This window comes from Balaenoptera acutorostrata, chromosome 19 (genome assembly GCF_949987535.1).
Source record: "Balaenoptera acutorostrata chromosome 19, mBalAcu1.1, whole genome shotgun sequence".
Classification (NCBI taxonomy): domain Eukaryota; kingdom Metazoa; phylum Chordata; class Mammalia; order Artiodactyla; family Balaenopteridae; genus Balaenoptera; species Balaenoptera acutorostrata.
The window spans coordinates 50953842-51071380 of NC_080082.1; the positions used below are offsets into that span (position 1 = coordinate 50953842).

Sequence of the window (117539 nt, forward strand, 5' to 3'; positions counted from 1 at the left end):
AAAGGCAAAGAATGGAAGTTTGCATTACAGACTCTTAACTGGAATTGAGGCAGAAGCTAGTTTTGGCTAAACATGATTGAGTGCTAAGGCTACCACAGCAGGGAGGTAAAAGTCCGTTACTGTGACAAGTTGCAGGTGTTCTTGCAGAGTCCTTGGAATATCTGTGGTCTGGCCTCACCTGGCTCCACCTGGTGAGGACGTGCATAAGGTCCACCTTCTAATGGCCTTCTGGCTCCATTTTAAAACCCCTTGACATTAGTGACTCCATTTTATTTCACATTTCACACTTCTTTCATTGTTGAATGGTATTAGAAACCAAATGCTGGGCATAGGGATTGCTCATTTTTCCTGGGATTGCTTCTAGGCCCTCTCAGCAGACAGAGCTAGAGAACATATTTGTGTATACTAACCCAGGTATATATACAAATCTATATTATTTATATATGTGTATGTATTAAGCTAAATATGAATTCATATTGATTTCTCTGACTCTAATCCAGTAACAAATAGTTCATTCTGCCTTCTGTGATATTGTGTTATAATAAGAAATATATATTTGGTCTTATACCCCATTCCTGGCACAGAGCTTCTAAAACCCTTGAAATTTACTACGTGATGAGAGTGATAAAGGTGTCTTTTGTTGTGTTAAGGAAGTGACTTTTGGAAAGCACCTAAGGATGAGATCTGGTAGCCAGTGGAGCCAACCGTGTGATTAGAGGTTGAAACTTTCAGTCCCCCTTTTCCTCTCCTTCACTACCGTCCCACCGCTGGGGAGGGGGGAGGAGCTGGAGATTGAGTTCAATCATGCCTATATAATGAAGCCTCCATAAAAACCCAAAAGGAGGGAGTTCAGAGAGCTTCTAGGTTAGGGAACCAGAATGCTTCCATGTGCCACTGTGCCGGGCCCCAAACTCCATGAGAATAGACTCTCCTTTGGGATGTTCCCCTCCATATCTCTTCATTTGGCTGTTCATTCATATCCTTCATAATAAATCGGTAATCTAGTAAGTAAACAGGTTTCCTTAGGTCTATGAGCCATTCTAGCAAATTAGTCAAACCTGAAGAAGGGGTTGTGAGAACATAACCAATTGGACAGAAACAGGTAAAACCTAGCTTCCAATTGGTCAGAAGCACAGGTAACAATCTGGGCTTGCAATTGGCATCTGAAGTGGCGAGGAGTGGGCAGTCTTATAGGACTGAGCCCTCAGCCTGTGGAATCTGATGCTATCTCTGGGAAAACGGTGTCAGAATTGTGTTGAATTGTAGGACATCCAGCTGGTGTCCAAAAATTGCTTGGTGGTGTGTGGGAAACCCGCTGCACACATTGTAATTGGTAACTAGAACCCTCTTACCTCCCCGCCTTGGGTGGTCTGGAACTTCCCACTCCAAGACTGAGGAACCTGGCTTTCATTGTCTTTCATCCATTTATTTATTTGTTTACATGTAGTGGTTTCAGAATTGTTTACCCATACACCATTTATGTACACTTGTCTTTAGACTTACAGTTTCTACTCATTCCCAAAGTTACTTAAGTCAGCTTCTTTCCCCCCCCCCATATTCTTCAGTGAGGTTTATCATACATTTTTAATACAATTGGATTCTTTTATCATTGTCTGAATTTCATCCTGGGATCCCTCAGGGTCAACTTCCTAATTTATTTTTTTATGTGTAAAAATTAAGGTTCACTATTTGTGCTGTGATGTTCTATGGATTTGGACAAATGCATAGTGTTATATATCCACTACCACAGTAACATACAGAATAGTTTCACCACTCTAAAAAATTCCCTGTGCTTCACATGTTCAACTCTTCCAAATCCCTAAACCTCTGGCAATCAGTGAACTGTTTAATGTCTTTATAGTTTGCCTTTTTCAGAATGTCATATAAAATGTATGTATGTATGTATGTAGCCTTTTAGACTAGTACCCTTATAAGAAGACAGGAGAGCTTGCTTAAGCTCTTTCTTCTCTCTGCCATGTGAAGATGAAACAAGAAGATAACCATCTGCAAACCAGGAAGCAAGCCCTCACTAGACACTAAATCTGCCTATGCCTTGATCTTGATCTGCTGGCTAGCCTCCAGAACTGTGAGAAATAAGTGTTTGTTGTTTTAGCCACACAGTCTATCCTAATTTGGTTTTTGTTTTTGTTTATTATTTTATATGGAGCATCTGTTTTATTTATTTATTTATTTTAAGAATTTTTTTAAAAATTAATTAATTTATTTATTTTTGGCTGCATTGGGTCTTCATTGCTGTGCATGGGCTTTCTCTAGTTGCGGCGAGCGGGGGCTACTCTTCGTTGTGGTGCGTGGGCTTCTCATTGCACTGGCTTCTCTTGTTGCAGAGCACGGGCTCTAGGTACGTGGGCTTCAGTAGTTGTGGCACTTGGGCTCAGTAGTTGTGGCTCGCGGGCTCTAGAGTGCAGGCTCAGTAATTGTGGCGCATGGGCTTAGTTGCTCAGCGTCATGTGAGATCTTCCCGGACCAGGGCTCGAAGCCATGTCCCCTGCACTGGCAGGCGGATTCTTAACCACTGTGCCACCAGGGAAGCCCCTTATTTTTTAAAAAAATAATTAATTAATTAATTTATTTGGCTGCGCCGGGTCTTAGTTGCGGCACGCGATATCTTCATTGCCACGTGCGGGATCTTCATTGTGGCATGTGGGATGTTTAGTTGTGGCATGCGAACTCTTAGTTGTGGCGTGTGGGATCTAGTTCCCTGACCAGGGATTGAACCCGGGCCCCCTGCATTGGGAGCATGGAGTCTTAGCCACTGGACCACCAGGGAAGCCCCTATCCTAATTTGTTATAGCAGCCCAAACTAAGATAGTAGTGATATCTCGTTGTTTTAATTTGCAGTTCCCTAATGACAAATGATGTTGAGAATATTTTCATATGCTTATTTGCCACCTGTATATCTTCTTTGGTGAGGTATATGCTCAAAGCTTTTGCCCATTTTTCAAATGGGTTATTTTCTTATTGTTGAGTTTTAAGATTTTAAAAATATATTCTGGATACAAATCCTTTTATTAGATATGTATTTGCAAATATTTTCTTCCAGTCTATGGCTTGTCTTTTCATTCTCTTGGTGTCTTTCACACAACAAAGTGTTTTTGATTTTTAATAAGGTCTAACTTATTGATCTGTTCTTTCATGGCTCATGCTTTTGTTGTTGTACCTAAAAATTCATCAACCATCCAAGGTCACACAGATTTTCTCTTATTTTTTTTCTAAAAGTTTTATAGTTTTGTGTTATATATTTAGGGCTATGATCCATTTTGAGTATCAAGGTTTTGTGATATTTTGCTTTTTGTTCTTTTTGCATATGGGCATCCAGTTGTTTTGCACCATTTGTTGAAAAGATTATCCTTTCTCCATTGAATTTCCTTTGCTCCTTTGTCAAAGATTAGTTGACTATATTTGTATGGATCTATTGCTGGGCTCTCTCCTTGGTACCACTGATATTTTATCTATTCTTTTACTGATACCATGCTGTTTTAATTGCTGTTACATTATAGAAAGTCTTGAAATCAGTAATATGAGTTCTCCAAACATTATCTTTCTATATAACTCCATACTTTTGGTGGGAACATATATATTTCTTGAAAAAAATCATACTTGTGCTTTAAGATTCAGTTCAAACGTAAGGTCTAGAAACCATTTACCCATCATTTGAATTCTCATTGCATCCTGTACTTACCTTGATTATTGCACTTATATGAATATAATCTCCTTGTATAATTTTTATGCCCAGAATCTACCAGTGTTATCAAAATCAACAGTCAAGAAGTATCTACTGTTCTCAGTGGAACAAACTGCTATCTGAATTGTGTATGTAAACATTCTCACCCAATAATTGGCTATACTATATACTCAAATCTTAAAAGGAGATTTTTATACCCTAGTGTCTCCATGTGTTCATTTTTCATATGTTTAAGCGCTTGATATTTGCCAGGAACTAGGTGAGATGCTGCTGATGAAATGGTGAATAAGAGTCCTGATCAAGCCAGTCTTGTCAGATTAATTTTGTACTTAACATGTTGTGTTAAAATGATCATTTTTCAGGGACTTCCCTGGTGGTCCAGTGGTTAAGAATCTGCCTTCCAATGCAGGGTATGTGGGTTCGATCCCTGATCAGGGAACTAAGATCCCACATGCTGCAGGACAACTAAGCCCATGCGCCACAACTACAGAGCCCATGCACTCTGGAGCCTGCGTGCCACAACTAGAGAGCCCACACACCGCAACTACTGAGCCTGTGCACCACAACTAGAAAGAAGCCCACACACCGCAACGAAGAGCCCTCGTGCCACAGTGGAAGATCCCGCATGCCACGATTAAAACCTGATGCAGCCAAAAATAAAAATAAATAAATAAATAAATATAAAATGGTCATTTTTCAGTTCTTGGCTGTGAGCTCATTGAGGGTAGTAACTGGGCTTTTGTGTGTGATTTTACTTATTAATTAATTAATGTATCTGATGCATAATAATGCCTGGTTGGGATCTCCCTGGTAGTCCAGTGGTTAAGATTCTGTGCTTCCAATGCAAGGGGCATGGGTTCGATCCCTGGTCTAGGAACTAAGATCCCACATGCTGCGCCACACAGCATGGCCAAAAAAAAAAAAAGCCTGGTCTGTGTGTATGATAAGTATTTGGTGAATAAATTATGAAGGACTTTCTTTCAGATAAACGTGACTAAGAGAAAGTATTAACATTTTAAAAGTAACACCTAAAGACAGGGTGGTACCAAAAGCCTAATTGTCTCATTAAAGTAAAAGAAAAATGCAGCTATCTTAGATTTAAAAAAAATAAAATACAATCACTGCAGGACACGGTTTCATTTTTCCACTGAGATGCCTGAAATTGCAGATTCTTTTTGTTGAATCCAATCAAGTACATCATGAGCACTGTAATAAAAGCAATGTATTCCTAAGTGCTAGACAGGTCAAATGTACTAAAAACTCAATTAATTAACTTACTTAAGGTTGTGAACTAGCAAAGGATGTTGGTTCAGTCTCCAACCAACAATCCTAGTGAACTAGAAATACAAGAGAGGTATGGATTCCAGGAATTAAAAAAAATTTTAAAGCCTCCTGACCATGATGGAGTAACTGATATCAAACTAGGTTTCTTGCCAAAAACAATCATAAAACTAGGCAAAATATATGAGGCAGTGGTTTTCAAACTTTGGACAATAGGCAGTACAGGACTATGATCACTGATAGAAGAGAAAAACATGAAGTAAGCCCATGATTGTCTCTGCTTTCTGCCTGGGGCTACTTTCTGGAGTATGGTATGGAGAGGTATAGCTCAAGTAAACTCAGAGTCTCACTGAGCGGAGTAGGCTAAGAATTTGGCCTAAGCCTAAGAGTTTGGGGATGCTAAGTGGCTGGAATTAGTGGGGTAGAGTCAAGAGAATAGTTTTCTGCAAAGAAGGAGTCCCAGAACTGTGCCTAGGGATCTTCTTATATTTTTAATTAATACTAATCTGTGCATGTACAGGAAGAGACTCCACAAAGCCTAGCAGAGAACAGCTGCTGGGGAATTACGAGCTGAACAGAGATTCTAGAAGTCCTGGGAAAAAGGAAATTCCAAACATTTAGAGTGGACAGACACTTCTGAACACCCTAGTAGTCAGCTCACACCCTAAAAAGGCCACACCTTTAGAGTACGGTTATGCTAGCCCTAAGCAAAGGCTACTCTAGATCTAAGGGAGGAAAGTTTTAAAATAGGCCTTGAAGGGATCAGACTGATCTGCCAGTAAATTAACTGGCTGCTATAAAAAAATCAATAATCCTTAAAGAAAGATAACAAAATCTGAACTCTCAACAACATAGCATCCACAATGTATAACATACAATCAAAAATGACTACTCATTCAAAAAAGCAGGAAAATGTGATCCATAAGCAGGAAAAAAGCAACCAATGGAAATAGAACTTGAGATTACCCAGATATTGGAATTAATTAGGAGGTAGTATAAAAATGTTTATTGACTTAATGGAAAATATAGTCATAATGAATAAATGGACAGGAACTTCAGCAGAAAAATGGAAAGGATAAAATAGAATTGGGAATGAGAGTTTTATAACTGAAAAAACAAACAAAAATTTCACTGAATGAGCATAAGAACAGATGGTGGGCATCAGAAGAAATGGTCAGTAATCTCCATGATAGATCAGTAATAATTATCCAATCTTAAGTACAAAAAGGAAAAAGATTGAAAAAAGAAAGATATTTATGGAACAATATTAAGTGACCTACTGTACTTGTAAATAGAGTCCTAGAATGAGAGGATTGATAGAATGTGGTAGAGCAAAAACTATGGCCAAAATCCCCCAAATCTAATAAATAGAAAATCCTGTAATCAGATAGAAAAAAACAATACATAACATATTGGGAAACAAAAATATGAATAATGCTGACTTAATCAGAAACAATAAAAGCCAAAAGACAATGGAATAACATCTTTAAAGTACTAAAGAAAAAAATGTGAATTCAGAATTCTATCCCCAGAGAAAAATATCCTTTTAAAATGAAGATGAAATGAAGATATTTTCAGATAAATGAAGATTTAGATCATAACCAATATAACTGTAGTATAGAAAACACTAGAGGGAGTTCTTCAGGTTGAAGGGAATTGACATTGGATGAAACAGGAAGGAAAGACCAACAGGTAGGAAAGAAGAGTATCAGAAATGGAAAATATGTGGGTAACTATAAAATTTGTTTTCTTTCCTAAATGTTATTAAAATATATGACTGTTTAAAGCAAAATAATGTAACATGGTACGGTGGGTTTTATAAGGTATGTAGTTGAAATGACAACAGTAGGAGAAAGAATAAAAAGTTCAGGGACTTCCCTGGTGGTTCAGTGGTTGAGACTCCACCCTTCCCCTAGGGGGTGTGGGTTCGATCCCTGGTTGGGGAACTAAGATCGTCATGCCCCATAGTGTGGCCAAAAAAAAAAAAAAAAAAAAGAATGAGGAGTGCAAATGAAATGATATTGTTACAGGTTCTTATATTTTACATAAAGTGGTATGATATTAATTCTAGTGTAAACTATATTAAAGATGCATATTTAATCCCTGGCGCAACCTCTAACAAGATGCATAGAGGTATAGCTGAAGAGCCAACAGAATTCAAATATATAAGAAAAAATTAATCAACCCCCCCCCCAAAAAAAAGCAAGAAAGGAGAAATAGTTAATTTTTTTTAATGTGGCAAATAGAAATCAACAAAATAGTAAACATAAATCCAAACAAATTAATAATTACATCAATATAAATTGATTACATATTTCAGTGAAAAGCCCTAAGACTGCCACACTGGATAAAAAATGTGAAACCCAAACTACATGCTATCTACCAGAAATGTATATTAAATGTAATCACAGATGGGTTCAAGGGAAAAAAGGTAGAAAAAGATATATTTGTGCACACAATAAGCACAAGCAAACTAGAGTGACTCTACTAATATTGGATAAAACAGATGTCAAGACAAGAGACACAGAGAAATGTTTCATGGTAGAAGGGTCAATTCATTGGGAAGAAACAATCATAAATGTGCATATACTATAATAACAGCTTCAAAATACATGATGCAAAAACTGAATGAACTAAAGGTAGAAATAGACAAATCCACAATCGCAGTTTTCATGTATCTCTTACTTCATACATATTCTACTGTTCGAAAAATGAGATTTAAGATTAGCCTAGATATTTTCAGATAATTTCTAAAGTTTTTTGAGAGGAGAAAAATCCTTCCATCTATGTATAACTAATACATAAAAAATTTAAGATGGGGAGGATGCTGGAGTGTGGTCGCTGGCAGGCTTATCCGGTTTCTTTCGTGAATGAACTCAAGACAGGACAAATCCAATTATTATTCATCTGGGAGACTTCTGAAGACACCCTCCCTAATGTTTATTTTTAAATCCTCCTCATCGGAAAACAATCATAAATTTATGTACTTAACAGAGCTTGAAAATACTTGAAGCAAAACTTAGTAGTACTAAAAGGAAAATAGAAATAGCCACACCTATCTCAGTAATTACTAGAACTAGATTTTTAAAAATCAGTAAGGATAAAGAACATCTAAGTGACAATATCAACCACCTTAAACTAATAGACTTTTATAGAACTATACGTTCACAAGCGCAGGGGGGAGAGAGGGAAAAAACCCAAAGAGAGGAGGGAGGGAGGGAGCGAGAGCGCGAGCAACCTCTGTGGGTCCAGGTTTGCTAGGGTTTGGGGGATATTGAGACTTGATGTATATCTACGTCCTGCTTGGGTATATATACTGAGCACCTGCCGTGTGCCTAGTACATATATTAGGCGCCTGCTGGTGCCAAGACCTCTCTAAGCCCTAGTAGGTGTTCCTCAGGGACAAAGCAAATCCAAGCTGCCAGCGTGTGCCTCGTTCAGCCCGGGGCAGCTTCGAAACCCCTCCCCCAGTAGCCCATCTCCAAGTCCGGAGGTCCACCGCCCGCTCCCGCCCCAAGCGCTCGCGCCCGCGCTTGCGCATTCCTCTCAGCCCATTGGGGCGAGGACCCGGCCCTCCCTACCGGGACTACATTTCCCACAAGCCTCTGCACCTAGTTTCCTTCCGCCTTCCTTGCTGGTGTCGGCTCGGAGAGGTGAGTTGGTCTGGTGCATTGAGGAAATGGGCGCGGGGGCGTCGCGGGGGCTGCGCGGGCTTCTGTGTGCACTGGGCTGAAGTGACTGTGTAGTTTGTGACGCTGACTGGACACTGGGCGCCTTGGTGCGTCCTCTGTCCTCCTGCTTCAGGGCCGCACAGATGCAGCGGCCCAGAATGGCTCCGAGTTAGATTTATGAACCTCACAGTGAAGGCCCCTAACAAAAAGACGCAGAAGAACAACAGCTCTCAGAACCACAGCTTAACCAGAGCTCCCTCCCAAGGCAGCTTTTGAGAACTCAGAGACATATTCCAGCCCTGGTCTTTGTACTCTGGCCATTCTCACCCGGAAGGGTCAGCTTTTCCCCAGGCTCCCTCTTACTTCCATCGGGTTATGTGTGTGGTGGATGGCGGGAGCAAATGTGGTAACGGGGGTGTGTCCTTAATCTGGACAGGCTGAGCTCCGAAAAAGGCGCAATGTGTCCAGATTCCCGTCTCCTTCCCCCAACCTGCTGATCTTTAGGAATGGAGTCAGAAAGGGGAAAATAATTATATATATACAATTATATATGTGTGTGTGTGTATATATATATATATATATATATATATATATATATATATATATATATATATATATATAATTATATATATGTTTATCTTTCCTCTTTGTTCCATGAAATGTAATTTTTATTTTTTTCTAGACGTGGGGACGTTTGCTTCTCCTGTGAAAGAGTGAAAAATCAGGTCGGACTGAAAAAAGAAAAAGCGGCCCTGCCATTAATCTGGATGGGAGAGAATAGACAGATAAAGCAAGCTGCAGAGTTAATAGAAAACATTATTTCTGCCCAGGTCATGCAGCAGTTGTAAAATGCCATAAAGACTCCCTTTTGGAGAGCTTATAGCTTTCTTACCAGTGTTGTTCCAGACCTGCCTTGCTGATTTTATTTTATCACTGGGGATACCCAGTTGCTAAATTACCCTCACTTCACTTTCTAGCACTCAATCTCCAATTAATCCCTGCCTCTCCTGTTCTCACCTCTGAAACAGCAGTCACTGAAGAATGGTTCCCAACTTCCTCAGAATCCTTCAGCTGGAATTCAGCTCTTTACAAAAGAGCTTTTCTTATCCCTCTCCTCCATCACATTCCAGCCATTCCTGTGGAATTTCCTCCCTCTCTTTAGTCAATAAATCTTATTTTGTTGGACTGTACAGGATTGTTACAGGTAGTCTTTAGCTGGTTAGGGTTTAACACCGGAATATCCTGTCCATTGGCGTGGTACTTTGTTCTTCCTTCCCAGTGAATGGTGGAGAGGATGAGGGTAGAGTCCCCCACCTCCACCAAGGGTATCCTCTCCTCTCCAGTGGCTATTCAGATGAACATTTGGCAGTCATTTAATTCCGCCTGTGAGTTGCTGCTTTCTAATAATTTGAATGGTCTGCAGGTAAACCTCATGCAGGGACGCTAACCGTAGAGCTTTATTTTAGGCTGTGATTTATTGTGATTTATTTATTATAGTTTAGTTGGAATCATACACTAGGTGCTTTGATCTTTTCCACTGCCCTGAGGTCAAAAGCAGGGAAAGATACGAGATGGTTTGATTGGTGACAGGGTCTTATGCTTTTGAGGCTTTTAGGAGTGGTAAGGTGATAGATTTTTAACAGAGAACTCTGTGTTAACAAGACAAGGGATTACTGGTGGGAGGGAAGGGAAACATCAGTAGAAATTTGAAAAGTGGTTTGAGGTTTTTGACGGCATAAGTTTGTTTCAGGCCACATATTTATGTGGTTTTATGACAGGCAGTTTAGTATAGTTGCCGTATGGGTTATGGAGCTGAATTATCAGGGTTCTAATCCTAATCCTTCACCCTTAGAGCTGGGTGAAGTTGGGGCAATTTATTTCATCTCTTTGTGCCACAGTTCCTTCATCTGTAAAAGGAGGATAATAATAGAACCTACTGTATAGGGTTGCTAAGAATAGGTGAATTAATATATGTAAAGTCCTCAGATAATGCTTGATACATAAGTGCTCAGTAGATTTAGTTGATATTATTAAAGTGTGATCCATGTTTTTTCTCATCACCTAGATCCAAAAATTATGAGGATTTTGCCATATGTGCTTCATCCATCCACATACCCTCCCTTTGTAAATTGTTGTTAATCAAGAGGAATTGCCTATCAGTCTGAAGCTCTGAAATTTATTAGCATTCTAAGGAAGAGCGGGGCTGAGAAGCTCAAATTTTTTGCGGATGAAAAAAGAAAGCGCAGAAGAGAATTTTCTTTAATAACTGTGGGAAGCAGTATGTAGTATTCTTCATCTTCAGTGATATAGCTGATGTTTATTAAATGTTTATTAGCTACTTTAGTGTGTTATTATATGTAGTGTCTTATTTAATACACATAACAATGCTTTGGGATAGAATCTATAGTTATCACCATTTTATATAGGAGGAATCTAAGGCTGAAAAGTTAAGTAACATGTCCAAGGTAACACACTTAATAACTGTCAGAGCTGAGATTTATATCTTGGAAGTTTGACAGCAAAGCCTATGTTAGTAATTACAACAATATACCAAATCTCGTCATCACGTATACTTGAACAAATCCTTCCCACCTTACTCAGAATCCATCATGAGGTGGGTGATATTAAGCTGACGACAGCAAGCACTGTCAAGTTATGTCCAGGTATAGCTGTGAGGTCTCTGTAAAAGAATTTCATACAGTACGATTTATGCCTTACAATTTTTATTTTAATGATGTTACATGCAAGGTTAGACAGATAGGACAAGAAGATCTAATAGCAGTTGGAGGGCTTCATAGGCACCTTAGCCCAAAGGATTGGTTCAGAAGCAAAAGAAACCCATTTGTCAGGACGCTGTGAAAGGAAGCAGCCATGAGACTGCCATCAGTGCCTAAAAGATATCAGAGACTTTGTCATCCTTTTCTAGGTAGTACTCTAACATATGGGTAAATTAAATCATAGAGTTGGTTCATGATTAAATCATGAATTAGACGCTGAAGTAAAGAAGAAAAGCCACTCAGGAAAAACAACAGCTGTTTTTAAGAGTATCCTGAACTTTTTTCTTCAGTTCAACAGAAGACTGGAGGAAAACTTGAATTGGGAAAGTCTTTCCCTTCTTTGGAGTATTTGCATACTCTAGGGTCACACTGTGTTTAATATGGTGGTGAGTGTTGTGAGCTACCACTGTAAACATTTTAACTGGTCCTTCTAGGCATACATGTGATTTTTTTTTTTTCTGTCAAAATAGTTTAAGGCCACACATGCTGGGGGGTTTTTGTATTTAACATACTGGCCTTACCCATTTCATCAAAGTTAGGGCAACATCATCACTTTTTACTCTTTGCATGGTTTTCAGTGGTATAGATGCAGTACAGTTTATTTAATCATTCCCCAGTTTAATTATTTTCAACTTTTATTCATTATAAACCAAATCTGTTCGCATATCTCTGCAAACATCTCTATATACATGTGCAAATAGTTCCTTTAGTCCCAGAAGTGGAGTTTCTGGTTTACAGCGTTACGGGGTTTAAATGCCGTTTCACACAGTTCTAAATTTGGACCAACCTAGTGTGCTGTGACCTTGCTAATACAGCGTATCATCAGTCTTTTAGATCTCCCAATCTAGTCGCTGTAAAGAGGTATTTTTTGGTTGCTTTAACACATTTCGTTAATTAGTAGTGAGGTCTAGTATCTTTTGAAAGGTTATTTCTATTTTTTAGTGAATTGCCCTTGCTCAGGTTTCTCTCAGTGAAGTAGAAATTCTACCCTTCAGAGGCAAAAACCAAAGTTGAAAGATGGCTTTTTAGTTAGAGGAATGTGGACTCAAAACAAAGCTCTGCCACTTAATAACTGTGAATCTGAGCAAATGATCTGACCCCTGAGCATTAGTTTTCTGAACTATGGAAAGGAGAGAGGAACTACTTTGCAGAACAATGCTGAGTGATGTACCTAAAGCAGCCATCACATGAAAGTTCTCAATGAATGTTTGTTGTTGACTAACTGCAACAATCATGAATCCTCTACTGAAAGAGAGGGGGTGGAAAAGGACGTCATGGTATGAGAGGTTCTGATTGGGAAACAGAGTAGTGAGTTGTCCTGGCTGGGGAAAGGCCAGTGCAGCTTTACAGTGGCAGGAACTGCCAGGCCCAATCTGTGTGGTTTTCAGTCTTTGTGTTTAGGAGGTTCAGGCAGGATCCTGGGGCTCATAGGGGGCTCTGTGTGCATGGTGTGGCCCTTTCTCAGCCCTGAAAAATTGAACTGGAAAGGGGAGATGCTGCTCAGGACAAGTCTGAGGAATCCAGTGTCAGGACCAGATCCACGCTGCCAGACGGGAAACTGGATAGAAATCCTCCCGCTGAAGTATCTGGGCTCTGCACAAAGATCATCATTGTTTAGCTGAGTTTCATCAGGGCTTGGATTTCTTCAGACTCCCTATACTCTCCTCCAGTTGGGTATGAGAGCAATGAGGGTATAGCGGTGAGGAGTAGTTTGGAAGCAGGAATGGAAGAGAAAAAAAGCTCATACTAAACATAAGTCATTTTGGGAGCTCTGAGGCACATCTGGTTTCATGGCTGCTTTTTCTTCTTCCAGGTCTGGCTTATCTGGACTCTGTACTTCTCCAACAGAGAAGTCTTGAAAAGGACTGACCGGTTCTTGCAGTTGGAAACAATGGCCCATGTAAGTTGGTGTTTCTTCTTCGTTTTTGAAATATTGCCAATTTCTAGGCCATGTTTCAGCATAAGGAATGATTATTCCTTATCCTGAAACTTCCTATTTAACAGAACTCCATCCAAGAACCCACTCTAGTTCCTCTCATTCCTGTGAGAGTTGGGGACAAATAGCTCAGTGTCCCCTATGTGCCCCCTTCCCTTTTTTCCACTAATGTGGACCATCTCCTATCTACAGAATCTTCTGTCAATAGCCATCAAGGAGCAAAAGTGAAATGCCTTGAGAAGAATGTGGGTATTCTCTGCAGAGTGTCCCCCCGTTAACATTTTTGATTTTAGCTTTTGATTTTAATACCTAAACTTCAGAGAAAGCATATTTCTCTGAATTACAGTGATTTTGGGTCTAGTTTTATATGGGAAAAATTTACATCCCCAATACACAATTTGACATCTTTTAAAAGTTTTTTTAACTTTGTTTTGCTGTGTAACGTACATAGAGAATAGTGCACAAATCAGAAGTGTGCAGCTGAATGAATTTTCATAAATTGAGTATATCTATGCTGTCAGCACTCAGGTCAAGAAAGAGACTATTACTAGCATTCACATGCCCCCCTTTCAGTCACTTTCTACCTACCCAGTCCAAATGTAACCAAATGTAATCCTGACTTTGCACACCATACAATAATGTTGCCTATTTTTAGAACTTTATGTAAGTGAAATTGTATAGTTCAATGTAACTTTTTTTTAAACAAAAAACAATGTGTAGGAAGTCTTGTTATATTCCAAATACAATTGCTGGATCATCAGAACCATCTGCAGATGTTTTGAAATGCATGCAGATATCATTAAAGGGGATGTGTATAACTGGTACTGCTGGTGATAAGGGGGGCCTCAGAGCAACATACAGAGTGTGAGCCAGGCCTGCCATTATGTTCTCCTTGGAAACGCATTTGCAAAGTGCACTTCACATGTAGCCCCTGTTTTTGTCATTTTGTAAAATGAGTTCCTAAGAAGTTGGAAAAGTATTGAAGTAACTTGTATAGAAAGAAGCAAAGCAAGTGAGAAAAAAAAATTTGGTAAAAGAGACAGTGAAAGTACTAAAGCCAGAGATATCATGTGTGCACTGACCCACATGTACTCTAATTCTGTCCTGGGGGAAATGTGAAGCTAGTTGGAGGGTTGGCATTGATGTATAATGCAGTATAATTCTTTGCTTTAAAATGATGGGGAAATAGGCACCCACCCAAAATGGTGGGAAAATAATGTAGTGTTAGAATGTCTTGATTTTCAGGAATGGATTATTAATATTAAGTGGGAGATCCCTGTTTTGAACTTTCCTTAATGATCTTGTGGTTTGATGAAAGAGAGAATTTGGTCTTATTTGACTGCTTATAGGGAAAACTCCAAACTTCTCCACAGACCTGAATTTTTTAAGTACATAAGATGAGATTTAGTATTGGCTGGTCTTAGTCCCTGTATGTGTTGAGATCTTATGGTATGTAAGGCTTTTAGGATTGGGTGGATTAGGTAGGGATATGATTGCGGCCTTGTATTGTGAGGCCTAAAAGTTCATATGCTGCCTTGATATCTTATCAAGTCTCCAAAGACTTAACCAAGAGTTCCCCTGCTCTCCCCAGATGTGGCCCCCATGCAATGGAAAAGACTCTTTACCTGGCTAGTTTCCCTATCAGCTAGACCAGCTAAACCCCTCCTAGTCCTCAACCTAATAGGTTTCACCTCCTTGCCAGCCCACAGAATTATTCAAACAAGCCCATCACATCCTCCTGCATTGGCCAGGGACCCCTCATCCTCTTTTTACTATAAAGCCTGCCTCCCACAGATCCTGCTTGTTCACCCTATTCCTGAGTGCAACCCCTGTGTGGCCCTGCATGACGTGTGGTGTCTTCCTCTCCCGGGCTGTGAGTATATGTGACTAATAACCTGCTGTCAGTCTCATCTGTCAGGTGTCGGATATTCAGTCATCTCATACCATTTAGGGTGAGGGATCCCTCCTTCAGCTATGGGGTGAGTAGGAGGTGATTGGAACAGAACTGCAAATAGAGATGAAGAATCATCTCCAGGAACCCCTGACAGAAGGATACTAGGAGCAGAGTACATCGTGTAGTTTTACAGGATGCTCTGGTTTAGAGCAGGGTTTCTCAACCTTGGAACTACACTTGACCTTTGAACAACGCAGGGATTAGGGACACTGACCCTTTGTGCAGTTGAAAATCTGGCCCTCTGTATATGCCATTCCTCCATATCTGGAATTCCTCATTATATGCAGTTCTGCATCCACAGATTCAACCAACCAAGAATTGCATAATACTGTAGTATTTACTATTGAAAAAAATATATGTATAACTGATACCACGCAGTTCAAATCTGTGTTGTTCAAGTTTCAACTGTATTAATATTTTGAGCCAGAGAATATTTTATTGTGGGGGATTGTCCTCTGCATTGTAGGATGTTTAATGGTATTCCTGGCCTCTACCAATTAGACGCTTCTAACACTCACACCCCTTCTCCCTAGTTGTGCCTATCAGAATTGTCTCCAGACATGACCAGATGTCTTCTGGGAAGTAAAATCACTCCTCATTGAAAACCACTGGTCCAGGGTGATACCTTTACCATTCGGTATCCTCTAACTCAGGAGTGAGGAAAGGTGTTCAGTGAGGGATGATGGATGATAAATAGTAAGAAGATCATCCAGAGGCATAAGTAATAGATAAAGTAGAATGTGAGAGTTGAGGAAGATTTTTGAGACTGTATTGAATCCAGACATCTAAAGAGAGAGGAAAAAAAAATTGGATTTAATACATTTGAAATGTGGACTGGCATGTAGCAAATTTTAAAAAATTTACTAAAGAATTTGTCATAACAGGGAAGATGCTTATAATAAAATGTGACTTTATGGTGAACTTGAGTCTATTTTCTTAGAGATTTCGTAGTACATTTCATTTTTATCAATGTTTTTTCATGATCAGTAAAGGGGAAAGAAGGTAGAAGACCTCATATTTCTTAAGAATTTGTGGTGGAGATACAGCTTGCAGAGGGTTTGTGTGCACTGTTTCATTTAATTGGAACTTCTTTTGGTTATTTTATTCCTTTCCAGATATTTTTGGGTAAAAATTTAATCTTATCTGCACTCACAGGACTGTTCAAGACATGTAGCACTATGCTTCAGTGATACTAATTTTGTTACTGTTCCTTACACATGTCATAAAGTTGCTTGCTGTGTGCTCCCTCCCTCTTTGCAATGCAATCATTGATCTCCCTTTCCATTTGAAAAATATTTCATTTATTTTCACAAGTTATCCATGAGTTTTATTTTTTCAGGGTTCAGTGACATTCAGAGATGTGGCCATAGACTTCTCACAGGAAGAATGGGAATTCCTGGACTCAGCTCAGAGGGACTTATATAAGGATGTCATGTGGGAGAATTATAGCAACTTCATCTCACTAGGTAAGGCTGTTTATCCCAAATTATACTGGCTTTCTCTTCTGTCAGTATCAGGACTATGTTTTGAGAAACTAGATAAAATTTTTCTCTCTGTTCCAAAGGAATGGTTCAAGCTTTGTTAGGTTGGAAGTAGGCCCCTCCTTTTAACACTTCATCACTCTCAGGTTCATCAGGCTAGGTCCTTCAGACTTGCTTCAGGCTCTGTTGTTTCCATGTTTCCTTAGTATCCAAGGGGCTGGGTTTGAATTCTGGGTTTTTTACGACAGAAGCATTCTCCAAGAAACCAGACTTCACTTTGTATTTGAGCTCGGAATTGATGTAGATGCTTAACCCTCCTTTATAATCCACCTGCAAAGAGAATACCTAGACTCAGGGATTCTGAGTCTCTTTAAAAATCAGAGGAGCCTGTAGAACTTACATAGTATGAGGTGGATCCACAAAGTTCATCTAAAACTCAAGTAAGTGCATTCTGTTTCCTATAACAGACATATTCAGTTCTACTTGCTTTGTGGTTGAAAGTTAAAGTCTAAGAACTTTGCATTCAACATTAAATGAATATCTTAGTAAGGATATGAGGATGTCTGAGGAAGCTTCTTATTCTCCTCTCAGCAAATTGATAACAATAAAAATTAATAGCTAGTATACACACATATTATGTGTATATATATATACATATAACTACATATACTTAGGTACTATTCTGAGCATTGTACATTATTAATTAATCCTCACAACAACTCTATGAGAAATATGCTATTATTATCCTTATTTCAGATGAGAAAATTTAGGCACAAAATGTTAATAACTTGCAGAGGTAGCATAGCAACAAAGGCAGGATATGAACCCATGCAGTCTGGATCCATATTCTGTGTTCTCAACTATTACAAAAGACTGCCTCTCAACAGAGCTTGTATGAGGTATGAGTTTAAATTGTTTTAAGGCCTGTTCTTACCCATCTGGTGTCTATTCCTTGTGGTCCTGAGGTTACCCTAGTATGAGTGTTCTTCAACTCCCTAGCATTTCTTTGCTCTTAGGCTTTATAAAGTACCATTTTGATCTATCGTTTATTATAAATTCAACCAAATCTGAACCTAAGGACTTTGGGGCTTATAATTTCATGTCACATTATCTTTTAAGCAGGACCTTCCATTTCTAAACCAGATGTGATTACCTTATTGGATGAAGGGAAGGAGCCCTGGATGGTTGTAAGGGAAAGGACAAGAAGACATCACCCTGGTGAGTGAGGGCTTAGCAGGCATGGGGAAGTCATTACTATAGGTAATAGCCAAGTATGTTAGGGTAGAGACATACCCTTGAGATGTTACACATCTCTCTTCAAAAGCCCATAGCCTGTGGAGAAGAGGCCTGAGACCTAGGAAGCAAATTAAAATCTTTTAAGCCTGGGCTAGCAAAGGAACTTCCTACTGGCCTTGATTACAACTCTGTGTTTCTTGTCTCATGTTTCTCTCCCACTTCAAAGAGAGAAGCTGTTCTCAGTAGAAGGAAAAAAATGATAATAAATATGAGTTAAAATCAACAAAATAGAAAAAGAAAAACAGTGAAAATTAATAAAACTTAGAGTTGATTTCTTGAAAAGATCAACAAAATTGATAAACACCAGCTTGACTAATCATGAAAGAAAGAGAGACAACATAAATTACTAATACCAGGAATGAAAGAGAGGTTTTCACTTCACATTTTACAGCCATTAAAAAAATAATAAGAGAATACCATGAGTAACTTTATGTCAGTAAATTTGACAACTTAAATGAAATGGAAAAATTCATTGAAAAATATAGCTTACCAGACCTGACACAAGAGAAAAAAGAAAATATGAATAACTTCATATCTGCTAAAGTAATTGAATCCATTATCAGAAGTCTTTCCAGAAAGAAAATGCTAGGCCCAGATGGTTTCACTGGTGAATTCTATTAAATATTTAAGGAAGTAATATTACAGTATTACACAAATTCCTTCAGAAAAAGAAAGAACTCCTTCCAACTCATTTTATGAGACTACTATAACTCTTTTACTAAGTTCATGAAGGATATAAGTCTATAATTTTTTTCCCTTTGGTAATTTCTGTCCTTTGTGAATATAGATATAAAATGCTTAAAAAATATCAGGAAATTAAATCCAGCAATATATAAAAATGATGACCAAGTAGGGTTTATCCCAGGAAAACCCTAGCTTAGTTTAACATTAAAAAATTAATCAGTGTAATTTATCATATTAACAGAAATGTGAGAAACCATGTGATCATCTCCATAGATGTAAAAATAGCATATGACAAAATTCAACATCCATTCATGATAAAAATTCTCAGGAAACTAGAAACTGAGGGGAGCTTCCTCAATCTGATAAAGGACATTTGCTGAAAAAATACTACATCATTAACTTCATCATACTTGATTGAAGAGTTTCCCCCAAGATTGTGAACAAGGCAAGGATGCCCAGTCTCCCCAATTCTACTTAACATTGTATTGAAGGTTCTAGCATTGCAATAAGGCAAAAAGAGATAAGAGATATTATAAAGATGAGAAAGGAAGAAGTAAAACTATTTGGAGATGGCATAATTATATACTTAGAAAATTGTAAGGAATCAAAATAACAGCTGCTCAAAGCAGTAAGTGAAGATCACAGTAAGATCACAGGATACAAGGTTGAGCTACAAAAATCAATTGTGTTATTATAAACTAAGAGTGAAAAAAATTAGAAAATTAAAGTCAATTAAGAAAAATTAAAGTCAATTAAGTCAATTTACAGTAGTGTCAAAAAAACAAAATACTAAGGAATAAATTTGACAAAATGTGTAAAACCTCTATAATAAAAATGATGGAACATTGCTAAGAGAAATAAAAGAAGACCTAATGAATAGAAAGATACCATTTTGGGGATGGGGACTCGGTATTGTAAAAATGTCAATTGTATAGATTCAACACAATTCCAGTCATAATCCTAGGAACCTTTTTTTTTTTTTTTTGTAGACATTAACAAGCTGATTCTAAAATTTATATGGAAAAGCAGTGGACTTAGCATGTCTAAAACAGTCTTGAAAAAGGAAGAACATATTATAGAACTTAGACTACATGACTTCAAGATACTTCAAGATATATTATAAAACTCTAATAATCAAGACATTATGGTATTGGCTAAGGATCAACAAACAGAACAGAGACCCTAGATGTAGACCTCACATGCACTTAAAGGGTCATTTATTTATTGACAAAGGCATCAAAGCATTCTAGTGGAGAAAGGAAAGTCTTTTCAACAACTGATGCTGGAATAGCTGGAAAAAACCTTGAACTCTGTCTCATTCCAAAATTAATTTGAGATGTACATTAAACATAAATATAAAAACTAAACATTAAAAAATCTTAAAAACCAAATATAAAAGCTAAGTATAAAAAATAAAATGAAAATTTAAGAACTAAGTATACATTTTATATATGAGAAATATAAAGCTTTTAGAGGAAAACATAGGGGAATGACTTGGTAGTAGGCAAAGGTTTCTTAGGAGAAAGCAATAACCATAAAAATTAAAAATTGATAAGTCACAATTTATCCAAATTAAAAACTTTGTCTTATCAAAATATACTAATAAAAAAATGAATAGGTGAGTCACAGACTGAGAGAAAATAGTAGTAAAACAAAGGACCAGTATCCAGTCTCTACACTACAACTCAACACTATGATGAACAACCCAATTAAAAAATGGGTAAATGGTACATCCATACCATGGAATAATGCTCACCAACAAAAAGGAATATATTATTAATACACACAACGACTTGGATGAACCTCAAGGAAATTATGCAGAGTGAGAAAAACCAATCACAAAAGGTTATATACTGTATGACTCTAATTGTCTAATATTTATGAAATAATAAAATTATAGAGATGGGAAATGGATTAGTGGTTGCCAGGGGTTAGGAACGTAGGGAGGGGAGGAGATGGTTGGGCTATAAAGGAATAACACAAGGGAGTCTTGTGGTTATGATATAGTTGAGTATGTTCATTGTGGTAGTGGTTATGCAAGGCTACACATGTGATAAAATTGCATAGAACTATATACATACACATACGTGATGGCATGTATAACTGGTGAAATCTAAGTAAGCCCTATGGTTTATACCAAGGGTAATTTCTTGGTTTGAATATTGTACTATAGTTTGTAAGATGTTAACATTGAAAGGGGCTGGGTGAAGCCTGCATGAGAGTTTCCTGTACATTTCTTTGCAACCTCCTGTGAATCTACAGTTATTTCAAAATAAAAGTAAATAAAAAATGTCCTGTTGGGGGTGATAGGTAAAAGATTTGACAAAGAGAGGAGCTACTCTTTTTTCTTGATCAATGACTACAATTCATCTATATCTAAATCTGTATTAGGCAGCTCAGGCTGCCATAACAAAATACCATGGACTGAGTGACTTAGACAACAGAAATGTATTTTCTCATAATTCTGGTGGCTAGAAGTCTGAGATTAGCATCTTGGGGCCTGACGAGGGCTCTCTTCCTGGCTTGCAGATGACTCTGTTCTCACACTGTCCTCACATGGTGAAGAGAGAGAGCACAATCTCTCTCTTCCTCCTGTAAGACCACCAGTCCTATCCTATCCTATTCTACCCACCAGTCCTGTGAATTAGGACTCCACCCTTACTACTTCATTTAACCTTAATTGCCTCCTAAAAGCACTTTCTCCAAATACAGTCACATTGGGTGTCAGGCCTTAAATGTATAATTTTGGAGGGCCACAATTTGGTCCATAGCAATATCTATATGGGATCCAGTTTCTTTCCAGTCTAACTAGTATATATATATTTGCTTGCCTAAAAATATGTTCATTCATTTATTCGGCAAATACTTGTGTGCCCAGTCTGAACCAAGCACTGTCCTAGACACCAGTAGGACAATTGTGAGCAAGAGTGGTAGTTCCCAGCAGTCTTGTTGTTTACATTTTAATAGGAGAAGGGACATTAAGTAAACAAGTAAATGAATAAACAGTATTATATAGTGACAAGTGTTATTAAGAAAAGTGAGGAGAGCCTCCCATCAAGCCTCTTAGATAGCGTCAACCACCAGAGGGCAGACAACAGAAGCAAGAAAAACTACAATCCTGCAGCCTGTGGACCAAAAACCACAGTTACAGAAAGACAGAGAAGATGAAAAGGCAGAGGACTATGTACCAGATGAAGGAACAAGAAAAAACCCCAGAAAAACAACTAAATGAAGTGGAGATAGGCAACCTTCCAGAAAAAGAATTCAGAATAATGATAGTGAAGATGATCCAGGACCTCGGAACAAGAATGGAGGCAAAGATTGAGAAGATGCAAGAAATGATTAACAAAGACCTAGAAGAATTAAAGAACAAACAAACAGAGATGACCAATACAATAACTGAAATGAAAACTACACTAGAAGGAATCAATAGCAGAATAACTGAGGCAGAAGAACGGATAAGTGACCTGGAAGACAGAATGGTGGAATTCACTGCTGCGGAACAGACTAAAGAGAAAAGAATGAAAAGAAATGAAGACAGCCTAAGAGACCTCTGGGACAACATTAAATGCAACAACATTCGCATTATAGGGGTCCCAGAAGGAGAAGAGAGAGAGAAAGGACCAGAGAAAATATTTGAAGAGATTATAGTCGAAAACTTCCCTAACATGGGAAAGGAAATAGCCACCCAAGTCCAGGAAGCGCAGAGAGTCCCATACAGAATAAACCCAAGGAGAAACATGCCGAGACACATAGTAATCAAAGTGGCAAAAATTAAAGACAAAGAAAAATTACTGAAAGCAGCAAGGGAAAAACGACAAATAACATACAAGGGAACTCCCATAAGGTTAACAGCTGATTTCTCAGCAGAAACTCTGCAAGCCAGAAGGGAGTGGCATGATATACTTAAAGTGATGAAAGGGAAGAACCTACAACCAAGATTACTCTACCTGGCAAGGATCTCATTTAGATTTGATGGAGAAATCAAAAGCTTTACAGACGGGCTTCCCTGGTGGTGCAGTGGTTAAGAATCTGCCTGCCAATGCAGGGGACACGGGTTCGAGCCCTGGTCTGGGAAGATCCCACATGCCACGGAGCAACTAAGCCTGTGAGCCACAACTGCTGAGCCTGCGCGTCTGGAGCCTGTGCTCCGCAACAAGAGAGGCCGCGACAGTGAGAGGCCCGCGCACCGCGATGAAGAGTGGCCCCCGCTCGCCGCAACTGGAGAAAGCCCTTGCACAGAAATGAAGACCCAACACAGCCAAAAATAAATAAATAAATAAATAAATTTATTAAAAAAAAAAAAAAGCTTTACAGACAAGCAAAAGCTAAGAGAATTCAGCACCACCAAGCCAGCTCTACAGCAAATGCTAAAGGAACTTCTCTAAGTGGGAATCACAAGAGAAGAAAAGGACCTACAAAAACAAACCCAAAACAATTAAGAAAATGGTCATAGGAACATACATATCGATAATTACCTTAAACGTGAATGGATTAAATGCCCCAACCAAAAGACATAGACTGGCTGAATGGATACAAAAACAAGACCCATATATATGCTGTCTACAAGAGACCCACTTCAGACCTAGGGACACATACAGACTGAAAGTGAGGGGATGGAAAAAGATATTCCATGCAAATGGAAATCAAAAGAAAGCTGGAGTAGCTATACTCATATCAGATAAAATAGACTTTAAAATAAAGAATGTTACAAGAGACAAGGAAGGACACTACATAATGATCAAGGGATCAATCCAAGAAGAAGATATAACAATTATAAATATATATGCACCCAACATAGGAGCACCTCAATACATAAGGCAACTGCTAACAGCTATAAAAGAGGAAATCGACAGTAACACAATAATAGTGGGGGACTTTAACACCTCACTTACACCAATGGACAGATCATCCAAAATGAAAATAAATAAGGAAACAGAAGCTTTAAATGACACAATAGACCAGATAGATTTAATTGATATATATAGGACATTCCATCCAAAAACAGCAGATTACACGTTCTTCTCAAGTGCGCACGGAACATTCTCCAGGATAGATCACATCTTGGGTCACAAATCAAGCCTCAGTAAATTTAAGAAAATTGAAATCATATCAAGCATCTTTTCTGACCACAATGCTATGAGATTAGAAATGAATTACAGGGAAAAAAACGTAAAAAAGACAAACACATGGAGGCTAAACAATACGTTACTAAATAACCAAGAGATCACTGAAGAAATCAAACAAGAAATAAAAAAATACCTAGAGACAAATGACAATGAAAACACGACGACCCAAAACCTATGGGATGCATCAAAAGTGGTTCTAAGAGGGAAGTTTATAGCTATACAAGCCTACCTAAAGAAACAAGAAAAATCTCAAGTAAACAATCTAACCTTACACCTAAAGAAACTAGAGAAAGAAGAACAAACAAAACCCAAAGTTAGCAGAAGGAAAGAAATCATAAAGATCAGAGCAGAAATAAATGAAATAGAAACAAAGAAAACAATAGCAAAGATCAATAAAACTAAAAGTTGGTTCTTTGAGAAGATAAACAAAATTGATAAGCCATTAGCCAGACTCATCAAGAAAAAGAGGGAGAGGACTCAATAAAATCAGAAATGAAAAAGGAGAAGTTACAACAGACACCGCAGAAATACAAAACATCCTAAGAGGCTACTACAAGCAACTTTATGCCAATAAAATGGACAACCTGGAAGAAATGGACAAATTCTTAGAAAGGTATAACCTTCCAAGACTGAATCAGGAAGAAACAGAAAATATGAACAGACCAATCACAAGTAATGAAATTGAAACTGTGATTAAAAATCTTCCAACAAACAGAAGTCCAGGACCAGATGGCTTCACAGGTGAATTCTATCAAACATTTAGAGAAGAGCTAACACCCATCCTTCTCAAACTCTTCCAAAAAATTGCAGAGGAAGGAACACTCCCAAACTCATTCTATGAGGCCACCATCACCCTGATACCAAAACCAGACAAAGACACTACAAAAAAAGAAAATTACAGACCAATATCACTGATGAATATAGATGCAAAAATCCTCAACAAAATACTAGCAAACAGAATCCAACAACACATTAAAAGGATCATACACCACGATCAAGTGGGATTTATCCCAGGAAAAAAAAAAAAAAAGAAAAGTGAGAAGAACAAGGGATAGAAATTGGCAGGTGTAGACAGGTTTGTTTTAGGGTGGTTGGGGCTTTTTGTGGAGGTGATATTCGAGTGGAGACATGAAAAAAGAGCTCAGACCATATGAATATCTAAAGCAAGAAGCAAGAGCAGTCCTAATGGAACAGTAAATGCAGAGGTCTTGGGTCGGAGGAACAAAGGCTTTGATGTTTGAGGAACAGCAAGAAGACCAGGATGATTATTCAAAAGGTAAGTGAAAAGTAGAATAACAAGATGAAGGCAGAAAGTCAGGCAAGGGCTAAATCACGTAGAAGTTTGTATGTCATAGGGGAAGGCATGTGACTTTATTTTTATTTTTTGCCCTGCTGCACCGCTTGCCGGATCTCAGTTCCCCAACCAGGGATTGAACCCTGGCCACAGCAGTGAAAGCCTGAAATCCTAACCCCTAGGCCACCAGGGAACTCCTGGCATGTGACTTTTAAGTGTGATAGAAAGTCATTGGAGATTTCTGAGCAGGGGAATGACATGAGCTGATTTGTTTTATAATTATCACTCTATGGAGAATAGATCGAATGGGGGCAAGATGGATAGTAGGAAGACCAATTAGGAGGCTATTTCATTTGTTCCAGTGGAATATGGTAGTGGTTTTTTTAAAAAAATTATTTATTCATTCATTCATTCATTCATTCATTTATTTATTTATTTATGGCTGCGTTGGGTCTTGTTGCACGTGGGCTTTCTCCAGTTGCGGCGAGTGGGGGCTACTCCTTGTTGCGGTGCACGGGCTTCTCATTGTGGTGGCTTCTCCTGTTGTGGAGCACGGGCTCCAGGTGCGGGGGCTTCAGTAGTTGTGGCACGCAGGTTCAGTAGACGTGGCTTGTGGGCTCTAGAGTGCAGGCTCAGTAGTTGTGGCCCATGGGCTTAGTTGCTCCATGGCATGTGGGATCTTCCTGGACCAGGGCTCAAACCTGTGTCCCCTGCATTGGCAGGCAGATCCTTAACCACTGTGCCACCAGGGAAGTCCCTGATAGTGGTTTTAATTTGAATGGTACTGGTGGAATGACAGATATTAGATTCATGGTGGGTTTGCCCAGAAGATGCTGGGCTGCTCCTCTGTCTGGATCCTCTCCTTTTCTCACTGGAACTCCCCAATAACCTGTACAAGGCTCCCCCAACAAGTGGATGTCCTCTTTACCCAGATTGGACTCCTCACACAGCCTCCTCCCCCCTATGTAGATAAGGAGCATCTTTGTCTTTTAATTGGTGTATTTTATACATCTACATTTAAGTAATTTTCTTATATATTTGGGTTTAAATCTACTGTCTTCCTAGTGTTTTCTGTTTGTTCAACATGTTCTTTCTTCCTTTTTTCCGTCTCCTGCCTATTTTTTGATTAATCAAGTATTTTTATTTTAGCTTTTGCCTCTTGAGTGTGTTAGTTATACATACTTCTATTTTTCCTAGTTGCCCTAGAGATTAACACATGCATTCTTTACTTACTACATTGTACCTTAAATTAGTTCCTTTATATCTTTCCCAATATTGTAGAGATATTAAGAACACTTAAATTCCTTTTATGTATCCTCTACTTTTTGTACCATTGTTGTCATGTATCTTAATTCTATATACATTTAAATCCTCACAGAGTATTAATTTATATAATATTATCAGTATTGATTTAGATTTACCTACACACATACCTTTTACAGTGGTCTTTTTTCTTTTCTGCATTGTAATCCTTCTGTTTAGAATCATTTTCTCTGTTCCTGAAGAACTTCCTTTAGTATTTCTACTAAGTCTAATCTGCTGTTACAGCTATCTGTTAAATTTTTTTTTTTAATCTTTAGGCTCTGTGGTTAGGCAAAGGGATTTTTAAAAAAATTTTATTTATTTTTTTGGCTGCTCTGTGCGGCTTGCAGGATCTTAGTTCCCCAACCAGGGATTGAACCTGCGCCCTTGGCAGTGAAAGCATGGAGTCCTAACCACTGGACTGCCAGGGAATTCCCATAAAGCTATCTGTTAAATATTTAATTTTAGTTATTGTATTTTTAAGTTATAAAAATTCTATTTGGATATTTTTAATGAATTCCACTTCTGGTTAAATTCTCCATCTTATATCTGTTTTCTTGGAATTTTTGAAAAATATTTATTTGGTTGTGTGGGGCCTTAGTTGTGGCAGGCGGGCTCCTTAGTTGTGGCTCGTGGGCTCCTTAGTTGCAGCATGTGGGCTCCTTAGTTGTGGCAGGCGGGCTCCTTAGTTGCAGCTCCAGGGCTCCTTAGTTGTGGCTCTAGGTCTCCTTACTTGTGGCGCCCCAGCTCCTTAGTTGTGGCACATGGGCTCCTTAGTTGCGGCTCACCAGCTCATTAGTTGTGGCATGTGGGCTCCTCAGTTGTGGCCTGCGAACTCTTAGTTGCAGCATGCATGTAGGATCTAGTTTCCTGACCGGGGATTGAACCTGGGCCCCCTGCATTGGGAGCGTGGAGTCTTAGCCACTGCGCCACCAGGGAAGTCCCTGTTTTCTTGGAATATTAATCACAGTTTTGGAATAGCTTGGGTCTGTTTCTGTTGTCTGCTTAACCCCTTGGTTTTTTAGTCATTTTTCTCCAGTCTTTTATACCTGATTATTTATAGTCGAATTCTGGACATTGTGTTTGAAAATTTTTAGAGGCTCTGAATGATACTGTTTCTGAACAATATGTTGTCTTTCTTCAGAGATGATTTAATTTGCCTCTGGTAAGCATACAGAGCATGGGCTGATCAACTTCATCCATTTAAGAATAGTCTGTTTACTGCCTGTTTGTAGCTATTCTGGGGTCTTAGCTGAAAGTCTGGGATGATTATTAGGAAACTTCCTCTTTAGGGGGATCTGGACTCTAATTTCTGTCTCCCCAGCACTTTGAGACTGCCAAAATCTCTACTTGGACCTTTAGCCTTTTAGAAGTTACTTTCTGCTTAACTTCATTGCCGTGACTGATGCTCAGTTTGAGAGTCAGCAAATACCTCGGGAAATTCCATGCAGAGTGTTGGCTTAATTCAACATATTTGCTTTCTCTCCAGGACATTGGCTGTCTAGTCCTGGCTGCTTTGGTTTTTAATTATTATCATCAAACAATTATTTTAATTAACCATTTCAGTTGTCTTGGGTGGGTTAGTCTAAAACTAGCTTCTCCGTCATAGCCAGAAACAGAAGTCTCTTTCCCACCTCTTCTTATAGTATTTCTATATTTTAGAGCAAATAACATGTAAATTATGTTCTGTAACCCTAATTCTCACATTATTAACACATTTTGTTAATATTAGTCATAGACTTAAAAAGGTTCAATACTCATACCAATTGTTATGACTTAGTTTTGTTTTTTCTTCTCTCCAGGTCTCTCTTGCTTTTCTTTTTCTTTTATTTTTATTTTTTTAATTTTATTTATTTATTTATTTTATTTATGGCTGTGTTGGGTCTTCGTTTCTGTGCGAGGGCTTTCTCTAGTTGCGGCGAGCGGGGGCCACTCTTCATCGCGGTGCGCAGACCTCTCACTATCGCGGCCTCTCCTGTTGCGGAGCACAGGCTCCAGATGAGCAGGCTCAGTAATTGTGGCGCATGGACCCATTTGCTCCACGGCATGTGGGATCTTCCCGGACCAGGGCTCGAACCCGTGTCCCCTGCATTAGCAGGCAGATTCTCAACCACTGCGCCACCGAGGAAGCCCTCTCTTGCTTTTCTTAATTTATTCTTTATTGAATTCCTCAAGAAAGGCTGATGGGGCCTAATGAAATTTACATATCTCCTAATTTACTTTATTTAAGTACATAATATTGTTATCAACAATATTTTTTATCGTTTTTTTTTAATTTTTGAATTTAATTTTATTTTTTTTATACAGCCGGTTCTTATTAGTCATCCATTTAATACACATCAGTGTATACATGTCAATCCCAATCTCCCAATTCATCACACCACCACCCCCACCCCCTGCCACTTCCCCCCTTGGTGTCCAAACGTTTGTTCTCTACATCTGTGTCTCAATTTCTGCCCTGCGAACCAGTTCATCTGTAACATTTTTCTAGGTTCCACATATATGTGTTAACATGCGGTATTTGTTTTTCTCTTTCTGATTTACTTCACTCTGTATGACAGTCTCTAGATCCCCCAATGTCTCTACAAATGACCCAATTTCGTTCCTTTTTATGGCTGAGTAATATTCCATTGTATATATGTACCACATCTTTATCCATTCGTCTGTTGATGGGCATTTAGGTTGCTTCCATGACCTGGCTCTTGTAAATAGTGCTTCAATGAACATTGGGGTGCATGTGTCTTTTTGAATTATGGTTTTCTCTGGGTATATGCCCAGTAGTGAGATTGCTGGGTCATATGGTATTTCTACTTTTAGTTTTTTAAGGAACCTCCATACTGTTCTCCATAGTGGCTGTATCAATTTACATTCCCACCAACAGTGCAAGAGGGTTCCCTTTTCTCCACACCCTCTCCAGCATTTGTTGTTTGTAGATTTTCTGATGATGCCCATTCCAACTGGTGTGAGGTGATACCTCATTGTAGTTTTGATTTGCATTTCTATAATAATTAGTGATGTTGAGCAGCTTTTCATGTGCCTCTTGGCCATCTGTATGTCTTCTTTGGAGAAATGTCTATTTAGGTCTTCTGCCCATTTTTGGATTGGGTTGTTTGTTTTTTTACTATTGAGCTGCATGAGCTGTTTATATATTTTGGAGATTAATCCTTTGTCCATTGATTCATTTGCAAGTATTTTCTCCCATTTTGAGGGCTGTCTTTTTGTCTTGTTTATGGTTTCCTTTGCTGTGCAAAAGCTTTTAAGTTTCATTAGGTCCCATTTGTTTATTTTTGTTTTTATTTCCATTACTCTGGGAGGTGGATCAAAAAAAATCTTGTGGTGATTTATGTCAAAGAGTGTTCTTCCTATGTTTTCCTCTGAGAGTTTTATAGTGTCCGGTCTTACAGTTAGGTCTGTAATCCATTTTGAGTTTATTTTTGTGTATGGTGTTAGGGAGTGTTCTAATTTCATTCTTTTACATGTAGCTGTCCAGTTTTCCCAGCACCACTTATTGAAGAGACTGTCTTTTCTCCATTGTATATCCTTGCCTCCTTTGTATATGCTTGCCTCCTTTGTCATAGATTAGTTGACCATAGGTGCGTGGGTTTATCTCTGGGCTTTCTATCTTGTTCCATTGATCTGTATTTCTGTTTTTGTGCCAGTACCATATTGTTTTGATTACTATAGCTTTGTAGTATAGTCTGAAGTCAGAGAGTCTGATTCCTCCAGCTCCGTTTTTTTCCCTCAAGACTGCTTTGGCTATTCGGGGTCTTTTCTGTCTCCATACAAATTAAAAAAAATTTTTTTTCTAGTTCCGTAAAAAATGCCATTGGTAATTTGATAGGGATTGCTTTCAATCTGTAGATTGCTTTGGGTAGTATAGTCATTTTCACAATATTGATTCTTCCAGTCTAAGAACATGGTATATCTCTCCATCTGTTGGTATCATCTTTAATTTCTTCCATCAGTGTCTTATAGTTTTCTGCATACAGTTCTTTTGTTTCCCTCGGTAGGTTTATTTCTAGGTATTTTATTCTTTTTGTTGCAGTGGTAAATGGGAGTGTTTCCTTAATTTCTCTTTCAGATTTTTCATCATTAGTGTATAGGAATGCAAGAGATTTCTGTGCATTAATTTTGTATTCTGCAACTTTACCAGATTCATTGATTAGCTCTAGTAGTTTTCTGGTGGCATCTGTAGAATTCTCTATGTATAGTATCATGGCATCTGCAAACAGTGACAGTTTTACTTCTTCTTTTCCAATTTATATTCCTTTTATTTCTTTTTCTTTTCTGATTGCCGTGGCTAGGACTTCCAAAACTATGTTGAATAATAGTGGTGAGAGTGGACATCTTTGTCTTGTTCCTGATCTTAGAGGAAATGCTTTCAGTTTTTCCCCATGGAGAATGATGTTTGCTGTGGGTTTGTCGTCTATGGCCTTTATTATGTTGAGGTAGGTTCCCTCTATACCCACTTTCTGGAGAGTTTTTATCATAAATGGTGTTGAATTTTGTCAAAAGCATTTTCTGCATCTGTTGAGATGATCATATGGTTTTCGTTCTTCAATTTGTTAATATGGTGTATCACATTGATTGATTTGCATATATTGAAGAATTCTTGTATCCCTGGGATAAATCTCACTTGATCTTGGTGTATGATCCTTTTAACGTGTTGTTGGATTCTGTTTGCTAGTATTTTGTTGAGGATTTTTGCATCTATATTCATCAGTGATATTGGTGTGTCATTTTCTTTTTTTGTAGTATCTTTGTCTGGTTTTGGTATCAGGGTGATGGTGGCCTCATAGAATGATTTTGGGAGTGTTCCTTCCTCTGCACTTTTTTGGAAGAGTTTGAGAAGGATGGGTGTTAGCTCTTCTCTAAATGTTTGATAGAATTCACCTGTGAAGCCATCTGGCCCTGGCCTTTTTGTTAGAAGATTTTTAATCACAGTTTCAATTTCATTCCTTGTGATTGGTCTGTTCATATTTTCTGTTTCTTCCTGGTTCAGTCTTGGAAGGTTATACCTTTCTAAGAATTTGTCCATTTGTTCCATGTTGTCCATTTTATTGGCACAGAGTTGCTTGTAGTAGTCTCTTAGGATGCTTTGTATTTCTGCGGTGTCTGTTGTAACTTCTCCTTTTTCATTTCGAATTTTATTGATTTGAGTCCTCTTCCTTTTTTTCTTGATGAGTCTGGCTAATGGTTTATCAATTTTCTTTATCTTCTCAAAGAACCAGCTTTTTTTCTTTTTCTTTTAAGAACCAGCTTTTAGTTTTATTGATCCTTGCTATTGTTTTCTTTGTTTCTATTTCATTTATTTCTGCTCTGATCTTTATGATTTCTTTCCTTCTGCTAACTTTGAGTTTTGTTTGTTCTTCTTTCTCTAGTTCCTTTTTGTGTAAGGTTAGATTGTTTATTTGAGATTTTTCTTGTTTCTTGAGGTAGGCTTGTATAGCTATAAACTTCCCTTTTAGAACTGCTTTTGCCACATCCCATAGGTTTTGGATCGTCCTGTTGTCATTATCATTTGTCTCTAGGTATTTTTTTATTTCCTGTTTGATTTCTTCAGTGATCTCTTGGTTATTTAGTAACGTATTGTTTAGCCTCCATGTGTTTGGGTTTTTTTACATTTTTTTCCCTGTAATTCATTTCTAATCTCATAGCATTGTGGTCAGAAAAGATGCTTGATATGATTTCAATTTTCTTAAATTTCCTGAGGCTTGATTTGTGACCCAAGATGTGATCTATCCTGGAGAATGTTCCGTGCACACTTTAGAAGAAAGTGTAATCTGCTGTTTTTGGATGGAATGTACTATAAATATCAATTAAATCTATCTGGTCTATTGTGTCATTTAAAACTTGTGTTTCCTTATTCATGTTCTGTTTGGATGATCTGTCCGTTGGTGTAAGTGAGGTGTTAAGCTCCCCCAGTATTACTGTGTTACTGTCAATTTCCTCTTTTTAACAGCTGTTAGCAGTTGCCCTATGTATTGAGGTGCTCCTGTGTTGGGTGCATATATATTTATAATTGTTATATCTTCTTCTTGGATTGATCCCTTGATCATTATGTAATGTCCTTCCTTGTCTCTTGTAACATTCTTTATTTTAAAGTCTGTTTTATCTGGTATGAGTATTGCTACTGTAGCTTTCTTTTGATTTCCATTTGCATGGAATATCTTTTTCCATCCTCTCACTTTCAGTCTGTTTGTGTCCCTAGGTCTGAAGTGGGTCTCTTGTAGACAGCATATATATGGGTCTTGTTTTTGTATCCATTCAGCAAGCCTGTGTCTTTTGGTTGGAGCATTTAATCCATTCACATTTAAGGTAATTATTGATATGTATTTCCTATGACCATTTTCTTAATTGTTTTGGGTTTGTTTTTGTAGGTCCTTTTCTTCTCTTGTGATTCCCACTTAGAGAAGTTCCTTTAGCATTTGTTGTAGAGCTGGTTTGGTGGTGCTGAATTCTCTTAGCTTTTGCTTGTCTGCAAAGCTTTTGATTTCTCCATCGAATCTGAATGAGATCCTTGCCGGGTAGAGTAATCTTGGTTGTAGGTTCTTCCCTTTCATTACTTTAAGTATATCATGCCACTCCCTTCTGGCTTGTAGAGTTTCTGCTGAGAAATCAGCTGTTAACCTTATGGGAGTTCCCTTGTATGTTATTTGTTGTTTTTCCCTTGCTGCTTTCAATAATTTTTCTTTGTCTTTAATTTTTGCCAATTTGATTACTATGTGTCTTGGCATGTTTCTCCTTGGGTTTACCCTGTATGGGACTCTCTGCGCTTCCTGGACTTGGGTGGCTATTTCCTTTCCCATGTTGGGGAAGTTTTCAACTGTAATCTCTTCAATTATTTTCTCGGGTCCTTTCTCTCTCTCTCTTGTCATTCTGGGACCTCTATAATGTGAATGTTGTTGCGTTTAATGTTGTCCCAGAGGTCTCTTAGGCTGTCTTCATTTCTTTTCATTCTTTTTTCTTTATTCTGTTCCACAGCAGTGAATTCTACCATTCTGTCTTCCAGGTCACTTATCTGTTCTTCTGCCTCAGTTATTCTGCTATTGATTCCTTCTAGTGTATTTTTCATTTCAATTATTATATTGTTCGTCTCTGTTTGTTTGTTCTTTCATTCTTCTAGATCTTTGTTAAACATTTCTTGTATCTTCTCAATCTTTGCCTCCATTCTTTTTCCAAGGTCCTGGATCATCTTCACTATCATTATTCTGAATTCTTTTTCTGGAAGGTTGCCTATCTCCACTTCATTTAGTTTTTTTCTGGGGTTTTATCTTGTTCCTTCATCTGGTACATAGCCCTCTGCCTTTTCATCTTGTCTATCTTTCTGTGAATGTGGGTTTTGTTTCACAGGCTGCAGGATTGTAGTTCTTCTTGCTTCTCAACAATATGTTTAACCTGAAATTGTTTTAATATTTTAATGCAGTTTTTTGTCATCAGTGTCAATATTATTTTATTTATTTATTTATTTAAATATGTATTGTATTTTATTTATTTTGGTTGCGTCGGGTCTTAGTTGCAGGCACACAGGATCTTCATTGAGGCATGCGGAATCTTTTTTTGGTGGCACGCAGGCTCTTTGTTTTGGCACTTGGGCTTCTCTCTAGTTGTGGTGCACAGGCTGCAGGGCACGTGGGCTCTGTAGTTGTGGCGCGCAGGCTCCAGAGCGTGTGGGCTCTGTAGTTAGTGACACACGGGCTCTCTAGTTGAGGCGCACGAGCTCAGTAGTTGTGGTGCACAGTCTTAGTTGCCCCGTGGCATGTGGTATCTTAATTCCCTGACCAGGGATCAAACCTGCATCCCCTGCATTGGAAGGTGGATTGTTTACCACTGGACCACCAGGGAAGTCCCTCTATAATTACTGGAACTTTTTAGTGTGCCTCTACTAACCTTTGGGGTATTCCCTTCTTATTACTCTTCTTTTCCAGTTTTTAAAAAATTCTTGGTTATTTCTCCATATGGATTTTTGAATTAACATGTCTAATTCTAGAAAAAAAAATTCATTGGTATTTTTAATTTGGATTGCATTAATTTCATTCTACCTCTCTGTTTGCATAAAATGTATCTGTTGGATCTTACAGCAAGATTGCATTTCTAAGGAGCATTATAAGAAAGAAGTCAATCATTTGACTGGCATATTATTCTGATAATAGACTAACTTTCTAGTTCTAGAGGAGAATAAATTATTTTCTTCTTCCGCTTGTTGAGTAGAATTTTCCACTGGGATTCAGAATCACAGAGTATCAGTTAAAACTGCAAGCCACCTTATGGCCACCCCCCTTATGCTTTTGGGATCTCTCAGGAAGGAACCACATGGTGCTGATTTCTTTGAAAGCTGCTTTCTCCAAAGCAGGAGCAGCACTTCGTCCAGGAGGTCTCAGAATTTTGCAGCTCAGGTGGAGTCATATCCTGATCTCTTTGGTTGCCCTGCTGAGACATCCTCCAGACTTTCCATGTTTTGGGGTCTGCTTGTGTTACCTAATAAATAGGGACTGCGTAGTGTAATCTCGTGGAGGTTGACCTGGATTTAGGGCATCAGCTACCCCAGTTTATCAGTGGTACCTATATATTTGTGTAGAAAGCCCCAAACAAAAATATTTCGCTAATCCTTTTAAAACATATACTTAAGGGCTTCCCTGATGGCACAGTGGTTTAGAATTTACCTGCCAATGCAGGGGACACGGGTTCGAGCCCTGGTCCGGGAAGACCCCACATGCCGTGGGGCAACTAAGCCTGTGCACCACAACTACTGAGCCTGCACTCTAAAGCCCATGAGCCACAACTACTGAGCCCACATGCCACAACTGCTGAAGCCAACACGCCTAGAGCCCGTGGTCCACAACAAGAGAAGCCACCACAATGAGGAGCCCACACACCGCAACAAAGAGTAGCCCCCGCTTGCCATAACTAGAGGAAGCCTGCTCACAGCAATGAAGACCCAAGGCAGCCAAAAACAATTAATTAATAAAAAATTTAAAAAAATAATAAACCATATACTTAAAAGCCATTTACACAAATGGATTTAAAGTGTAGTGTTGATCCTTAATTCGAATCACTGTAGCATTATTGCATTGCATTAGGCCACTTATATCTCTGACCTACAGGCTTTTTCCATTCTAGGTGATAATCTGGTGACTAAAGAAAGCCATTACAAATTAATTTTTGGAACAGAGTTTGGGCAAAAAGAAAAATGACTTTTAGAGTTCATAATTAAATATTTCAGAACCAGAAAAAAGAAGTAGAATATAGGTGAGTTAGAGGGACAAGACACTTCACACTCATTTTTTTGAAATAGACTTCATTCATAGACAGTCTCCATTCACAGCAAAATTGAATGGAAGGTACAGAAAATTTCCACATACTCCCTGAGGATTGCATTATTTTTATAAGTTAGTGGGAATCTACATCTTTTTTGTGTTTACATTTTTAAAATACTTTAAAAAGTTCAGTTTATTGATGAATATATAATTGACATACATTAAAATTCACTCTTTTTAGTATCCAGTTTTAGGCATTTTAATAAATGTATATAGTTATGTAACTACCACCACAATCAATTTTTAGAACAGTTCCTAAGTCTCCTCATGCTCCCAGTGTTTCTTCACTAGGTTAAATCTAGCTTTTGGGCTAAGAAATATATTTTTTATCATGTTAAGGAAGTAACTGTATATTCCTTTTATTTTGAGTGCTTTTTTATAAATAATGAGTGCTGAGCTAATGTCAGATGGCTTTCCAGTGTCTTTAGAAATAAGTGTATAATTTTAATAGAATAATTAATATTATAGGGATTTCCTTGACAGTCCAGTGGTTAAGACTCCATGCTTCCAATGCAGGGGGCATGGGTTCAATCCCTGGTCAGGTAACTAAGATTCCACATGCCGTGTGGCCAAAAAAATAAAAATAAATTTTAAAAAAATAATTAATATTATAAATTTTTTAGTAGATTCACTAATGTTGAACTGCCCTTCCATTCTCAGGGTAAGCCACAGTTAGTTATGATATATTTTCTTTTAGTGTGCTATGAGTTTTGGAATGAACTTTTATAAGTGATATTGGCATATAGCTTTCCTTTACTAGGTTTAGATTTCATTTTTAAACTCACTTAAAAATAATTTAGGGGGCTTCCCTGGTGGCACAGTGGTTAAGAATCCGCCTGCCACTGTAGGGGACATGGGTTCGATCCCTGGTCCAGGAAGATCCCACATGCCACGGAGCAACTAAGCCCGTGCACCACAACTACTAAGCCTGTGCCCTAGAGCCTGTGAGCCACAACTACTGAGCCTGTGAGCCACAATTACTGAAGCCTGAGTGCCTAGAGCCCGTGCTCCGCAACAAGAACAATGAGAAGGCTGCACACTGCAATGAAGAGTAGCCACTGCTTGCTGCAACTAGAGAAAGCCCACGTGCAACAACGAAGTCCCAACGCAGCCAAAAATAAAATAAAAAATTTTAAATAATTTGGAATTTTTTTCTTTTTTTTAACATGCTGGGCTACTTTAAATATTGGGCTACATGCTTTCTAAAGTTTTGATAATCTTCAAGATAGTTTTTGGAGAAGGTCTTTGACTACTTTCTCTGTATTTTCTTAGAAAATTACCCTTTATTGCCATAGTAGTTCCTTACAATTTTCAAAATATTCTGTTTTATTAATAATTTGTTAGTGTCAAGAAGTGTAAAGGGTCTGAAATTTTACCCTACTTGCAAGCTAACAAGTAGCCTACAGCAGTGTCATGGTTGCTGGCAGAAGACACAAGACTCCTAAGCCAAAGGCAAAGGATTTTATTGCTCAAAGCACAACAAGCAGCATGAACATCAACATATTTGCCTTGTTCCTCTTTGCCCACAAGTTCCATGGGGGTGATACGGATGGTCCAGGTAGATAACTGAACATTCAGTGAGCTGCCTTATGGGAGAGGACCTGGAGTTTAGAGAACCCAAATCTTTCATAATGGGCAATACACACGCATGACCTTTGCTTTGAGGGAGATACTACCTTTAATATATTGAACAGTTAGCAAACCTGTATGTTGATTTACAGAGAGTATTTCTACCTTCCAAGGGTATTTGTTATACAAACATTCTCAAAATGATAGTCCAGAACAAAGGTAGTCAGTGCTTCTGCTTGCAAGATGTGCTCTGATACCTAGTTGCTATTTTTTATTTTGTTTGAATGCTTTCCTTTTTTTTTTCTTTAAAAAAATTTTTTTTTAAATTTATTATTTTTGGCTGTGTTGGGTCTTTGTAGCTGTGCGTGGGCTTTCTCTAGTTGTGGTGAGCGGGGGCTACTCTTCGTTGCGGTGCATGGGCTTCTCATTGCGGTGGCTTCTCTTGTTGCAGAGCACAGGCTCTAGGCGCGCAGACTCAGTAGTTGTGGCTCGTGGGCTCCAGAGCGCAGGCTCAGTAGTTGCAGTGCACGGGCTTAGTTGCTCCATGGCATGTGGCATCTTCCCGGACCAGGGATCGAACCTGTGTCCCCTGCATTGGCAGGCAGATTCTTAACCGCTGTGCCACCAGGGAAGTCCCTCCTGTTTTTTCTTATTATCTTAGCAGATGGTTAATATATTTCATTTAATTTTTTTCAAGCAACCTGGGTTTTTCACTTGCATATTAATTTCATTATTTTTCTGTTATCTAATTAATGAAGTTCTGCATTTATTTTAATTTATTCTCTCCTGGGTTCCTCAGTATATTTTGTTGTTCTTAATTTTTGAGTGGGATACTCATATATTTTTTTCTTTCATTTCTATTGCTCTAAGTATTTAAATGTATTGATGAATTTTCTTCTAAGATCTGTAGCTGTATTTCATAGATTCTTGATAATGTGGTGTTTTCAATATTCTAGAAATTCTTCAATTTTTTAAATTTAGTAAATAGTTTTAAAATTTGGAAGTGAATATGTCTCTTGGTTTTATGATTTTATTTCTCATTTTGTTTCACAGTGATTAGGCTATGATTTGAGTCATTTCAACAGTTTTATACATTTATACTGTAGTCGCAGAAAAATACTTTCCTATCTCTCCTATCCCATCTCCTCCCATCTCTTTTCTTACTTCATTTGCATTTAGATATTCTTCACTCAAGTCCCCCATCTGGGTCACTGTCTTCACGCTCACATCTAACATAGCCTTTATTTTTACTCTCTTGCACTCAGGTGATACCAAATCCCATTCCATAGTTGACAGCCATTCTGCTGTACTCAATATCTACACATGCCTTTTTGCTCAGGATTTAATAAGCCTGTCAATATTAGCATGATTGAAAAATATTTGAGATCGTTCTCTGGGAAGTATGAAAGTTGCTGTGGCTATGTGGGATTGGAGAGGAGCACCTAGGGAAGATATGGAGGAGCAAGTGTTTGAGTAAATGTAGCACTGATGTAGTAATCGTATGAACTCCGGTGGAGATAAGCAAGTCATTGTAGTACAGTATAAAAGATTAAAGGCAGGGCCTCCCTGGTGGTGCAGCGGTTAAGAATCCACCTGCCAGTGCAGGGGACACTGGTTTGAGTCCTGGTCTGGGAAGATCCCACATGCTGTGGAGCAGCTAGGCCCATGCACCACAACTACTGAGCCTGCACTCTACAGCCCACGAGCCACAACTACTGAGCCCACGTGCCACAATTACTGATGCCTGCATGCCACAACTCCTGAAGCCCGCGTGACCCAACTACTGAAGCCTGCATGCCTAGAGCCTGTGCTCCGCAGCAAGAGAAGCCACTGCAATGAGAAGCCCATGCACCACAACAAAGAGTAGCCCCTGCTCACTGCAACTAGAGAAAGCCTGCGCGCAGCAACGAAGACCCAACTCAGCCAGAAATAAAATTTAAAAAAAAGATTAGAGACAGATGTACATATTTGTTAGTGACTACATAATTGTGGGAATTAAATGAGTAACATCTATTGTGAATTTGGGGTTGCTTATTCAATAGTAAGTGAACTTAGAATCATTTCTGCCACTGGGAAAACTTAGGGGTAAGAGACTAACAGAATAACAAGTGAGAAAATTAATAAATATATTATTCCAAAATTGAGAAAAATGTTATAGAGACGAGCAACACGTTGCTGGGATAGAGCATAAAGTGCCTAGACTTAAATAGGATCAACAGGAATATCTTTTCTGAAGAAGTGATTTTTGATTAGAGATCTGAGGATGAAGAGAAGTCAACCACGCAAAGTCAGGATTTCTCAAAGAAGGAGCAACCTGTCAAGAGCCCTATTTAATGGCAACAGTTGCATTAAACATTAAACAGTGCATTTTGTGAGCTGAAAAGAGGCCTTTATGGCATGAACAGAGAGAGTAAATGGGAGAGGAGTTGATAAACAGAAGCCTTATTATTCATGCTCAGGTATTTCTATTTTATTCTAATTGTAAAGAGAAATCATTGAAAACGTTTAAGTAGAGAGACTCAAACATTGATCAGCAACAGTCATTTATTGTCAGATATAAATAAGAACAAAACAAAAACGTGCAGGAACTAGTCCTGTAGGTCTTGTTTCAGTCAAACATATCTCTGTATAGTTTTAACAGACCTTTAGGTGATTCTTACACACACTTAAATCAGGCCTCCACTGATTTACCTTGTTTCCCTAATCACCAACCTCACCTCCATTCCTGAACTTTCTTTATTCTCTGTTTCCTTTGCTTTGTTTTGAAATATATGAGAATATAGTCTGTTCCATAATACAGTTAATAATCTGTAATACAAATTAGCTTAGTAATGATATGAAGTAGGGAATGATATCAGTATAATGTGGAACTTAGTTGTTTCACAGGTAATTTTCCTAGTTGAATAGTAGAATACTACTATTCTGCCAGAATAGTAGAAATAGATTTATAACATTCAGCAGGAAAGGCAAAAGCCTTTAATTTGATACTTTATTGTTGAGAGCCCTTACACCTCTATATTAAGAAAATTAATAATAAATGCCTACATTCAGGGCTCCCTCCCCAGACATGGATACCATCAACCCTGCATGTCTCCTAGCTGATGACAGGTTTCACTTCATCCTATTTCCATCTTAATGGTAGCCTCACTGGCTCAGGGCTTTATTTTCATGTACAATGTCTCAGCACCTGAAATCCAGTGTTTTCAGTTTTTTGTGTGTGCATTTTAATATCCATGATGCAGCCTTCAGCTGTGTTAAGCTGCCTTTCAGGTTATCTCTTGAGATATCAATTATTATATTTGTTAGTGTTCTGCCAATAAAATTGCATAGATTTGAGTGTTCTTCTCCAGCCCTGTTTTCCCCATAAACTGTAATTTTTGGTGTGTAATTTTACAGAAGATAGCTTTTTTTAGGTACACATATGTGTTATTGTAGCAGGAATGCCTATCTTCTAGAGATGTCTAATCCATTCACTGGTAATGATGCTGAAAATTCAGCCTTTGTGCACCAGTGCCGAATTGAATCTCGGAGATGGAGTTTTGGGTGAAGTAGAAAAGAACGGCTTTATTGCTTTGCCAGGCAAAGGGGGACACAGCAGGCTAGTGCCTCAAAAACTGTGTGTCCCAACCCAGGAGGATTTGGTGAGGAGTTTATAGCAGTGGTTCAAGGGTGGGGTTGCTGATAAGGATCAGAGTGTGTGCAGGGCCTGTATTCCTTTAATCTGGCCTCAGGTTGTCTCCTGATGAGCTTCTCGAGGTTATCAAACTGTGACTTTCTCTCTGGAACGTCTTCTGTTTGGTAGGGGTTTTAGTTCTGCAGAAGAGCTCAAAGTTACTGTTATGTGTATCCCTTGAGGTGGAACCAGGACCCCCCCACCCCGCAAGGCTGTACTGTTGTTTCTTGACTGCTCCTTCCTTGTTTCTGCATCCCCTCCCTTCCCTGATTAGCAGCTGTTCAAATCTGCCCTTTGGAACTCAGGGAAGGTCATGGAGGCTGGAGTCTGTTCCCTGCAAACAAAGAAATGGGGGACACAGAAAGGCTTCTGTGCCCAGGAGCCCCACAGGGTCCTGCTCAGTTTCAGTAATAGGCATTATTTTAGGTGCTTTTTATTTCTGTATAGTTTTCTTTCTTCTGGAACCGGAAAACAGCGTGTATTTGCTTTCTTGTTTTCTTTCAGACTTGGAGTCCAGATACAGGACCAATACTTTATCTCCAGAAAAGGACATTTATGAAATATATTCATTCCAGTGGGAGATAATGGAAAGAATTAAAAGCTATGGCCTTCAGGACTCCATTTTTAGAAATGATTGGGAATGCAAAAGCAAGATTGAGGGGCAAAAGGAACCACAAGAGGGATATTTTGGGCAAGTGAAAATTGCTTCTGAAAAAATGTCCACTTACAAAAGGCATAATCTTCTTGCTGAGTATCAGAGAATTCATAATGGAGAAAAGTTATATGAATGTAAGGAATGTAGGAAGACTTTTATTCGTCGCTCAACACTTAGTCAACACCTGAGAATTCATACTGGTGAAAAACCTTACAAATGTAAAGAATGTGGGCAGGCCTTTAGACAGCGTGCACACCTTATTAGACATCACAAACTTCATACTGGTGAGAAACCCTATGAATGTAAGGAATGTGGGAAGGCCTTTACAGTCCTCCAAGAACTTACTCAACATCAGAGACTTCATACTGGTGAAAAGCCCTATGAATGTAAGGAATGTGGAAAGGCCTTTAGAGTACATCAGCAGCTTGCTCGACATCAGAGAATTCACACTGGTGAGAAGCCCTATGAATGTAAGGCATGTGGGAAGACTTTTAGGCAGTGTACACACCTTACTCGACATCAGAGACTTCATACTTCTGAGAAGCTCTATGAGTGTAAGGAATGTGGGAAGGCCTTCGTATGTGGTCCAGACCTTAGAATACATCAGAAAATTCATTTTGGGGAGAAACCCTATGAATGTAAGGAATGTGGAAAGGCTTTTAGAATATGCCAACAGCTTACTGTCCATCAGAGTATTCATACTGGTGAGAAACCCTATGAATGTAAAGAATGTGGGAAGACTTTTAGATTAAGGCAACAACTTGTTCGCCATCAGAGAATTCATACTCGTGAGAAACCCTATGAATGTATGGAATGTTGGAAGACCTTTAGTAGTTACTCACAACTTATTTCCCATCAGAGCATTCATATTGGTGAGAGACCTTATGAATGTGAAGAATGTGGGAAGGCCTTTAGACTACTCTCACAACTTACTCAACATCAGAGTATTCATACTGGTGAGAAACCTTATGAATGTAAGGAATGTAGAAAGCCTTTTAGATTGCTCTCACAGCTTACTCAACATCAGAGTATTCATACTGGAGAGAAACCTTATGAATGTAAGGAATGTGGTAAAGCTTTTAGACTTTATTCTTTTCTTACTCAACACCAGAGAATTCATACTGGTGAGAAACCCTACAAATGTAAGGAATGTAAGAAGGCCTTTAGACAACATTCACACCTTACTCAACATCAGAAAATTCATAATGGAATTTAATACAAGAAGGCTTTCAAATGTACATTATGTTACAGAACATCAGAAAATTCATTTTTGAGAAAATTTATTTCATGCTCATAACTAAGCATTAAAAAGTTTATATTTCAGAAAAAATTGTTGCTTTAAAACCTTCCACCACCATTCAAACATTGTTTATCTTCAGCAAATTTATATGAGGAAATAGTATAATGAATGCAGGAAAATCTTTAGCCTTATCTCTCATTATTGCCATTTCACCCCTTTATTACCAGTGTGTTATTAGATAAGGTACTTAAATTTCTGTGCCTCATTTTGCTCACTTGTAAAATGGTGATAGTAGTACTTATGTATATTAGTTATTTATTGCTGTGTAATAAATTACCACAAACTTAGTAGCTTAAAATAATACACATTATCTCAGTTTCTGTGGGTCAGGAGTCTAGGCATAACTTAGTTGGGTCCTCTGCTTCAGGGCCTCTCACAAGGCTAAAATCAAGATTTCAACCATGGCTGAGTCTCATCGGAAGGCTCAGCTGGGGAATGGATCCACTTCCAACCTCATGTGCTTGTTGACCAAATTAATTCACTGAGGGCTGTTGTGCTGAGGTCCTCAGTTTCTAGCTGGCTGTTGGCTAAAGGCTGACTTCAGTTCCTTGCTACATTGGCCTCTTCAAGGTGGCTGCTTACTTCTTCAGAGTGTGCAAGCCAAGGAAGCAAGAGGCTGCTAGCATCAAAGAAGCTATCATCTTGTGTAATCTAATCATTGAAATGACATTATTTCATCGCCTTTGCTATCTTCTTTTGGTTAGAAGCAAGGAACTAGGCCATCCTACACTCAAGGGAACAGGCTTACACAAGAGTATGAATACCAGGAGGAAGGGACTACTGGGGCCAATTCAGAGTCAGCCTGCTACATCATGTAATAGAATTGTTGTGAGGAGTGAGTAGTTAATACTTGGAAAAATAGCAGCCACAAAGCATGTTTTCTGTAAATATTACCTATAGTTGTTATTAACATCATTAGTATTAGTGAATTCATATGAAAGGAATATCCTATAGAAGTAATAAATGTAGAAATGCCTCCTGTCACTGCTCAGCACTTACTAAACTTAAGATAATTTATTCTGGATAAAATCTAGGAGGTTATATTGAATGTGAGAAGTTCTTCATCACTTGAGCTGCATCCAAAATTTCATGCTGAAAAGAAACCTTATGAATTTCATGAATATGAGGTTGTTAAGAGTACAACTATTAGAAGAATCAAAGAGAAATATGAAATTATTTTCCCATAATAAATTCCAAAGAGTAAATGTTTTATAATCCCTCATCTCTGACCACCATTCAATTAATTAGAAATTATCAAAAAGGTGGCATAAAGGAACTAACCACTTGGAAATTTAATTGTGTGTGTGTGTGTATGATGCTCTTGTATAAAAGAAAGAAAACATTCTATTACAGTCAATATACTTTTTGATGCTCAAATTGCCCCATCTTCAGCCAGTGGGAGTTGGGTCTTTTCACATGACCCCAATAGCAGTTTGATAGTTTACTCAGTTATGGCTGTTATGGAAAATGCTTGGGAACCAACTCATCATTCTGAAAACCAATAAATAAAGGGAAAAATAAGTATTTATTTTGCTTTTCCCATGTGAATCAACATTCAGAGTCACCCAAAGCTCATCAAATTAAATTTTTTTTTAATTTAAGAAATCTCACCAGTAAATACAGAAAAATTGATAGGATTAGAAAAATTTTCTAGTTCCTAATGGAATAATGGGTCCAGAAAATGATCTTCAGTGGATATTAAAACTATTTGGGAAAAAGTTTATAGTGAGAACGTTATATTGGATTTATCAAGCTGACCACCTCTGAGCCCTTTATTCAATTTTAACCTCTATAAAGGTGGGACTATCAGACAATAGGCACCTCCTGATACAATGCAATTAGGAAGTACATACCACTACCTATGAAGTCTTATTGCCAAAATAATGAACTGAAGGAATCAAACCTTCAAATCAAAAAAAATTTTAAAGCCAATAATTTGGGAAATAGATGAAAAAGTAAATGGCACCGCAAGGAAGCAGCCAAGCAGATCCAGAATGTGTAAAATTCTACAAAACAAATGACCTGATTTCTTCAACTAATGAGTGGCAGGAAAAAGAAAAGAAGGGCACTGTTAACAGATTTAAAAAGACAAGAGGCATATCAACTAAATTCAATATGTGGGTATTATTTGGACCCAGATTGAACAAAATGTAAAACAACATTTTGGAGACTGGGGGTAATGTGGATATGCACTGAGTATTAAATGATTTTTAGAAATATTAGTTTTGTTAAGGATGATAATGTCAATGTGGTTATTAAAAGAGAACATCCTATGTGTTAGAGATACATATATATGAAATAAGATACTCAGATTTGCATTAAAATAACTCCAGCAAAAGAAAAAGAAAGTAGCAAATTGGCAAAGAGCTAGAAAGTAGATTAGCAAAATGTTGATAATTACTGAAGTAGAGTGGCTGTTTATGGAGGATTCATTGTTCTAACATTTTAACTTTTTTATGTATTTGAAATAATAAAATATTTAAAATCAAAGCTGAAATTATACACTACTTAAGAAATGATTGTTAATGAGATGCCTGCATATCTAAATTTGTCAGATGTAACCAAAGTTCTATTCAGTGAGAAATGTGTGACCCTGAATGCATTAAGGAAACTTCGTTTGTGGACCCAGTCTTCATCTTCTTCACTTACCTGCAGCAATCAGTGCTGGGCCTGTCACGTAGATAAATGTATTAAAGGAATGAATAAGCATTTATGTCAAGAAACAAGAAACAGAACAAAGTAAAACCAACACAAGAGAAGCAAAGTACAATTGAAAGTAGAAATTAAGAGATTAGACACTAGCAGACTTCCAATGTTAATGACTGTATCTTGGCAGGTCTAATCAAGGAAAAGAAAATGAAATATAAACATTCAGCATTAATGATGATAAAAGTGATTACAGATTATCAATAAATTTTCCTTTTAATTATAAGGTAACACTGTATGTACTATATATATTCCAATGTGTGTAAAAATATAGAGGGATTACATTTTCTTCTCTAAGTATGTTATCACAATTGACTGTGCTCTAGAACCCACAGACCAACAAATAAATGTGTCTGTGTATGAAGTTCCTGTTTAAGGAAAAATTGTGATAGTTGTGTAGGTAAAAACCTTAAGAATAGATAATCCTTACCAAGATTTTACCAATTAATTTTACACAGGTGAAATAATCTGATACAAAACTAGATGAAGATAAGGAGCAAAATCTAGACCAGCTTCACTTATGAAAATTCTATTCTTCATAATTCTAAATAGTTATATTTAGAATTTCTTACAAAATCAGTCTTCACTAATAGGCCAGTGTTTTGCCTTTCCCAAGTACAAAGTATCTCCAGAAGACCAGTGTTTAACCAACATTCTCCACAAGTTTGTTTCAAGGAATACTAGTCCTTGATGATATTTGAAAAAAGGTATCTTGGGAAAAAGTGTAAATGAAACGAAGGATAAAGTATCTACTTCTGGGGGAAATCCAAGTACACGTTATCAGCTTGTCGAAAGATGTATTAAAGAAATTTTCATTTAACATAGTGTATCTCAAATTTACTTCATTGTGCACTTCTCACTCCAAATACCTTTTAACACCTTTAGAATGTGAACCACTTTGGTAGATGCTACCATAACCACAATGAATGTCTTCAAGGATGTCATTTCAGACGTGGTGAGTGATTGTGTTGGGAAGGGGTGAGGAAGGGCACTTTTCTTTTGCAGCTCACATTATACTCTGAAAGCAGCTTCCTGCTTGAACGGAAGGCTAGTGATTTTCTATAGAATGGAAAAGATTCCAGCCTGGTGCTTGATAATGTATGTATTAAACATGCTTAAATATTCTATTAAACAGTGATTAGGACAAAATGATTTTTCATTGTAATAAAAATGCTATATTGAATACCATTTTGTGCATTTTCTTTTCTTTTTTTTTCTTCTTATTTTTATTTTTTGGAGTCAAGCCATTTTATTGAGGGGCTTTGGGGGAGGGTCGAAAGGCTGGGAGGATAATGAGATCCGATGTCCTTCTCCCAGCCGGGACCTCCCCAGCTTCACAGTCGCTGAAAGCCATTTTCTTATTTCTTTGAAGAGTTGAGACTCAAAGGTGCATATCTAGAAGTGCTGTGTATACTGTGTTTCACATATTGCTAGATTGTTGCTCCATCATTGCACCAATATTGAATCCCTTAAGTTATTGAGTATGAGTGTCTGTACTTCCCTGATTACAAGTGAATTGAGCACAGTTTTTTCATATGTGTTTATTGGCCAATGATGTTTCCCTAGTGCTTTTTTTATTCACACATTTTCTCTCTTTCTTTTTGGGTTATCTCATTGATTTTTTTAGGATTCTTAAAATAATCCAGGTATTGATAATTCCAGGTATTACACATTTATAAATGTTGGACTTATTTTCTCTCAAGGTGGCTTGTGTTTTAACTGTATTATGGTGTTTATTGTTTTGCTAACATTAAGTTTAGATACAATTTTCATTTTAAGCCATACCAAATAATTGTATTCTTTTTTCTTTTTTATATTTTATGTTTTCTGCCATGCATCTGCAAATAGAAATAAGTTCCCTCAATATTTTTTATTATTTATTTTATTTCTATTATTGCAGTAGCCGGAGTTTTCAGAATAAAGTTGAATACTAGTGGGAATAACTTCCCTCATTTTTCCAATTTAATGGAAATCACATATCTATTTAAACATTTAGTGTAATGCTTATTGACTTAGAGTAAATAGTCTGTTATATGTAAGTAGTTTCATTCAGTCCCTGTTCTACTTAATGCCTGTTAGATTTTGTTGGGAGCTATTTTATCATCTGTTGGTGTGAACCTGTTTTTTCTCCTTTAATTATCTGATGTGATGAATTATACAGATTTCTTGACAAATTCAGGGGTTCCTATAACCATTCTTAGGTTGAGTAGTTCACTACAACAACTGACTGAACTCAGGAATGTAGTGCAGTTATGATTAGTTTTATTACAGTGAAAAGATACAAATTAGAATCAGCTAAAGGGAGAGATGGATGCATAGGACAAAGTGTGGGAGGGATCCAAATGTGGAGCTTCTGGTCATCTTCTCCTTGAACACAGGATGATATTACCTCCTCTTGGCCATGAGTTGTGACAATATGCACAAGAAAGCTTGCCCAAGCCTGTGGTCTCCAGATTTTTTGTTGGTGCTCACATTCTGTCCATGAGGTTAGGCTGATCTTTAGCCTTCAACTCCTTCAGAAGGTTCAAGCTCACACCTTTCAAGTATGAGCATCGAAGTTTCAAGTCTCCAGTTCTTCCAGTGGTTAGAACTGATATGGTGTGTCCCAAAACCTCTATCATAAATCACATTGTTAGACTGGTGGCCAGAGCCCCCAAGCAAACAAAGACCCTCCTATCAGGCAGGACATTCTATGGGTCTAGAGATTACAAGTCTAAGGACATGTTGCCTGTAAGTAAAATTCTATATGTATATCCCACAAATGCTCAAATGCATTGTATTTAACTTGATGTCATCACATTAGGCTGACAACGAGAATCTTTGTAATGTGGGCTTAATAGCAGAGCTGCAAGTCAAAGTGAATTTTATGTTTACCTATATTCTATTTTACCAATATACAAGAATAACACGATGTCTTAAAGGGTGCAGGTAGTTCAGAAGAAGTATTATTGGAAAAGGAAAGAAGAGTAAAAATACCCTACTATACCAAGGGATGGAGAGAAACATGTTATTGTTTATTTTATATAGGTAACATCTGTTTAATTGGTCCTATTATATTTCCATTCTCTTTTTTAAAAAGTCTTACCTGTATGTATCTTAAGAATACACAACAGGGGCTTCCCTGGTGACACAGTGGTTAAGAATCTGCCTGCCAATGCAGGGGACACGGGTTCGATCCCTGGTCTGGGAAGATCCCACATGGCGCAGAGCAACTAAGCCCGTGCACCACAACTACTGAGCCTGCGCTCTAGAGCCCGTGAGCCACAACTACTGAAGCCCACATGCCACAACTACTGAAGCCCGCGCGCCTAGAGCCCGTGCTCTGCAACAAGAGAATCCACCACAATGAGAAGCCTGCGCACAGCAATGAAGAGTAGCCCCCGCTCGCTGCAACTAGAGAAAAGCCCATGCGTGGCAACAAAGACCCAATGCAGCCAAAAAGAAAATAAACAAAAATAAAATAAATATTAAAAAAAAAAAAGAATACACAACAGGGACTTCCCTGGCGGTCCAGTGGTTAAGACTTCACCTTCCAATGCAGGAAGTACAGGTTCGATCTCTGGTTGGGGAGCTAAGAGCCTACATGACTCGTGACCAAAATACCAAAACATAAAACAGAAGCAATATTGTAACAAATTCAATAAAGACTTTAAAAATGGTCCACATCAAAAAAAAATCTCTTTTTAAAAAAAGACTACACAACAATATGGCCTACATAATTTAAATATTAAATAGAGTTAAATTGCTGAATCAGAGAACAGAAAATTTATAAAAATAGTTATATTTTCTTACACATTTAATTTAGTTAGTCCTAATAATTGCTACTGTTAACTAGTCCTGTTGTTTAAATGATAGCCTGTATGTAACAGAAAATTAAATTGTGTGGCTGAACCACACTAACTCTATTTTGTCAGCCCCATCTTAGGCCTGCAGCCCTACCTGCTCCTCTTTCTGCATAACTGAGCTTTAGCCTACTTACAAGGAATGCGCCCCAGCTAAATGAGTTCCCTATCAACTTTTTAAAATTTTAATAAATTTATTTATCTATTCATTTTTGGCTGCGTTGGGTCTTCGTTGCTGCGTGCAGGCTTTCTCTAGTTGCGGCGAGCAGGCGCTACTCTTCGTTGCAGTGCGCGGGCTTCTCATTGTGGCAGATTCTCTTGTTGCCAAGCACGGGCTCTAAGCGTGCGGGCTCAGTAGTTGTGGCTCGTGGGCTCTAGAGCGCAGGCTCAGTAGTTGTGGCACACGGACTTAGTTGCTGTAGGGCATGTGGGATCTTCCCAGACCAGGGCTCAAACCTGTGTCTCCTGCATTGGCAGGCAGATTCTTAACCACTGTGCCACCAGGGAAGCCCCAACACTGGATAAGTTTAAGGTGTACAGCATAATGATCTGACTTACATCTATAATGAAATGATTACCATGGTAAGTTTAGTGAACATCCATCATCTCATATAGATACAAAATAAAAGAAACAAAAAAATATTTTCCTTGTGATGAGAAAGAACTCTTACAATTTTACTGTTAGTCCTTTAACAGGTTTCATATATAACATACAGCAGTGTTAAGGATATTTATCATGTTGTACATTATATCCCTACTAGTTATTTATCTCATGACTGAAAGTTTCTACCTTTTTACTACCTTCATCCAATTGCCCCTCTCCCAACCACCACCTCACCTCTGATAACCACAAATCAGGTCTCTTTTTCCATGAATATGTTTGTTTCTTTGTTTTTGAAGTATAATTGACCTACAAGACTATGTTAGTTCCTGTTACACAACATAATGATTCGATATTTCCATATATTTCGAAATTATTACCACAATAAGTCTAGTTACGATATGTCACCATACAAAGATATTACATAGTTATTGACTATATTTCCCACAAGGTACATTTCATATCTGTGACTCATTTACTGTGCAACTGGAAGTTTGTGCCTCTTAATCTCCCTCACCTATTTCTCTACTTCCCTCAACCCCTCCCCTCTGGCTTGTTTCATCTCTGTATCTATAAATCTGTTTCTGTTTTGTTATGCTTGTTCATCTGTTTTGTTTTTTAGGCTCCACATATAAGTGAAATCATAGAGTATTTGTCTTTCTCTGTCAGACTTATTTCACTTAACATAATACCATCTAGGTCCATCCATGTTGCCACAAAGGGCATTATTTCATTCTTTTTAATGGCTGAGTAATATTCCATTATAATAAATACCACATCTTCTTTATCCATTCATCTGTTGATGGGTATTTAGGTTGCTTCTATGTCTTGGCTATTGTAAATAATGCTGCAGTGAACATTGGGGTACATGTATCTTTTCAAATTAGTGTTTTCATTTTCTTCAGATACATAACAAGGAGTGGAATTGATGGATCATATGGTTGTTCTATTTTTAAGTTTTTCAGGAATCTCCATATGATTTTCCAGAATGGCTGCACCAATTTACATTCCCACCCACAGGGTTCCCTTTTCTCGACATTATTGCCAACACTTATTTTTTGTTGTCTTTTTGATAATAGCCATTCCAACAGGTATCAGAATGATCAGGTCATTCAAGATGGCTGTTCTCTTGCTCTTTGTGAATCCCCTACTCGACCAGTTCCTCCTTCACCTGTAACCTACTCATGTGAACGTCTTTGCCTCCTGCCCCAGCTAGTGATGGTTCTAATCCTCAGGCCAGAATGGCTCCACCTGCTACTTTATTAAAGGGAAACATCTGCCCTCATGATGCATGTTAATCTGAGGGGCTGTGAGGGACGTGCTCCAGCTGCTGGTTTCCCTGGTAACTGATGAGCCAAGCTGATGTCATTTCCCCCTATAAATTGTAGCCTCCTTCTCCCCTGAGTAGTAAGGACTGCTGCCATGTCCTACTTGCTGTCTGATGCACACTGTGGGGTGTCACTCCAGGACCTTCTTTCAGGTATGTAAGATCTTCTCACCCAATAAACCATTGATGTCTCTGTTGCCGTCTCTGGGCTCTTTCTTCGGTCTTGAGGCTGGGCAACTACAAGGCTTGCAGTTCTGTGGGGTACAGCCCAATAATTGGCCAGCCAGGAGGCCGAGGAAACTCCCACAAGTGCCATGAGGTCACGATATAAAGATGGGGAACACAAAGTTATGGGGGTGATCCTGAGGTGGCTGTCCACTAACATGTGGGGCCCTGTGGCAGCTGACTACTATGAGGCATGTCTTTCTCTTCCATTATATCAATGATATCCTGTTAACCTCAGAGTCTCTTTCCAGTTTAAAAGTAGCAGCCCAATGCTTATGTCTTATCTGACTGCACATGGATGGCTGATGAATACAACACACAAGGACCTGGATTATCTACAAAAGACAAGCATCACCCCCCGACCCCTCACCCCTAAACAATTACAGACACAAGCTTTAGGGATAGGCTTGTGAATTGGACGTGGCCAGTTACCCGGAAGGGTTTGACTGGGGCCTGTGGCAATGGCAAAATAATAGTAACCTTGGACTTCTGGTCCCAGCTATGGAAGAAGGCAGAGCAACGATCTAGTGCGATGGAAGAATAGCTATATGCATTGCAAAGGTGGAAGACATTACCAAAGACCTACCCGAGTCATCTAACAATGCAAAACCCCCCCACCATTTGGGGTCTAGAACACCTGTGTGCAACATATAGGACCCCCATGGACATCAGGAAGGAAGGAATCTTCCTTCATCAAGGAATCTACTTTACCAGCCATGATGTTCAGGAATGGGCTGATTAAAAATGATGTACGCTGGCATTTCCACCTGTCCTCCAACCTCACTGCTGCCGGGCTAATGGAAAGAATAAATGGACTCCTTAACAACTGATGATGGAGACCCATGCTCTCAATATGCGGACCAGAGGCTAACTCAAGCCCTAAGGACTATAACTGAACATCTCAGGAGCAATTGTCCCAATGACCAAGCCATATTAACCCAGAGACAACTAGTCAACGCAATCTGAGTTCAACGGTTGCCCACCGAAGGACTGTTGCCAACTAATGGTCAGGACAGTAACTCACTCTGACCCTTGCCACAGGGTCTACCTCCAGGGGAACACGTTATAAAATGGCCCTGGGACTGGCAGGTAAGTCCCGGGTGTTTGGGGTTTGCCGCCCCACGGGGGACAGGATTAGAATGGGACTGACAGACTTCACCTGTCTCCTACTCAGCCCACCTAAGACTACTAAGGTAATTACTCCGGGCCCCTTACTAGAGAAAGGCACCATCATATTAACCCTGTGGTGGGTTGTTACACCACCTCTCCAGTATTCGGCACCAGCTGTGGGGCTAAGGGTGGACTGGCAGAATGGTACTGCAGGCCAGGACCACAGGCAGAGGTGGTATTATCTCAGAATGTGATTACTGCTTGTATTTTGCTTAATGGTCACGACCTTCCCTGTGTTGTGCCTGTTAAACATCTTACATTTTGTCCCTAGTCTGAGGGGAGGGAATTTGTTCGTGGACTGGGTCACAATGGAGGCCTCACTGTGAAATGAGTCTGACTGCTGGGTCTACAGTGACAGGCTGTTGGTGTCCTCCTGGACTTCCATGAAAAATTGACCTGATAAGCGTCTGGCTACAAAGTTTTTCCACCTCTTGGACTCTTGATATCCTTTAGATGCTGTTGTCTGTATTGCATTTGTGGTATTTGATTGCAGTGTACCTCTACATACCTGGCCCCAGGGATATCTCGGAAGAGGGGTGGACCAAAATTGTAAGAGTCGTGCAGGGTATGTAGGGGTGGAGTGTTTGGTCAGGTCACTCAATGTGGCTGTTCTCTTGCTCTGTGCATCCCCTGGTCGATCAGTCCTTTCTTTTTAAAAAAAAAATAAATTTATTTATTTTTGGCTGCGTTGGGTCTTCGTTGCAGCACACAGGCTTTCTCTAGTTGTGGCGAGTGGGGGCTACTCTTTGTTGTGGTGCGCGGGCTTCTCATTGCGGTGGCTTCTGTCGTTGCGGTGCACGGGCCCTAGGCACGCAGGCTCAGTAGTTGTGGTGCACGGGCTTAGTTGCTCCGTGGCATGTGGGATCTTCCTGGACCAGGGCTCAAACCTGTGTCCCCTGCACTGGCAGACGGATTCTTAACCACTGCACCACCAGGGAAGCCCTCGATCAATCTTTTCTTTACCTGCACCCTACTCATGTGAATGTCTTTGCCCCTTGCACTAGCTATGAATGGTTCTAATCCTCAGGCTGGAATGTCTCCACCTCCTAGTTTACTAAAGGGAAACATCTGCCCTAGTGATGCTTGTTAATCTGAGGGGCTGTGAGGGATGTGCCCCAGTTGCTGGTTTCCCTGGTAACTGATGAGCCAAGCTGACATCAATCCCCCTATAAATGGTAGCCTCCTTCTCCCCTGAGTAGTGAAGACTGCTGCAATGTCCTGCCCACTGTCTTTAAGATACCCTGTCCAAAAAACTATTGACGTCTCTGTTGCTGTCTCCAGGCTTTCTTTGGTCTCTAGGCTGAGCAACTACAAGGCTTGCAGCCCAACAGTGTGCTACTCCAGCCCATTTACCAGGTGACCTGAAAATCTGGTGGTTTTAAGTGGGGCCCAGAACAAGAGAAAGCTCTGCAACAGGTCCAGGCTGCCATGCAAGCTGCTCTGCCACGTGAACCATATGATCCAGCAGACCCAGAATGTTTGACAAAATATCTCGGCACCATGGTCCAGCCATACTGACACACAAAATTAACTACCACAAAGATATTAAAAACTATAAACAAGTAAGCTTCATTCAGTAGGTTATTTTAAAAGTCAACAAGGACTTCCCTGGTGGTGCAGTGGTTAAGAATTGTGTTCGTTATTCTGAGGATTTTACTTTTCCTCGTAAACTTTAGAATAATTTTGATATCTACAAAATTTCTGGCATTTTGATTGAGAATTGTATTGAATCTACAGATCAAGTCTGGAACAGTTGACGTCTTCACAATATTGAGTATAAAAATTTCTTTTTTGAATTTTATTTTATTTATTTTTTTATACAGCAGGTTCTTATTAGGTATCCATTTTATACATATTACTGTATATATGTCAATCGCAATCTCCCAATTCATCACACCACCACCACCCCCTCCACTTTCCCCCCTTGAGTATTCAAATTTATGAACTTGATTCTCTCCATTTATTTAGATCTTTGATTTATTTCATCAGAGTTTTATAGTCTTTCACATATAGATCCTATATATAAATAAATACATATATATATACACACACTTACATTTTGCTATGAGTCTGTCTAATACTTGTTAAGTGGAGCACAGGGCCAGATAGCTATGATTCAACAATAGACCACAAGAGAAATTGAAATAGGGAAGTTTACTCACAGGTCCTGGAGAAAGTACCCAGCATGCATCAAGGGGACATTGGGGGAGGTCAAGGCAGAGTGCAGACAGAGATAGGACCTGAGGCACATACCTTTATTAGGGTCATGAAGGAAGGCTTTGGGGTTCATGGGCTAAGGCTGGATTGGCCAATTCAAATCAAAAGAGAGCTCTGACAAGCCCCACAGGGGCTGCAGAAGACTAAGGGGTGCACAAGAAAGTGCTGGGAGGCAGGGGAGATAGTTGATCACAAAGGTATTGAAGAGGTCATATCAGGAACTTACATTTGCTAGTGACTCTGCAGACTGTTATCTAGGGCATGTGCTAGCATGAGGGGCTAGTGTCAGTTGATGGTCCCTGCAGGCTGCTTGGCCAAACAAAATGGATGCCAAGACAGCAATACTATGAGTAGCTTACCTAAACTCTCGACAGATTTATACCTAATTATTTATTTTCATGCTAATATAAATGGTGCTGCATCCTTAAATTTCAAATTCCTATTGTTCATTACTGGTATATAGGAAAGCAGTTGACTTGGTATCCTGTGACCTTGCTATACTTGCATGTTAGTTCCAGGAATTTTTTCTTGATCCTTTGGGATTACATAGACTATTGTGTCATCTATGACCAAAGAAAGTTTTATTTCCTCCTTCCAATCTGTACACATTTTATTTCATTTTCTTACTGAACTAGTTAGGACTTCCTGTCTGATATTGAATAGGAATAGTGAAAGAGGATATGCTTGCCTTGTTCCTGATCTTAGGAGAAAAGCATCCAGTTTCTCACCATTAAGTATGATGTTAGCTGTAGGTTTTTTGTAGATGCTCTTCATCATGATGAGGAAGTTCTCCTCTTCTCCAAATTATCTGGGAATTATTTTATCAGGAATGGATTTTGGATTTTGTCAAAAGCTTTTTGTGTCACTGATATAATCACACGCTCTCTCTTTTGTCTGATGTGGTGGATTACATTAACTTTTTTTCTTTTTTTAAATGTTGACAGCCTTGAATAGCTGGAATAAATCCCACTTGATCGTGGTGTATAATTCTTTTAATATATTGTTGAATTTGATTTGCTAATATTTTTGTGAGAATTTTTGCATCTGTATTGATGAGAGAGATTGGTCTGTAGTTTTCTTATAAATTTTATCTGGTTTTGGTATTAAGATAATGCTGGCCTCATAGAATGAATTATTAGTGTTCTCTCTTGCTTCCATTATCTGGAAGAGATTGTGGAAATTGGTTTTATTTCTTCCTTAAATGTTTAGTAGCACTCACTGTTGAAACCATCTGTGCCTGGTCTTTCTTCTTGGGGGGTTATTAATTATTGATTCAATTTCTTCAAAATAAAGGGCTACTTGGTTATCTGTTTCTCCTTGTGTGAGCTTTGGTAGTTTGTGTCTTCAAGGAATTGGTCCATTTCATCTAAATTATCAAAGTCGTAGATGTAGAATTGTTTATAATATTCCCATATTATTCTTTTAATGTATATGGGATCAGTACTGATGACCCCTCTTTCATTTCTGATATTGGTGATTGGTATTTTCTTTTTCTTTTACCTTGGCTAGAGATTTATCAATTTTATTAATCTTTTCTAAAACTTTGATTTCCTCTATTCTGTTTTCAATTTCAATGATTTCTGCTCTAAATTTTTTTTTCTCTTACTTGCTTTAGGCTGAAGTTACTCTTCTCTACTTTCCTATGGTGGAAGCTTAGGTTCTTGAGTCTATATCTTTCTTCTTCTCTAACATATGCATGTGATGCTATAAATTTCCCTCTAAGCACCGTTTTCACTTATTACCACACACTCAATGGCTTAAAACAGTAACTTATTCTCTTTCAGTTCTGGAGGCTAGAAGTCTGAAATCAGAATAATGGGGCTGAAATCAAGGATTCATGTGTCATGCTTCCTCCAGGGGTTCTAGGAGAAGATCCATTCCTTGCCTTTTCCAGCTTCTGCTAATTGTTGTAATTCCTTTGGGTGATTTCACTTTAGCCCTCGGAACTGACATCTTCAAATATATCTTGGCTGTGTCTTCACATTACCTTTTCTTTTGTGTGTGTCAAATCTCCCTCTTCCTCCTTTTTAGGGCCCAATCAGGTAAACCAGGATAATCTCTCCATTTCAAGATCTGTAACTTATTTATATCTACAAAGACACTTTTCCCAAATAATGTAACAATCACAGGTTTAGGGATTAAGATGTGGATATTATTGGGGGGAGTACATTTTCCAGCCTATTACAGTTGTATTTTCTTTCTTTTAGTTTAAAATATTAAAAATGTCTCAAGAATTCTTTCATCCATCTGTTATAAAGAACTGTGTTAAATTTCCATGTATTTGGAGATTTTTCCAGCTATCTTTCCAATTCCTAGTTTAATTCCATTGAGGTCTGAGAATACATTTGTGTGATTTCTACTTTAAATTTGTTAAGGTGTGTCTTATGGCCAATAATGTAGTCTAACCTGGTGAATGTTCCATGGGAGCACAGGAATGTATATTCTATTGTTGGATAGAGTATACTATAAAGGTACAAACTTCCAATTATAAGATAAATACACTGGACATGTAATGTACGACATGATTATAGTTAACACTGCTGTCTTGTACATTTGGAAATTGCTAAGAGTAAATCTTAAAAGTGTTTACAAGGAAAACTTTTTTTTGATACCTATACGAGGTGATGGATTTAACTGACCTTATTGGGGTAATCATTGCACAGGATAGTATGTCAAGTCACTACATTGTACACCTTAAACTTGTGCTGTATGTTAGCTCAATAAAACAAAAAACTCAAAACTAAAAAAATGAATTCAATCATGCTGAATTGACAGTAATGCTGTTAAGGTCAACCATATCGTTACTGATTTTCTATCCGTTTGATCTATCAATTACTGACAGGAGAGTGAAGTCTACAACTATAACTAGTGGATTTGTCTATTTCTCCTTTCAGTTCTGTCAGTTTTTGCTTCATGTACTTTGATGTTCTGTTGTCAAGTACATACATTTAGGATTATCTTCTTGGAAATTGCCTCTTTATCATTATGTTGTGCCCCTCTTTAATCCTGATAATGTTTGTTCTGAAGTCTGCTCTGATGCAGGTATAAACAGATCTTGACCGTGTCCGGGTTTGCCTGTCTCTCTAGATTTCAGGATAGTGGATTGCCCTGCAACCTGTTTTCTGATGTGTCCAAGAGAAGTTTGTTTTTTAATTTGTCCAGCTTTTTCTTGTTTTGAGATGGGAGTGATGACTTCCAAGCACTTTAAATCTCAGCACCGAAATCAGAAGTTCCTGATCTTTTTTTTGTTAAACAGATTAGTTTTGTTAATCATCTTCACTTAATCTTTCCTCTATCACCTTCATTCTGATATTGAGCCCATATGGTGAACTATGAGTTATATTTTTCAGTTCTAAAATTTTCATTTGGATATTTTTTACCCAGAGACACCCTCCTCCCTGTCCTCTGGTAGGTGAGACAACTTGCTTTTCTGTTCTACCATGCATTTCTTGTGAACCTCTAGGGCCATGCAGTAAACAGATATAAAGAAAGCAACGGGATTCCCCACATGTTTTTGGAAACACAGTTCCTCAGGTCAGAGAGAAAGGTTTTCCTCCCTTCAAATTTTTGGCATTGTCCCAACTGCCTATGCTGTCACCACTATTGCTGCCATGGGACTGCTGGAAGCCTTTCTGGTGTTTTGTGGTACAAAATCTCACTTCGAATTTCTCTTCAAGGCTTCTTCATTAAGCTCCCAAGCTTGTGGTATCAGTTGATATTCTCCCATATGCTTTCTTTTCTTTTTTTTTTTTTTTAATAAATTTATTTATTTATTTATTTTTGGCTGCATTGGGTCTTCATTGCTGCGTGCGGGCTTTCTCTAGTTGCAGCGAGCGGGAGTACTCTGTTGCAGTGCGCAGGCTTCTCACTGCAGTGGCTTCTCTTGTTGTGGAGCACAGGCTCTAGGCACGCGGGCTTCAGTAGTTGTAGCACGCAGGGTCAGTAGTTGTGGCTCACAGGCTCTAGAGCACAGGCTCAGTAGTTGTGGCGCACGGGCTTAGTTGCTTTGCGGCATGTGGGATCTTCCCAGACCAGGCCTCGAACCCGTGTCCCCTGCATTGGCAGGCGGATTCTTAACCACTGTGCCACCAGGGAAGTCCTCATATGCTTTCCATCTTCTAAAAATCTGTCATTTTTTCTGTTAATTCCCCTTTCATCCATCCTCTTTTTTTTTTTTTTGGCTGTGCTGCCTGGCTTGTGGGATCTTAGTTCCCTGACCAGGGATTGAACCCAGGCTACGGCAGTGAAAGCGCGGAGTCCTAACCACTGTACCGCCAGGGAATTCCCTGTTCTTTTGATTTTACAGTTGACTGTCATTTTAAGGGAGAAAGCAGAAATAAGCATGGTATGTAATCACAAGTCTGTCTCTTCTCCGGTCATTCTGTTCCTTGTTTAGTTATCCTATGTGGACCCTCCTAGTTTTATGCCACACTTTCACTGTAATTGTCACAATGTTTTCTGCAATGTGCTAAGTTATCTTTAAAAGCAATCAAGGCTATGGATAACTGTTATTGTTGGTTTCTACCCATACTCAAAGGAGCTTCCCTCTCAAATGTTAACCAACAGAACACACTTCCACTTTGGATTTCTCTCCTAGGAGAGTAGGTCTGAAACCAAGACTCAATCCCACAATAAAACACTGCTGAAATTATATGAATTTACTATAAAATAATAGAAAATTTACAACTGTTGAAGTTAGTAATAAATTGCAGCTAATATTTACATAACAGTGTGTGTATTATCTTCATCAACAGTTAACAGGTCAATTAGGATCTGTTCTAAACACCTTGCACATTAATTTGTTGAACTGATGATTCTTGGTACAACCTTTTAGAAGCAGCCTGAGAAGCTCATGAATAGTGATTCGATGGATGGGCATTTTTTCACGCAAGCACAGAACTTTTATACAAATTGAGAATATTCTGAGCCATAAAACAAATTTCAACAAATCTCAAAAGGATTAGAATCATAGGATATGACGATCATAGTAATGATTCAATGAAGAATCATCAATGGATATTAAACCTTTAATGGAGAACAATTATTTTAATAATCTAAAAGCATCTCCCCACATATTACATATTAACTACAAAGAGAAAGATATTCTTTCTAGTGGAGAAACCTGGAAAACATCACCTTAATCAGGTGATTAAGTTACCATCACCAATAATAAGATAGCCGCATCATGTATTTCTTCACATAATGTCTAAAGAGAGATTAGTGTTTGTCAAAAATTCATAAAAGCAAAGATGCATATTCTGAACTTAATCATGAGGGAACCCTTAACAGACTCAAATTGAGTAATCCGTCACATTAACAGCTAAGAAAAAATATTTAGAGAAAGATAAACCTGAGAATACTAAAGTAGACACAAATCAGAAAAGGAATGCAGGACTTCCCTGGCTGTCCAGTGGTTAAGACTCCGCGCAGGGGGCACTGGTTCGATCCCTGGTAGGGGAACTAAGATCCCGCATGCCACACGGCATGGCCAAGAAATAAAATAAAGGTGTATTTTTTTTTAAAAAGGAATGCAAAAAAGAGTATTGAATAGGTCATCAGTTTTATATGCTGAGGGCCTGCAAAGAACTTAAAGCACCCCAGCAGAAAAGCAGCAAGTGCAGGGAGCAGTGTGGCACGATCACCATTATCATGCAAATAGGAACGTGACTCTCTCTCCAATACTTAAGCTCCATAAAGGAAACAATCAGAAACTAGGACAGCTGGGAGATGAGGAAAAAAATGACATGGATGGCTTCTGCCTTTCCAGTCTCTTTCTCAGCTGCCATCTTACCCACCCTCCAACATGCCTGAGGTAAGGGAAGGGAGAAGCCCACCTGTAAACGATGTTTAAGTAAGTCAGACAGAGAAAGGGTGGGGAGGAGGGATAGATTGGGAGTTTGGGATTAACACGTACACACCGCTATATTTAAAATAGATAACCAACAAGGACCTACTGTTAAAAAAATAATAATAATAATAAATTAATTAAAAACAAAGGTTTTGCTTTCTATACATGGTCTGCCCATGATTTCCGGGGTCAGAGAAAGTACTTGTTCTACCAAATTAGAATAATATGTTAAAATAAGAATGAATCTGCCTTGTCATCCCCCAAGTTGTGGTTGCTCATCACAATTCACATACTTCACCTGGACCCCACTGTAGCTGGGAGCTGGAATGCAACTCCCTGGCTTCTACCAGGCACTACCTGAACACTGGAGGTGGAAGACATGAGTATAATGAGGTGGTGGCAGCATATCCAGGGGTAGGACCCACAGTGGCAGGAGTGACCGGTTCTCCTGAGGCAGCTGTGGAAGTTTCTAGCATCCGTTCCCTAAAACACTAGGTGATATGCAGTAAGTAGCAGCAGCAGTTTTCCTTAAACACAGTACCATCCAAGTACTGTTCAAGGAACAGTGTATCTGAGCCTTTATCAGTGCATCTGTGCTATATTTGGGCCTCATTCTTACTACTTTTTTCTGGATGGTGCACTCCAAAGGCCCGATTCCTTGGCCTCCTGAAAATTCTTCAAATTACAAAATACCTCTTATTAAATCCATTGCTGCTTAGAATAGAATGGATTCTTATTTGCAATTGTTTTTCTATATTTTATCAGTAAAGAAACCGATAAATGCATAAAAATACAACAGCAAGTAGAAGAATTATATCAGTATTTTTCAATAGTTTTAGATCCTACTAAAATACTGTCAATAAAGAAAATTACAGATGTATCACTGCTTGTGTTACTTAGGTGGTACCTCATACTATGCATTTCTATGTGTACACCAAGTGTTGGTTTTCTATTGCTTCTACAGACCCAGGGAGAAAAGCAGGGCTGAAGGGAAAAGACGACCTATTTCTGAGATGATTTATAAAATTTTAATCAAAAACAATGAGGGGGACTTCCCTGGTGGCACAGTGGTTAAGAATCTGCCTGCCAATGCAGGGGACATGGGTTCGAGCCCTGGTCCGGGAAGATCCCACATGCCACAGAGCAACTAAGCCCGTGCGCCACAAATACTGAGCCTGTGCTCTAGAGCCCGCGAGCCACAACTACTGAGCCCGTGTGCCGCAACTACTGAAGCCCGTGCACCTAGAGCCTGTGCTCCGCAACAAGAGAAGCCACTGCAACGAGAAGCCCGTGCACCGCAACGAAGAGTAGCCCCCCACTCGCCGCAACTAGAGAAAGCCTGTGCACAGCAGCGAAGACCCAACACAGCCAAAAATAAATAAAAACATTTAAAAAACAAAACAATAAGAGGCCTAATTATTAGGCAGTAGTTGCTATTGTTTTGTATTTTATTTAGTCAAGATTTAAAAGCATAAAATAAAATGGAAGAAAATTTGGAAAAAATGAGATGAAAGACAATTCAGGAACAAAACCAGAAAACGAGATCTCATATAGCAAAAAGATAATTTAAAACAGGCATCAACAAACGACAACCTGTAAGCCAAATGTGGACTGTTGTTTTTCTGAATACAGTTTTATTGGAACACAGCCATGCCCACTTGCTTACAGGTCAGGATTTCTCAACTTCAGCACCACTGACTTTCTGGACCAGATAATTCTGTTGGTGTAGGGGTGGGGAGGGTGGGTAGAATGTTTAGCGCATCCGAGATGCCAGCAGCACTCCCCTTCATAGCAATAACCAAAAAATGTCTCTTTAATTGCCAAATGTCTCTGGGGGTTGGGGGTAGGGAAGGCAAAACTACCTCTGATTGAGAACCGCTGGTTTATTATGTGTTTTCATATTACAAAGGCAGTAGAGACTGTATGACCACAAAGCCTAAAATATTTACTGGCTGGCCCTTCACAAAAGTTTGACTTTTTGTCACAAAAAGGAAGATACATGCTAGACTAAGAAAACAAACTACAAAATATATGACAAAACAATCTCCTTAACAAAATTTCTACAAATTGCTTTAAAAGCTAGTCTAATTAAAAGGAATAGATTAAAAAAAGCAATTCACAGAAATAAAATTCAAATGAGTCAGGCATGGTAGATGCTCAACCTCATTGGCAGTTAAGAAAATGCAAATTGAGGGCACATTCTTTTTCTTCACCCAATTTAACAAAAAAGGTTCAGTCCTGGTTGAAGTTAGGTTGGAAATAGATACAAATTCCTGTAGAGTTTAATGGCAAGTTTCACCAAAAATAAAAAAAATTAAAAAAAAATAAGGCATTAACTACATTTAAAATATACTATGTTGTCAGGCAAGGAATCCAACTGATAGGAATCTACCCACTTCCAGAAATTAAAAAAGCAACATGAAACAATACATGTGCAGTAAAATTGTACAATCATTTGTAAAAATAACAAACCTGGACTTTCATTGGTAGAATAGGGTTTGTCTTTATTATGTAATCATTTAAAATTTTTTAAATTTTATATTGGAGTATAGTTGATTAACAATGTGTCAGTTTCAGGTGTACAGCAAAGTGATTCAGTTATACATATACATATCCATTCTTTTTCATTTTCCCATATAGGTTATTACAGAATATTGAGTATAGTTCTCTGTGCTATACAGTAGGTCCTTGTTGTTTATTTTATATACAGTAATGTGTATATGTTAATCCCAAACTCTTGATTTATACCCCCCCATTTCCCCTTTGGTAACTATAAGTTTGTTTTTGAAGTCTGAGTCCGTTTCTGTTTTGTAAATAAGTTCATTTGTATCATTTTTTTTTAGATTCCACATATGTGATATCATATATTTGTCTTTCTCTGACTTCACTTAGTATGATCTCATCCATGTTGCTGCAAATGGCATAATTTCATTCTTCTTTATGGCTGAGTATTATCCCATTGTATAAATATACTACATCTTTTTCCTCCATTCCTCTGTTGATGGACATTTAGGTTGTTTCCATGTCCTGGCTATTGTAAGTAGCACTGCAGTGAACACTGGGGTGCATGTAATTGTCCAAATTATGGTTTTCTCCAGATACATGCCCAGGAGTGGGCTTGATGGATCATATGGTAGTTCTATTTTTAGTTTTTTAAGGAACCTCCATACTGTTCTCCATCATGGTTGTACCAATTTACATTCCCACCAACAGCGTAGGAGGGGTTCCTTTTCTCCACACCCTCTCCAGCACTGTTTGTAGACTTTCTGATGATGGCCATTCTGACTGGTGTGAGATGGTACTTGTGGTTTTGATTTGCATTTCTCTAATAATTAGTGATGTTGGGCATCTTTTCATGTGCTTTTTCTATGTAAGCATTTAAAGCTAACTAGTTACATCTGTAGGTTTTGACTGGAAGGAAGTCCACTGGTATGTTATCAAGTGAGAAAAGGAGGGTATACTTCAATGTGTCAGCACAATCCCATTCAAATTACACCGCTCCCAGCCATAACCCCCATCACGAAAATAAAGCTCCAATGTGGGTATGAGAGAGTATGGAGAAAAGGATGAAAGGCTTTTGATGTTGGCACTTCAGAAAATAGGTATAGATAGCTCTTCTTTTTGTTTTGTTTAAACCTTTGCAGTATATCTCATTTTTGGCAAAACATGTTACATAAATTTGGAATAGAACTCTCAAATCTTGAAAATAGAAATATGTATACATGGGCAAAAAATCAGAATCATTTCTTTTTTAAATTTTTTATTGAAGTATAGTTGAATTACAATGTGTTAATTACTGCTGTACAGGAAAGTGACTGAGTTATACATATATTTTTTCATATTCTTTTCCATTATGGTTTATCACAGGATATTGAATATAGTTCCCTGTGCTATACAGTAGGACCTTGTTGTTATCCATTCTATATATACCAGTTTGCATCTGCTAATCCCAAACTCCCAATCCAACCCTCTCCCATCCCCCTCCCCCTTGGCAACCCCCAGCCTACAGAGAATCATTTCTTGAAATTCATTATAACATTTATTATAACTCAAAAAATGTTAGAAATTGTAGAGAAAGTATAGATAAAATTTAGTAATCATTTCCCTCTTTTAAAAAAATGCTCAAATTTTTGTTATAAGTTGTCCTCCAATGGGTTGATTGATATTTAGCTATGAACAATTTAATCTGTCACATAATATATGTTTACATTAAACTTAGTATGTAATATTTTTCTAAAGTGTGGGGCAAAGGTGGAATACACTGGATGGTGATTACTCCAAATGCTGTGACTGACTACACCCCATGAGCTGTGATTAAGAGGACAATGCAGTGATCTCACAGCAGTTGAATATGCATATGCTGTTAATAGTTTACTACTTTCAGTGGATATGTTGTTTTAGTGTCTAGTTTTCAACGTGCAAACACTACATTTATACATCACATTTTTTACAATCTGACAGATCAGGTCATGAACCATTTTATTCTAGACAAAACAACCCTCTGTTTTCTCTTAATAGGCTGCTAGCTTTGGCTTGCTATTTTAATTGGAATACTCATATACCATGAGTACAATGGATTATTTTTATAGCTGATTTGAGCTGGATGCTGTCCTTTTCCAAATTTGGTACAGGGGTTGTGTTAGCCTCATAGCTGATACTCTTTATATCTTAAAGACTTAGATTTTATCTGTGAGTTACTCTAGAGGAATTATATGGTGTAGCTCTTTAATTAGTTTTTTCTTGGTTCTTACTATATTCAGGAAACTACTACTTTTCCTGAATTTCAGACATACTAAAAAAAATTGCATATAAACATATACTGTGAGATGCTGAATGCAAACAGACATTTCCTACATCTTAACAAATCAAAGTTGTATATATATACACACACATATACGTTTAAGAAAATAATGCTTTTTCTATAATTCCACATACACTATAAAAAGCTTAATATAAACATTTTCTCATCTTACTAAATTAAAGTGGAATAAACGTGTATATATAGGAAAATATTTTTTTCTAGGACTCGGATATATAAAGTTGAATATAAACTTACAACAGATAGGCATGGAATTTCTTAGTTCACACCCGTCCGGGCACAGGGCAGTTCTGAATTGTTTCATCATCTCAATAATGTCAAAGACACAAGTTATTCCTGTGCCAATCTCAGTTTCTCGCCTCCCCTGGTTGCAAAATGGCCATAATTCCAGGTATCACACAGACACAGAAACATGCATCCTGTATATAGGAAGACCATTTCCTCCTATTTTGTTAGTAAAGAATATTTAACTGAAGCTCACCTGCAGACTTTTTGCTTAGATCTTCTATGGCCGGGACTGTTACACACATGCCCAGCTGCAAAGCAATTAGGAGGGCAGGCATCTGGCATTTAGACTTAGGTGGGCAGCAGGCAATCCTGGCAAAGGGAGAATGGTTAATACCAATGGACAGGCAACCAACAGTGTCGGCCACAACAATATTGGCTTATTTCTTCACCTCCTTCATTTCTGTAGTTACATATCCTTTCTCACTTATGACGCTTGAGTTTTTTCTTTCTAGGGTGCAATCTTTTTCACTTCAAAAAGTTTAAGGTGTTTTTTTGGGCTTTCTACTTATTTTGTTAGAGCACCTCAACATACTACAGTTGGATGCTTATTCATTCACGCTCTCGTTCCTCTGATCAACAAATGTTTACTGGGAACCTACCAGGAATAGGCAGTGCACTAAGTATAAGGAAGTGAGAATGAATCCTCGCTTTGAATTGTCCCTGTTTTCTACATATATTGAAAGAAGTTAAATTCCCTCAGAGTAAAGCTTTGGTTGCGTCCTACAAATTTTAACATGAAGTTGTCTCTTTGTCATTCATTTGAATGACAGTCTGCCTAATGATAATTTGCCTTGATTTCCTTTTTTAAAAAAAATTTAGTTATTTATTTATTTTTAGTTTTGGCTGCGTTGGGTCTTTGTTGCTGCGCGTGGGCTAAGCGGCAAGCAGGGGCTACTCTTCGTTGCGGTGCCCGGGCTTCTCATTAGGTGGCTTCTCTTGTTGCAGAGCACGGGCTCTAGGCACACGGGCTTCAGTAGTTGTGGCACTCGGGCTCAGTAGTTGTAGCTCGCGGGCTCTAGAGCACAGGCTCAGTAGTTGTGGCACATGGGCTTAGTTGCTCGGCAGTATGTGGGATCTTCCCAGAGCAGGGCTCGAACCCGTGTCCCCTGCATCGGCAGGCGGATTCTTAACCACTGAGCCACCAGGGAAGCCCTGCTTTGATTTCCTTTTTAATGTAAAAATTATTTATACAAGTATCTTAAATTTCCTTGTGGAGAAATGGATTTTGGCTGAGCCTTTATTTTCTAATTCACTAAAAGAGAGGCCAGAGATCATGGCATATGTCTCTTGTTTTTTGGAAGGTCTTAAAAAAAATTATCTAAGTCTTCCCTCTGACCTCACAGCACCCCACTTTTATTCTACTGGGGTTCTTTACATCATGAATCCCCTAATGGGGGAAAGGGCAACCTATGAAAAGCTTCAGTTTTAAAATTTTTCTGCAGAAGGAACTATCTAACATTCCATGAAGAAAGATGATGTAAGATGTTCATATAGTCACTGCACACATAAGGCCTTCCTCTCATATGATCTCTAATACACAATTAGGAAAACAAAATTAAGAATAAAGCCCCTCTTATTTAACACACTTTCAATATGCGCCAGACACTATTCTAAGGGATACAATATACACAATGCTACTAAGAAATATGGTGCTAATATTACTAATTGATAAATGAGAGAATTTGGTTAAGTTATTAGCCCTATAAGAAATGAGTAATAATGGTGAAGCCAAGTAAACAGTAAATATTGGTTAAATCCTTTCCCACTCTGATTCAGTTCAGATTAATTTTAGAGAATGAGCTTGCAAACATTTAACAGGAGTTGAATGGAATGGAAGAATCTGCTGCATTTTTAACAATGTAGCCTTCCTCTAGTACGAATTATCAGATGAATAATTAGTTAGCTAAAGCAAATTGGTGCTCCATATAAATATTTATATTGTGACTCCTGATTTCCCATAAGGGCTAATGACCCTTGATGTTGAGAAAAGTTAGAATGATTAATGTTTCTAACACTGCTTTCTTAATAATCCTTCCCACTTTCCTTATATTCACGGAGTTTTTCACTTTTTCACCAATTGATTGAACTCTGATGTCTAATAAATTCTGAAACACAAATACACCCCTCCCAATTCATAACATTTATAAGGTTTTTTATCAGTAACAAATGTCAAATTCTGGACTGCCTCACATCCACAGTATGAACTCTGATATTAAGTTGTTATCCTTAAATGCTTTCCCACATTCCTTACAATTACAGTGGTTTTTGTTTGTGTTTTACTAGTATGAATTTCCAGGTGTCAATTAAATTCCAAGCTTCCCACATGTTTTCATTCACTCCTCTGTCCTGTATGAATTCTTTGATGTTGACTAAGGTGTGAGCCACGAATAAAGGCTTTCCCACATTCCTTACATTCATAGGGTTTCTCACCAGTATGAATCTTCTGGTGTCGACTAAGTTCTGAGCCACGACCAAAGGCCTTCCCACATTCCTTACACTCATAGGGTTTTTCACCACTATGACTCCTCTTGTGATGAGTAAGTTCTGACCTTCGAATAAAAGCCTTCCCACATTCCTTACATTTATGGGGTCTCTCACCAGTGTGAACTTTTTGATGTCGGATAAGTTCTGTGCTACAAGTAAAGGCCATTTCACATTCCCGACATTTATAAGGTTTCTCACCCGTGTGAGCTCTCTGATGTCTGGTAAGTTCTGAGCCACGACGAAAAGACTTCCCACATTGCTTACATTTATATGGTTTCTCACCAGTATGAACACTCTGATGTCGGACAAGATGTGAATCAGAGATAAAAGCTTTCCCACATTCCTTACATTTATGAGGTTTCTCACCAGTATGAATTCTTTGATGTAGATTCAGTTGTGAGGCACAACTATAGACCTTCCCACATTCCTTACATTCATAGCGTCTTTCACCAGTATGAATTATCTGATGAAGACTAAGTTGTGTGTCATAACGAAAAGCTTTCCCACATTCCTTACACTTATGGGGTTTCTCACCAGTATGGATTCTCTGATGTCGAAGAAGGTGTGAGGGACGGGTAAAGGCTTTCCCGCACTCCTTACATTCATAGTATTTCTCATCAGTATGAATTCTCTGATGTAAATTAAGTTGTGAGGTAGATGGAAATGCCTTTCCACACTCTGTACATTTATAGGGTTTCTCACCTATATGAATCCTTTGATGTTTACTAAGTTGCGAGTTAGAATGAAAGGCTTTCCCACATTCCTTACATTTATGAGGTTTCTCAGCAGTATTAATGCTCTGAGATTTAGTAATCTGAGCGTCACGAATAAAGGCACATTTCTTATTTTCATCACTTTTTTTGCTTTCATGAATTCTCTGATGCTTATTCAAGTCTGACCTACTATTAAAGGCTTTCCCACATTCTCCACATTTAGAGCCTTTTTCCTTATTATGACTTCTTTCATGTTGACTATGGTGTGATTGGTACCTGAAAGTCTTACATTCCTTGGATTCACAGGATTTTGCTCCAGTATGAGTTGTCTGAGGTGTTCTATGATCTGTGCGCTGAATGGAAGTGGATCTTTCTTCAGAGGTTATTATGGCTTGTCTGAAACGTCCTTCTTGTAGCCTCTCCAAGTGGCATCTGATTTCTCTGTTACTTCTGACCCTAGTGCACTCAAGGGTAGAGCTTGTAAGTCTTTTTGTTATCTCTGGTTGCAATGATTGAACTTCATAACTGTCCTCCTTTAGCATCTTGGTTTCTCTTCTAGACTCCCAGTCTGTAAGATAACAAAGAAAATAGTGGGTATTTTCATGTTGCAGGAGAGGAAAGTTCTCAGGTAGAAATGACAAACTAAAAATAGTGAATAATGTAAACTGCTCTTAACACTGCATTGCAACCTGAGAAAAAGGGTGGGGGGGAATAAGAACAGAGAAAATGAGGGGAGCTTGTGAAGGAAGTGATTTTTCGCCTCTGGTTAAGAATCAGAATCAGCTGGGGAACTTGTTAAAAATATAATGTCCAGGACCCAACCAACTAAATGAGAATCTAAAGGAGTAGGACATTATCTAACAGCAAGTCCTCTCATCTCTAGCCTCAAATATATCCAGGTTTTGACTACTTCTACTAGTATTTCTAGTAGCGATCACCTTGTCCAAAGCCATCCCTCACCAAGATTAACAAAACACTATCCTGGAGTATCTCCCTACTTCCTCCGTACATTCCACACACAACACAGTGGCTAGACTGTTCTTGTTAAAATATGCTAGATCATGCCATTCTTCTGCTCAAAATTCTCCACTGTATTTCCCTCTCATGCAGAGTAAAAGTCAAAATCCTCCTGTGATCTACAGGGCCTTCCCTGAACTTGTCCTGCACTACCTCATTCTAACCTCACTGCCTAACTCCTCCCCTTAGCTGACTCTGTTCCAGCTCCCTGACCAACTGGATGTTCAAACTTGCCAAGCACACCTCTCCTTCAGAATCTCTGCCTGCAAATATCTTCCCTAAGATATCAATATGGCTCTTTCAATTACTTCATTCTGACCTCTATGCAAACGCAGACTTAAAGACAGCACTATTCTCTTTTTTTGGCCATGCCCCACGGCATCTCACTTCCCCAACCAGGGATTGAACCCGGGCCCTGGCAATGAAAGCACCGAGTCCTAACCACTGGGCCACCTGGGGATTCCCCAAGAGACCACGCTTTACAAAACAGGACCCTTATCACACTACTTACTGCATTTTTCTGCAGTACACATGTCATTTAATCTATTTCTCCAACATTATTATGAAAACTTTCAAACATAAAGAAAAATGAAAAGAATCAGACAGGGAACCCCCATATTCCCACTAGCTAGATTCTACAATAAACATTTGGCTCTACTTGCGTTTTCACACATCTATCTACCCCTCCATCCATCAATCCATCTTGCAGACATTAGTACACTTCACCTCAAAACTCAACAGATTATACTTTAACTTGTTTACTTCTCTACTGTCTGCTCACCCTTCACTGTACCTATAAGAGTAAATACTCAATGACTGTTTGGTGAATGAATGGCCATTTTTTTTTTTTTTTAATCTCCCTCACTGATTGAGGCAACTCAAAGTGTGGCACTCACTGTTTAAATACAGTGCCTTTCCCACTGCACTTAAAAAAAAATACAAAATTCCCTACCAGACCTGCAAAATTCTATAGTATCTGACCCCTGCTTCCCTATTCACCTTCATTTTGAGGTGCTCTCACCTTGACTCACCATGAGCTCACTATACTGGCATCCATTTGACTCCCATATCATGCCAATTACTTTCTCATCTTAGACCCTTTCAGGAAATGTTTCATCTTTCATGAATGTTTTGTGTTCCAGGATCTCTCCATGGCCAGCTTCTCTCATTCTAAATATCTTAATTTTCTGTCATGTATCCTGTTCTTTGCCCTCGATCTTTTTCTCAGTTCTGGAATTACATATTCGTTCATCAGTTTATCTACTGGTATAATTTCTCCCTAAGTGGCCTAGAACTAACATAATACGTATTTTATGCTCCATGATATAACCAACCCCAGCATACAGTTCAATTAATGTTAAATAAACTAATCAGTAGATTAAGCGTTTTCAGATGGAAGTAAAGAGAAATATGCTAAAGATAATGAGATTAGGAGAGTGACTTGAGATTCACTTATCACTCCATGCTTCCAATTATTTAACAGGTGATAGAGGTGTCTTCCTGCCTCTGATTCCTTCCCAGCTTCAATATGCTCTCCCTACATCACTTCCGATGCATATGGCAGTTAACGCAGAAGCAAGCCTGTCATTAGAGCAAATCTGTTCATGTGCCTACACCAGTGTCCTAGAATATTGACAGTTTTACACAACAATAAAAATCTATGTAATCTTACTCAATAACAGCCCAATCAAAAAATAGGCAGAAGACCTAAATAGACATACAGATGGCCAACAAGTACATGAAAAGATGCTCAACATTGCTAATTATTAGAGAAATGCAAATCAAAACTACAATGAGGTACCACCTCATACTGGTCAGAATGGCCATCATCAAAAAGTCTTCAAATCACAAATGCTGGAGAGGGTGTGGAAAAAAGGGAACCCTCCTACCCTGTTGGTGGGAATGTAAATTGGTGCAGCCACTATAGAAAACGGTATGGAGCTTCCTCAAAAAACTAAAAATAGACTTGTCATATGATCCAGAAATCCCACTCCTGGGCATATATCTGGAGAAAACAATACTTCGAAAAGATACATGTACCCCAATGTTCACTGCATTAGGTGAGTTCCATTACTCACCTGGGCACCATTCTTTTGTCTCCTTGCTGTTAACCATCCAAGGTTCCTTCCCCTGCTCCAATAAGGAGATCACATCTGGCTTAGAATCAGAAAATCCTGTTCAAGAAAGAAAAAAAGGACCAAGTTATATTGTGGGTGTCCCAGAATTAAAATCAGTCCATGATTATCAGGAAAGAGGACTAAGTAAATTAAGGGTCAGAGGAAAGGCTGAAGAAGATAAAGTCTGATGGAGCAGCCAATTTCTAACTTCACAAGGCACAAAAAGCATTCTCTGGTAAGCAAGAATCATTAATTCAGTCAAGCACTTGGGAGGCACTCACAAGAAATTTATAACAATAAACATAAAAATTCCAGAAGGTCAATTCTGAATTTTGGAGAGCAGGTAAACTTACCCAGTGAGATCAGGGTATTATAATTCTCCAACATCACATCTCGGTACAAATCCTTTTGAGCAGAGTGCAAGCACTCCCACTCCTTTTGAGAGAAGTAAATGGCCACATCTTTGAACTTCAAGTCCTGAAACCACAGATAAAAATACACAGAAATTAACGGGCAAAATCTTTACAATAAAATAGAAGAAATTTTGAGAAAGCAATTCAATAGGGGAGCACCGTTGGGAAAACAGGATGTGCTGGACCTTTCAATATGAGTAAGTCAACAGCTCAATATCAAAAACAAACAACCCAATCAAAAAATGGGCAGAATACCTAAATAGACATTTCTCCAAAGAAGACATACAGATGGTCAAAAGGCACATGAAAAGATGCTCAACATCGCTAATTATTGGAAAAATGCAAATCAAAACTACAATGAGGTATCACCTCACACCGGTCACAATGGCCATCATCAAAAAGTCTACAAAGAATAAATGCTGGATAGGGTGTGGAGAAAAGGGAACCCTCCTACACTGTTGGTGGGAATGTAAGTTGATACAGCCACTATGGAAAAGCATGGAGGTTCCTTAAAAAACTAAAAACAGAGATACCATATGATCCTGCAAGCCCCTCCTGGGCATATACCCAGAGACAACCATAATTCGAAAAGATACATGCACCCCAGTGTTAACTGCAGCACTACTGACAATAGCCAAGACATGGAAGCAACCTAAATGTCCATCTACAGATAAATGGATAAAGACGATATGGTACATTTATACAATGGAATATTACTCAGCCATAAAAAAAGAATGAAATAATGCCATTTGTAGCAACATGGATGGACCTAGAGATTATCATACTAAGTGAAGTAAGCCAGACAGAGAAAGACAAATATCATATGATATTGTTTATATGTGGAATCTAAAAAAAAAAGATACAGGCTTCCCTGGTGGCGCAGTGGTTAAAAATCCACCTGCCAACGCAGGGGACACGGGTTCGAGCCCTGGGCTGGGAAGATCCCACATGCCGCAGAGCAACTAAGCCCGTGCGCTACAACTACTGAGCCTGCGCTCTAGAGCCTGCGAGCCACAACTACTGAGCCCACATGCTGCAACTACTGAAGGCTGCACACCTAGAACCCGTGCTCTGCAACAAGAGAAGCCACCGCAATGAGAAGCCCGCGCACTGCAACGAAGAGTAGCCCCCACTCACTGCAAGTAGAGAAAGCCCGCACACAGCAAGAAAGACACAACGCAGCCAAAAATAAATAAAAATAAAATAAATAAGTTTATATAAATAAATAAATAAATTTAAAAAAAGATACAAATGAACTTATATACAAAACAGAAATAGACCCACAGATATAGAAAACAAATTTATGGTTACTAAAGGGGAAATGTGGGCGGGGGAGAGATAAATTAGGAGTTTGGGATTAACATATATATACTACTCTTTATAAAATAGATAATAAGTACCTACTGTATAGAACAGAGAACTATACTCAATATTTTGTAATAACCTATAAGGGAAAAGAATCTGAAAACAATATATGTATAACTGAATCACTTTGCTGTACACCTGAAACCAACACAACATTGTATCAATAAATTGATTATACTTCTATTAGAAAAAAAAAAAGAAAACATGGATAGGTCAGTGTGGAAACAAGGATGATCACAGCACACGTTCTTGGTGCACACATCATTCTTTTTTCTTTTTTTAAATTGAGGTACAGTTGATGTACAAATTATATGTTTTATGTATATAACAGTGATTCACAATTTTTAAAAGTTATATTACATTTATAGTTATTATAAAATATTGGTTACATTCCTTGTGTTGTACAAATCATTCTTAAACATGCTTGCTACTACAGATATAACCGCTTGGCATTATCCTCTTCCATTATCCACCCAGGCCTAGGAATAAACAAAGTCCAGATAATTGGTGTCTTCCAATTAAATGAAACTGTACGTACATGTACATAGCACATGCTATGTTCAGCACATAACACTGTGACCATCTCCTTCCATTCTCTCATTTTAAAAACTTGTTTAAAAGTCTGAAGAATTCAGAAATTCCCTGGCGGTCCAGTGGTTGGGACTCAGCGCTCTCACTGCCAAGGGCCTGGGTTCAATCTCTAATCGGGGAACTAAGATCCCACAAGCCACGCGGAACGGCAAAAAAAAAGTCTGAAGAATTCAAAGATATCTTTAAAAATCTCTCTTATGATTTGGATATAACTTATGTGATTTAATTTCTTAAAAACTCAGGCTCATATTTAATCCTAGCTGTTTTCCATGTCACTATAAATAGACATCATTTTCATTGGCTGTATGATGCCCCATCTTATGTATTCAATGTTCTTATTTTGCAGCACTAGCTTAGACAAGTTCTCTTGCAGTTACAAGAGTCGTTACTTCTCAATAATTTATGCATCTGGTTAAATTGTTCCTGTTACAATAAGTTGTCCCTAACTATACTCTCCTTGTTCCAGAACTACCAGGACTGATGGAGTAAGATCCAGACTCACATTGATGTGACCCAAGATAAGTATACACCACACAAGTTCAAAATGGACCCACGGACTCCTTGGAATATCACATAACTTCATATACTGAATCTATCATATCTCCTATCATATTCCCAGTCAAAAAGAATCTCAAAGCTAAAGATATGGGCAAACACTGAGAGTGCAACAAGTCAGTGTCAATTACCTTCTTGTTTATCTGGAAAACCCAAGTTTTCCATGCAACATGGAATCTCACTTAATGACTCACCTCCACTTCAACAAAGCACAGCTCTAACAAGGGAGGTACAAAATTTTCAGCAAGGGTTGATTTTCCCATTCCATCAGTACTCCTGGTGGAAGGATAAGCACTCATGGAATGCTAAGGGGTTTTCTGAATAAATAGCTAAACATCTGTTGGAGAACAGAGAGACACTTATGGGACAGCAGCCTTTGGTAGCATCACTCATTGGAATAGGAAGAAGTGGGGAACAAGTCCCTTGGAAAGGCTCAGGGAGGCAGGCAGTTTCAGGAAAAAGAAATCCACTGTTCAAATCTTCCAGAATAAAAAATGCTTTCAATGAAGGAGAGAATAAACATCAATTCATATAAACAATGGCTTTTAGGGTTGCAAAACCAGATCATTTATATCCTGGGCTCATCTAACAGAAAAGCAAGCTTAAAAAGGCAAAGGAAGAAGAAGCAAGAGCAGCCCTGAGTTACCAGACTGACCTCAGAGTTCCCAAAGGACTGAAAATGAATTTTCCTCTCTCCTCCTCTGTTCCTATCTTCCTGCTTTTGGCAACCCAGTGAGTACACACACACACACAGAGTCTCTTTCTCTTTCTTGATTTGAAGGAGAATAACAAACCTTTGCTTTCCCTGAATCCCAGGGAATCCAACTGTCCATAATGTATTCAGAAGAAATAACCTTCCCACTGTCAGGAGCTCATCTGAGCCCAGAAGTGCCTGCTCTAACCTGCCCTGGGTTGACCCTTGTTCTACCTGAAAGACACTGAGCTCCTCAGCCATGGAGGCATCTCAACGACATGACGGCACCCTCAGGCCCAGGAGCACAGGATATTTAGGAAGGCCCAGCCCTGGACGGTTTCTGCGACAGAGGTCTCCAGCCTCCTCCAGGCCTAAGACTCAGGTACCTCCTTGGCTTTGTTCCCATAACCCAGAACTAGGGCCCTTAGAACCCAAACTGGAACCTCTTTCCACAAAGACCCTATCCAGAATCACCAGTACTGAGCCAGTACATGAAACCGTAATTCTCAGAATCCTTGTGGCCAAGTACATTCTGGTTCCCAACCAAGATCACCCATGGCTTTCCTGCCTGACATTATTCCTTCTCACCCCACCCTCAGCCTTCCTGTTGATAGGCAGTGTTCACTGCATCTCAAGCACAATTATTGCGCATTAAGCACTTTAAGTTCCTGGTGCCTTGTATGTATTAATCCTCCGGAGAGGCCTATGAATCTTAACTCAAAGGAAACTTTAGGTTAGAGAAGTGAAGTCATTTACTCAAATCTGCAGTAAGCAATGGCATTGCTGGGCTTTAGATCTAGATTTCTCCAATTCTATAGCTGAATGCCTTCCACTTCTGACTCTTGCAGATGCAGTCAGGGATTTCCTGATCCTTTGCAAGAACCCTGAGCTGGACTCTGCACTTAGGGAAGCAGAAAATGCTTGGTCTGCTCTGTCTGTCACTGCTGAGCACAGCACTCTATGAGGGAAAATCAAAGGTAGAAGTGAAAGGAGGAAAGAAGCAGTTCTGCAAACAAAATTCCTTTATCCAAAAATTTCAACCAAAATCCCCCATGACTCTGGCTCTGTGTGGGCACTGGGGACATGATGAGTCTGACCCAGCACTTGTCCTTAAAAAGCTCAGAATCAGGGAGAAAAACAGAAAAATAGAGACAATCACCGGACATCAAGCTCTGTGGGGGACTGGATACCACGACCAAATCGCCAGCTGAAAAACAATGTACTGAGTATTAAAAAGATTTTAACGGAATGTAATGATGAACTGGCAAAGACGGAAAATAATCCCGAGAGGCTAAAACTAAGTCAAAATGGGAACCAAGAGGAGTGTGCTGAGTCACTGATGCTTATTTTACCAGAGAACCTCTGCTGAGCCCAGATGACCATAAGCTTTGATACTCATGACCTTAAAGGGTAGGGAGATAGGAGATCAAGCCTACAGCTGGCCCAGATGGGAGTCCAATTGGTTCTGCACTGCAAAGACCTGGGACCTCTAGGACCAGGCCCTCAGAGTAAGGGAAAAGTAGAAGCAGCACTCCCATTCTCAGGGGCTACAAGGAAAACTGTCTGACTTGAACTCTGGCTGCTGGTGGAAGGAAAATATTCTCCCCTGAGGAACTGTAACCACAAATTAGCTCTCACACAGGTCTCAGCTCACATTCCTATTACTAAAGTGAATCTAAAAAACCTACCATCTATGTATGAATCTACTTTAACGTGGTTCTGGTTTGGCAGTGCTCCTGGAAGAAGCAAGCCCAGATGTGTCCTACAAGAACAACCTTCATCCAGACCTCAAGAATCCACGGGTAGAATTCCAAGGAAAATGACCAAAGAGTCAAAAATAATAAAACAACACAACATTGTGAATGAACTAAATGCCACTGTACTGTACACTTTAAAATGATTAATTGTATGTTATGTGAATTTCACCTAAATAAAAAATTAAATAAAAATGAAACATGCAAAGAGGCATAATTCCATGATCCAAGAGTCAGGAAAATCAATTGTTTCAACTTTCATTATATTTGAAAATTTCCATAATAAAATGTTGGAGGGAAAATATCACACCTGCAAAAATTTACATATTACGCAGATAACGCAGGTATATGTTTTTTAGAAAGGGGGTAAGGTATTAAGAAACAAAACTCCACGAAAATAACAGGTAGATTTAAAAGAAAAAAATTAAAACTTCTATAATAAAAAACATAATACCTAAAATTAAATCATACAATGGCTGGAATAAATATCTCTGAAGAGAAAAATAACTGGACTGAAATATTTAAAAAGAAATTACGCAGAATGCTATCAAAGACAATGTGGGAAAGTATTAAGAGGTTAAGAAGATAAAGTAAGAAGGTTTAACATATCTAATTAGAGTTCTAGAAGAAAAAAGGAGAAAGGACTGAAAAAGGTAGTAATTGAAGACATAATAGCTAAGAAATTTTCACAACTGGCAAAAGAAAGCATTATTCAGAAGCCAAATGAGTCTCAAACAATAAATAAAAAGAAATCCGGGGCAATTATATCAAAACTGCAGAGCATTAAAAACATAGACTATGTTAAAAGTAATTTGATATTAAAGACAGATTGTCTACAAAAGAATAACAGTCTGATTGACAGATGTCTATTCAACAGCAACAATGTAAATCAGAGATGACAGAATAAAAATTCTCTCTCACAAGTGAAGACAAATAAAAACATTTTCAAAAACCAAAAGAACAGAAATTCATTAATGTATGTACTTCCAACTAAAGGAAAGTGTTCCCAGATAGAGGGTTTGAGATGTAAGAATGGTGAATGGTGCCGTTCTTTAAAATGGCAAAAATGTGGATAAACTAAGCTAACATTCAATATATAAAATAATAAAAATGTTTTATGGACTAAAAAAAGAAAACAATGAAAGAAAAATACCTGACTACAATATAAGTTGTTTGATCAGCTGGAATATCTAGTTCCTTATACTATCCAGCAAGAGCATAAAGATGTTCTTTAGTTTCAGACACTGGTAAGAAAGTATGTTAAAATGTCTAAGGTAAGCAATAAATAAACAAACATAGTTTATAACTTTCAAACTCACAGAAGGGAAAATGGAATGAGATAATAAAATACAGAAAAGGTAGAATAAAAAGCACAAACTAAGTCAACAAAGATACTTTCAATTATGTCAGTAATTACAACCACTGTATAGACTAAATGCTCTCATTAAAAGATAAAGTTGGTCAAAAACCAAAGCCCAGTTATATGCTGTTTACAAGAGACACATCCAAAACATAAACATCCAGAAAGACTGGAAGTAAAAGGCTAGTAGATAACGTGTACACACCTAACAAATAATAAATATATATAGTACATACACATACACACAAAACAAAAAGGAACAGAATTATGACAGATAAACCCTCATCATTATGGGAGATTTAACATACCTCTCAAAATAACTGATAGATAACACAGATAAAAAGTCAGTAAAAATAGAGAACATTTAAATAATAAAACTAGTGAGCTTGATTTATTGGCCACATAGAGAAAAATGCACCCAACTCAAATAATAATCATCTCAATCATAACTGGAAGATTCTGAAAAACTGACCACACTGGACTTTTAAGACAAGACACAAACATTTTTCATGAATACATACTAATAAAAAGATGCACCTTAATAGGATTGCCTATGGGGGGGGAGGGGTAAATGGAATGGAAGAGAAGTAAATAAATCATCAGAACAAGAGAACAACCTTGCCCAGACCAACAACAATGTGCCATGAAGTGAAGATTATGATTAACACTGCACTCAAAGCCTCCCCCCCCATCCTACCAAGGGAAAAAGAAAAAAGAAGAGAAGGGAACACTATGACATATTTTATGAGGCTAGACCAGAAGTCAGCAAACTTTTTCTATAAAGGGACAGAAAGTAGATATTTTATTTTTAAAATTTTATTCATTTATTTATTTATTTATTTTTTGCTGCATTGGGTCTTCGTTGCTGCACGCAGGCTTCTCACTGCGGTGGCTTCTCTTGTTGTGGAGCACGGGCTCTAGGCACGCGGGCTTCAGTAGTTGTTGCATGTGGGCTCAGTAGTTGTGGCTCGTGGGGTCTAGAGCACAGGCTCAGTAGTTGTGGTACACGGGCTTAGTTGCTCCGCAGCATGTGGGATCTTCCCGGACCAGGGCTCAAACCCATGTCCCCTGCATTGGCAGGCAGATTCTTAACCAGTGCGCCACCAGGGAAGCCCAAGTAAATATTTTAAAGTCTGTGGGTCATTACCATCTCTTGCAACTACTCTACCCTCACAGGGGCATGGAAGTAGCCGTAGACATTACATGAATGAATGAGTGCAGCTATGTTCTAATAAAGCCTTATTTATGGACATTGAAATCTAAATTATATCATTTTCATATGTCATAAAATATTATTATTCTTTTAATTTTTTTTCTAACTATTTAAAAATGTAGAAAACATTCTTGGCTTACAGGCCAGGGCCACAGTTTGCTGACTCCTGGACTAGAGTAACCTTGACAACATAACTTGCATAAAGATTTTATGAAGAATGGAAATTATAGGCCAATCTTACACATGCTACAGATGTAAAAATTCTAAATAAATTATTAGCAAACTGAATTCAGCAATATGAAAAAGAATCATAACACATCATGGCCAAGTTAGGTTTTTCCTGGTGTAACAAGGTATAAATGATTTTAGAAATCAGTTAAAGTTACTAAGCACACATTAGCAAATTAAAAGAGAAAATCCATAAGATCACCTCAAGAGATGTAGAAAGATGTTTCAAAGAATTCAATATTCATTCGTGATTAAAAATTCAGAGCAAATTAGGAATAAAAAGTAATGTCTCTAACCTGATAAAGGACATCTTGAAAAAAATCAAAAATCCAAGAGAAAGCATCATAAATACAAGTGAAACATCAAAGGAATTCTCTCTAAAACTGGGACTAAGAAAAGGTGCCCAAATTCTCACCAGTCAATACTGTTCTGGGAGATGGAACCAGTGTGATAAGACAAGAATTAGCACCAAATAAACACTGAAAAAAGGAAAACATCAATATTTACAGATAACACAATTATTTACACACAAAAAGTGTCCTTATTCATCAATGATATGATTATCTAAGTTAGACGACCCCAAATCCGAAAGAACCTACAAGATATTACAATAAATGAGTTCAGCAAGTTGGATGGATATAAAATCATTATCTAAAAATCAATTTCATGTCTGTATACAAGAAACAATGAGAAAATTAGTCTAAAAATTAATACCATTTACAAAAAACACAAAATATAAAAATACCTAGGAATAAAATTAACAAAAGACGTGTAAGACTCCAATTAAAAAACTTTATTGGAAACCATTATACAAAACTGAAATCAGCAGAGTTATTTATACCACATAGAATGAGAGGGAAACTCAATACTGTAAAAATGTCAACATTCCACAAAACGATCTAAGATTCAATGCTGTATGAATTGATATCCCAACTGGTAACTTGATCAGCCAATTCTAAAATTTATATGGAGAATCCAAAGGCCAGGAACAGCTAAGCCACTCTTTGAGGACAAGACTATGATGGTAGAGGAACATGACTTACCAAATATCAAATATTATTACCAAGCTGTCTTAATTAAGGCAATGTGGTTTTGGTGGAGGGATAGACAAATAGGCCAGTAGGGAAAAACAAACAGACCAGTGGATTAGAAAGGACAGAATAGACCAAAGCGCATATATTGAGATATATATATATATATATATATATATATATATATATATATATATGAACTTAATTTACGACAGAATTGCCACTGAAGTACAGAGAGGAAAGGATGATTGTGGAGTAAGAAATTTGGCCTCCAAAGTGAGATTCTTGCCTTTGTCTAGCTAATAGGACAACCTCTAAACACCTGGAATTCCCCAAGTGACAGGAGTGTCTTTGTTATTTATGGCGGGCCCCCAAGACCACATATGTTAGTTTATGCTAACGAAACTACGCAGGGTAGGGGCTGGCCAGGCCAGAAAGACCAACCATGTCATCAGAATCTTGGGGCTTTGGGTTATGTGATATCAGCTTGACTTCCAGGCAAGTAGGGAAGGGAGATGCTGGAGATTGCATTTAACCACGTGAAAATGATTCAATCTTGCCTATGCAATGAAGCCTCAATAAAAACTCTAGACACTGAGCTCAGGTGAGCTTCCCTGCATGTTATCACATATCAATATAGGGAAGGTAAACTTCAAGTTTGGAACCCTCCCAGATTCTATCCTATGCATCTTTTCCCTTGGCTAATTTTGTTGTTGTTGTTGTTCTATCGGTCCAGTAAGACTGCAAGTTTTTTTTTAATTGAAGTATAGTTGATGTACAATATTATAAGTTACAGGTGTACAATATAGTGATCCCTTGGCTAATTTTAATGTATCCTTTCCCTGTAATAAATGTGACCATGAATATAATAGCTTTCAGTGAGTTCTGTGGGTCTTTCCAATAAATTGTTGAACCTGAGGATGGTTGTGAGAATTTCTAAATTTATAGCCAGCTGGTCTGAAGTGAGGGTGGCCCTGGGGCCTTCAAACTTGCAGCTGGCGTCCGAAGTGAGAGCAGGCAGTCTTACAGGGTTTATTCCCTTCGGCTGTGCAGTTTGCCTAAACCTTTGCAATGGCCTTTTCCATAAATGATGCTGGGATGTTAGTTATCCAAATGGAAAAAGTAAAATTGGACCCTTGCCATACACCATGGTAAAAATCAACCCCAAGTGAATTAAAAGCTTAAACACAAAAGGCAAAACAAAACCATTTATAGAAAACATTATGGGAGAATATCTTTCTCTTAGGAGAAAAGAGATTTCTTAAACAAGACATACATAAATTAGTTAAGGAAAACAGTGTTAAATTTGATGGCATTAAAATTGAGAATTTCTACTATCTAAAGGTTAGAAGTTAAGACAAAAAATGAGAGAAAGCATGTACAGCACATATGACTGACAATCCACAGTATTTAAGGAATGCCTACAAAGCATTAAAGGGGATGAAAAACTGGAAATATAAAACTCAATAGAAAAATTAGAAAATGAGATGAAATGGTACTTCAGAGAAGAGAAAGCATGAAAGGGGGCTCAACTTCATTTAAAACCAAGATACGCACATTTAAATTCAGAATAACATAGCAATTCACGCCCACCAAATGGGTAAAAATTGAAGTCTGACAGTACCAAGTATTTGGTGAGGATATGAAGTAACAGGATTTACTACTGGGTATAAACACTAGAACAACTGGGCAATGTCTAGTAAGATTAAAGATGCACATACGCTATGACCCAACAATTCCATTTCCAGTTATATACCTAGAGAAATTCTTGTGCATGATACCAAGAGACAAATTCAAGGATGTTCATAGGAATAATGACTGTAATATGAAAGAAAAAAAAATATTTATACAGTGGATGGCTATACAGTAGGATAAATTCACAATGTGAATGAATCTCATGAATATACGTTGAGAGACAAGTAATGAAGTTGCAGAAGATTCCAAACAGTTTGATTTTATTTATATCAAATTTTAAAATGACAATAAACACATATGATTGAAACTGTAAAGAAAAGCAAGGGAAAGAAAAACATAAAATTCAGAATAACAGTTACCTCTGAGGGGCAGAAAAGGGAATTGGATTGGGATGATTCACAGCACACATGGGGTTTTTAACAATGCTTAATGTTCTACTTCTTAAATATGGGTGTTCAGTCATTCACCACACCATAAACATTTTTTACTATTCAATATTTAATAAAAGCAGTCTTTAAATGAGAGTTACAATACAGTGTGATAAGAACAGATGCAACACAGAGGAATGTAGCCACTCAGAGGCAGCAAGCATAATCAGGAAAGTGAAGTAGGCTTCACAGAACCCCGAGAAAGTGGCGGTGAGGGATAAGCGCCCCTCTTGTGCTTCTTGTGCCACGGAGGCCAGAGATAGCACTGTGCATTCTGAGAACAGCTAAAGTCAAGTCAGAGAGGGAGCAGAGCAATGAGACTGAAAACAAGTATCAGCTCACGAGACCTTTAGAGGTTCTCACAGGTCAGGGATTTTTTTTTTTTTTTTTGGCCGTGCCATGTGGCTTGCAGGATCTTAGTTCCCCAAGCAGGGATTGAACCTGCGCCCTGGGCAGTGAAAGTGTGGATTCCTAACCACTGGACCACCAGGGAATTCCCTCACAGGTCAGGGGTTTTAAGCAGGATACATGAGCTCCGATTACAAGTAGAAGAAACTTCCTATGGGAAATGAGGTACAGTGACTGACTTAGGTTGAGGGCAATGTGGAGAATTTCATGTAACATGTAGAAGATTAACTGGGGCCCTGAAAAGGAACAGAAGTCCAACAAACAAAAACAGACCAAGCAGCATTCCAAGCAGAGTGAACGTGGTAAGTTGTAGGTAGAGAGGGAGACTAATTGAATCCTGTGTGTCTGAGGAGCAGACAGTTCACTGGGGTAACTGGTGAGGGATTCTGGGCAAGGAGTAGATAGAAGCGATGCTGAAGAAGTCCAAAGGGATCAGAACAGAAAGGTCTTGGGTGACAGTCACCTCTGCCAGGACTAAACATACAATCTTTACTCACCACTTTAGTCCAATACTAGGATTGGTGCTCTAGTAAATATAGAATGTGCTTTTTAGTAAATAAACAATGAATGTGAAAGAGCTAGAGCTTTATCCTGAAAGTAACAGGGATTCACTGAATAAAGGAAGTGACATAACTGGACTATTTTATTTTGGAGTAATAACCTAGAGCCAGGGAGTACAATTAGGTCAATGTACCACCCACTTCCACAAAAGTCTCGTCTGGCACACAGACAGTGGAGTGAGGTCACAGGGCATGAGACCAAGGAGCAGGAAAGAGACAGATGCAAAGGGATCTGCTGCCGCACTGAATGTTGGGGAGATCAGGAAGTAGGAGTTGGGGACCTCCCGGTTGCTGGTGTAAGTGCACATTCAGGTGAATTTCCATTACCAGCATATTCCCCAAACCCTGTAGACTACATTATACAGAAGAAGTTATGAGGAAGCCATGGTCTGAGAGCTAATAAATGATGGAAATGGGGTAAGACTCTACCCTTTTATGCAGTGCAGAGCCTCTTATTAATACAGCGAAAGTACAATGATCACTCTGAGGAGAGGGGGAAACAGAGGGAGAAATGGACAGTCGAAGGTTGAAGGGCAAAGGGGAGCTAGACTTTCTTCCTCACCAAAATGTGCTGAGAATTGATGGGGAGAATGTGGTCCTCTTCTGAGAATCTTAGGAAGGGTCCGGCCAGAATGGAAATTGGAAGACAAACTCAATAAGTTCTCACAGGATTCAGAAAAGTCAAAGAGAAAGGAAGAAACAGATTCATCCAGAAAAGAAAGAATATTTCTTTAGTCTTTAGGGTGAAAAGAATCCTTGAAAAGCAAGTGGACAGAATTAATAAAGGAAGACCTACACTCAGACACATCCAGGAAAAAAAACCCAAATTTCACATACTACAAATAGCATGCCATTCTTTAAAATCAACTAGGAATTTTACAGCCAACATTCTCTAGTTATATCTCAAACCAGATACCTTAAGGATTAAATTGTTTAGACAAAAGTACTTTAGAAAAATGAGTGACTTTCTATTTTTGTAGAGAAGACCTTCTGGCATGACATAAAGAAAACATTTTTTGAAAACTCTGAATCTTAAAAACACACAAAAGATAGATTAACTGTGAAAAAATATTTCGAAAACAACCTATAAATGACAAAGAGAAAATATGCTTAACGTATAAACTGACAAATGGGCAGAAGAAATCAGTAGGCAATTTAGAAAACCCAACTGTATCATTTATTAACTGTAATTTTGGACCAAGTGACTTAACAGAATCTATTTTCTCATCTGTCAACTTAGAATAATAATATATTTCATAAACTCTGAGATGCCACTGACTGTAAAACCACCATTACTTCATATACCACGAAAGAAAAAAAATGCAATCGATGAAACTATAACTTACAGGGAATTGAAAAACCCATCCTGATTTCAGAGAAGTTAAAATGTGGGGGAAAAAGCATCACTGAATTAATGAAATACAGTCATACCTGACTCATAGGGTTGTTATGTGGATTCAACAAGATAACACATACCAAGAACTTCAAACTAGAAGTGGCTCAAAGTAAACACCCAATAAGTTAGTTGCTTCTATTAGCAATGTGATCCCATTCAGTAAACAAAATTACATACCCACACATATGTGCAGACAAAATAATTTTAAAACATTAATAGTGATTAACCTCTAGGTGGTGGGACCATGGGCCATAAACTTTAATAACTTCCTCAAATTTTGAAATTTTTGCAAAAATCTTATATTACTTTAATCGTTAGAAAGAGAGCAATTAGGTTATTTCTATTTGGGGGGGATATCTAAATCTGAAGGGGGCAGGCAGGCATTCCAAGCTGTTAGAAATTTGGAAGCAAATAGGCTACTGCATGTGACTCTGGAGGGGACAACAAAGAAATTAGTGAGACTTAACTAAACGTATTCTGTTCTTCAACTTCCCTGCCAAACCCTGGAGGCACATCCTGTCAAGACTGTTATAGCACTGAACAAAATCCAGGGAAATGGAAAATCCAGATCAGGTAAGACAATGTATGCAAGGCAGACAGCCCAGGTTTAGGTTCCTGGCTGGTTTAGGAGGAAACCATCTCTTCCCCTTTCTCCAAATCACTACTGTAAATCTCTTGGCTAGAATCCTGAAATAGGATAGTGTCCTGAAAACAGAGAAGCCCTTTCCAAGAAGAAAATTGCAAATACAACTTACCTCCGCCATGACTTTTGATGCCCAGCAGCTCTTTTCTCCTCCTCTTCTGGATTCTTAGAGAAGGAAAAAGGCAGAAAATGGTTAAGAAACTAAGAGGCAGCAGTTCCTTCCTGGAGCTCAGAGGAGGCCAAGTCAGCACAAATCCCTACCCCACCCCAGGCACTGAGAGGGAGCCCCAAACCAAAGAAGCCTGCAACCCCACCACCCTCTCTCATCATCAAAAAGAAGAGCAGGCGACCTTAGGGGCCCAGATGGGAGTTCTGGGGAAGACTCCCAGACTGTGGCCTCTTTCCTCCATAAGAGCCTGACTTTGGGTATTTTCAGACCCCAGTATGTTACACTGAGCCCAGATCTGTGGCTCCAAGAAACATCCTAATTGGATTCACCTGTTAAGAGTCCCACATGCCTGAACTTTAGGCTGGGGGCACCTGCCTGGGCCTTGGTGGTCACACGGTGAAAGAACAGAGGAGTGGAAGTAGGAGGGGGGTCCCAGCCCAAAGCTCTAGAAACCCCCCCCCCCGACACCACCATAAACAGCCCCAGGAGAACGGCATTCACTGCGCTGGAGAGCGAGCGGCTGCAGCCGTGCCAGTTCTTGGGCTAGAGAGTGCAATGGGAGCGCAATCCCGGCCTGAGGTAGACGCCCGGAACCCACCCAACCGCGGAACCCACTCAGCGCCGACCAAAAATGTACAAAGAGGGCGCCATTCCCAGCTCCAAAGGGCAGAGTCTGCGACGTGGCCACATTGGGCGCGCGCACACAAGAGCCACAGAGAGTCCCGCTTTGATAGGGTACCCACCACGGGCCCGCGAGGCACTGGTTGCCGAGCACCGGACGTCTGGCGCACAAAGCAACACCAGGGAGTATCTCACGGACTTTCCCCAGGCAGGAGGCCACACAGCTGCGACACCCATGACCTCCAGACATCCCCAGCCCGCCCCCGCGCCAGCCTGAAGCCACACCCACCCGTGATGGCGCGCGGCCCATACCTCCCACCCCCGAGTGTCGACAAGCGGCCTGGAGAGAACCACCCTCCCCGTCGTCCTTTATTTTCCAAGCGCGGGCACGCAGCTTGGACATGCCCGACGGCCACCCATATTTAAAACTCCCGACAGACCCCAGCCCTGCCACGAGCCTCCTCACCGTCCACTCTTCCGGGGTCCTCTCACTCCAGTCTGATTGAATCCGCCCCAAACCAGTGAGCGAGGCAACCTGGAATGCCCCGATCCTTTGCGCCCGAACTCCCGGCAACTCACACCGGTCAGCCAACTTCGGCCGAATTCGCAAACACCGCGGAGCCCTCGGGGAAATGTAGTCCAGAGGGGGGAAAAAAATCCAACTAGGGCCTGAACCGGCACAACAGTCTTCTCCGCCCCAAGTCACGTCGTATTCCAAGCTTCAATGAAGCCCAGTCCTGACCGCCCAGCCGCACGCGAGCATCCTCCGAGAACCTGGGCAAACCCACAGGTCGAGGTAGCAATAGGTGGCTGCGGAGGGGTAAGAAAGGGTTGTGGCCCGTAGAGGCTTCTGGGAAATGTGGCCCACAGGCGGGGAAAGGGGGTGCTCAAGTTTCCGCTGAGAATTCATTCCCAGGTCCCGGGCGCCGCCGGGAAGTGCAGTCCTCACTCCGAAACGCCAGAACGCTGCAGCCTGAAGTCCCGGCTTTTCAGCATGATTTGGGCTGGGCCCACCCTGGAGGCGTCTGGGAAATGTAGTACCAGCCTAGCGTGTTGGGTACGTGGCGGGGGAGAGTCTGAAGGGGAGCAGTAGAGTTCAGGGTGGGGGAGTCTGAGAAGGGCCTGGGGAGGTTCAGGAAGGACAACCCTGAGTCCGGAATGGAACCAATACTAAACTCTGTATACTATGTAATACTGTTTTCAAACATTTTATAAGTACATAAATATAGATAAAAAGACACTTAGGTAATAAGATCGCTGGAAAGTCACACTAACATTTGTTAACAGTAGTTAATTTCTAGGATGTGTGAATTTTTTCTTTTTACTTTAAGAATATCACCTTATATTTTGGCCATTTTCATGTCCTTCTTATAAAACATTACTTATTAAATTTTGTTAAATATAAAATGAATAACTATTGTGGATGCAAATAATCAATAAACCACCTACAATAAGGAATAGAAGAGTTTTATTCCAGCTGCGCTGAGGACTATAGCGGGGGATATAGCCTCTCAGTAGTTCTGAGAAACTGCTCCAGAGAAGCATGGCTTTCAGCATAGTTTTATATCTTGTCAGAACAAAGAACATACATCAAACATGACATGGGTACATTCCTTCAAGCTTTCAAAAGAGACAGATTAGCACATACACAGTGAGTCAGTATAGGCTTGGTGTCTGGGAAAGGAACCTTATCTTTAAAGGAGAACTGGCATGGGCTTATAGGAAGGGAGGCATTTATCCTTATCTTCAAAGTGGACATTCTTTACTTCTGGATCATGCATTTTTTTCTTTAATGGTTAAAGCAGATGTGTAATGTATGAAAAACAGGACACAAGGCTGTTCCAGGAACATAGAGTTCAGGCCAAATTATGTATAAACCAGAATGATTTCCCCATATCTCAATATATGAAAATTCCTTCTATCAGTATAGATTCTGAAAATGATGAACTAGAAAACAAAAAAGTGGGCTGGAATTTTAAAAATTCACAATTTGGTTCTAAAAGATAAATGAAACACAATATCGATAAACAATAACAAAACAAAACAAAAAATTAAAACAAAAACATTAGGAGTGTGGAAGGTTAAACCATAGACATAATGTTCAAAATAATTTTGAGGCTATGTGCAACTTTATAACCACAGTAGAGGTAACTGTAGATTTTCTAGTAAAATTTAAATTACTAATTTCTACTAAGAAGTAGAAAACCTGAACAGAACACTAGCTATAATGAAATTTAAATATATCTTAAAATATGTACTATTAAAAAGGTACCAGATGGTTATAATGGAGTTTCAGCTAATTTTTGAACTAATAACGATTGTTCAGTTTATTCAGATCCTAGGAAAAGAAGGAATGCTCTCTAATTAACTTTGTTTAACTAGCATAAAACCTGATAACGACAGGCCAAAAGAAATGTATTAATCAGTTTCATTTGTGTTAAAAGATATACTGAGACACAGAATTTTTTAAGCTTACTTGCGCATACATCAATTTGAATCAGGCAGCATCAAGTCGAAAGTGGTTAGGAGCACTCAACAAATAGGAGCTAGTGGAGAGGTTTTTACAGAGAAGACCCCAAAGCAAAGCAAGGAAGTTATTTGATTGGCTATACCTTAAGCAGTCGTCTTATTTGGGAAAGCTGAGTTGGCTGTTTGTGATTGGTTGTCCCTAAGGTTTATTCTCTCCGATTTGAGTGCACTGACTCTGGGTTAGGTTTTGGTTTGCTTACATAGTCTGCCAAGGCATTAGAGTCACCTCAGTCTAATAGCCTCCTTCTTTAATTACTTTAACATTTGTGATTATAGATGCAAAAATTCCAAATAAAAGGCTGATTTCAATAATGTAGTATAAAATTTGTACAATTAATTATGTCAAAAGATTTCCTAATGTTGAAAGAACAACAAAATGACAAAACGTATTGCATGAACAAATTAAAGGAGAAAAAATTATATATATATATATATATATATATACACATATATATATATATATCAAATGATGCCAATAAGATAATGTGGTAGACAGAATAATGCCCCTTCTCCCATAAGATGTCTAAGTCCTAAGCTTCAGAACTTGTGAATGTCTATGTTATGTTACATAGCAAAAGAGACTTTGCAGATATGCTTAAATTAAGGACCTTTTGAGATAAGAAGATTATCCTGGATCATCTGAGTAGCCCCAAAGTAATCACACAGTTCTTTATAAAAGGAAGGCAGGAGGGTCAGAGTCAGAAAGGAGAAGTGAGGAAAGAAGGGGAGGTTAGAATGATGTGCTCTGAAGAGGGAATAAGGGGCCATGAACCAAGGAGTACAGGTGATTCTAGAAGCTGGAAAAGGCAAGAGAAAATATGCTCCCCTTGGGACTTTTCTTGCAGTCCAGTGGTTAAGACTCCACGCTCCACTGTAGGGGGCCGTGGGTTCGATCTCTGGTTGGGGAACTAAGATCCCACAAGCTGCACAGCCAAAAAAAATAAAAAATAAAAATAATAAAAAAAAGCTCCCCTAGAGCCTTTAGAAGGAATGTTGCTCTGCCAACACCTTGATTTTAGCCCATAAGATCAATTTCAGTCTTCTAACCTCTGTCTAGGTGAGTAAATCTTCCTTCAGAGCAGGAGGAGGAATGGAATGACCTATCAATTCATCAGAAAGCCAAGTCCTTCTGCCTCACTTCCTGAGATACTTCACCTCCCCCCCACCCCTTGGCCCAACCAGGATATTCTGCCTCCCTTCTCCAGAAACTTCTTTTACAGAAACAAATTGGAGAACTGGCTCCCTAGTTCTCCTGTTCCAGTGGGGCCTTTGGGTACATCCTTAAGCATCTCAGTGCCCTCCCACATTTATTTCTCTCACACGGTACAGCGGAATCACCCAACAGGCACATTTTCTTCAATTTTTTATTTTGAAATTTTTCAAATCTCTGGAAGCATTCAAAGAATAGTACAAAGTACTCTTATACATGCCTATCCCCTGCATTCATCAGTTGTTAACAAATTGCCACTTTTGATAAACTTTCTTTCCCATTTGAAAATAAATTCAAGTATCATGATGCTTCACTACTAAATATGTCTGCACATATCTCTTAAAAACAAGGACATTTTCTTACCACACACCACTAAACACAGTGTCTCACACATATATCACCACATACTGCAAAAAACACTCAATTGTTTTGATACCACAAAAAACACTCACACTCACATCAGTAAACACAGTAGCACATCCCATGTATCTCTAACCACAATACCATGATCAGAGCCAAGGAAATTAATAATTCCACAATTCACTTGCAATTTCCCCCAAATGTCCCCAAAATGTCTTGTACAGGTTTTTCTTTAATCAGCAGGACACAATGTTTATGCATTACATTTGAGGTTATGTATCTTTAGTCTCTTTTAATCTAGAACAGTCCCTTCACCTTTTTGTTTTCTTTAAACATTGATTTTTTTTTTTTAAAAAAAGGGACTTCCCTGGAGGTCCAGTGGTTAAGACTCTGCACTTCCAATGCAAGGGGCGCGGGTTCAATCGCTGGTTGGGGAACTAAGATCCCACATGCTGCGTGGTGTCACCAAAAAAACTAAAAAATAAGATTCTAGCTTAGTTATTCTACAGAATGTCTTACATTCTAGGTTTATCTGGTTATTTCCTCATGGTAAAATACAGGTTAAACATATTTGGTAAGGATACTACATAGACAATGTTGTGTCCTCTTGTTGTATCACATCAGGAGAAACATGAAGTCAGGTCATGTCACTATTGGTGATGCTAAATTTGATCATTTGGTTAAGGTGGTAATGGCCAGATATCTTAATTGTAAAGTTCTATTTTTTCCTCTCTAACTGGTGAGTAACCTGAGGGCTGATAACTTAGGACCACATGAATATCCTATTTCTCAACAATCAGATGCATATTTAATATAAGGTACATGTTACATAAATTAATATATGTGTTAATCTTTCATATAAATATGAATCATGAAATTGTATATGGACTTTATATATGTGTATTAATGATGTATTATTAACACATATATACACATTATTCCTCAGTGTTAGGTAATCAATCCATGTTATATGCCTTGTGAACCATTTAAGATATTTTATAGTATAATTTAGACTACAACCAATTTTTTATTCTGTTTCTGACTTTTGAATTTAACCCCTATAAAAATATAACATCACTGTAAATAAATATTCATTTTCAGGTTGCTGAGCTTCTCCATCATGCTCAAAATTGGCAGAAACACATATCTTGGAGAGAAAGTTGAGAGTCTTTATTGTGGAGATTATGATCTGTCAGGGAGGCAGATGGCAAAAACTATCCTGCCTTACAAGACTTTTAATAGTTGTGTATCATAGAGAACTTAAGTGTGAAGGTCTTGGTGAATAATGGTGGGTTTTTGCCAAAAATGAATGAGAAGTTTTTGCACCAGTAGCCAATTCCTACAGTCAGTTTGTATCAGTTTGGGTTCATTCACAAAACAAAAATTGTACCAGAATTTAAACAGAAGTTTAATATAAAGAATTATTAAGCAATGATAGGAGAGTAACTATAAAGACATCAAAGAATTTGAAAGGGTCCTTTAGGGCTGAGGAAGGACAAACTTGGAAGGAGGGTCCCTCCCAGAAGCTGGGTTTCAGACCTCATTTGATAAAATGTGGTTGCAGCCCATTGGATGGCAAAGACATTTGCTGGGATGCCAAGTACTCAAAGAGAGTTGGAATAGCACTGCAGGTATGAGGCCTGAGATGCATGGTACCCACATCAGGAGAGTTCCAGGAAATAGCCCTCCAAGGCACATGCAAGCCAAAGCTGATGGGCAGGCATGCAGAGAGAGTTGGTATGCCACTATGGGCATGAGGTCTGGAGCACACAGTGTCTCATCAGGAGGGCCTCAGCAAGGTGGTCACTGGGTCCAGGCCAAGTCTGCGAGATCTCCAAGAGACTGCATGCTCTGGAGCACAGCTGGTGCTGAGCATCACTGAAGGTTCACACACACACACACAAACACACATGCACACACACACACCCCTCATGGACCATGAAGCAAGAGCAAGAAAAAGCAAAATGCAGCGACCAGAACCAGGATGAGATGCTGCCTTCCTCCTCCAGTGTCCTCTACTGACAAAGCTTCACATCATATTCACTGTAAAGATGCTTAAAGAATCCAGTCCAGGGACTTCCCTGGTGGTCCAGTTGTTAAGAATCTGCTTTCTGAGGGCAGACAGCAGAAGCAAGAAGAACTACAATCCTGCAGCCTGTGGAACAAAAACCACATTCACAGAAAGACAGACAAGATGAAAAGGCAGAGGGCTATGTATCAGATGAAGGAACAAGCTAAAACCCCAGAAAAACAACTAAATGAAGTGGAGATAGGCAATCTTCCAGAAAAAGAATGCAAAATAATGATAGTGAAGATGATCCAGGACCTCAGAAAAAGAATGGAGGCAAAGATCAAGAAGATGCAAGAAATGTTTAACAAAGCCCTAGAAGAATTAAAGAACAAACAAACAGATGAACAATACAATAACTGAAATGAAAACTACACTAGAAGGAATCATAGCAGAATAACTGAGGCAGAAGAACAGATAAGTGACCTGGAAGACAGAATGGTGAAATTCACTGCTGTGGGAAAGAGTAAAGAAAAAAGAACGAAAAGAAATGAAGACAGCCTAAGAGACCTCTGGGACAACATTAAACACAATAACATTCGCATTATAGGGGTCCCAGAAAGAGAAGACAGACAGAAAGGACCCGAGAAAATATTTGAAGAGATTATAGTCGAAAACTTCCCGAACACGGGAAAGGAAATAGCCACCCAAGTCCAGGAAGCACAGAGAGTCCCATACAGGATAAACCCGAGGAGAAACACGCCGAGACACATAGTAATCAAATTGGCAAAAATTAAAGACAAAGAAAAATTATTGAAAACAGCAAGGGAAAAATGACAAATAACATACAAGGGAACTCCCATAAGGTTAACAACTGATTTCTCAGCAGAAACTCTACAAGCCAGAAGGGAGTGGCATGATATACTTAAAGTAATGAAAGGGAAGAACCTACAACCAAGATTACTCTACCCGGCAAGGATCTCATTCAGATTCGATGGAGAAATCAAAAGCTTTACAGACAAGCAAAAGCTAAGAGAATTCAGCACCACCAAACCAGCTCTACAACAAATGCTAAAGGAACTTCTCTAAGTGGGAATCACAAGAGAAGAAAAGGACCTACAAAAACAAACCCAAAACAATTAAGAAAATGGTCATAGGAGCATACATATCGATAATTACCTTAAATGTGAATGGATTAAATGCTCCAACCAAAAGACACAGGCTTGCTGAATGGATACAAAAGCAAGACCCATATATATGCTGTCTACAAGAGACCCACTTCAGACCTAGGGACACGTACTGACTGAAAGTGAGGGGATGGAAAAAGATATTCCATGCAAATGGAAATCAAAAGAAAGCTGGAGTAGCCATACTCATATCAGATAAAATAGACTTTAAAATAAAGAATGTTACAAGAGACAAGAAAGGACACTACATAATGATCAAGGGATCAATCCAAGAAGAAGATATAACAATTATAAATATATATGCACCCAATATAGGAGCACCTCAACACATAAGGCAACTGCTAACAGCTGTTAAAAAGAGGAAATTGACAGTAACACAGTAATACTGGGGAAGCTTAACACCTCACTTACACCAACGGACAGATCATCCAAACAGAACATGAATAAGGAAACACAAGTTTTAAATGACACAATAGACCAGATAGATTTAATTGATATTTATAGTACATTCCATCCAAAAACAGCAGATTACACTTTCTTCTAAAGTGTGCACGGAACATTCTCCAGGATAGATCACATCTTGGGTCACAAATCAAGCCTCAGTAAATTTAAGAAAATTGAAATCATATCAAGCATCTTTTCTGACCACAATGCTATGAGATTAGAAATGAATTACAGGGAAAAAAATGTAAAAAAACCCAAACACATGGAGGCAAAACAATACGTTACTAAATAACCAAGAGTCACTGAAGAAATCACAGTGGAAATCAAAAAATACCTATAGACAAATGACAATAAAAACACGATGATCCAAAACCTATAGGATGCAGCAAAAACAGTTTTAAGAGGGAAGTTTATAGCTATACAAGCCTACCTCAAGAAACAAGAAAAATCTCAAATAAACAATGTAACCTTATACCAAAAGGAACTAGAGAAAGAAGAACAAACAAAACCCAAAGTTAGCAGAAGGAAAGAAATCATAAAGATCAGAGCAAAAATAAATGAAATAGAAACAAAGAAAACAATAGCAAAGATCAATAAAACTAAAAGCTGTCTCTTTGAGAAGATAAACAGAATTGATAAACCATTAGCCAGACTCATCAAGAAAAAGAGGGAGAGGACTCAAATCAATAAAATTAGAAATGAAAAAGGAGAAGTTACAACAGACACCACAGAAATACAAAGCATCCTAAGAGACTACTACAAGCAACTCTATGGCAATAAAATGGACAACCTGGAAGAAATGGACAAATTCTTAGAAAGGTATAACCTTCCAAGACTGAACCAGGAAGAAACAGAAAATATGAACAGACCGATCAAAAGGAATGAAATTGAAACTGTGATTTAAAATCTTCCAACAAACAAAAGTCCAGGACCAGATGGCTTCACAGATGAATTCTATCAAACATTTAGAGAAGAGCTAACACCCATCCTTCTGAAATTCTTCCAAAAAAGTGCAGAGGAAGGAACACTCCCTAACTCATTCTATGAGGCCACCATCACCCTGATACCAAAACCAGACAAAGATACTACAAAAAAAGAAAATAACACACCAATATCACTGATGAATACAGATGCAAAAATCCTCAACAAAATACTAGCCAACAGAATCCAACAACACATTAAAAGGATCATACACCATGATCAAGTGGGATTTATCCCAGGGATGCAAGGATTCTTCAATGTATGCAAATCAATCAATATGATACACCATATTAACAAATTGAAGAATACAAACCATATGATCATCTCAATAGATGCAGAAAAAGCTTTTGACAAAATTCAACACCCATTTATGATAAAAACTGTCCAGAAAGTGGGCATAGAGGGAACCTACCTCAATATAATAAAGGCCATAGACGACAAACCCACAGCAAACATCATTCTCAATGGTGAAAAAGTGAAAGCATTTCCTCTAAGATCAGGAACAAGACAAGGATGTCCACTCTCGCCACTATTATTCAATATAGCCACGGCAATCAGAGAAGAAAAAGAAATAAAAGGAATACAAATTGGAAAAGAAGAAGTAAAACTGTCACTGTTTGCAGATGACATGATATTATACATAGAGAATCCTAAAGATGCCACCAGAAAACTTCTAGAGCTAATGAATGAATTTGATAAAGTTGCAGGATACAAAATTAATGCACAGAAATCTCTTGCATTCCTATACACTAATGATAAAAAATCTGAAAGAGAAAGTAAGGAAACACTCCCATTTACCACTGCAACAAAAAGAAAAAAAATACCTAGGAATAAACCTACCTAGGGAGACAAAAGACCTGTATGCAGAGAACTATAAGGCACTGATGAAAGAAATTAAACATGATACCAACAGATGGAGAGATATACCATGTTCTTGGATTGGAAGAATCAAGATTGTGAAAATGACTATGCTACCCAAAGCAATCTACAGATTCAACGCAATCCCTATCAAATTACCAATGGCATTTTTTACGGAACTAGAAAAAAAAATCTTAAAATTTGTATGGAGACACAAAAGACCCCGAATAGCCAAAGCAGTCTTGAGGGAAAAAAACGGAGCTGGAGGAATCAGACTCTCTGACTTCAGACTATACTACAAAGCTACAGTAATCAAAACAATATGGTACTGGCACAAAAACAGAAATACAGATCAATGGAACAGGATAGAAAGCCCAGAGATAAACTGATGCACCTATGGTCAACTAATCTATGACAAAGGAGGCAAGGATATACAATGGAGAAAAGACAGTCTCTTCAATAAGTGGTGCTGGGAAAACTGGACAGCTACATGTAAAAGAATGAAATTAGAACACTCCTTAACACCATACACAAAAAGAAACTCAAAATGGATTATAGACCTAAATGTAAGACCGGACACTATAAAACGCTTAGAGGAAATCATAGGAAGAACACTCTCTGACATAAATCACAGCAAGATCTTTTTTGATCCACCTCCTAGAGTAATGGAAATAAAAACAAAAATAAACAAATGGGACCTAATGAAACTTCAAACCTTTTGCACAGCAAAGGAAACCATAAACAAGACGAAAAGACAACCCTCAGAATGGGAGAACATATTTGCAAACGAATCAATGGACAAAGGATTAATCTCCAAAATATATAAATAGCTCATGCAGCTCAATATTTAAAAAACAAACAACCCAATCCAAAAATGGGCAGAAGACCTAAATAGACATTTCTCCAAAGAAGACATACAGATGGCCAAGAAGCACATGAAAAGCTGCTCAACGTCACTAATTATTAGAGAAATGCAAATCAAAACTACAATGAGGTATCACCTCACACCAGTGAGGAATGGGCATCATCAGAAAATCTACAAATAAGAAATACTGGAGAGGGTGTGGAGAAAAGGGAACCCTCTTGCACTGTTGGTGGGAATGTAACTTGATACAGCCACTATGGAGGACAGTATGGAGGTTCCTTAAAAAACTAAAAATAGAACTACCATATGACCCAGCAATCCCACTACTGGGCATATACCCAGAGAAAACCATAATTCAAAACGACACATGCGCCCCAATATTCATTGCAGCACTATTTACAATAGCCAGGTCATGGAAGCAACCTAGATGCCCATCGACAGACGAATGGATAAAGAAGATGTGCCACATATATACAATGGAATATTACTCAGCCATAAAAAGGAACGAAATTGGGTCATTTGTTGAGACGTGGATGGATCTAGAGACTGTCATACAGAGTGAAGTAAGTCAGAAAGAGAAAAACAAATATCGTATATTTACGCATATATGTGGAACCTAGAAAAATGGTACAGATGAACCAGTTTGCAGGGCAGAAATTGAGACACAGATGTAGAGAACAAACGTACGGACACCAAGGAGGGAAAGCGGTGGGGTGGTAAGGGTGGTGGTGTGAGGAATTGGGCGATTGGGAATGACATGTATACACTGATGTGTATAAAATTGATGACTAATAAGAACCTGCTGTATAAAAAAATAAATAAAATAAAATTCAAAAAAAAAAAAAAAGAATCTGCTTTCCAATGCAGGGTATGCTGGTTCGATCCCTGGTAGGAACTAAGATGCCCTGGGGCAACTAACCCCCGCACTGCAACTACTGTGCCTGCACACCACAACTAGAGAGCCCATGCACTCTGGAGCCCACACACCACAACTAGAGAGAAGCCCGTGCGCCACAACGAAAGATCCCTCATGCCGCAACTAAGACCCAATGCAGCCTAAAATAAAGAAATAAATATTAAAAAAAAAATCCAGCCCATAGTCACAGAGCAGGTATTGAAGGGTGAATTTGGAGCTGAGAGGCAATAATAACTGGGCACAGTCAACCCCTTTGGCTACTCAGTTTCTAAACAACTTTCTACACACATTTGAGCTCCCATTCAATAACAAAACAACTCTACATATCTGCCTAGCTAGGTATAACTATCCAAACAAGAAAATATACAATCCCAGCAGCTAGCTATAATGATTACTAATTAATTAATTTTTGGCTATATTAATTATTCCTCAAGCCAAAGTGGGATTCAGTAATAGCCCCACTGAATATTCTCTTGCCTAGAGAATAAATTGTAAAGTTAACCTCCAACAACTTCTTGTATATAAAATAAAAATGAGAAGAAAGAAGAAAAAGTAGTTAGTACATACAAATAAACTCAAACAACAAGCAAAGAGAAAATATGTAAAGCTACTACAATCCTCATGTCTAACTAGATATGAGGTCATAGTTGATGTCTATGGCTTCCTTCTTCAACAACCCATTTCATATTTCCATTGCCTTCGAAAAGAACCTCAGATGTTCTAGATTCTTTACCTGGTAGATTTACCCAAACCTTCATTCCTGAAGATTCAGTGTCCTCAATCATTCTGTATTTTTTTCTTTTTGTTACCTACATTTTCCATTAATTTTTACTTTGAGGCATGGAAGTACTAAGAGGAATGCCAGAGATGTCCAGATATGTCCCTCTTTACCTCCATTGTATAACAGTAACCTGATTTCTCCTTGGTAATTAGGGTCAATCATTCCAGCCAGCAGATTAACTTTTTTCCCCTGTTGGTACAGTGGTATAAGGAGCCCAAAATGTTCAAGAGGTAAGTCTCATCTTCCAATTCCATAGACCAAGTGCCACTGGTGTGTCTCCAGGTGGAAGAATTGCCCCCTTGGGAACTATTCTCTCCACAGCAGCAAAGCTCAAATTCCATGAGTGGGTTATTAGGTGTCACAGTGGGAGAAGCTACTCCCACTTCACTCCTTCATTTCTGGAGCATGTGTTTTGCCTATGCGGGAGGCCATAATGGTCTCCAATTCAAAATATATACTGCATCCTGTAAAACAGAACTCCGGCCGTTCAGGGTGATGTCTCCAACTGGTTCTGTAACTGAATCTTCAGTAAGCCATTCCATCTTTCAACTGGGCCAGCTGATTACAGGTGATACAGCATGTGATAAGACCACTTAATTCCCTGGGCATTAATGCACTGCTGCACTTCCTTTGCTGTGAAATGAGTTTCTTGTTCAGACAAAAATTTGTGCAGAATGCCATAATGGTAGATGAAGCATTCTATGAGTCTGTGGTTAGTGATGCTGGCAGAAGAATTAAAGGGAGGGAAAGGAAATCTAAGATAATATGTGTCTATACTTGTGAGGATGAATCTCTGTCTCATCCATGATGGAAATGTCTAATGTAATCGACCTTCTACCAGGCTGGTCCTCACAGGGAATGGTGCCTTATCAGGGACTCAAGGTTGGTCTCTGCTGTTGGCAAAAATTAAGGGGAAAGACTTTGCTAGATAACTGTTCCCCTTCTATTAAGAAAGAAAATGCTGACACCCTGACCCCCAAATATATCTGCTTATATATCACTGACCAGATTTATGGCACATGGTTGCCCTTAGTCACAAGGTAGGTTGGAAAATAAAATACTGAATTCCTCCAAAATCTGTAATGGAAATCAGCAAAGTAAAGGTGGGCTGAGACTGTCTATTATGTCTGTCAAACATCAGTGTGTAACACAAGCATCCACCAGAAGAGAACTGGTTTCTTGCCGGAAAGATACAAACTTGGGCCCAGAGTGAAGATTCTGGGTAAAGAGACAATGTTTCTGAGCTTAAGACATGGGCAAAAATCACACTGTTAGAACTAGAGACACCTGCAAATCAGATTCTTTGGAGGGAAATAAGAGGACATGGCCTTAGAAACAGAAATCACCCCTGAGAGTAACCCCTGGTAAAACCTGTGAGGAAGGGCCAAGGTGAGACTCTCCTGGAAGTGGCAGAGGCTGGTGATGTTTTGGATGGAGCATTTATTACCAGGGTAGAAGAAACAGTGTACACTCTGAGGCCTGTGGATAGAGGTAATAGTGACAGGTAGATGGCAGTTGGGTAGCACAGAAGAGGTAAGTTCCTACTCAACACCTTAAATAGCTCATTTGTCACAGAAACTGAAAAATGTGTTATGCACAGTGTTCATTCAGAGTGTGTGTATAGACACAGTATGGAGAATTGCTATTTCCTTCATATTTTCTTTGGTTAGGATTATGGAACTACAAAAGCTATGAGTATAATAGTAATTTTGTATCACCCCTATGCACACTTTAATGAACAATGTGAAGTGTTTAATATTATTTTCTTTTTCCCTGTTATGTTTGTTCTGATTATATTTATGAAAATCTAATTTTATGTTTGTTGAATCTAAAAATGAAAAAAATTGGGGCTGTTATGTATGTCTTTTTTATTTTTCATTAAATTTATGTTTATTATATTTTCCAAAAGTCTTGGTCCACAACAGTTTGCAAATTTTAAATAAGAAAAGAAAAAAGCTCTTGTCTTTCACCACAATTTGAGAAGCACTACTTTAAAAGACAAAGGATGGGATGGGATATTTACTTAGTCTTCTTTGAAGAGATAACTAATAGTTTTCTGTATTCTAGTCAATACGACCAAAGAAATAAAATAAGATCTCATTTATATCCTTAATGAAAATTTCAAGGCCAGCTATAATCTCCCTCCTGTAACATTTGTATGTCCCCAAATAACTAAAGACCAAACTAGTGTCCTAATTAACAGAGTGCAAAAGATAAATGCTTTTATTCAGAGGTACCCTCTTCTACCTCTAACACTGGGGGCATCAGTCAGCCCATGGGACATACCTTATTTGTCTTCTGCTGCAAGCTCAACCACCTCTTATGTCTACCTTCACTTCACTGTTTTTATTTAAAGATCAGATCAGTTTGAGTGCCTCATATTTTAAATAACACTTATGACTTACTCTGTGCCTTCAGTATTTGTCCCTTGAAGGAACTCCCAGACATAGCATGATCAGAAATCATGCCTGCACACTAGACACCAGGAGATCTTAGAAAGGTATTGTCCAACATGCAACAAGAAAGTAAAATTTCACAAAGGTTGAGGCCAATATAAATTCATGTGGCTTGAAACAACTTTGGGATGGGGCAGCAGTCATAGTATAGCTCTCTGCCAAGTTCATTTAACAGAGACTCTATTGGGAGCATTGCATAAAATGGCTGCTCATGTTGCTCTTGCTTGTCAAATTTAGAGAAGAACTAGCAGCTGGTTATCTGGGAACACTAAAACAGTCATTAATTATGCCCCAGAAACAGCTGCTGAAGCTTTGCCTTGGCTTTTCCACTGGCGCTCTGCCCAAAGCCTGGTGCAGCTGATGTTCACCTGTATCTGTTGGTCCAAAATTATTAGTCGAAATTGCCACTGTGGCTAATATTTCCATGGGTTGCCAAGCTAAGAAAATGAAACTACTGAGACTGAATTAACAGTATCAAAAATTAAGAATCTTTATACATATACCTTATATAGAACTCAGTCAATCCACTCCTAAGTATTTATCCAAGAGAAATGGAAACATAGATCTATACAAAGACTTGTACACAAATGTTCATGGTAGCTTTATCTGTAATAGTCCCAAACTGGAAACAACCCAACTATTCACCAACAGGTGATTTGATAAACAAACTGTGGTACCCTTACTCAGCAATGAAAAGAAAGAAACTGCTACACACAACATAGATGAATCTCACATCTGAGCAAATGAAGCAGATACCAAAGACATTGTATGATTCCACTTATATGGAGTTCTAAAGCAAGCAAAACTAATCTATGGAAATGGAGGTCAGAAGAGTGATTACCTCAGAAGAGGATGGTAGCTGTTGTCTGGGAAGGAGCCAAGGGAACTTTCTCAGGGAATGGAAAATATTCTATTTCTTGATCTGGGTGAGGGATACACAGTTATACGCACATGATGCATACTTAATATTTTTTTATTTTATTATATGTAAATTATACCTCAATTTTTTAAAAGGGAAAGAGTGGAGAAAAAGACATTAAAAGACCTTTAGTCATTAAGGAAGTAGGCGGGGAAGTTTTAGAGACATGACTCAGGGATAGAGTAAAGGATGAAGTGATGATGGGCAAACCACCTGATCCCTGTGGACTATTCTAGGGCCTACAAATATTTCAGACCTATGTGTAGGCTTTAAAACATGAGACCTACAATATAAAAATTACCATTTATAGTCAAATGTCTCTAAAATTCAATTTGACAGGTTTAATATTCAACATAATTCTATGGAGCTACATAAAAATAATTTTAATGTAGGCTATATGTGGGTTTTTTTTGCTGCATTTATTTGATTTTAAGTGTACTGAAGCCTTCATAAGTCCTTTAAGTTTATTGCAATCTTAAAGTAGCAGTGACTCTTCCTTCATTTCCTCTCTCCGCTCTGTGTTTTGCCTCCCTTATTCCCACACTTCTGAGTTGGAAATAATCTTCTACCCCAAGGATCTTGGCCTCTGCCTTCTACATTTCAACTTGGTTCAACACACCCAGTTCCCATTCAACTCCCGGTGAAAGGACATTTCACTAGGCCCAGTGCAGATAATAGGACATGGAATTCTCTCTTATTAGAGATCTTCTTGAACCCATTTCCTCTACAGGCCCCCAAACCATCCAATTTTCCCACAAACAAAACTAACCAAAATCTAGGGTACTTTTGGGCAAACTTTGAGGCCCGTTGCACTAAATCCAAAGAGAAAGGCCAATGTAACATGATTAAATAAAGCAAGTACCCCTCCTTCTTACTTTAGCAAAACCCTTACACACCCTTCCTAGTAATTCTTGAGACACAGTCCAATAGAAATAGAGACTTCCACCAAATCCTTTGAAAATCATAGGGCAACTAACTTCCATCAGAATTTCATCTGAAAACTTCGACTTTACAGACATTATATCTTAATCACAGGCTTGGGAAGTAGGTGGTTATTTATCTTTTTCAGAGATGCTTCTTTTTGAAGTCTTTCTGTCAATTTTGAAGACATTATTTGGACTTCAGAATTGTAAGGAATGTAATTCTACTGAGAAGAAATGTAGATTCCAGATCCATGTCTCCTAACTTTGTCTTTGGTTTTGCTGGGTTTTGTCTGATATATAAATATTTTTTCTATCTATCTATCTATCTATCTATTTATTTATTTATTTATTTATGGCTGCGTTGGATCTTCGTTGCTGCGTGCAGGCTTTCTCTAGTTGCGGTGAGCAGGGGCTACTCTTCGTTGAGGTGCGTGGGCTTCTTCTTGTGGTGGCTTCTTTTGTTGCAGAGCATGGGCTCTAGGCACGCGGGCTTCAGTAGTTGTGGCTTGCAGGCTCAGTAGTTGTGGCTCACGGGCTCTAGAGCACAGGCTCAGTAGTTGTGGCGCACAGGCTTAGTTGCTCCGCGGCATGTGGGATCTTCCCAGACCAAGGCTCAAACCCATGTCCCCTGCATTGGCAGGCGGATTTTTAACCACTGTGCCACCAGGGAAGTCCCTGTCTGATATTTTTACCTCAGGTGCACATAGTTATATTAGTAACAACCTTTGTCCATTCAGGGCCCACATGTGGTTTTTTAGTTGGCTAGTGTGGTAGACTTTGATATTAAACCATACTTTTTACCACTTTTCTCTGGGCCCCTCCTTAGAAGAGGATTATACTGCCTGCCCATTGATATCAGGCTTGGTAATGTGTGAAAGTGGCACGTGCCAGTTCAGAGCAGGAGCTTTAAGAGTAGTTGTTTGGTTTCACCATCTCTCTTTCCCCTCTGCCATGAGACTGCCACATTTTATATAAGTGCTGCTTCTGCAATCTAGGTCCTGGAATAAAGATAACATGGAACAGACCAGCTGCCAACTTACAATGGACATGAATATGAGTGAGAAATAATTCTTTGTTGTTTGTCACTAAGATCTCAGACTCACTCATTACAACATGGTAATTCATTCTAAACTGATCAATGAAGTTTGTTATTTTAAATAATGTTATAAGCACTCATGAACCCACCACCCAGCATAATAAATATAACCTTGGTAATAGCCTATATGTAACTATATGTTAACTCTCTCCAACCCCCTTCCTCTCCCGGTAATCACCATCCTGAATCCTGTTTTCATCAGTCCCTTGGTTTGCTTTTATGCAGTTTTACTGCATATGTTTTGCTAAAAAGTATATTATTAATTATTTTTTACTTGATTAAAAAAAGTTACTTCATTATATGTAATCTTTGGAATTTACTTTTTCTTCTAATATTATTATATCACTAAGACTTTCTGTACTGTTGTGTGTCATTGCAGTTCATTCATTTTGACTGCTATCTAATAAGTAGTCCACTGTGAGAGTAAAGCACTTTTTCCTGTTGATGGACATCTGGGTTGTTTCTATGTTTTGGCTATTGAGAATGGTTCAGCGATGAACATTCTTGTGCGTGTCTCCTGGTGTACATGTGTAACAGCTTATCTTGGGTATACTCCTAGGAGTACAGTTCCTGGGCATGTAAATGTTCAACCATAGAAGATAAAAACTAAACTGCCAAACTCTTTTCACAAATGGCTCACTAATTTATGTTCCTACCAGCAACGAATGACAGAACTTGGGAACACGTCCTCTCCAACATTTGGGATTTGTACTGAATAGCTTTCTTTTGCCTCTCCTGATCAATTCTCTATCATTTTTCACCCTATTCTGTGCAGGAGAGGCTGACCGGCATCAATGTCAGTTATGTGTATAGCAAATATATTTTCCTAATTTGTAACTTTTTTTTTTTTTAAGACTAGTCAAGTGCAGTAGTGAGAAGGGGGGAAAGAGAGTAGAATGAGAGTTCGATCTGTAACTGACTGTGAACAATCTATTGAGATAATGCACTACCTTCGGACCAGCTGTAACTTGTGTTTTCTAATTGCATTCCTTCAATGGGAGCTTTACCAGGAGATCAGAGGGAGAAAGGAAAGTGGATGAGGCATTTATCCCTTCCCCATTACTTCCCTGCGGAAGCGTGATGTTGGCTGTGACCCTCAACTAAAGTTCTCAGGTCTTGACAAACATTCCCTCTCCACATGGCCCTCTCTATTTGGGGGTTCTGGTACTCTCTTCCCCAGACTCCTCTCAGGTTTAGGGTGACAATGGATCTCTGCCTCAGGATACTGTGGTTTCTCTACACTCTATCCACATTTTTATAAATAGTTCCTTTAATTACCTCTACTCAATGCACCCAATTTGAATGACTACCTATTTCCTGCAAGGCCTGGATTGATACATTATTGTTAGACTCTAACTTTTGCTGATCCAATGGGTGTTAAATAATATTTTGCTGTGGTTTTGAACTTGCATTTCCTCTACTCCTAATTACATTGAACATCTCAATGTATTTATTGATCTCATATATTTTTTTCTTGAAATGCTTATGTTTCCTGTCAATATTCCTACTGGGTTGTTTTGCTTTTCTCCTTGATTTGTAGAGTGTTTTCTTGATATCAATTCTTTGTCAGCTATGTGTATGGCAAATGTCTTTTCCTAATTTATAACTTGTTTTTTTGGTTTAAGATATCATTTGATGAATGACCACTTAAAATGGCCAAATACATTAATTCTTTCTTTTTTAATCAACTTTTTGGTGTTTTATTTAAGAAATATTTCCCTACCCCAATGTCTAAAAGACATGCAACTATATTTTTTTAACCAGTGTTTTAAAGTCTTATGTTTAACATGAAAATCCTTCATCTTTATGGAGTTGATCTTGTGTATTATTGAAGGTTGAATTTCATCTTTTGCCAAATAAAAAACCATTTTTTTCCTGCTCCTTTGATTCAACTGTCCCTTCTTTCCTCACTGACCTGACAGGCTGTCTCCGTCTATACTGGATTGAATGGTGGCCCAGATATACCACGTTCATTGACTGCAAGATTGTTGTTACTATGTCAATTTTCATTCAAATTGATCTATAAATTCAATGTAGTCCCAAATCCAAATTTCAGCACAATTTTTGTGGAAATTGGCAGGCTAATTCCAAAATGATATGGAAATGCAAAGGCTCTATTATAACCAAGAAAATATGAAGAAGCTGAAGGACTTAATTACCATCTACCAAGACTTGTGCTAAAGTCACAGCCAATAAGACTGTGGTTTGGTGCAAGGATAAATAAATAGATCAACAGAACAGAATAGAAAGTCCAGAAACAGACTGAGCATATTTAGATACCTGATTTATAAAAAAGAAGCCATTGAAATTCAATGGGTAAAGAATGGTCTTTTCAATTCACAGTGCTTGATCAATTGGATATTCATGTGAGGAAAAAAAATAAACCTTGATTCTTAATTCAAACTATACATAATAATTCAAAATTGATAATACACGTAAGTGTGGAAGATAAAACATTAAGGCCTCTAGAAGAAACTAAAGGGAAATATATTTATGATACTTCTATAGGCAAAGATTTTAAAAATTGGACACAGAAAGCACTAATCATAAAAGAAAAAATATTGATGTCACTCAAATTTAAGAAATTCTGTTCATTAAGAGATATCATTAAGAGAGTCAAAAACCAAGCCACTGGGAGAAAATAATGCATACATCTGACAAAGGATACATATCCAGAATATATATCCACAAATTAATAAAGATGGACAATCCAATAAATATATGGGCAATAGACTATAACAGGCATTTAGCAAATCTAAATCGCCAATAATATACAAAAAGGTACCGCAATAAAATACCACTATACTCCCAAATATCCTTTTGCCACTGGTTTCATCAAAAAAGGATCCAAACAGGGACTTCCCTGGTGGCAGAGTGGTTAAGAATCCGTCTGCCAATGCGGAGGACGCGGGTTCAATCCCTGGTCCAGGAAGATGCCGCAGAGCAACTGAGCCCATGCGCCACAACTACTGAGCCTGCGCTCTAGAGCCTGCATGCCACAACTACTGAAGCCCGTGTGCCTAGAACCCATGCTCTGCAACAAGAGAAGCCACTGCAATTGGAAGCCCGTGCACCGCGACGAAGAGTAGCCCCCGCTTGCCACAACTAGAAAGGCCGCGTGCAGCAACGAAGATCCAATGCAGCCAAAAATAAATTAAAAAAAAAAAAAAAGGATCCAAACAGAGTCTACACATTGTGTTTGGCTGTTATGTCTCTCAAGTCTATTTATTTATTTTAAAATTTGGTTTACATTTATTAGATTTAAATTGTCTGAATTTTGAGGTTCAAGTCTCTTTTAATCTAGAATGTTCCTTTGTTTTCATGCCATTGACTTACTGAAACTGAATAGATCAATTGTCCAACAGAATATGCAATATTTGGGATTTGCCTGATTGCTTCTTCTTGGCATTACTTTTCCTCTACTCTTTATGTAAATTAGAAGTTAAACGTTCAATTAGATTCCAATGAAACATTACTGGCCCTGTCTTTATATTGTATAACACCAATCAGTACCTAGTATTTAGTTGTCCTACTTTGAGTCTGAGATGACCAGTGATCCTTCCACTTTAAAGTTAAGTTGCCTTTTAAGTACGGTGACACTTTGGAATCCTAAAAATATCCACTTCTCAATCAAACATTTATTTAGGGTTTTAGCATAGATTGATGATGATTGCTTGTATCAGTTATTTCATTTAAGGTTGTAAAATGTTGATTTTTCTAATTCTAGCATACTTTTTCTCTAGCATACTTCTTAGACTTATTAACTAGAATTACTCTGTACAGACTTTTCTTTTTAAACTACTTAGCTATTTGCAACCACTATTAGGACTATTTGGGTACTATGAAATACAGTTCATACAGAGAACTCTTTAATTATCACATTTTCAATATAAGGAGTTGGTGCACCAGCCACTGGTGAAAAATAAGTTTTGATTTCTTGCTATTTTTTCCAGCATAATTTGATCCTATGGATTTTCACAAATTGTTATATTTCAGTCCTCTGTAGTCATTAGTCTTTTCCTTGTTAAAGTCATCTTTGGCCAGTGAGAGTCCCTTCAAGTTGGCTCCTGTGTCCTTTGAAATGACCCCAGTAATCTGATAACTTTCTTGCTTTCTGATATACTGAAAGATCCCAGGCTTTTTGTAACTGATATCTGGTTTAACTGCAATGTGATGAGATTGCAGCTTAAGATATTAATCTACTGATATTTGCTTGATACTTTCTTTATGGTCAACTTCTATAAATGTTCCATGTTTGCTTGGAAAGAATGTATATTCTGAAGTTGTCAGACGCATGCTCTAGATATGTCCAGCAGGTCAAATTTGTTAATTGTGCTGCTTAGATGATCTATAAGCCTAAAAACATTTTGTCTGCTTGATCAGTAAATTACAGAGATTGTAAAATCTCCCATCGCTATAGTCATTTTAACTACATATTCTATCTACTTTCAGAGTTTTACTTACCACCACTTCACTGAAACTAATCTTGTCAAGGTCACCAATAACTTTACTGTTGCTAAAGAATCCAGTGGTCAGTATCTCAGTCTTCTTCTTCTTCTTTTTTAAAAATATTTATTCATTTGGTTGCACCAGGTCTTAGTTGCGGCAGGCGGGCTCCTTTAGTTGTGGCTTGAGGGCTCCTTAGTTGTGGCATGCGAACTCTTAGTTGCAGCATGAGTGTGGGATCTAGTTCCCTGACCAGGGATTGAACCCGGGCCCCCTGCACTGGGAGCACAGAGTCTTAACCACTGCACCACCAGGGAAGTCCCTCAGTCTTCTTTTTACTTGACAAATTAGCAAAATTTGAGAAAGTTCATCATTCCCTCCTTTTAAAAACGCTTTCTTCACTTTGCTCCCAGTACATTTTCCTCCCTGGGTTTTTGTTCGAACTCCCTGGCTCCACTTTTTTATCTCCTATGCTGCTTGCTCTTCGTTTCTCTGCCCTCTAAATGATGGAGTTCCCCCCAAAGATCAGTCCTTAGATCTCTTGTCATCCAGTCTCATGGCTTTAAACACAATTAATATTCTAACAACTCATGAAAGTATATCTCTAGTCAGACATCCCTCCTGGATTCCAGACCCACATATCTAGTTGTCTAGTAGACTGCTGTGCTTGGAAATCTAGGCCTCTCCCTAGCAACCTGTCCATCCAGACCCTCAAACAAGCTTGTCCTGTAGCTTTTCCATGTCAACAGATAGAAATTGCATCTTTTAAGTTGATCAGGCCAAAAATCTGGGCATCATCTTGATTTTTCTCTTTCTCTAATGAACCACACCGAATCTATCAGCCAATCTTTATAGCTCTACCTTGAAAATATCTCAAAAAACTGACTAGTTCTCAATACATCAACCATTATCACCCAGATCCAAGCCCTTATTACCTCAAGCCTCTCAATTTGTATCTCTGGTTCCACATTTGCTTCTCTGCCCTCTATTATTAATAGGTCCTATAAGACAATCCCTTTAAAACATAAGCCATATTGTGTTAGTCCTCTACGTATGGCCTTCCAATGGTTTCCCACTCCTTATAAAACAAAAGCCAATCCCTTCCTAGACTTATCTTCAAGACACAACTTAATCTGGCCTTCAATCTCTTTCTAAACTTCATCACTTACTAGTCCCTTCTTACCTCTCTTTTCTCTGACCATAATGTCCTGCTCCTTACCAGTCCTTGAACATGTCTTGTCTTTTTGACAGTAGCCATTCTGACAGGTGTGAAGTAATATCTCACTATGGTTTTGACTTGCATTTCCTTGATGATTAGTAATGTTGCACATCTTTTCATGTGTCTGTTGGTCATCCATATGTCTTCTTGGAAAAATGCCTATTCAGGTCCTTTGCCCATTTTTAAATCAGGTTGTTTGTTTTTGCTACTGAGATGTATGAGTTCCTAATATGTTTTGGATATTAACCTCTTATCAGACATATCATTTGCAAATATCTTCTCCCATTCAGGTTGCTTTTTTTGTTTTGTTGATGGTTTCATTAGCTGTGCAAAAGCTTTTAAGTTTGATTAGGTCCCACTTGTTTTATTTTTGCTCTTGTTTCCCTTGCATAAGGAGACAGATCCAAAAAAACAAAAAACAAAAAAAATTGCTAAGACCTGAAAAGAGTGTATTATGTTTTCTTCTAGGAGTATTATGATTTCAGGTCTTACAATAGGTCTTTGATTAATTTTGAGTTTATTTTTGTATATGGTGTGAGAAAATGTTCTAATTTCATTCTTTTACATGTAGCTGTCCAGTTTTCCCAACATCACTTATGGAAGAGGCTGTCTCTTCATTGTATATTCTTGCCTCCTATGTCATAGATTAATTGACCAGATATGTGTGGGTTTACTTCTGGGCTCTCTATTTTGTTCCATTTATCTATGTGTCTGTTTTTGTGCCAGCACCATACTATTTTGATTACTATAGCTTTGTAGAATGCTAGGGTTTTTTCCCCCAGCACTTTACATATTTCACTCCATTCTCTTCATGCTTACACGGTTTCTGGAGAGAAGCCCAATGTAATTCTTATCCTTGTTCCTCCAGAGTTCAGATGTTCCCCCCACCACCAAACCTAGCTTCTTTCAAGATTTTTCTCTTTGTCTTTGGTTTTCTCCAGTTTCAATATGATATACAGTTGCTGCTTGAACAACACGGGTTTGAACTGTGCGGGTGCACTTATACATGGATTACTTTAAATAAACACAGTACGTATATTTTCATTTTACAGATCTTTATGTGTGGGGAAAGGTTTATGTTCAATTAGAAATCACAATATGTGGGATCAAAAGAACTAGGGTTTGAGTCCTGATTCTATCCAAACTGTTTCACCCTCCTGTCCTTGGGTGAGTCATTTATCAATTCCTTTGTTTCTGAGACAGAGATAGCAGTATGTGGATTTTTGACTGTTCCGAGGGTCAGCACCCCTAATCCCTGCATTGTTCAAGGATCAACTGTACATACGTGTAGATTTCTTGGTATTTCACCTGCTTGGTGTTTCCTGAGCCTCCTGGATCTGTCATTTGGTGTTATTAATTTTGGAAAACTCTCCTCCATTATTATTTCAAATATTTCTTTTTCTCCTCCTTCTGGAATCCTAATTACATGTATGTAACACCTTTTGTTGTTTACCCACAGTTCTTGGATATTTTGTTCTGGCTTTTTGTTTTGTTTTGTTTTTGAGTTGTTTGTTTTTAAATGATCTTTTTCTCTTTACATTTCAGTTTGGCAAATTTCTACTGACATAGCTCCAAGCTCACTGATTCTTTGACCATATTCACTCTACTGATGAACCTATCAAAGGTATTCTGATTTCTAGCACTTTCTTTTGATCTTTTGTTAGAGTTTTCATCTCTTTGCTTACACTACCCAACTGTCTTGCATAGTGCCTACATTTTCCATTAGAGTCCTTTAGCATATTAATCACAGTTATTTTGAATTTCCTACCTGATAATTCCAAAATCTGGGTCATATCTGAGCCTGGTTCTAATGCTTGCATCATCTCTTCAGTTTTTTCTTGCCTTTTAGCATAGCTTGTAATTGTTTGTTGAAAACTGGATATGATGTATTGGATAATATAAACTGAAGTAATATACCTTAGTGTGAGATTTTATGTAAATCTGGCCAGTAGCTGGACCATGTTTAATGTTTGCTACAGCTGTAAGTGCCAGAGGCTTCAGTTTTCTCTGGTGTCATTGTTTCTTCCTCCTCTGTTGTCTTTGGGTTTCCCTAAGATGTCCTTCTTAAATCAAGTCTGAATCTTGTGGCTCTTTCCATTGCAATCCACTGTTATTATACAGGAGCCCTATCAATGTGGTGCTAAGGTGTGGGGGAGGGGAAGCATTCTATAATCTTATAGTTAAATCTCATTTTTTAGTGGGTCTGAATATTTTGGAAGTATTTCTCAGCCTTTTTTTCCCTTCTCCATTTCAGTGAGACAGGAAGGTTAAAGGGGGCTGGCACTGGCTAGCTGCCCTTCCCTCCAGGAGATAGGGCTCTGGTAATACCATTTGCCTAGGAGAGCAGGCATTTATTATGTAGAACACTCTAAGTGTATTTCAAAAAGGCTGCCCTTTCCTAGTCCCAAAAATGAGGGGGGGGGTGTTTCTTAGATCTTTACCTTGAGAACCTGGTGGGTTCTTAAGAAATAAAACCCATGAAAGTGTGGGGGTTCTCTAAGGCTGGGCCCTCAGAACTTCTCACACTCAAGCTAATCCACACTCACCCTTCAGCAATTCATCAAAACTATCATTTAAGTGTTCTTAACAGTTTATGGCTCCTGTGGCTTTTGCTCCAGGTAAGCTGATTTTGGCTGTTATCTATATTTTTCCATCTCTCCACAATTCAGAGTGGTGGTTTTCCTTGTGACCTCAATTCTCTGATGGGTTTAAGAAAAGTCATTGTTTTCACGAAGTAAGTCAGAAAGAGAAAGACAAATACTATATGATATCACTTATATGTGGAATCTAAAATATGATTCAAATCGACATATCTACAAAACAAAAACAGACTCACAGATACAGAGAACAGACTTGTGGTTGCCAAGGGGGAGGGGAGGTAGGGGAGGGAAGGAAAGGGAGTTTGGGATTAGCAGAGGCAAACTATTATATATAGAATGGATAAACAACAAGGTCCTACTGTATAGCACAGGCAACTATATTCAATATCCTGTGACAAACCATAATGGAAAAGAATATCAAAAACAATATATGTATATAACTGAGTCACTTTGCTGTATAGTAGAAATGAATACAACATTGTAAATCAACTATACTTCAATAAAATTTTAAAAAATTCTCCATATGTCAGCAGGGAAATTAATATTAAAACAACCATGAGATACCAACTATACATACCAATTAGAATGGCCAAAATTTGGAACGTTGACAACACCAAATGCTGGCAAGGGTGTGGAGCAACAGGAACTCTCATTCATTGTTGGTGGGATGCAAAATGATACAGCCACTTTTTTAAAAAAAATAAATTTATTTATTTATTTATTTTTGGCTGTGTTGCTGTGTGCAGGCTTTCTCTAGTTGCAGTGAGCAGGGGCTACTCTTTTTTGCGGTGCTTGGGCTTCTCAATGCAGTGGCTTCTCCCTGCAGTGGCTTCTCCTGTTGCAGAGCATGGGCTCTAGGGGTACAGGCTTCGGTAGTTGTGGCTTGCAGGTTCTACGGCACAGGCTCAGTAGTTGTGGCGCACGGGCTTAGTTGCTCCATGGCATGTGGGATCTTCCCGGACAAGGGATCGAACCCGTGTCCCCTGAATTGGCAGGAGGATTCTTAACCACTGTGCCACCAGGGAAGCTGATACAGCCACTTTGGAAGAGAGTTTGGTAGTTTCTTATAAAACTAAACATACTCTAACCAAATATTCCAGCAATCACACTCCTTGGTATTGATATTTACCCAAAAGAGATGAACACTTCTGTCTGCACAAAAACCTGCACACGGATGTTTACAGCAGCTTTATCCATACATGCCTAAGCCTGGAAGCAACCAAGATGTCCTTCAGCAGGTGAATGAATAAACTGTGGCATATCCAGACAATTCAGTGCTGAAAAGAAATAAGCTATTAAGCCATGAAAAGACATGGAGGAACTTTAAATGCATATTATTAAGTAAAAGAAGCCAATCTGAAAAGGCTACATATTATCTAATTCCAACTATATGGAAAAGGCAAAACTATGGAGACAAAAAGATCAGTGGTTGCCAAGGGTTGGGGTGAGGGAGGAATGAAGAGCAGAAAGGATTTTAAGAGCAGTGAAAATATTCTGTATGATACTATAATGGTGGATTTATGGGGATACTTTTGTCCAAACCCATAGAATGTACAACACCAAGAGTGAACCCTGATGTTAACTATGAACTTTGGGTGATTATGATGTGTCAATGTAGGTCTATCAATTGTAAAAAATGTACCACTCTGGTGGGGGATGTTGGTAATGGGGTGGCTAGGCATGTGTGAGGGCAGGGGGCATATGGGAAATCACTGTACCTTCCCCTCAGTTTTCCTGTTAACTGAAAACTTCCCTTAAAATTTTTTTTAAAAAATAATAGCAATAATTGTGGGTTCCCAGAGTTGGGGGGGGGGGGAGTCATTGATTTTCAGTTTGTTCAGGTTTTATTTTTCTCCTTGTTGTAAGGATGGGAACAATGACTTCCAAGCTCCTTAAATGTCAGAGCTGAAACCAGAAATCCTGAATTTTTTAATCAGTATGAAAACTTTAATTTCCAAAAAAGTCATACATTTCACATCATTACCATTCACTTACTTGCATAATCATCAGTGCTGGATGTTATGTCTTTGTAATTTCCCAGCTGGCTCTGCAGCTATTTCTGTTCTTGTTACTAAGTGCTAGCCAGTAGAATGTGAAGGAAAGTAATGTCTCCAACTTTAGATACCTGTCCTACAAGTAAACTGATGTGCCTCTCTGCCCCCTTTTCCACTTGGCTCCTTGGGATGTGAATATGATAGTGTGCCATCTTGGGCTGTGTGAATAAGGTCACCACCCTAGGAGTGTTGGAAAACAAGAAAGAGAAGTTGTACCAGTTCTGTATTACCTAACTTCAGACTATTAAAGATAAAAAAAATCAGTTTTTAATTTTATTTTAAGGCACTGTTATTTGAGGTCTCTTACATTCTAAATCTGTATCTCAAAACATTAGCTTTAACAATAAAGGGACCTGAAATACTTTAAATCAAACCCACACCAATCCTGTGAATTATATGCCAGTGTTTTCCAGTAATTTCACTGTTGTTTTTAATGCCGTAAGTCAATTCTGCTATTCTGTTCCACTGTCAATATTTGTTCTATTTACTCACATTTTAACATTTTCTTTGCTCACTATTCTTGTTTCTCAAATCCTCTATCTAGGACCACTTATATTTTTAAATAGCATGCCAATACCTCTCCTCAGTTCCCCTCCCTTCACAACTTTTTAGTCCATTAACGAGTTTTTGAAGAGACCAGGGCAGATGTCAAAACAGCAGTTCTTAAAGAGTGGTTGGAGAATCCCTAGGGGTCCCTTAGGTCAAAATATTTTCATAGTAATTCCAAGACTTTATTTTCCTTTTTCACTTTCATTCTCTCATGAGTGTAGAGTCTCCCAGCCTATATAACATGTGACATTGCTACAGAATGAATGCAGATATGAGAAACCAGCAGTCTTCCATTAAACCATTAAAGGTATCTGAAAAATTATATAATGATGCCACTCTCATTGTTTTTGTTCTGGAAAATAATTACTTTCATAAAATGTTAAAAAAAATGTTATCATCTTAACATGGGATGAGTTTATTCATTTTTAAATGAATTTAAATCTTTTATTTCAGTTTGAGACTTGCTGTTGCAAAATGTCCACCTGTCTTAGGTCAGGTTCCCTGGGAAACAGAATCTGAGAGGAAGCAGATTGGGTGGAAGGTGAAGTTGATCTGTGATAGGGTTGCAATCTGTTGGGGAGATCTAGGACTGGATTGGCTCTTTGGACTTGCTCTAAATTGCCCTTGGGGAGGCAGTGTTAACCGTGCATGACCCAGCTCTCTTTGTGCAAGAGCAACTCCTATAGAGGAACTTAGTTGTGAGCTGTCAGCAGTCAAGATCCTCAGCAGCTGGCAGCACAATGAGGGGGGAATCTTGACAAGTCTAAGGCATAACTTACATTCTAGAGTTCCCTTAGTGATCAGGCTGAAACGATCCATGGCAGAACTACAGCTGAGATCACACCCTTAACTTCCTCTTTACCTCCTGCTTCTTCATGCCCTTACCATTCTTACTGGGAGAACTTCCTTAATAAACCACTTGCATAGGAATCCTCATCTTAAGGTCTGCTTCTGGCAGATACAAGGTAAAAGAATGTCCACAATAGAACTCGATTCCATCCTCCAATCTTTACCCCAAAATGTTTCTCCCTAGTCTGCTGCATTTTTAGCAAATGGCAACCATCCAGCTGTTGCTCTCCACAAAAATGTAAGAGTTATCCTTTATCTCTCTTTTCCTCATCTTTCAAATCAGCAAACTTCAAATTAAGTCTGAAACCTAGACTGGAAATTCTCCAGGCAGCAGTTCACATGTGTCCAAGTGGAGAGGGATTTATCGTAATTTGATTAATGATTTTTTTTCAGATGTTATCTCGGTCACTTATACCTTATTTCTGTTCCTTAGGACAGGGAAAAAACTTAGAGACCAGATCACTTTCTTGTTGACATATAGTCAGCAGAACAACCTTCCTAGACTTGAGATTCAGGTTTACTCTCAGGCAGTTTATCTCACCCAATAAGCACAGCCACTCTTAGTGGGAGAGGCTAAAAGAGGCCCCTAAGATAGTCCTTATGGACTGCAGGTGAAATTTTAAAACTTTCTGTGGACTCCAAAGCTATGTAAAGGGGCAGAAGATTTAAATGAGATATGAGCCAAATAAAGAAACATGAAGAATTGGGAATTCCCTGGCAGTCCAGTGGTTAGGACTCTGTGCTCTCACTGCTGGGGAACTAAGATCCC

General features: G+C 38.5%; 2 protein-coding genes across 8 annotated transcripts; one reads left to right on the forward strand and one right to left on the reverse strand.

Moving 5' to 3' along the window:
- The first annotated feature begins 8589 nt into the window (after positions 1–8589).
- On the forward strand, positions 8590–77955 carry ZFP14 (ZFP14 zinc finger protein). 5 transcript variants are annotated; one of them, XM_007165213.2, is made up of 8 exons: positions 8615–8637; positions 9338–9380; positions 13246–13332; positions 15163–15241; positions 16662–16788; positions 17923–18021; positions 41572–46683; positions 75232–77955. In XM_007165213.2, the coding sequence occupies exons 4-7, from the start codon at positions 15212–15214 to the stop codon at positions 42936–42938; spliced, it is 1623 nt and encodes a 540-aa protein (XP_007165275.1). In that variant the 5' UTR covers positions 8615–8637; positions 9338–9380; positions 13246–13332; positions 15163–15211; the 3' UTR covers positions 42939–46683; positions 75232–77955. The 5 variants fall into 5 exon arrangements, with proteins under 5 accessions (XP_057389301.1, XP_057389300.1, XP_007165275.1 ...); XM_057533317.1 differs by lacking the exon at positions 9338–9380 and having other exon boundaries at positions 8592–8637; XM_028165142.2 differs by lacking the exon at positions 15163–15241 and having other exon boundaries at positions 8621–8637.
- LOC103008945 (zinc finger protein 568-like) lies at positions 64702–88511 on the reverse strand. Of its 3 annotated transcripts, none has more exons than XM_007165211.2 (5): positions 87987–88511; positions 86843–86895; positions 72750–72873; positions 72358–72453; positions 64702–69830 (listed from the first exon to the last, which is right to left on the reverse strand). In XM_007165211.2, the coding sequence occupies exons 2-5, from the start codon at positions 86849–86851 to the stop codon at positions 68395–68397; spliced, it is 1665 nt and encodes a 554-aa protein (XP_007165273.1). In that variant the 5' UTR covers positions 86852–86895; positions 87987–88511; the 3' UTR covers positions 64702–68394. The 3 variants fall into 3 exon arrangements, with proteins under 3 accessions (XP_007165273.1, XP_007165274.2, XP_057389297.1); XM_007165212.2 differs by lacking the exon at positions 87987–88511 and adding an exon at positions 87643–87771; XM_057533314.1 differs by lacking the exon at positions 87987–88511 and adding an exon at positions 87229–87497.
- Positions 88512–117539: the final 29028 nt, after the last annotated feature.

What these genes read in the sequence shown, in the direction of transcription:
- ZFP14 (XM_057533316.1), top strand. Translation starts at nt 9,423, where the DNA reads ATGGGAGAGAATAGACAGATAAAGCAAGCTGCAGAGTTAATAGAAAAC. An exon ending in AGTTGGAAACAATGGCCCAT is followed by an intron (nt 13,333 to 16,661) that starts GTAAGTTGGTGT and finishes TTATTTTTTCAG; the next exon opens with GGTTCAGTGACATTCAGAGA. An exon ending in GACAAGAAGACATCACCCTG is followed by an intron (nt 18,022 to 41,571) that starts GTGAGTGAGGGC and finishes GTTTTCTTTCAG; the next exon opens with ACTTGGAGTCCAGATACAGG.
- LOC103008945 (XM_057533314.1), bottom strand. Translation starts at nt 87,373, where the DNA reads ATGGTGGTGTCGGGGGGGGGGGTTTCTAGAGCTTTGGGCTGGGACCCC. An exon ending in CATCAAAAGTCATGGCGGAG is followed by an intron (nt 72,874 to 86,842) that starts GTAAGTTGTATT and finishes CTGTGGTTTCAG; the next exon opens with GACTTGAAGTTCAAAGATGT. An exon ending in GACAAAAGAATGGTGCCCAG is followed by an intron (nt 69,831 to 72,357) that starts GTGAGTAATGGA and finishes GTTATCTTACAG; the next exon opens with ACTGGGAGTCTAGAAGAGAA.